The 144,179-nt window shown below is 35.9% G+C and overlaps 7 protein-coding genes and 2 pseudogenes across 11 annotated transcripts; 6 read left to right on the forward strand and 3 right to left on the reverse strand.

Annotated features, from left to right (window-relative positions):
- Nucleotides 1–6,517: 6,517 nt before the first annotated feature.
- Nucleotides 6,518–10,093, forward strand: LOC143612100 (ferredoxin--nitrite reductase, chloroplastic-like). Its single transcript, XM_077086164.1, has 4 exons — nt 6,518–7,094; nt 8,413–8,767; nt 8,855–9,143; nt 9,235–10,093. The coding sequence occupies exons 1-4, from the start codon at nt 6,968–6,970 to the stop codon at nt 9,472–9,474; spliced, it is 1,011 nt and encodes a 336-aa protein (XP_076942279.1). The 5' UTR covers nt 6,518–6,967; the 3' UTR covers nt 9,475–10,093.
- On the forward strand, nt 9,586–9,966 carry LOC143612103 (ferredoxin--nitrite reductase, chloroplastic-like). The gene has a single exon (XM_077086169.1). The coding sequence runs from the start codon at nt 9,586–9,588 to the stop codon at nt 9,964–9,966; it is 381 nt and encodes a 126-aa protein (XP_076942284.1).
- Nucleotides 10,094–10,766: 673 nt separating the features above from the next.
- LOC143612097 (protein CYPRO4-like) lies at nt 10,767–14,519 on the reverse strand. The gene is made up of 2 exons (XM_077086162.1): nt 12,771–14,519; nt 10,767–11,233 (listed from the first exon to the last, which is right to left on the reverse strand). The coding sequence occupies exons 1-2, from the start codon at nt 14,400–14,402 to the stop codon at nt 10,928–10,930; spliced, it is 1,938 nt and encodes a 645-aa protein (XP_076942277.1). The 5' UTR covers nt 14,403–14,519; the 3' UTR covers nt 10,767–10,927.
- A 1,099-nt stretch (nt 14,520–15,618) lies between these two features.
- Nucleotides 15,619–19,341, forward strand: LOC143612104 (putative LRR receptor-like serine/threonine-protein kinase PAM74). Its single transcript, XM_077086170.1, has 3 exons — nt 15,619–16,268; nt 18,063–18,526; nt 19,202–19,341. The coding sequence occupies exons 1-3, from the start codon at nt 15,619–15,621 to the stop codon at nt 19,339–19,341; spliced, it is 1,254 nt and encodes a 417-aa protein (XP_076942285.1).
- Nucleotides 19,342–23,141: 3,800 nt separating this feature from the next.
- Nucleotides 23,142–30,539, forward strand: LOC143612099 (uncharacterized; annotated as a pseudogene). The gene is made up of 18 exons (XR_013149893.1): nt 23,142–23,320; nt 24,375–24,548; nt 24,625–24,806; nt 24,914–25,019; nt 25,096–25,172; nt 25,914–26,001; nt 26,106–26,295; nt 26,379–26,505; nt 26,711–26,791; nt 26,984–27,085; nt 27,748–27,843; nt 27,948–28,023; nt 28,666–28,785; nt 28,875–29,003; nt 29,199–29,276; nt 29,366–29,452; nt 29,559–29,645; nt 30,316–30,539. The product of XR_013149893.1 is annotated as an uncharacterized LOC143612099 (transcript).
- A 3,392-nt stretch (nt 30,540–33,931) lies between these two features.
- LOC143612101 (uncharacterized) lies at nt 33,932–41,069 on the reverse strand. Of its 4 annotated transcripts, XM_077086168.1 has the most exons (9): nt 40,925–41,069; nt 40,714–40,806; nt 38,475–38,506; nt 38,220–38,379; nt 37,891–38,097; nt 37,254–37,356; nt 37,104–37,157; nt 36,008–36,223; nt 33,932–34,221 (listed from the first exon to the last, which is right to left on the reverse strand). In XM_077086168.1, the coding sequence occupies exons 1-9, from the start codon at nt 40,970–40,972 to the stop codon at nt 34,082–34,084; spliced, it is 1,053 nt and encodes a 350-aa protein (XP_076942283.1). In that variant the 5' UTR covers nt 40,973–41,069; the 3' UTR covers nt 33,932–34,081. The 4 variants fall into 4 exon arrangements, with proteins under 4 accessions (XP_076942283.1, XP_076942281.1, XP_076942280.1 ...); XM_077086166.1 differs by lacking the exon at nt 33,932–34,221 and having other exon boundaries at nt 35,405–36,220; XM_077086165.1 differs by lacking the exon at nt 33,932–34,221 and having other exon boundaries at nt 35,405–36,223.
- Nucleotides 41,070–53,034: 11,965 nt separating this feature from the next.
- On the forward strand, nt 53,035–53,529 carry LOC143612105 (putative mitochondrial protein AtMg00820 pseudogene; annotated as a pseudogene).
- A 3,518-nt stretch (nt 53,530–57,047) lies between these two features.
- Nucleotides 57,048–60,024, forward strand: LOC143612106 (B3 domain-containing protein Os01g0234100-like). Its single transcript, XM_077086172.1, has 6 exons — nt 57,048–57,071; nt 57,257–57,337; nt 58,134–58,268; nt 58,359–58,571; nt 58,658–58,742; nt 59,262–60,024. The coding sequence occupies exons 1-6, from the start codon at nt 57,048–57,050 to the stop codon at nt 59,951–59,953; spliced, it is 1,230 nt and encodes a 409-aa protein (XP_076942287.1). The 3' UTR covers nt 59,954–60,024.
- Nucleotides 60,025–114,862: 54,838 nt separating this feature from the next.
- On the reverse strand, nt 114,863–120,266 carry LOC143612098 (uncharacterized). Its single transcript, XM_077086163.1, has 7 exons — nt 120,048–120,266; nt 117,452–117,509; nt 117,279–117,359; nt 117,158–117,193; nt 116,338–116,577; nt 116,118–116,259; nt 114,863–115,546 (listed from the first exon to the last, which is right to left on the reverse strand). The coding sequence occupies exons 1-7, from the start codon at nt 120,236–120,238 to the stop codon at nt 115,074–115,076; spliced, it is 1,221 nt and encodes a 406-aa protein (XP_076942278.1). The 5' UTR covers nt 120,239–120,266; the 3' UTR covers nt 114,863–115,073.
- Nucleotides 120,267–144,179: the final 23,913 nt, after the last annotated feature.

A 144,179-nucleotide genomic window follows, 5' to 3' on the forward strand; every position in this document is an offset into this window, starting at 1 on the left:
CTCGGTTGGTTGTTGGGGGGGGGTGGGTTGGTGGGTGGTTGGGGGGTGGGGGTTGGGGGGGTTGGGGTGGGGGGGGTTGGGTTGGGGGGGTGGGGGGGTGGTGGGGGGTTGTTGGTTGGGGGGGGGGTTGGGTGTTGGGGGTGGGGGTGGGTTGTGGGGGGGTTGGGTGGGTTGGTGGGGGGGGGGGTTGGGGTTTGGTTGGGGGGGTTGGGGTTGGGGGGGGTGGGGTGGTGGGGGTTGGGGTTTTGGGCCAAAAATAGTGAAAAATAGCAAAACATGATGAAAAATTCCGGAAAATTTAAGATAAGCTTTTTATAACATATAAAAGTCACCCACAAAATTTGAGTTCAGTTGGAAAAGTCTAAGTAGGCTTTTCGGTGAAACGAGTTCTAGGGTTTTCTAGCTCGGTTTTGGGTGAAAATGGCTTGAAAAATAAGTTTTAAATTCTGGAAAATTCCAGGAAGTTATGAGGATGATAGAGATCATCCCAGAAAAATTTGGGATTTTTCTAAAGTGTTTTGGTATTTTTGACATATTTAGTGTTTTAATAAGATTTAAAAATAGATAAATAAATGTAAATATAGGAAAATAAATCTGGAAAAATTCCAGGAAGTTATGAGGATGATAGAGATCATCCCAGAAAAATTTGGGATTTTTCTAAAGTGTTTTGGTATTTTTGATATATTTAGTGTTTTAATAAGATTTAAAAATAGATAAATAAATGTAAATATAGGAAAATAAATCTGGAAAAATTCCAGAAAGTTATGAGGATGACAAGGATCATCCCAGAAAAATTTGGGATTTTTCTAAAGTGTTTTGGTATTTTTGATATATTTAGTGTTTTAATAAGATTTAAAAATAGATAAATAAATGTAAATATAAGAAAATAAATCTGGAAAATTTTTACAAAATTCCTTACTGTCAAATTAAGTTTTGTGCAAAATTTCAAGACCCGAGACTAATCGAGTAATTATTTGTGCTAAAAAGAACATAAAAACAAGTTTTTAAAGCTTAAAACGTGTAAACCGGCAAAGTTCGCATAAGCGAGCTGACTGGTACATGAGAACTCTAAAAATGGACTATTTCATAAATCTAAGTAAATTAAGTAAAAATAAATCATCCGAAAATAATTCGGATGATTTGAGTAATTTTACCCGATTTTACCGTTTCCGGCACCGAAATACCGGAAACGGGCCCTACGGCCAAACGGGGTGTCAAACCGAGCTATAATTTCATCACCTTAACTAAATTGACTGTCAAACTCTAAGCAATGTCACAATCTGAGTCCTTAGAAGTGTCACGGGGTTAACATTGTCCCCGAATCGAGTACAGTACTGGGTTAACAATGTTCCCAGATGTACCGATTAATACGTATTTAAGTTATGGGAATTATATAGTAACGACTAGATATTATATTACAGATCCAGGCACGTAGCTGTTCCTTATATTACTCACCGACTCACAAAAAGGTGAGTTTTCACGAGCCCCTTTTAATGAATTGTTTTAATTATATTTTCCCGGGGCGGAAAAACATGTCTTATTTAAAGTATTTAAGTACATACCGATCGTATGGAAATACTTGTATATTTATATATATATGGTCTGATGCACAGAATATATAAAATGTTTATCATGTGTTATTGTTCTGGGGTAACATAGTTCCCAGGGGTTATTATTGTTCTGGGGTAACATAGTTCCCAGGGGTTATTATTGTTCTGGGGTAACATAGTTCCCAGGGGTTATTATTGTTCTGGGGTAACATAGTTCCCAGGGGTTGTTATTGTTCTGGGGTAACATAGTTCCCAGGGGTATTTATTGTTCTGGGGTAACATAGTTCCCAGGGGTTGTTATTGTACTGGGTAACATAGTTCCCAGGGGTTGTTATTGTTCTGGGGTAACATAGTTCCCAGGGGTTATTATTGTTCTGGGGTAACATAGTTCCCAGAAAGTCAATGGAAATGTTCTGGGGTAACATAGTTCCCAGCATGATTATATTGTTAATAAATGATTATTAAAATGATTTGTCAGTGTTTATTTAAATTAGTGAAACTCACCAACTATTCGTAGTTGACCCGTTTTCTTTACATGTTTTCTAGGTATGCCCAAGTTGGAATGATTGATATGTGCTTAACTATCTGTGCTACCTGTTGGAAGCTTGCTGCTCTATGTTTTGTAATGAATTTATTAATGTCTTATCGGTAAAATATGTGTGTAACACCTAGACAGTAATGAAACTCGCAACAATGTAATATGTTATAAATTAATGTAGTGGTATTTTCTTTATAAGCAATGCTGTTGATATCAGATGTGTCTGTTGCATCCCGTGTACGTTTCCGCTGCGGTTACGGGGTGTTTCATTCATGAACACAACTGAACGAGCAGGGGCTCTGTCCATGTTCGTATGTTTAATTAATCGAACGTAATTTCTTGTTCATGTTCGTTTATTTATTAAACAAACGAACTTCTCACCGAACAATTCATGAACTATTCGCTAAACGTTGGTTCGTTTACGACATCTATTTCTAAATTATTATATGTGTGTAGCTCTTTTTCTTCGTCCTTATACTATAAGCCCTTTTCAGGGGTGGCTCGTGGGACAATGAAAACAAGTTAGGCTTTAGGCCCATACTTAATTAAGGCCTACAAGTCCAAAAAAACATTGTATATTGATATATTATAATGGGTAAATTAAATTCAAAGTAATGTATTGGTGTTGTGGTAGGCTTAGTCGTTACTAAAATATACGTTATGAGTTCAAAACTTGTAATAAGCAATTTTTTTCCGTTAACAATAGTCATAAAAATGTCACAAAATCTTGCTTCGTTGAGCCGGCCCTGGCCCCTTTTAAAATAATGGTTTAACAAACTTACCTGTCAGCAAGGGCGAAGGATGCTTAGGGCCCGGGGTGGCCCCGCCCCCCTGTTTTTTTTACGTAGTAGTGTGAAGTTATCCGTATTCGTCAGAAATTTTTTATACGTAGTGTAAATTTAGCCGTTTTCGGCCGAAATTTTTTATACGTAGTGTAAATTTAGTCGTTTTCGGTCAAAATTTTGTATACATAGTGTAAAATTTAGTCGCTTTCGAACGAAAATTTTTATACGTAGTGTAAATTTAGCCCTTTTTGGACGAAATTTTTTTATACGTAGTGTACATTGAGCCGTTTTCGGCCGAAATTTTGAGCCCGGCCCCATTCGTTTGTGAAATTTTGTATACATTTTGAGTCCGCCCCCCCCCCCCCCCGGTGTCATAGTCCAAGCTTCGCCACTGTCTGTCAGTACACTTATTTTTATATTATATATAGAAGTGAGTTGACATCATATGAGCTCTATTATCATTTCATAGTTAACATGATGGAGGAATGGATATCTCAACAAACCTAAAGTATATATGACTTCTTCCTTGACTGAGAGTCTGCATGGCTATTCTGAAAAGAAAATGAACACACATAGCTACATGATGTAAGAACCTCAACATGGACCATTAATAAACTTGACTAAGGAAAAACCATCATCAATCTGGTTAGACTGACCAAATCAATCCGCTCTAAATGGTTTGCTCTGGTTTCGCTGACCAAGTCGCGCAAAATAATTGGTAAATTTGATGAAAAATGGTAAATTTACAGTACCAAGCAAAAAATAGGGGCCGGGCCCACCTTGGGCCACAACTACACCTCGCCCCTTAGGCTGAACCTACTGGGCGAATAAAAGGGGCGAGAAAGGGCGATGTTGGGCGCAAACACCGCCCCCCCAGCCCGATTTGTGGGCGATAGGGGGGGGGACTAATTCTCACTTGATTGTGTTTGGGTTAATATTATTAGTATAATATGGTGTGTTTGTGTGTTATATATGTGTGTGTGTGTATATAGGGCTACAACACCATTACACCCAAAAATAAAAACATACCTTTGCTGACCGAGGCGCCACATGGCGCAATTCGCCCCATGTTGTAGCCCCTCCACTACTCATAGCCTTACTATACATATCATATTAGCCTATTAGGGCGCAGGGTGTTGATGCTGTAGGACAAGGGTGAGGGTGCCACCTTAGCCTTTGCCGCAAGTAAACACCATCCCCATCCCTACGGTTTCAATGTGTGATGGTCAGGTATAGTCTTGTCGGTCAAACCGCATTGTTGAATGCTTTTGTACGACATTGAGCTAAATCACAATTAAAAAGGTGAGGGATGTGAAAGATGATATTTTCTATGGTTTAGTAATGGAATGAAAAATCTAACGTGTAGTGTAATACTAACTTGTAAGGGAGAGAGTGTTAGAGACGTTGGTGTTTTGCCACACGGTCACTCTTGTTTCTCTTCACTAGGATCAATAATGATTCTAGTGAAGTGAATAATTTAGGATTTGCTATTGCATTTTCAATCAATAATCTAGTTAAGAGGAAAATACAGCGTAAAATGCCAATGTAAGTATGACTCTTAAGATGTTTCTAAAAGATTATTTTTATGTGTTTTTTTATAAAGAATATATTAAGGCTTAAATAGCTCGTTTTTATGCATTAAAGAATTTACAAAATAAATCGTTAATTCGAGTAATTTTGAAGGGAATTGAGATTGATGCATAAGCCCAATGGGCAAGGCCCAAACAAAGCTTGACAGGCTGATACAAATCCTAAATAGCCACTTTCGTTGATCAAACCAAAAGAGTTAAAAACATTTTCCCATTCTTTCAGGTGTAAGCAGAAATATAGATTAATTGAACCAAAACTAAAAAAAAACCGAGAAAGCCAATTCGAAATAACCGACGGTTTGGTTTTGGCGTTTCTTTTCTTAACCGAAACATATGGCTTGGTGTCGGTTCTATCATGTTCCAAAACCGAACTAATTAAACCGAACAGAACCACACACAAGTTGTTTATTGCGTTTGTTAGGTTTATAACCCAAATTCATTAATGTGATAAAAAAAGGTTTTAGTCCAAATTCATTAATAAGTGGGTAACAAATAATATTGACAAAAAAATTCAATATTTTAGACCACTTTTAGTCCAACATATTTCAAGTCCAAATGTAAAACCTAATACCGACCCAAAATCAAACAGAACCGACCCATGCATAAAATTGAAAAAAAGAAAAGAGTAAACTTTTGGTTCGGTTTGAATTCAAACCGACCCATGCCCACTCTCATTTGTTTTAGGTTTTTGTAACATTCGGCTTTTATTTCTATATAAAAGTCATCATATATCTTATGAAGAAAAGTTTTCTTAGAAAACTACCTCAGACGACATCGTTTTGATTAGTTTGCCAACTAAAGTTGCCTGTCTACACTTGCAAACTTGGTTGGTGGTTACAATTGAATGTAGAAGCACATGGTTGTGTAGGGGTTTGGCTCTATTCATTTGGGTTAAGTGACTGCCTCTTCCATCTTATATAAAGCCACACGCCCACACCACACCACACCACACCACATCACATCTTGTTTTCATCCCCAAACTATCACATACTTATTCATACTATCAATTACTTCACATTTTTTAACTCGTATCGGTTTTTTAATAACGATATTTTTTAAATGGTAAAGGACTTTGCTCGGAAAATATCATAAAAAAACAAAAATGAGTTACAACATTAAAGGGGCATTCCCTATGAACCCGGTTTTTTAATAACGATTTTTTAATGGTAACCGACTTTGCTCGGAAAATATCATAAAAGAACAAAAACGAGTTACAACATTAAAGGGGCATTCCCTGTGAACCCTAAGACCGTCCCCTAAACATGCTTAGGGGACCAACAATAGAAGACCATGCATATGAACCTATTTGTTAACAAGTATAAAACGGTCCTATAAATTATGTTTTACGGAGACAACTGATTTGAGATTAAAATACGCGTTGAAATCGTTATTAGCATCTTAAGTGTGGTTTGGTAACATAATATACAAACATAAAAGTTAAGTGATCTAAGAAGGGTAAATATAATCCATTCACCGATGATAATTTAGACTGAGTTTCTAGATTTCAATTTCTTAGGGAACTTCATCTTACTATTAGAGTGAGATTGTTATTGACAAACGGAAATAAAAAGTTACGAATGTCAACCTAACACATTTCTAAGACCATGTGTTATTGTGTCAAAGGGCGTGAGCCTTGCCATGCAGCACCAAGGGTACGAAACACCACTATACCCAGGGCGTAAAAGGGCGAGGTGTGAGAGTACTAGATGACGTGTGAAGATAATATACAAAGTTTTATTTATACTTCTTTTACTATTAATTAATAATATAACCAGTCATTTCATTTGGTCTCATCCCTTAATCAGATTTCACATGTACCCCATCATAACACATCTTTTTATATATGAAATGTGTAAGTCTCATAATCCACACGTCTAACTCACACCTTAGAATTTCATACATAGTCTAATATGGATTATTTTAAACAAATAAGTAATAAGTAATAGTTTGACTTATTAAGATAGCCTAAAATGTTACACTATAAAAATGTAAATGTTTGAAAAATATAAAAAAAAATGTTACAATAATAATAAAAATAATAAACACATAAATAATTTCATCTCAAAATATCAACCATTGGTTTAGGCATCAGATATGATCAAAGATTGTGTACTCTTGTTTCTTCTTCCCATAGCCATACAATTCACAATTCATAACACATGACCTTTACCAATATTCAAAAGCCACTAGCCAATCTACAAAAACCACCCACACTTCCTCTATCACTACCACCACCACTCTTCATTTTTCGACAACATGTCAGCATGCCACGTCAGATTTCTACCACCCAATACATTTCTCAACTCCAAAACCAACTTAAGTTCCACTAGGCTCTATGCAAGTCCATCACAAACCGTCACATCAGCGCCACAGGATATTGCTCCAGACAGGCTGGAACCACGTGTTGAAAAGAGAAATGGATATTATGTGCTAAAGGAAAAGTTTAGGGAAGGTATTAATCCACAAGAGAAGGTTAAGATAGGCGGCGAACCGTAGAAGTTTGTTATGGAAAATGGGATTGAAGAGCTTGCAAAGATCCCATTTGAAGAGCTTGATAAGAATAAGGATACTAAAGATGATGTTGATGTTAGACTTAAGTGGCTTGGTTTGTTTCATAGGAGAAAACATCATTGTAAGTATTAAGATTTTATGTCTTTGAATCTTGATTATTGTTTATATCTTTCTTATAGTAGCGTAAACTAGCTCGGCTCATTTTGACTTACGAGAGCTTAAGCTCGGCTAGTTTTGAGCTTTTTTTCTTTAAGGCTTGAGCTCGAGCTCTACTCAGGCTTGGCCCATTTCTTATTTATGAATTAATTTTAATACATATTTAATTATAGGCTAATTAAGCTCAACTCCAAATCATTTGCAATACCTTGAACGAGCTAAAGCTCGGCTGGAGTTCAGCTGGTTTGACTTACGAGAGCTCGAAAGAGCTTGCCTGGTTTCGAGCTCTTTTTTTTAGCTTGAGCTTAGCATTAACGAGGTTAAGCTCTGCTTTCCAGTGTGATATAAAAGTTCAAAAAAGTTAAAACTTAAAGTACGCCAGGCCGATCGAGCACGGCCTGATAACTAATTGAGATGTATTTGAGGATCGGGCTCGGCTAGGCTTATTTCGAGTTTTCTATCGATTTGATTTCGGGTAGTTTGCAAGCAGTTCGGCTTGGTTTACACCCCTACATTTTAATATGTTTTCAAGATACAATATTTGGTTACTATTTCATAATACCATAAATATCATAACTATGGATTCAAAAAAAAATCAGAATAGTTTATTCTGGAATATTTTTATCTATGGTCTTTATGCAAAGTGTTGGAATAGGATTTTTAACAGTTGGACCGGTAATATATTCCGGTTTAGTGGTTGGCAAAGTTTTATTTATTAAAAGAGTGTTGTAAAAATATTTTAAATTGTCATTATGAAAGTGTTTGTAATCTTAATCTAATATAGGAAGGTGATGTGTTTCCTGATTAGCTTAAATAAATATTTTTCATCTAAAAATTAATTATCATCCTTTTTTTTCTTTTTTTTTAAATACATTTTTATTTTTTTGTCATATAGGGGTGGCGGCGCAACTTGTTGCCCGTTTACCTGCCTCTCTATTTTGAATTTTTTAATTGAATATAATTGTTTAAAAGAGCTCAAAAAAACTATTATGATGTTGTACGGTTTATGAGTTCGACGAATGAAGTGTGACATCCGAGTTGATATCATGTCTGGTTTTCGAAACATTAATCAAAGAAGTAAGCATCAATATGGTGACAGTTTATACACTTTTAACATATTTTCAAGATTCTAATTTTAACTATACACTTCAACGCGCCATAAATATCATAGTTATCAATTCAAATACCGTTTTGTATCTTTATACTTGAATCATTTGATTAAGCAAGATAACCATTGTTCTTTGATTCAAATGTTATGTTTACCAACTGCTTTTGATGTATAGATGGTAGATTTATGATGAGGTTGAAGCTACCAAATGGTGTAACAACTAGTGCACAAACCCGCTTTTTAGCTAGTGTGATAAAGAAATATGGTGAGGACGGTTGTGCTGATATTACCACGCGTCAAAATTGGCAAATTCGAGGTGTTACACTACCAGATGTACCCGAAATTTTAAAGGGTCTCAAAGAAGTCGGTCTAACAAGCATCCAAAGTGGTATGGACAATGTTAGAAACACGGTTGGAAACCCACTTGCTGGAATCGATCCACATGAAATTGTGGACACAAGGCCGTACCTAGACGTGCTACAACAATTCATCACCGCAAATTCACAAGGGAATCCCGAATTTACCAACTTGTAATGTTCTTGGATCTTAGAGTGTTATATTGTTTATTGATTGTGATTAAGAGATAGATTTTGATTTTTTGAATGTTTTTTTTGTAGGCCAAGGAAGTGGAATGTGTGTGTGATTGGTTCACATGATCTTTATGAACACCCTCATATAAATGATCTAGCATACATGCCGGCCACGAAGAATGGTCAATTCGGGTTCAATTTGTTAGTCGGGGGGTTCTTTAGCGCAAAGAGGTGCGCTGAGGCTATACCTCTTGACACATGGGTCTCAGAAGAAGATGTAGTCCCAGTTTGTGGAGCGATTCTCGAGGCCTTTCGTGATCTTGGTTTTAGAGGGAATAGGCAAAAGTGTAGAATGATGTGGTTGATTGATGAGCTTGTATGTCGCCTTTGTTAAACTTTGGGTCAAAAGTGTAAATTTTCATTCTTGAACGGTGTTTTGGTCTAACTCGTGTTACTTTGGGGTGCAGGGTGTAGAAGGGTTCCGGTCTGAAGTGGTAAAGAGAATGCCTAGAAAAGCATTGGAACGAGCGTCTTCCGAAGACCTCATTGACCACAAATGGGAAAGAAGGGATTACTTTGGTGTGCATCCACAAAAACAAGAAGGTTTGAGCTTTGTAGGCATTCACATTCCTGTGGGCCGAGTCCTAGCCGATGACATGGATCAGCTGGCGCGGTTAGCTGACGAGTATGGCTCTGGAGAACTTTGACTGACCGTGGAACAAAACATCATAATCCCAAACATACAAAACTCAAAAGTCGAAGCTTTGCTTGACAAGCCACTTTTAAAAGAGAAGTTTTTACCCGAGCCACCAATACTAATGAAAGGCTTAGTGGCTTGTACGGGTAACCAATTTTGTGGGCAAGCGATAATAGAGACAAAGGCTCAAGCTTTGAAAGTCACAGAGGAAATAGAAAGACTTATTTCTGTAACTCGTCCAGTAAGAATGCACTGGACAGGCTGCCCGAACACATGTGGGCAGGTACAAGTGGCGGATATAGGGTTTATGGGATGCATGACGAAAGACGAAAACGAAAAGGTTGTTGAAGGGGTTGATGTTTTCTTAGGGGGTAGAATTGGGAGTGACTCACATTTGGGAGATATTTATAAGAAGGGTGTCCCATGTAAGGACTTGGTGCCCTTTGTAGTAGATATATTGATTGATAAGTTTGGGGCTGTTAGGAGAGAAAGAGAAGAGTAGGACTGAAAAGAATATTGGATTATAGGTTAAAACTGTATATCCAAATGAAATTGAGGGACTAGAATCTAAAAAGTAGTGTAAGCTTAATCTTGTCCAAGGTTTTATAATTGTAAGTTGTATCTTCAATTTTTGGCATATATTGTCATGATAAATTCATAATAAGGGGTGTGTATAATGCGATTTGGTGTGATTTTGGTCTAAATCCAAAGCGAAAACAAAACTTCGGTTTTTGAATTTTTAAAAGCGTTCGGTTTCGGTTTTTGTCATTTGAGCTTGAAAATTTTAAGACGAAAATAAAGTTAAGTCGAAAATAATGAATTTAGATATAAATAATTTTGTTAATTGTTAACTAATACACTATTATACATTTGGCCAGAAGTATTTCAGTCAACCTATTTATTAATTTCTTCTAAATTACTTATAATAAAGAAAATAAAAATCTTGAAATTCGGTTAAGTTTTTCGATTTTTATTATATGCAAAACCAAAACCAAACCGCTAGTTCAGTTTTGACGAAAATAATAAAACCAAACTGGCAATTTTTGTTTCGGTTCAGGTTTATTGATTTGGATTTTTCAATTTTCTCGACGTTAGTTTGGCCTTTTCGGTTTCTTGCACACCCTTATTCATAATCCCTATGTATAATGACTGAAGTGACATTATCCATTACACATATTTTTTTTACTGAAAAGGTTGATGATGATGTTTTTCACAATTGTTAGTAACCAATGTATTTTTTTTAGTAAAAAGTTTAATAAATCAAACAAACAATCCAAAACACCTTATTAAGCTGCACACAACCTTAAAAAGACAATCCAAACATACTTCAATCATTCAGTTCTCACAAATCCAATATCCAAATCTAAAAAAAAAAAAAAAACACAACCATCAACACATAACCAAACTACTTTAGATCCCTGCAAATCTATACTATATACAAACAACGACAATACGATAACCAATTAAAAACGCATCTGCGATCTTTTTCCTTTCCCGTCGGACATGCTAAATGACGTCACTTTCATAGGAGTTGCCACCACCAAGGGTGCTTCTGGAGAGTCGCTAACTGCAAACTTTTCATGCATAAATCGACTTTCGATGATGGATTCGTTTTTGGTCATGAGCTTATAGCAGTAACAGCTTTTGAGGCCTTGTTGATTCCTGTAACATTCGTGTGCGCTGTTCTTCACTTGCTGGAAATCCCAAATCACACTGAACTTTCCGACTGTTGCAACCAGGTGTCGTTCTTGCTTCCCGCTTTCAGTCACCTGAAACATAAGTTCAAAAATGTTATCTACATATTAAACCATTTCTACAAGTTATATAAATCTTTTGTACACCCTTAACTAATTAAGAAACTAAGTTCACATTTTTTTCACTATCTTCGCAACTAACTTTAATATCTTATAATCAATTACCTCAATTATTAACGATTTCTAATTACCTCAATTACGCTATTAAACCAATTATGACTTTACAGAATGTTATTTAGTCAATTGCTATATGAGAAAGGAATGTTATGGCGTTTATTCGTTATTTGAAAGTTATTATGAAATATGAAAAAATCATAATCAAATTTCATTCCAAAAACGTAAGTTTTTTACAAAATTATATGTTGATATCACGTAAAAATTTCATTTGATTTCTGCATTTTTCTTAATTTTAACACTTGTGTTAAACGGTTCTCTAATTCAATAACCCGTGTTCTCTTTTAGATTTTAAATCTATGACAACATTTTTTTCCAAATCTAGCTGGAAGTTCTCCAAAAGTATGAAAAGCTGGAGGACTTTGTACCATCCATTCCGGTGTGGTTGGATTCTGTTCAACAGCCCAAGGACTTGGAGCGCATCTTTTGTTGTTTCCACTGCTTGAAGTGCACACAAAATATAATATAATAGTATCGGTATCAATGTTTTATTTTTAAAATAAATCATTCACCAAGGTTTGGTTTGCAACTTAAAATTAATTATTCATAAATGTATCAAAAACTTATTAAAAAAGTCATAAATAAAAATTATCATATGAAATAACTGAATTCACATATTAAATATAATATTTTTTTATTTTTATTATATATCTTCCACCGTATGTAACACAAGCTCTAACCTAGTCTAATCATCAATTTAGCAAGCAAGTTGCATCTTATAATTGATTATAGCAATATCTGATACCGGTCATGTTTTTGCAAATCTTATTTGTCATATAACATGTAAGTGTCACACGATGTGTGGTGTGATATCTAATTGTTATCCATGTAGTCGATATCGCCGATATATCACCAATATATCGGTGATGTATCGGTTATTGATCTCTTGGTAATATATCGGTCAAAATATCGGTACCGATATCGCCGATATTGTCTAATATTGGGCCGATATATCACCGATATTCCCGATAACAGTGTTTTAAGTCTTAGTTATCAATTTTTAGTGTTCAGTGTTAGTGTTTTAAATCTTAATCAGTTCTTACTTGCTACGATTGTTAGTATTTTGCAAGTTGCAAAAGGTTAATTTGTTAATGGTAGGGGGATATACTAAATAACTAGTGTTAAATTTCTATATATATGAATTTTACATTATATTAAAATTACCGATATTCCAGCGATATCTCAGATATCGCCTCTTGACCGATATCTGATATTTTTCAGCATTAACTGCTTAGATTGTTATCTTTATCATTTTTTTTCAAACTCATACGAAATTTATTTATTTCCTAATTCTTTCAACTAAGAAGTTTTCGCATATGCCGCGTCTAATGCAATATTAACAACTAAATTGTTATTAAAAAAAATGAAAGAAGCTTACCCATGAAAATCTACCACCATGGAACTTATTATGCTTCCCTGCAGTATGTGCATCCACAGGAGTCAACTTCAGCAGCCTCGGCGCCGGTATCTTATTACCCATCCGACCGCTAAACCCCGTCTTCGTTTTCCCATCTTTATCCGTAAACAAAGTACATATCAACACAAGATAAGTATCAGTAGTACCCAGTATCCATTTCCCATCATAAGTAACATCCACATGAGTAATCGGCGAACCGAGCCCCGGGAACGCAGTCTTCGCCATCCTCATCGAACTACTCGAGTACAACCGTATCTTCCCATCCAACGAACCAACCACAATCGACCCGTCACCAGTTGTCGCAAAACACTGAAAATTCGTACCCCTCGAGAACTGATGCCCTTGCGTCCAGTTCAAAACCGGCGAACTCGTTTGAACCATCCCTCGTCTATCGCGCATATCCCATTGCGCTAACCGGTTATCATCCAAACCGAGAAAAGTCGACTCCGACGGGTCTAACTGCGACCCTTTAGTATCGTTTGTAATATCCCTCATCGTAATATCCGTCCCGTCTTTTTCAAACTTCCATTCGCTCACGATCTTTCCCGTCTCGATATCTAATTGGTTCACACCCGTCGCGTGCGGTTTCCCTTCGGTTTCTGGACACATTAGCACCATATTCGTCTCGCCTCTCATTAACAACGCCTTTTGTGGCGTAACACTCAAACCCGAACCACCAACACCACCAAAACCACCAGGTTTACCGGCATTATCGAACTTAACGTACACACCCTTCCCATGAATCCCATGACTAAAATTTTTCACAACTTGCACACCCGAATCGTTAACTAAAAAACTATTATCCAACGCGCCTAACGCCACACTCTGTATCCCACCGTCCGAGGCCGCTTCCTCGAACTCCTCAAGCAAATTACCAGTACTACTACCCGTACCCGTTCTCCACACTACATTATCCTCCTTATCCCAAACCGACTCATCAGCCACTTCGGGCTTCACCCACCCGATAAAATCCTTCCCGTAAACCTTAACCTTATTGTCCTCACTCGCCTTCAACCCGTAAACATTCTCAAACAAACAATCTTGAAACCGGGTCACGAAAACCCGATACTCCTCGTCACTAAAAAACCTCAAAGCCCAAACCCCATTATCCACAAAATCAACACGCCTTTGCTCACCAAACATCTTCAATTGCATATCAGTTGAAACCCTAACCCTAATTTTATCTTTACAACCTTTACCAAAACCCCCAATTCTCAAAACCCAAAACCCACTTCCAGAATCGTCTAATTCATCAAACCCATGTTCAAAATCGTCTAATTCGTCAAACCCATCTTCAATTTTGTCTAATTTAACGAATTGATAACCAGTTACCTTCTCAGAAACAACCCATTTACCGTGTAAATGACGGTACAGTTTCACCTTGTTCTTTAAACTAGGGTTTTGGGTAGCTGAGTATTTCAATTTGAGTTCTTTGAGCTTTGATTCGATATCTTCTACTTCTTTGATTGGAACTGAATTGTGATCGTCTTTGGCATCTTCGTAATTATCATCTTCTGATTCTGATTGTGAGTGGTCTTCGTAGTCATCGGAATCGGAGAGATTGAGGCCTTCACGGCTGTGAGAACCACCCATGGTTGGTTGTTTGTTTGTTAGTTTTCCGGTTAATCGGAATTTGATTGAGTGGATATCGGAAATGAAAACGGATAATAATATCAAATTGGAAAGAATGATTGCATAGGAGTTAGTGTAGTGTATTATATAAATAAATATAAATGAGATTCCGTGTTGCTTTAATCTGACGCGTACTCGTGTAGGTTCTTTTCTTCCTAGCCAAGGAAACTGTAGGCGCGTAGCCAAGCGATGTAAACGAGCCTGAGCTCGATTAAGCTCGAGCTCTGTAAAATTAAACGAGTCTAGTTGAGCCCAAGCTTGATTAGACTCGAGCTTCACTCATTTAACACTTCTCACCACGCACACTAGTCACCACCACCCCGCCTCCTGGGCAACCTAATCAACTAAGGATCCAAAGCCGATAGCCATATGGGTATGTTGAAAAGATTATAATATGAGTTTTTTTATTATTATTTAACAATTAAATGACATATTTTGTAGCTAACAGAAGCACAAACATGTCATATCACCACTTTTTTCGTCAAATCATACGAAAGTATAAGAGCGATCGAGGTGACCCTGATCAATGTTTTTTCACTTAGTAGGATACATTTTTGCGATTTTGTTCGAAATTTAATATAGGTATTGATGACGGTCACCCCCAAGGTATTGGATTTGTGACTTAGGTCACCGCTATGACTAAGCCCAAGTTTCGCCACTGCTGGTACCGATTAAAGGTGCACAAAATACCAGGTTCTAGACCCGAGTCGGAACCGGTTCCTATATGTACCTACCCATGGTACGACCTAGTATTAGATTTCTCCCCGAAACCAACCTGGATCCACCATAACCGGAATTACCCGGTCAATACCCAACCTTACCCTACTCGAAAGAAACCCGGAAAACTCAGTCAAAATCCGGTTAAATACCCGACTATACCCGGAACCGATTCATAAAAATACCCGGTTTGTGCATCTCTAATACCGATACAAAAAATTACCATAAATGAGTACGGGTAATGAAAATGCTCGATACAATATAGGTACTTGAGACAAATAAAATCAGTATTTGATAAAATACCGATACTACCGATCTCAAAACCTCGAATTAGTACCCAAAAAAAATATATATACTAGTGGTATCATTAATTAACGGTCAATAACGACCTCACACCCTACATAACAAACAAACCTCTAAAGTGTAAATCCAAACCAAATTCAAACAACCACCTCTCACCATGCACACCACCACCTTATTATTACCATTCCTTTTAACCACCACCTTCATCTCCCAAACAACCACCACCTCACCACCACCACCACCGTCACCACCACCGCGCCTCCGCGGCCACCTAATCAACTGCGGATCCAAACAAAACGTCCATCACCACGGCACCACCTTCCAAAAAGACGACACCTACACCACCACCGGCAAACCAACCACCTTAACCCGAACCGACATCCTCCCGCTCCTCACCACCCTCCGTTACTTCCCATCCACCGGCGGCAAACACTGCTACAACGTCCCCGTCACCACCGGCTCCAAACTCCTCATCCGCACCACCTTTTTCTACGGCGGCTTCGACGGAGGCAATGCGCCTCCGGTTTTCGACCAGATCGTTGACGGAACGATCTGGACCGTGGTTAATACCACGGATGATTATCATAAAGGTGTCAGCTCGTATTATGAGGTGGTTGTTGAGGGGAATGGTGGGATGGTTAGTGTGTGTTTTGCGAGTAATGAGCACACGAATGGAAAGAGTCCGTTTGTTTCGGCTCTAGAGGTGGTGGAGATGGACTCGTCCGTGTATAATGCGACCGAGTTTGGGAAGTATGGGCTTGTTACGATTGCCAGGACGAATTTCGGGTCGTATGGTGATTTTGTACGGTATGAATGTATTTGGTTCAGGGTAATTGAAGACCTAGAAACAATAATTTGATATGTTCAATATGTTCAGTTATGTGTTTGATTTTGATTGATTGAAGCCTTAGATCTACTTAGGGCTGTTTACGAGTCGAGCCAGGGTGGTTTCGAGCTCGAAATTAAACGAGGCAACTCGGCTAAGGCTCTAGCTAAATTTTGAAGTTAAACGAGATTAAGATCGAGCCATCGAGCCGGGGCTAAGTAGATTTTGGCTCGGTTTCAAAAATGAGTCAACTCAGCTCAGGATGTTTCAAATCAAGTTTTTTTTTGCTAGTTTTATTCGAGCTTTTCCATGAGCCCGAGCTTCAAGCTTTTTGAACGGCCCTAGATATACTAATTTGATGAGATCTAACTAGTTAGAACTTAGAATTCATCAAATTAGTCGATCTTGCGCTTTCATTGCTCAAAACCAAACACATAATTGAATAATGATACAGATTGAATGGATCATCTGTAAAACTAGTTTTCCAGATGATCCGTTCAATCGGTGTAAATTATGTGTTTGGTTTTGCGTAATTGAAGCCCTAGATTTACTAATTGATGAGATCTAACTAGTTAGATCTCATCAAATTAGTAGATCTAGGGCTTCAATTACGCAAAACCAAACACATAATATATATTGATTGAACGGATTATCTATAAAACCACATAATATATATTGATTGAACGGATTATCTATAAAACTAGTTTTATAGATAATCCGTTCAATCAATATATATTATGTGTTTGATTTTGAGTAATGAAAGCGCAAGATCGACTAGTTCGATGAATTCTAACTAGTTAGAGTTCATCAAATTAGCAGATCTTGCGGTTTAATTACTCAAAATCAAACACATAATTGAATAATGATATTGGTTGAATGGATCATCTATAAAACTAGTCTTCAAGATGATTTGTTCAATCAGTATAAATTATGTGTTTGGTTTTGTGTAATTGAAGCCCTAGATCTACCATATGATCTTTTAAATCGGTATAAATTATGTGTTTGATTTTGAGCAACTGAAGCGCAAGATCGACTAATTTGATGAATTCTAACTAGTTTTTCCGATGATTCATTCAATTAGTATCAATTATTCAGTTATGTTGGATTTTGGGTAGTTGAAGCCTTGGATAGATTAATTTGATGAATTCTAACTAGTTTGGCGGATGATATGTTCAATTATCTGTCCGAATTTGAGAAATTGAAGACCTAGATACACTAGTTTGATCAAATCTAACTAGTTTTCAAGATAATCCGTTCAATCTATTCAATTATGTATTTATGCGTAATGTGTTTGATTTTGAGTAATTAAAGCCTTACATCGAATAATTTGATCAAATCTAATTAGTTTTCTAGATGATCCGTTCAATCTGTTCAATTTAGCCTTAGATCTAATATAATGATGAATTCTAACTAGTTTTTCAGATGATCCGTTCAATCTACTCAATTATGTGTTCGATTTTGAGTAATCTGAGCCCTATATATACTAATTGGATGTATTCTAACTAGTTTTTCAGATGATCCGTTTAATTTGTTGAATTATGTGTTCGGGTTTGAGTAATTGGAGCCCTATATATACTAATTAGATGAATTCTAACTAGTTTTTCAGATGATCCGTTCAATTTGTTTAATTATGTGTTCGGGTTTGAGTAACCCTAATATACTTATTGGATTAATTCTTACTAGTTTTTATGATGATTCATTTAATTTGTTCAATTACGTGTTCGATTGTGAGTAATTGGAGCCCTATATATACTAACTGGATGAATTCTAACTAGTTTTCCAGATGATCCGTTCAATCGATACTGGCAGTCGTTTGTTGATGGACACCCTATGGTTGAATCCAAAGTTAACGTGACGTCATTGGAATTTTGGAACCAGCCACCGGTGAAGGTGTTTTTCTCAGGATCAACGACGAGCAGAGGGAAGAATTTGACAATAAAGTGGCCGCCATTTCCTCTCCCTTCCAGTCGATACTACGTGGCGTTGTACTTCCAGGATAACCGAAGTACTAGTCCATATAGTTGGAGAATATTCACAGTCTTCATCGACGGTGAAACTTTTTATCAAGATCTTAATGTTACGACGAGAGGTGTGACGGTTTACAGCACAGAATGGCCACTCTCAGGTGACACACAAATTACTTTAGTGCCGAGAAGTGACATGCCGGTGGGCCCCACCATTAACGCGGGGGAGGTTTATCAAATCTTGCCGCTTGCAGGAACAACTCATGGCCGAGATGGTACCATGGTGATTCTAATTTCTAAATTCTCTCAAATTTTGCATAATAGATTAAAGGGTCATCTGTCATACAGTCATTGGCGAAGTTTTAATGGGGCCCGGGGTGGCCCTGCCCCCCGTTTTTTTTGCGCAGCAGTGTAAATTTACCCGTTTTCGGCCGAAAATATTTATACGTAGCTTTTTCGGCCGAAAATTTGAGCCCAGCCCCCTCGTTTGTGAAATTTTGTATACATTTTGAGCCCCCCCCCCCCCTTCCCGTGCCTCATTTCAAGCTTCGCCACACACCGAATGACATCTAATCCCTCACCGTTTCAAACAGTTGTCTGCATAGAGCTTGGACGACCGTTTTGAGCCTTTTGACGAGAAATTTCAAATTTTGGCTGTCTATGGTCAGAGTGGCCAGATATTGGCAAACGACCAATTTGACCAACAATTTTCAAAGTTTGACCCCAATGGTATTAAAGGCCGTTCAAATATTGTTCACAACGGCAGTTCTGACCGTTAATTTTCAAAGTTATGTTTTGTGAACAACCGTCTAATAGTGTGTAATCAGATGGAGGTGGTGCAGCTATAGCATGACCCTAAACTAGTTTAGCTACAATTTTATTTTGAACTAAAATTTTGCTAGTTAGTAATGTGAAATATGAATTTATTCATAAAGTTTGCTTGTTTGTAGCATTTGCATTGCAAATATTGAAGCAAAGCTTAAAAAACCCACCCGGTGATTGGAACGGTGATCCATGCTTGCCAAAAGAACACCATTGGTCGGGAATCGGTTGTTCTGAAGGAAAACAAGTACGAGTTACCAGTTTGTAAGTGATACACGATTTATAAGTCCTTTACATCGCCAGTAGTTCAATACAAGTTCTTGCATTGATGTTAGGGGTGTGCGTGGTGCGGTTCGGTGCGGGTTTTGACTAAAACCGAACCGAAAACCAAACTTTCGGTTTTATGATTTCTTAAAACCGTTCGGTTTCGGTTTTTTTCGGTTCTGTTTTAGGTTTTTGGGTTTCGGTCCGGTTTTGGATTCGGTTTTTTTCGGTTTTCTAATCGAGTCAAAACTTTTTAGGCCAAAAAAAAAACGTTGACCCAAGATATTGAAATTGGGCATGATATTTTTTTTTCTTTATACTAATAATTAATAGAATATTGAGTATTTGGACTTCAAATATTAAAAGCTAATAAAATATACAATTAAAATCAAAATTCAAAATAAAAACTAAAAATACATGTATTGTTAGTTATTAACCATATGTAGAAACCAAATATATTTGTTATTAACCATGTGTTAAAACTAAACAAATAGTTATCGGTAGATTTTGTTTTAATGGTTACGGTTAAGATATTATGGTCATTTTGATTTTTCTTGTTATTTCGGCACGGTTCGGTTTTTTCGGTTCTTAACAATATACTAAACCGAACCAAAACCAATATTTCGGTTTTTGCTAAAGTTCAAAACTGAACCGCCGGTTTCTAATTCGGTTTGGTTTTTGGTTCGGTTTATTTGGGTTTTTCGGTTTCGATTCGATTTTTTTCAGTTTTATTCACACCCCTAATTGATGTGTTTGATATGCATTATTAGGAACCTTAAAGGACTCTCACTAGCAGGAACATTACCTAAAGAAATTGCAGGATTGACTGCTCTTAAAGAATTGTAAGTATTATATAATTCAAAAAAAAACTTATGTTTTTGACAAAATGTATATATGCAGCCGACTAAGCGAGAACAAGTTCACGGGTCATATTCCTGATTTGAGTCCATTGAAGGCCTTGGAAATCCTGTAAGTGCTAATAATATTGTTATTGTTACTATCTTTAATATGCATTTGGTTTTATGCGATTTTTAATATTGGCGTTTTTTTTCTAAATGCGTGGAGAAGACATCTAGATGAGAACGAATTCGAGGGGCCGTTCCCAGATGCTCTAGGCGCGCTTCCTAACCTTCGTGAAGTGTAAGTTGTTTCGCTGTGTTCGAAAGCTTTGGTCTGTTTTTTAAAAATAAAATTATGCATTTTTTTGTTAATGTATGGTAATGTTAATGTTAATGTGACAGATTATTAAACAAGAACAGATTGAGTGGAGAACCTCCACAAAACCTAATAGAAAGAAAAGGCATGATTTTAAGGTAAGAAGAAATGTTGCTTTGAATAAGTTGATGCATATTTATATATTCTTATAGTGATATTGATTTTTGATGCATAATATTTTGTGTTCAGAACTTAAAAGCATGAGGCCAGTTGAGACGCTATTTGGACGATGTGTACGTGAAGAAGAGTTATTTTTCATGCTTGTAGTGACTCAAATTCGGAAGTTATAACTGATAACAACACATCTTGAAAAATATATGTAATTATTAATCAGCAAGTCGTCAAGGTTATAAAAGAATATTGGTACTAAAGATTAGTGAACTTATACTAGGAAATAAGATGATAACATTTAGATGAATTTTTATTGATTTTTTTATTCATAATATTTCGTTTCGGAACTTAAAAGCATGAACTTGTTGGCGAGTTGAGACGCTATTTGGACGATGAAACGCCTTGGAAAGTATTTGCAATTATTAATCAACATGTCTTCAAGGTTCTTAAAGAATATTGGCAGTAAAGATTAGTAAACTTGTACTAAGAAATAAGAGGATATATATTTAGATAAATTTTTATTGATTTTTTTATTCATAATATTTCGTGCTCAGAACTTTAAAGCATGAATTTATTGGCGACTTGAGACGCTATTTAGACGACGGGTATGGAAAGAACAGATATTAATTAACAAATAACAACACGCCTTGAAAAGTATATGTAACTATTAATAAACAAGTCTTCAAGGTTATAAAAGAATATTGGTACTAAAGATTTGTAAACTTATACTAGGAAATAAGTCCTTTCTTTAACCTCCGTAAATCTTTAAGGCCCAAATTTTATTTAATATTATTGTTAAGGGTTGGTAGCAAGAGGTCTTCTTTGTGCCTTCTTTGTACTTTTAGCATTTTATTAAAGGGTACCAACTACTAAGAGACCAAGACTTCATTGCTTTATCACTCAACTCAAGGACTCAAATCTTTTAAGGTTTGTCATTCTAATTATCTTTTAAGGTTTGTCATTCTAATTATTTTCATTTGAACTTTTATATTGATTGTGTTTGCGATTGAGTTATAAAACAGCTTATTGACTTATTGGTATTTTCAAAAAAGTCACTTGAAAAACCCCAGTATTTATGACTTTTAGAAACCTCAATCCCAAACATTTATAATTAACCTCTTTTATTTGTAATCTTATTTTATATTTTTTAAAATATTTTGCAATGATACAATTTGCTTAAAACCTTATTTTTCACTACTATTGTGTTTCCGATAGAAAATGTGTAACATTTAAAAAGCATGTCACTATGTCAGCTTCAATACTCAATAGCTGATTTTTTTATATATACTTTTTTCATCATGTGACCATTTATTTATTATTGAGAAACAAAATCTTTCACTTTCGTGATGCAATTGAACAAATCTATCAATTTAGTATTCGACATAAAAATTAAAATTTATGAGTTAGTTGTGACGAAACTAAAATATATATATATATATATATATATACATGATTAGTTAGTATATTCCTCACTATAAATACCCTTTTTGATAGTGTAACTTTTTTAGCCTAACTTTAGATGACTAAACAACATGAACCTAGTATAAAAATTAAATGTTAAGTAAATTGATGTGGACATTGAAATTATTAAGGTACGTTAATTAGCAAGTTTGCTTGCATTTTTCTTCTCTAACAATCAGGTAATATTGGTTAGGGGTGTTAAACATGTCGTGTTTGTAGATTGACGGGTCCAACCAACACGAACCTAAAATTGAGGCTGAAGTTGAAAATTGAGTCAGACACCATGACACGCTTATTCAAGAGTTAACCCGAAAACGACCCGTTTAACTTTAAAGGTTTTTTGTTTTTGTTTTTTTAATTTTCATAAATTAATACTTTAAATTTACATCTTTACACCAAAGAAAATCAAATTTATGTAAAATAATTGCATTTATTTAGCAATAAAATGTTATGTCAAATTCATTTTTAGTTTTAAATTTTAATATCACATGAATTCGACATGTCCAACCAGAACACGACTTTCTCAGCTAAACAGGTTTTCAAATTTGACCCAAAACTAACCCAGCCCGTTTATGCCAAACCCTACCCACAAATACTGTGTTAGGTTCTGGACAAATAAACCGGTTAACCGAAGCAGTTTGAAACCAATTATGTACAAACCAGTTTGAAACCGATTGAAAACGTATGTTCGAAACCGATTCGTAATTTCTCACTAGTAAACCAAACCAAAACCGATCAAAACACGAATTATAACTTATCGTAGTTTTTTTTAAGAAACTGATTTCAATCCAATTATAAACATATATATTTTTAAGGATCAAATTGGCATAATTCTCTCGAAATCACCGCCCCCATGTGGGCCCCTTTGTAATATTTTACAAGTCAAACTTTTCCATTGCCGGCACAAGCATTCCCATGAATAATAATAATAATAATAATATTATTATTATTATTATTATTATTATTATTATTAATGAGATATATCTCAAAGTTATGGGAAGTAGTAATAATTATAACAATAATAATCTTTCCTCATATATATATACAGTATATACAGATTGTGATAAAGTATCAAAAAGATAGATAAACTCTTCAACACATCTTCATATCATTTCAACAACCAAGTACTTGAATCTTTGATATGGAGCTAAAGCCTGGCCTCTCTGCTTTTGTCACCGGTGCTGCTTCTGGAATTGGTATGTTTCTCGATATTATTATTATTATTATAGAGTTTAGTTTACTGTTTCTGGATAATATTGATCAATCTTGACTTTGATTACATGTAAACTATGCAACTGAAACAGAGTATTATTATTATTATTATTAATTGAAAACATGAAATGGAATTGGAGCTAATTTGGTATACATGAAGTACAGTGATCAGTGTTGTAAAAAGTGTTCGGGTGGTCGGGTCAGGACTAGCGATTAATCGAGATTAATAGGGACTAGTCGGGATTAATCAGATTGGAATTTATATGTAAAATCACAATTTATGTATAAAGTTTTCAATTTTGACCGATTCTGGACAAATCGGCGCCTAGTCGGGATTTTTACAATACCGGTAGTCGGTCAAAATCGGACCTTTTTTATTTTTTTATTTCTATTTTTTTAGTATTTTTAATTTTTTTTGAAAGGCGATCGGGCCTTGGTTTTCTCATTGGTTTGCTATGTTTACGTTTAATTAATGTTTCAACTATATGCTATGTGAACTTTGAAGAGTTTATGTGAACTTTTATATATGATTTTTCAAAATCACACACACACACAAATCGATTGTTGGTCAAAATTGGACCTTTTTTTATTTTTTTTAGTTTCTATTTTTTTTGTTCTTTTTTTTTTGAAAGGCAATCAGACCTTAGTTTTCTCATTGGTTTGCTATGTTTACGTTTAATTGTTTATGTTTGAGCTATCAGCTATATGTTATGTGAACTTTGAAGTATTTATGTGACTATTGTATGTAATTTTTCAATATTAATCGCTAGTCGGTATTCCACCATTTGACTAGTGCCTAGCAAGTTTTACAACACTGATACTGATCTATACTTGATAGTGAATCTTTGCATATAATGATTATGAAAATAGTATGCATGAACTTACGGTCTAAGCCTAGTGAATCCATAGCACGAAAACCTTAACTGAGCATATTGTATTATTGACTTATTTTGCATGATTTTTAAAATTATTTATGGAAATATGTAAATCTGAATGTGATTCTTATAATTTTCTGCTACTCGTGTTTTCGGTGTGCAGGTAAAGCTCTTGCTTTAGCTCTTGCACAAAAGGGTATATTTGTCACCGTTGTTGATTATTCCGAAGACAGAGGAAAAGAGGTTGCATTACTCGCACAAAAAGAAAATCTCAAGTTTCACTCAGGCTTAAATTTCCCGTCCGCTATATTCGTAAAATGCGATGTCAGTAACAAAGGTAAGTTATAAACTTATATACATTAATATGGAGGTAGATAATTGTTGTAATAATAATATACTTTACATTCACACAGAACAAGTTGCTGCTGCATTTGACAAACATATGCAAGTGTATGGAGGTTTGGATATATGTATTAATAGCGCGGGTATTGTTACTCCTATACTGTTTGCTAAGGACCAAACAGACGGGTCAAATTCATGGAGACACGCCGTTAATGTTAATCTTTTAGGAGTTATCGCTTGCACCCACAGAGCGGTATGCTTCAGCTTCAATCTACTTCAATGTGCTTATTGTTATTGTTATTGTTATTGTTATTGTTATTGATTATTGATTGTTGATTGTTGATTATTGATTAAATGCAGATCCAAATAATGGAGGCTGCAAAAAAACCTGGTGTGATTATAAATTTGGGTTCAGCAGCAGGACTATATCCACACATAACTGACCCTATCTACTCTGCCTCGAAAGGTTTTATATATTCTCAGTTAAGATACCGAACATTATGTATATTTTGCTTAATATTTTTGTTTTTTTTTGCTCAAAGGGGGTGTGGTTATGTTTACTAGAGCGCTCGCTCTCTACAAGAAAAAAGGAATTCGTGCCAATGTGCTTTGCCCAGAGGTGAAAGTTATTTTCATATTGAAAACAACATAACCTCTTTAAAATAATATTTTTTCGGCAGATTGGATTTTAATAATTTCACCTTTTTGTTGTTGGCCGATAATAATTCCAACTCAGAAAATAGTTGCCACCAGTCCCACCTTTCACACTAGTGGGGATCGGTGACAGCTATTTTCCGGAGGTGGGATTATTATCGATCAACTGTAAAAAGGTAGGATTATTAAAATCCAGTTTACCTATTTTCTAAAGGTATATTGTAATTATTAATCCCAACTATTGCATTTTGTCACTGCCGGTTCCAACTTTTAACGCATTTGTTTCTAACGGTCCGCGACTAACAGAATCTTAACATTGTTAGTTGCGGGTCGCCTGAAAAACGTTTTTGGCCGGAAAACTCACATTTTTTCCCGAAAACTCAACATTTTCGGTGAGTCAATTGGTGGTTGTGGCGGTGTTCAGGTGGTGTTTTTGGGCAAAAAAATGTGACTTTTCTGGCCGAAAACGTTTTTCCGACGACCTGCGACTAACGGCGTTAGGATTCTGTTAGTCGTGGACCGTTAGGAACAAATACGTTAAAAGTTGGGACTGTCAGCAGCCAATCCGTTAGTTGGGACCGGCAGTGACCAAAAGACGATAGTTTGGATTAATAAAAACCAATATACCTTATTTTAATTATATAAATCAAGTAGTTGCAAAAAGCAAGCTTCTTTTTGTTTAATGATCTTGATGACTTGTATGCAGTTTATTCGAACTGAAATGGGTGAATTAGTGGATTCTCGATTCATTGAACGGATGGGAGGTTATGTTTCCATGGAAAATTTGATTAAAGGTAAGCCATTTAACTAAAAGTATTTTTTTTATTTAGGAAAATTATTCTTTCTATAGTAAATAAATAGTTGTACATTTGTACATGACAATCCATAAATGAAACAGGCGCGTTTGAGCTTATAACCGATGAGAGTAAAGCGGGTTCGTGTTTATGGATCACTAACCGTAGAGGTTTCGAATATTGGCCCACTCCAACTGAAGAAGCTAAATACTTGGTGGTTCCTTCAAGATTAAAGAAAAGACTAACATCAGTGATTAATTCTAATGTTCAAATACCTCAAAGCTTTGAGAAAGTGTGAGTTTGTTAAAACGAGACCGGTTGCTAAAATCGTTAATAGTTTGTAAGAGTTGGTTTGCTTGACATTTTTTATTTTGCAGAATTGTTCACACGCTGAGTCACAATTTCCGCAGTGCTACAAGTATAGTCCGTGCGCCACTGAAGTTACCGATTAAACCGGGTCATGTACTATTCAAAGTAATATATGCCGGTGTTAATGCAAGCGATGTAAGCTCATTGGACTAAAGTTTTAATAAGCAATTTGAGATTGCCAATTTACAAATTTAACCTTAGCGTAAACTGATTAGTTGCATCTGCTTATAAATGATCCCAAGCACCCCTATCACAGAATGCATATTTTAAATTGTAATTTATTTTAAATTTATTTTTATTTGAATCAAAAGGTTGTATTAATTTTGGTATGATGTGACAGGTGAATTTTAGTTCTGGTAGTTATTTCAGTGGAAGCAAAGAAGAAATCCGCTCTCGGCTTCCATTTGATGCTGGATTTGAGGTATAAAATACAGGTCAACAAATATTAATACCATTTTGAAATTTGATTTATTTTCATGGTCAACTTGTTTTAAAATCTAAAAATTTGACCTTTTTTAGTTTTTTGAAATTTGATTAAGATTTCTTGGTCCAAAGATTTATCCGAACCACTAATAGTTTCATTTGTTTGTGTTCATGTGTTTAAAATTTGCAGGCTGTAGGACTTATAGCTGCAGTAGGTGACGGGGTTAAAAATCTAAAAGTCGGTACTCCTGCAGCAATCATGACTTTTGGAGGTTATGCCGAATTTGTAACGGTATTATATTATCATTAGCTAATTGAATTAATTAATATTTAGCCTTATATTAGAGGTGACAGTTTTGACTAGGGGTGTGCGTGGTGCGGTTTTTAGCTAAAATCGAACCGAAAACCAAAACTTCGGTTTTTGGAGTTTTTGAAACCGTTCGGTTTCGGTTTTTTTCGGTTTTGGTTTCTCGGTTTTCTTTCTGGATTCGGTTCGGTTTCGGTTTTTTCAGTTTTTGCCATTTGAGGTTGAAAATTTTAGACCGAAAAAATTTTGCAAAAGATAATGAATTTAGATATAAATAATTTTGTTAACTGTAAATAATAGACTATTATATCTTTGACCAAAAATATCTGAGTTACATATTTATTAAATTCTTATAAATTAGCTAATATAAAATATAAAAAAATTACAAAAATTTAGGAATTCGGTTCGGTTTTTTCGGTTTTTGTTACATGTAAAACCAAAACCGAACCATTAGTTCGGTTTTTACAAAGACATAAAACCAAACCTTCGGTTTTTGTTTCGGTTCGGTTTTTTTCGGTTTCGGATCGGTTTTTTCGGTTTCTTGCACACCCCTATTTTGGCTCAAATACTTATGATAAAATCAATCTTGGTTATGTTTTAATAATATTTTATAATTATTGGTATTGAATTATGTGTTTTTATTTTAGGTACCCGCTAAACACATTCTGCCTGTGGCGAGACCAGACCCCGAAGTTGTTGCCATGCTTACTTCTGGACTTACTGCATCCATTTCTCTAGAAAAGGTTAGTTTCTTAAATATTTTATTCTTTTAATTATAATAATATACACAACATGCTTATTGTATTACTTAAAATAGTTGAGTGAACCTTCTATTTGCTGTTATTAGGCAGCACAAATGGAGTCTGGAAAAACGGTACTTGTCACTGCTGCTGCAGGAGGGGACCGGTCAATTTGCGGTTCAGGTAATTATGTATTTTAAAACAGTAATTTTAACATTGTGTTGGTGCATTTGATAAAATATCTTCTTCACTTTAAACTAGGGGTGTGCGTGGTGCGGTTCGGTGCGGTTTTGGGCTAAAACCAAACCCAAAACTTCGGTTTTTGGATTTTTGAAACCGTTCAATTTCGGTTTTTCTGTTTTAGTTTCGGTTCGGTTTCGGCTTTTTCGGTTTTTGCCATTTGAGCTTGAAAATTTTGGCCGAAAAAAAAAGCTGGCCGAAAATAATGATATTAGGTATAAATAATTTTGTTAATTGTTAACTAATAGACTATTATACATTTGACCAAAAATATTTGAGTTACATATTTATTTAAATCTTATAAATTACATAGAATAAAAAATTTAGGAATTCGGTTCGGTTCGGTTTTGTTACATGCAAAACCAAAACAGAACCATTAGTTCCGTTTTTACAAACACAAAAAATTGTTTCGGTTGGGTTTGGATCTTTCGGTTTTTTCCGGTTTCCGGTCGTTTTTTTTCGGTTTTTTGCACACCCCTACTTAAACTTCTATATATGAAAGTTTGAACTTTTAGAAGGGTATACAGTCCTTAATTTAATTATGATGATTTTACTTATGTAGTTACATGTTCATGTTAACTGTAGCTTGCAAAATTAGCTGGAAACAAAGTGGTTGCAACGTGTGGAGGTAAAGATAAGGCTATACTTCTAAAAGATTTGGGGGTTGATCGAGTTATCGACTATAAGGAAGAATCTATCAAAAATGTATGCATGTTTTCGTAACGGTTAATGTAGAACTTTTTATTATATACATACACATAAGAAATGACTTTTTTAATTTAAAAAATGAGCAGGTTCTTAAGAAGGAATTCCCAAAAGGAGTTGATATTGTTTATGAATCCGTTGGTGGCGATATGTTTGATGTGTGTTTGAACGCCTTAGTGGTTTATGGACGGATGGTGATCATTGGAATGATTTCTCAGGTAATTGTGAAACATGCTACTTATTAAATTCAAAACCGATACGGATTTTATTTATAACTTGTACATTAGTATCTTTTAGTTTTGTATTTCAAGTTACATATTTTTATATAGTTGATACTTAATTTTTTTTATTTTTTTTCAAAATTTTGATTCTGTCATTTTGACCTCTGAAGTCAAATGTGTTGTTTTTTTCAGTATCAAGGAGAGCATGGATGGAAACCACGAAACTACACGGGATTATGTGAGAAATTACTAGCAAAAAGTCAAACTGTGGTATGTAAAGTTTTTAAATAATTATATTTTTCTAGTTTTTTATTATTTATTTTATTATTTTTTTTAAATTATTTTTCGGATTTATGCAGGCTGGATTTTTTCTAGTGCAATATGCTCATTTGTGGCAACAACATCTTGATAATCTGGTTCATCTTTTCTCTGTGGGAAAACTAAAGGTATAACAATATATTACATAATATTAAAATTTATCATCAATGTACTTCTCCAGTATTTTATCGCATAATTAAATATTTACTGATTTTTTTCTTTTAAAATAATCAGGTTGCAGTAGACCCTAAAAGTTTTGTGGGCGTTCAGTCAGTTGCTGATGCAGTTGAATATCTGCATTCCGGTAAAAGTGTTGGCAAGGTATGCATAAACTAGTGCTGTTCAAAACCATATGTGTAAGGCTGTAAACGGACCGAACTGAACCGGACGAGAACTTGTTCGTGTTCGTCTGTTAAGCTTTTGTCGGACAAACGGACGGTTCACGAACACTCTACCAAATGAAAATTCGTGTATGTCCGTCCATTAAGGAATTGAGTCTCTCCGTGTCCGTTTGTTAATATTGAAACAAACGCTAACGGGCAAACGAACATTCATGGACAAACAAACACTCGTACATTAATGGACACTAATGGACAAACAAACATAAACGATTACATATTAATTTCAAAAAGTATAATCATTACCGGACGTCCACGAACACTATTGAATGAACACAGTCTCTGTCTGTGTTCGTCCGTTAAGCTTACTGAACGAAATTTTTTGTTTTTGTCCGGTTCGTTTATTAAACGGACGAACATAAACGAACTTCTTGCCTAACGGACGTTCGGTTCGTTTACAGCCCTAAATATGTAAATAATAAATATGCTGCTTTTCAATCTTATAAACCCAAATTTATTTTTTCATATTTTTGATGTGGCGGTTGGCATGTCGTGTCATGTCTAAAGTCTATTAAAACAGCGTTCGTTGCTAAAACCAGGAAAACTTATTTATGTGTATATATATCATTAACATGATGGTTTTTTTGTTTCAGGTGGTTGTTTGCATAGACCCGAGTTTCAGTCAACAAACGGCTAAGCTTTAATGGTCAAACGATACATATTCCGTACTGGACTGCAAATATCATACTGGAATAACATCATAATCTTTGATGACAATAAGAGGACTAATATTTTTGTGTTGTTACATATACTATTAGAATTTGGATAGTGTATTGACTTGTTTCTTGCCATTGAATGGTTCTCATTTTAATTTATAATTATAGGTATATTGGTTTATATTAATCTCAAGTCTCGTATTTTGGTCGTTGTCGGTCCAACTAACGAACGGGTTGCTGACGGTCTCAACTTTTAACGTATCTGTTCCAAACGGTCCGCGACTAACAAAATCCTAACGTCGTTAGATGCAGGTCGCCGGGAAAACGCTTTTGTTTGGAAAACTCACATTTTTTTTCCTGAAAAACTCAATATTTTTGTCCCATACATCTTTGTAACTTTGTATCGGACCTTTAGGAACTTTTTTTCTAGTAAAAGCCCTAATTATTGAGGTTGCTGGAACCTTAGTACCATTGTCGGAAGCGGTTGGTGGTGCTCAAGTGGTGGTGCTTGGTTGGTGGTGAGTCAGTTGGAGGTGATGGCGGTGTTCTGGTTGTGTTTCCGGGAAAAAGAATTGGCTTTTCCAACCAAAAATGATTTTCCGGCGACTTGCAACTAACGGTGTTAAGATTTCTTTAGTCGTGGACCGTTGGAATAAATACGTTAAAAGTTAGGACCGACAGCAACAAAAAGGAGATAGTTGGGACTAATAAAAACCATTATACCATAATTATAAGAGGAGTGGAATGATAAGGGTAGTTTAAAACTTATATAGCAAAGCCATATCCAAATTAATAATAATTAAAATTTTCTATTTTTCCTGTGTAAGTTAATAAATAATTGGTTTTAAATAATCTTAACTATGTCCTGATGGCAAATTTTAAATTTTCACATTGAAGTGATTAAATTTAAATTTTTGGATGAAAGTATTTAAGTTGTATTCAAATGCTTAAAACATATAGTAAACTGTGGTATATAAAATTTGTAAATACTTTTATGGTAATGATATTTTATTTAAAATCATATTTAGAAATTAGAAGAACAAGATGAGCCCACTTATAAAATACCTGAGATTGGATTGCTAAAAGCTCGAATCGAGTTGAAGTTAAACGAACACAGCCCTGTTCTCAACCATAAGTTTATCAGCCGATCCAATAGTTAGCAAATTCTCATATGGACAAGCCTTATAGGGGAAAACTTGACAGATGATGCCCAAACTTAAAAAAGACATAACTTGAGTTAGGAGTTGAAGAGGTATGTACCCGCCTCAACACCGAGCGAGGCGGGTCAACCCACAAGATATAGACAAGAGGCTTGAAATCAAGACATTATGAAGGCACAAAGCCAAAACCTATGCGCATGGCGCATATCACATATGCTCATGCATCACATGCTCAGGCATCACATATGCTCATGCATCACATATGCTCACGCATCACATATGCTCACGCGTATCACATGCTCACGCACCATATATGCTCACGCATATCACATCTGCGCGTGACGCATATCACATGCTCACGCATATCACATCTGCGCGTGGCGCATCCGCGCGTGACGCATATCACATCTGCGCATGAAACATCTGCGCGTGAGAATAAAGAGAAGACCTCGCGCATCCTCAGGATAGGTGCATATCACACATGCACATAATCAACCTTGTCCTTATCCAAATCAGGATAAGGACAACCTTGATTGTGCACGTCAGACAACCTTCCAGAAGGTATCTTTTTAAGGAATAAGAATATGCTGATGTTGACAGCTGCCAATGAAAGGTGGACAACTCAGCAAAACCCATGTGCAATTAATCAATGAAAAAACACCAGGTGTCCCAAGGACACGTGGCGCGAAGCAATAGGAGGAGGCCAACAAGGCCCTAATTGGGTCTGAGCCCAATCATTGGAAACCCTAGCACTATAAATACCACATCAACTCCACAAGGAGAGGTATGCCCTATTACACAGTATTACACATTATTAAGCAATACACTCCAATTCCTTACTCTCAGATTATTATCTTCTCCTACAAACTCTTATTCTCACACCGGATGGTTACCCCAAAGAGGACCCCTCTGTCCCTTTCTGAGGGGTAAGTTTACGGTGCTGTTCATTTTGTAGGTGGAAGAATCCAGATTCCAGAGAACCGTCGGTGAAATAGCATAATCACACCCGAGGAAAGTTGATCGTCTACCAGTGAGTCGATCCACGTTTCTTCAGGAGTGAAATTACAGACCCTGATTTGAGGGTCCAGTTCATCAAAAAGACTTTTTCCCAATTTTCACAATCTTCAAACCTTTTCAAATTTAGCTTTTCATATTTTTTAACGATTCATGTAATTTATGTTTTTATTTAATGTCTTAATTTCAATATTTCACAATTGTTTTTTATTTTAAAATTTTGACATACCCACTAAATTTAACACTCATTTATAAAGGGCGCTAATGTAATCTTTTAATAAACTTTCTTTTATTTGAGAATTATTTCCTTGCTTCCGCTTTGCGTCATAAGTTATATATAGCGCATCTAATAAATACAAACTTAGCGAAAAAAAAAAAGCAATTAAAAATTTAATAAATACTAAACATTTACGTCGGAGTTAAGCTACCGCTTGAAACATAGAGTCAAAGCTCTAACTTTGGATATGAGGTCAATAAAGCTCAAAATGAGCTAAGCTCGTACCCTCTTAAATTAAACAAGTCAAGCTCGAACCTACCTCGCCCATGCTAATATGTTGAAATCAGACCCAAGAACATGAACACATAATTAGAATTTGATCTCAACTAAGATCGACTCTTTTTGTTTATTATAGCTTTGGCACACTTACAAATACAATGACTCCTAAAACATCTATTTATACTAAAATAGAGGTGCACAAAAAGGTTGGATCCGAACCCAACCCGGTGTACCTGACCCGGAACCGGTTCCTACCCGTGCCCGACCCGCGGGTAGGATAAGGTATAGGATTTCTCCCCGGAGCCGTACCCGGAACCGAAAATACCCGGTCAAAACCCGACCCTACCCTACTCGAAACCCGAAAAAAACCATGGGGAACCAGTCAAATACCCGACTATACCCGGAACCGGTTCCTACCCGGAACCGGTTCCTACCGAGAACCGGTCCGGGTTTAAAAAGTACCCGATTTGTGCACGTCTATACTAAAATAGCTAAACATAAACTTAACATGCTCAAACTCATAACTTGCAGACATTCAAAAACTAAACAGGTAAATCTAAACTATTAAACTATAATAAATAACCCTAACTAGATACACTAAACTTGTCATTTTAAGCCCTTCAACTTTCTTTTAACTCGTTTTAAAATTAACCTTTAATATATCAACCACAAAACTAAAGAAAAAATATAAGGAAAAATGTTAGAAAGTCATCAAAATCCATAATATGCTTCATAGAACACAACAAAATCAAGATTTTGGACATGTTTCTTGCAATTCTAAACAAAAGTTAGTAAAGAATTTTGAAAAAAAAGGACTAGTAATAATACCTATAATTCTTCCTGTGTATAACAAAATACATTCTCTTCTAAAACTTTTTTAAAAAAAATAATATATCATCAAAAAAAAATATTAATAATAATAAAAGTCAAAACAAAGTCATCCTGCAAAAAGCCTCTCTTCATTGCTTTTGTCCAAGAGGCTTGCTTTTACTTTTTTAAAATTTGACTTTGACTTTGACTTCCTATAAAGTCTTCATGTTTCGACCGTTGGGGAATGAAAAATTCTTTCAGCAGTTGAATGATAGTTCATGGGTCCCTCGCGATACGCCACATTTAAGTTGTAGCACCCGATTTCTTCCGGTGGCGACTGATTAGTCATTTCTGATGTGGGCCCTACAAGTAAAGCAAGTTCATGTTAGTTAAATCTTTTTAATAACCCGATTTTGACCCGTTGCAGCATAAACATCAATGCATGTCAGGCTACGCGTAATGGGGCGATTTTGAAGGGAACGCTACCTCCCAGGCTACGCGTAATGGGGGGGGGGGGTATTATTTGTCAACGGCAGGTGTCTTGTTATTATTATTATTATTATTATTATTATTATACTGTGTGTGAGAGAGATATATACGTGTGTGTGTGTGGTGTATATATATATATATGGCTACAATACCATTACACCCTTAAAACAAAAACCCACCCTTTTTTGCTGGCTGGGCGCCACATGACACAAAACGGCTCATTTTATAGCCCCTCCACTACACATAGCCTTACGCAACTTATATTTGATTAAAGTCAAAATTGGCCATTGTGACTTCAAAATGCATATTATTAAAACCTTTTGCATCATTTTTTGTATTAAAAGTCAGATCATATATGTATTGATATAGACTCTTCAACCATATTTGATTTGACAATTATTCATTTATTTATTCAGTTTTTAAGAGGTAATGGGACTTAGCCTGGCAAAAGATATTTATTAAGACAATAATAATTGAGTTGCAATCAAAGACAATTATTTATAAAAGTCAAATGTTCATGAATATTTAGGGACTAGGGGCGTCCACGAAACCAAAATACCCAAACCCAATAAAAAACCGACGGTTTGGTTTTAAGTTTTTTCAAAAACCGATTTTTAAGTATGTTTTGACTTTTGATTTTGCTATCAACCAAAAACCGAAAAATCCGAACCAAACAAAACTGAAGAAAACAATTTCAAATAAATTTATAATAGAAATTAATATATGGCGTAGCACAAAAAAAGGAAAATTGGATTTAAATAGTCTCAACTCTCAACTATGGGTTGTTGGCAAATAACAATCTAAACAAACGTGTTAGCTGCTGACAGTCCCATCTTTTAACAAATTTGCTCCCAACGATCCACAACTAACAGAACCCTAACGAAGTTAGTTTCAGGTTCCCGGAAAGATGTTTTGGTCGAAAAACTAACATTTTTACTGGAAAATTCAAATTGAACAACACCACCACCACCACCAACAACCACTAACACTTGAGCACAACTGACGGTGGTTCTAGCCTTCTAGGGTTCCGGCGACCTAATGGTGCTTGTTGGCGGCAGTGTTCATTGTTCAAGTGGTGGTGGTCAACGATGGTGTTCAAGTGGTAGTCGTGATGTTCAGGTGGAGCTTTCCGGCAAAAATAGTTTTCTGGCCAAATTTGTTTTTATGGCGACCGGTGACTAACGGCATTAGGATTCTGTTAGTTGCGGATCGTCGAGGGCAAAAATGTTAAAAGATGGGGACTGTCAACAGCCAACTCATTAGTTGGGACTGTTATTTACTAATATTCTATAGTTATTAAATCCAATATTCCACAAAAAAATTTAGGCCCAAATGTTAATAATAATCAACTAATCTTAAATTAACAAAAATTTAGGCCAAAGTTTCGAACCCAAATTCATTATTCGGGACAATTTTTCGGTCCAAAAGTTTCAAGCCCAAATGGTATAAACGAAATAACCGAAACCCAACTGAATCCATTTTGAAAACCAAAACCGAACGGTTTCAAAAAACCGAAATTTCAGCTTTTGGTTCGGTTTGAGCCCAAAATTATTAGTTTTTATCAAAAATTTACGATTTTGAAAAATAAAATGATACAACCGCAAAATCACATAAAACGAACCGCCAAAACAGCTAAAACCAACCGAAAAAAACATATTACCTTGAAAAACTTCTGAGCACAAGCCATCACTGCTATTTTCACAATGTTCAGCAAACGATACCCTTTCAGTTACGTTATCTTCTGCTACGGTCCCTTCAGATTTACAAAAACCTAGTGACAATTTCGTTATAAACTTTTTCGGACTTCTACGCGTTCTCTTGCCTTTCTTTGTTTGCGGAATCAGTGGGCATTGGTTCTTCACTTCAACTTCATCTTCTAAATAACAAAATTCACAAATTTACAAAAATCACAAAAATAATATATATGTATATAAACATAGACATGTATAAAAACTAATTTTCAAGATTTAAAAAATGATAAAACTACACTCTAATAACACTAACATACAAAAAAATTTATAAAAAACATTAATTTTTAAGGGTGCTCTCAAGTTCTTAAATAATTTAAGGGTTCTGTAATGATACTCATCATATATATAGGGTTCTGTAATGATACTCATCATATATATATAAACACACACACACATATATTAAGGGGAAAAACTCATGTATTCATCATTCAAAAAGTCAAGTTTCTAAATTTTTAAATCTACCTTAACTTTTAGAATATTAATATATCATGTTCTCATTTACCTATTTTAAAATAAATAAAAATAAATAAGTAAAAATCACGGCGGGCCGTTTGGCAACATGAATCTAAAAGAGGTAGCCTCTGAATCGATCAGCATGAATCTAAAACTTACCCATTATGGTGCAAGGAGTGCAACCTAAGGGTACTCAAACTACCCTAAGACCCGACCAATCCTGCACTGCCAACTTCAACTACCCTGGACTACCCTAAGGGATGGCGCCACTCCTTTCAGTCACCCTTATTTATATTATTATTTAATAAAATAAAAATAAACTTTCTACTAAATTATCTAATTGGACAAAGTTCAAAGAATTTCTTGGAAATTGAATAGGTTGAGAAACGTTGTTCGTGAATACTACAGCGCTACCCTCAGTACAAAATTAATGAGACACACTTTACTTTTGACCGATTAAGAGGCTACCAAACAACCCCTTGTACAAAATTATATATGGAAATATAAATAAAAATATGAATATGCAAAATGAAGAAAAGGGCAATATTTTACCTTCATTAACTTCTTTGCACTTAAGTTTTTCCTTCTTATCTTCCCCGGTTTTCTCTGAGTAAAGTAAAATAATTTAATAAAATCACGAAACGATTTTTAAGGATAAAATAGAAAATAAACATTTACATATGGTTATGGAGAGTTGCATACCAAAGTAATGCGATGTCCTTGCCTTTCTAACGCGAGGATGCATTTCCATCAAACAAAGAGCCGCTTCTATCATTTCTTGAGCATATCTTCTTATTATCTTCACCTATAAAGATAAATGGTTTAAGCAAAAAAAAATCAAATAATCATAAATAATTTATTAAAAAAAAGTATTATGAAAGAATATAACCTGTTAAGACGCGGTAATTATTTTAAAAATTCTAAAAAAGTTGGACAAAAGTGTTTCGTGTCATAAGAATTTGACTAACTTTGACTTGTACCAAAAAGTTGACCGCGTTGACCCGAACCTCTCACTCATTGTGTACTTAGCTTTATTCCTCAATCAAGATTAATATGAGAAGGGTAATCTAGTCATTTCACATATACATACTCGGTACTCCTGTGTACATGTCATCCTTCAAACAAGCAATCCCAGATTAATCTTCAACCAAAATAAAGCTAAGATTGCTTGTTTGAAGGATAACAAGTAAACAAGTATGTTCATGTGAAATGACTATATCACCCTTTGTCACTTCTCACATTGTAACAATCGTACTCGTAAACAACTAATGCGTTATTATTCTTGCTGGAACTAATAATAATAATAATAATAATAATAATAATAATAATAAATAAGTACCTGTAGTTTGCAGGGTTCGAGAAGACGAAAAAACAAAATGTCACCCTGTAACAACCTTTGTGCAGCTGAAAATCCCCTCCAACCGGCACTTAAACCGTGCCTAAGTTTAAGATAATTTGTCTTGAACTCTTTTCCCGATTCGTCGACAAGAATAATCGTTGCATCATGTTCAGGCATATGCTTAATACAGAATTTCTTCGGTAAAATCTGCACAAGAATTTCATAAAAATAAATAAAAATAAATAGAAAATAAATAAAAATCAAACTTTACGTTAAAGATTTAATAAAAATGTGAATTTTAATAACTTTACTAAATTCTTGATTCTTACCAACCAAAAACTGTAGAGAACGTTTGACGGGAGCATACATTTGCCGAAGTTAGGTACTTCTGTATCTAGAGTTTCTAAGAAATACCCCGCTCGTTCCATACACATAAATTGATCTTCTGTATCGTTATATATGTCACATATCTTTGTTTTTTTCCCTTTACTGTAATAAAATGGACAACAAGACGTATAAACCGATGATGATCTCAAAGAAAGTACTTATTAAATAAATTGATGAAAATTTGACAAATCACTAACCCCGAATTTTTTTTAGGCTTTTCTGACATAATCTGCAAGAAAAAATGTTATTTTTTATAACATAACATACACACGAAAGAAAAATAGCAAGTTCCAACCCGTACACAAATGGTCAAGAACGAGTTGATATAACTCACCAAAGCGAAAAACACAAACGATTACTGAATAACTCTCAATACAATATACAAGATATATATAACTCAAAAACCTCTATACAATCGCTCATGAAACCATTACTCGGTTCCATCTCATATGTTCTACCAATTGATATAGACCGATTCGAGATGGTCAATCTCCCAATAGACCCGTAGGGTGGGTTAGACTCCAAGAACAAAAGAGAAGAATAGAAACTAAACCTGAGACAAATTTCTTATTATTTTTTTCAAACAATGATTACAATTTATAGGAAAAGAAAGACATAAAAATAGGAAAAAATAAACAATAAGGAAACTGAATTAGAGTATAACAAGGAAACTAAATAATATATTAACTTAAATAATTAATTAATAAACTTAATAAATATATTACGATCGTATCAATGTCTAACCATAACTCGGTTTTATATAGACTAACACTAGCTTGCTAGCAAAGAAAATACCAATTTTAATTACAATACAATTAGAAAACATAACCAACTATGACCTAATTGTCAATATTGGTCCCTAAAGTTTGCCGACTTGTGACTTACAGTCCGAAAGTACCAACAAACGGTTCATAAACGGTTGACATGGGTAACCTTTAGTTATATGGGCTGAGTTCACGGTGGCTTGATCAACCCATTTTCAACCTGCCAACCCGTTCAAGAAAATAAAAAAAGACTGATCGGCCAACGTATTTAACATGTTTAGCTAATCAAAGGCTACACATGCTGTGTTGAGTAGAGGTGCACAAATTGGGTTCTGGGCCCAAACCGGTTTAGGTTGAGTCAACAAAAGTCAACACCGGGTTTTGGCCCAGCTGATTCTGGTTGGAACCAAGTCTTTAGCCGGTTCAGGTCGTTTGGGCCGGCATCAATGTATAAGGTTACAATCCGATTTCAACCCTACGGGACAATTAGTAAAACGGGCCATGTTCGTATTGCGTCATACGAGCCCGTCAACCCAAACTCGACAACTTGCCACCCTATTGTCAAATGCTTCAAGAACTTATGAGCAAAAATATGCACTTGATAATAAGCATCTTTAAACCACTTATTCAAAACAACTTATTCCACTCACAATATAAGAAGTTTAGAACTCAGCACAAATAATATAAGAAGTTTAGAACTCAACACAAATGACTAGTCTGAGGGACGAGGGAACGGATTTGGCTTATAAACCCCACATCAGTTGCTCATACAACCGATGTGGGACAAGTCTCATACCTTGCAATGGTTCTGGTCCGTAACAATAATGAGTCTAGATAAGCAATCCCAAACACTTTTAAAACACCTTATTATTGTATATTAAGGGGGTGTTTGGGATTCCTTATTTTACCTCCTTATAACTTTTTATTAAGTTAATAAGTTACAACATTGTAACTTATGAAACTTTTCCTCTCATAATATAAGCAATCCCAAACACTTAATACTTTATAAAAAGTTAATAAGTTATAAGTTGGTAAAAAAAAGCAATCCCAAATGCCCCGTAAAACTCAATAAGAAGATAAGCTACTTCAATATGCAATCCCAAACACCCCTAACTATTTGCATCTTCAAATTAAACTTAGCAATCAACTAAAGATATGTTAGGAAAACAACATTAACATTATTAATATTCCATCAAAAGAAATACCAAAAAGGGAATTAACACAAAACAACACACATTCAACATGCGCCGCATCGATGAACGAAACCCTCGTTTTACAACCCGAATCGATGAACAAAACGCTTCGTGTTGCGGTGGCGGCGGCGGACGAAAACGTCTTCTCGCAACCCTAATTTCAGAAAAACAACACTAACACATATGGATTCTTGAATTTAACAAGATTAGGGTTCCACAACACCACAAACCCTCAAATCTGAAACTAAAAAAAAATTAAAAAATTAAAAAAAATTCTTACATAATTCAAGAAACATATATCAAGATTCTTGAGTCATATAATCACTCAAAGGACAAAATCTTGAACACAACATCAAGTACAAACATCAAACTAAACACAACCTTAACAGATCCAAACCAAAATCTTGAAACAACTATAAATCTGAACTAGGCACATATTTCAAAGCAAGAACATAAACACATAAACACAAAAATATCACCTGTTTATCTTTGGATTTAGATTCACAAGGTTGTTCTTTAACACTTCTTTTTCTCTTTTTAATCTTCTTGTCAGATGGTATATGCTGCTTCATCTGTTAAATAATAAGTTCAAAAAAAATATATTCAAGATTCATAATAATAATAATAATAATAATAAAAAGACAGATTGGAACAAAACACATCAAACAACATATGTATGTGTTTGCATACACTTACCTCTGAACCTTGTTCCACAAAGGTTTGCTTGTTGGAATCCATGTTTTCTGACTTGCTTTGGCTTAAGATTTTGTTTTGATGTTTGTTTTTTTTTTTTTTTTGAAGGTTTGTTTAAACAGCATATAGTCTTGGTGTGAACATATTTTAATGTTTTTTAGTTGTAAGATAAAGCAGCAAAGATATATCCAGCTAAGGCAACTATGATCACCTGTGGTTGGTCCACAAGGTGTAAGGGTGGAAGTGTGATCTATACCGTTCATGTTTAATATTCTTTTCTAATGTCCTCTTGATGAAATGTCAACTTTGGAGATCCATGATTGGATTGAAAATTTGGAAGGTTAAGAGTTATTTGTAATAAATAATTTTTTTTTTATCTTTTCAAAACATAGGGAAAATTAACTTATTAAATAGTTTATTTATATTTAAGAGTATATTGGTTTTTGTGATTCACAAGTAGCGTCTTTTGGTCACTGTCAGTTTTAACTAATAAATTGGATGTTGAAGGTCTTAACTTTTGGCATATTTGTTCTCAACGGTCCGCGACTAACAGAATCATAAAGTCATTAGCTGCAGGTCGCCAGAAAAACGTTATTGGCTGGAAAACTCACATTTTTTTCCCAGAAAACTCAACAGTTTTGTCTCAAGCATCTTTGTAACTTTGTGTCGGACCTTTAGGAACATTTTTTCTAGTAAAAGCCCTAATTATTGAGGCCGCCGGAACTCTAGAACCATCGTTAGAAATGGTTGGTGGTGCTCAAGTGGTGGTGGTTGGTTGGTGGTGGCATCATTGTCCGTGTGGTGTTTTCTGGGAAAAAAATGAGACTTTTCCAACCAAAAACGTTTTTCCGGCGACCTTCAACTAACGGTGTTAGGATTCCGTTAGCGCAGACCGTTGGGAACATATACGTTAAAAGTTGGGACCGTCAACAGCCAATTCTTGAGTTGGGACCGACATCGACCAAAAGGAGTTAGTTAGGACTAATAAAAGCCAATATACTATACCATATTTAAGTGTAAACTCAAGTTTGATCATCACTTCTGTTAGTTTTAATGAATTATGGCAATGAAGCCTTGCGAGGTTGTCAGTTCGAATCCAGAGTTCACTCGGGTTTTCGTTTCACCATGTGTTACGTTAGAGAGTTTTGTTCTTGTAGTGGCACGACGAGTGTCAAGTGTAAGCCAACGGTATGGCTTCCCAAGGAATGCTCAAACTAGACTCTGAATCAATTATGGGCCCGCTTAAGACAACATAGTTTGACAGAGTGGAGCAACGGAACTCTACAAGAATTGGGGAGTGCGGTGGACTAACACACGAGAAAAACATCATTCCAAAAAAAATAGTTTAGTTATTTAAGATCAATCTAAAGTCTCGAATATAATTGAGTTTAAACGAGTAAGAGCCTAAATTGAACTGATTTAAAATATAAGATTCGTATGCCAAGTTTGATTAGGCTCACCATATTTAACGAACATATTGTTTATATATAATAAATGAAACAGTTTAAAATTGGGTAAATACCATTAAAAATCAACATGTTATGTTATTTGTTTTTTTTTCTCACGAAAGTCACTCAATATAGTTTTTACAAATTAAAGTCATTCTACATGTTAAATTCGAGCGAAATTGTTAAATCTTTTTTAAACAACACATGGCCTATACATCTAAATTGCTTTAAAAAAATGAATAGGATACAAAGACATAAGTCACGTAACACAACTAGAGTACTATTCCAAGTTCAAACACTTTTTGGTTCAAATTTTAGCATTCGGAAAGACTTTAGTCTATAAAAGGTTCTTGAGAAACTTCTACGAAAAATATGAAGGATACAACTTTTTTTTTATGATATTTACCCTTTAATTTTATATAAAAATTATGTGATTATGTAATAAGAATTATTATATGTTAAAATAAGTATATAATATATATATGTTGTTATGTACAATTGTAAATAATACATACTTTTCGAAAAAATGCATGCATACATACATACATTGAGAAAAACTAGCTATATATTAATGTTAATAATAAACGAGTTGAGTGAGCTGAAATCGAGTTTTAAGAATGTCTAGGTAGCAGCCAAGCCTAAACTATAGACATGTCAAGTCCCAACTTCGTTTACCCCCCACCCCACCCCACCCCACACACACACTAGATAAGCAATATAATAAAATTCCACAAGTTGTATTACTTAGACCTATGCTAACCCCACACACACACTAGATAAGCAATATAATAAAATTCCACAAGTTGTATTACTTAGACCTATGCTAGTAGTTTTGTTATATAAGCCTGAAATTAAACTAATTTATTCTTTTATATATGTTGAAAAAAGTACATAAATGATCTCTCTTTTATATATAGTTATTATGAGCTTTTTTCATTAAAATGTATAAATAACAAGCAACTTTTTTAAAAGTTTTTGAATTGATAAGACTTTGAAGTTAGAGTTAAGTGTCATTTTAGTACCCGTGGTTTGGTCGACTACGTAACTTTAGTACATATTATTTATTTTGTGCAAATGGCTACCTCAGTTTCAAAAAACTTCCATTTTTAGTACTTTTTTTCTAAACACGTCTATTTTTTCCGTTAAGTCATGGATGATTTGGTAGCTTTGTTATTTTCTTTGTTTTTTTCTTTTCTTTTAAACGCTTATAGCTTGTAAACCCTAAATCCTCAAATCAAAACATCAAAATCCGAATCATAAATTCTCAAATATCGTAAAAGTTCAAACCCTATGATGATATGGAGAAAGGGTCTGGGGATTTAGATTTGGATTTTGATGTTATGATTGTGGAGTTGGGGTTTACAACATATAAGCGTTTAAAAGAAAAGAAAAAAACAAAGAAAATAACGAAGTTACAAAATTATGTTTAACTTAACGGAAAAAATAGACGGGGTTAAAAAAAATACTAAAAATACAAGTTTTTTGAAACTGAGGTAGCCATTTACACAAAATAAAAAATATGTACTAAAGTTGCGTAGTTGACCAAGCCACAAGTATTAAAATGACACTTAACTATTGAAGTTATGAATGATCATTTAATAAACTTGTTGGGTTTTTTAAATACCTGACGGGCATTAAACCGAATATGAGACATGATTTTACAAATATCTCGCAAATGTACTAAGTTGTTAGTTGTGGGCCCTTATTGCTTTTATAGGTGAATAACTTGTGTTTTATGTCGGCTGCTCCATGTAGTGTTATTGCAAAAGTTTTGAGGTGCATTGCATAATGCGAAATTTTCAAAACATAAGGGTACAACCGTACAACAAAGTGATTCGCCAATTTAAGGAAAGAGATTCTTCATTTGACCCTATTTCATTTTTTTAAATATTTTCAAAATGTCCATACCAAACTCTTTGGCGATGACAAGTTTTAAACCATATATGTCGATGTCGACAAGTTTTCAAATCCAACCAGAAATATGCCACGTGTTTCAAATTCGTCTTTTAAAATATAATTTTTAACAAAGTTTTGAATATACCGTTGAGACAAGTTTGTTTTTATGTACGTGCCAATATAAATTTTACTCAAAACCGAGTCATGTGTAAAACTTGACCCGACTAGATGTTGAATAAAATTTATGTCGACATGTATAAAAAACAAGTGTATCTAAACGGTATATTCGAAATTTTATAAAACTTTATATTTCAAGATTTATAAAAGAAAAATAAAATATAAATAACATTAATTATAATAGTATATATTAAAAATAAAACTTGAAACATTTAAATTCTCAAGGCTTATCAAAGGAATTAATTCTTGGGGCGAGGAGATTTATTTTAAAACAAGTCTTGAACGCCGGAATAGTTTACCTTTTAAACCGGTTGGCATTATATTATTGGCTTTTGAAACTCGTTGGTGCAATTACAAATGTGTCACCGGAGACAAGTTTTGTATAAATATTTTGGAAATATTGAAAAAAAAGTGTATAAATAGGGATTCTCTCCCAAATTATCATTTTGAGAATGTAAAATTGGATTTTATTAATTCCGTCTTTTTTAAATTGACCGATAATAATCATACATAAGAAATTTGTTGCCAACTGTCCACCTTTTCTTTTCATTAGATCTCCGTTAAAAAATCCTAACCCTGTTAAGTGTTTTCCGAATTTCAAACCGATGCTTCATTAGATCTCCGTTAAAAAATCCTAACCCTGTTAAGTGTTTTCCGAATTTCAAACCGATGCTTCAGGACTTTTGATCGGAGGAGCGATTGATGTAAAACTTATCTCGATTGAAACGCTACAAACAGTTTGATTTTTGTTAATTGGAAGTTTAAACATCTAAATTGAAACATCATTTTGTCATTTCAAGCATTGTTTCGAGGTAAATTTTGCATCAATCGACTCGCAATCTCCTTCGAATAAAAACACTAAAACATCATTTTGAAATTCAGAAAAAACTTAACTCCAAGGGGGTCCAGTGAAAAACAATTGGTATGAAAGGCGGGACTAGTGACATCAATTTTATGAGGTAAGATATAGTGGGGAAGCCATAAAATTTTTTTTCTATGGTTTTAGAATTTGTTGGTGCTTGAATTTTTTATGGTGTTAAAGTTTTCGGGCATAGACGGGTTGCGGTAGATAAATAAAATATAATATCATTATTATAACAAAAGTACATTGCCAACATTCAAACGAAATACAAAGTCGTTATAAACTAAAAAAAAGATATACACCCTACGTATTTTTATATTTCGAAAACGATTCATAATATCTTCAATCGCGACTTTCAAATGTCGATTTTTATTAAGTGTTAATTGGGTTAGCGTTATTGGCCCGTCTTATAAATATTCTTGGGCTTTTAAATTGTGCTATATATGGGTTATTATCTTATTGGCCCATTTTTAACTTTTACTTAATAATTTTTTTTTAATTTTATTAGATCATTTTATATTTATAAAAAAAGTTAACTACAAAAAAGAATTTTAATTAAATTTTTCATTATCAACGGGTTTGAATATTCACTTGCCAAAAAAGAACGAGTTTGCTCATTAATACAGTATTATAGGCTATATATATAACCGATAAAAAACGGGGGTTGGGCAAACCCGGCCTTTTGGCTACGATTCCGTCACTGGTAGGACTATTATCAGTCAACTCAAAAAGGAAGGATTAAGAAACTCCTATATATTTTCCTTTTTAGTTTTATAGCTTTTTATACGTTGTTAGTATTTTAATAGTAATAGTGGTAGAAGATAGAATAAAAAAGAGAATAAGAATAAAAAATAATACGGGATTACACAAAAAGTAACTAGCATAAAATTTGAAGAGTACGATAGCCTAAATACAAGAAAATCGTCGTTCTAAAAAAACTAGCATCAACACGAAGAAACAAACAAGTATTAACAAAAACAAATCATCCAAGCAATACATATCTTTAAATTTAGGGAGGGAAACAAGTGGAAAACAATAACCATTACATTTGTATTCCTTTTAAATTTTATAAGTTTTTAATAATACAAAAAAACAAACAATTTCTTTTCACCTCACAATAACTTATGTAACCCAAAACAATTAGTTTTGGTGTACCAACCGGTTGGTCATGACTCTGAGGAATCTAGGAATTAACAACTAAAATAAAGTCTAATTTGTGTGACCACCTAAGTCAACATCGGGTCAGTTTTCACATTAAAGTCTTCCTTAATAAGTTCTCCTAGGATGTTCAAACTTGTTGGGTTGATACCTAAATCATTTTGTTTATTGAATGCGGCTGGATAAATGTAGTATGGGCTATCATTGGTTAATGGTATAAAGTATAATCTGTTTTTGTTTTCTCAATTAAAGTTATCTAGAACAGTCACAAGTTTATTTTATGTGGTTGAGTTAAGACGAAGATTCTTCAAGCGATATGTCGGAATACGTGTTGGTGTATTTGGAGAGCACATAATGACTCGATCTTTAACAACATTGATGGTGTAGTTTATATAAAAAGTGATTGAAATCATAAAGACTTTGGGCTTCCTTTGGGTAATAAACGGATAAAATATACACTATTGATTAAGGTAATTGTGTAGTTTCAATTTTGAGTAATTGTCGTTTTTTGTTTTGGTATTTGTACTTCGAGTGTCTGCCTACTTGCTAATGATTTTTATTCGAAATATATCACCGGCTTAAAAAAAAAGAAAAAGATAGTTGAACCTAAACACAATTTATGATGTAAATATCAACTTACCCCCTGGATACACTTAAAGTTGTGACGTGTCATTTTCATGTCGTGATACATATTGACTCCTGTAATGTTAATTTTTGAAAATGAATATAAGTAATACTTAATGGCCTACTCACTATTTTAAAAATCAATGCAAAGACTTAATTTTTTTTTCTTGATAAAAAATACTCTATAAATTTCACTAAAATATAATGTTTATTACATCAATATATAAGGCAATGCGCAATTAGCCCTTTTCATATAATCTTTTTCTAGTAATTATATTTAGTTTCATATAATTTATCGGTTTGATAACTTTTGATAGTAAATTATTGTAATCGTTTTATAGTAAATTATATAAAACTTCGATTGTGAATTTTGATTAAATTGTTAACTTGTAAAAACCTTTAAAAAATGACTCCAGTGTCACTTTTATGTCTACTCAAGTGTTTAGACATGCTGGTGATTGAAACAACCTAATTTTTCTCTACTTTTTCTTATCAAAACTCAAAAGTGATTGAATTATTGAATTAATCCCAGCTGGATTATTCAATATTATCTTCCCAACAAATTTGTTTCATCAACCATGTTTATTATATTCAATTGAATATAACATATATAGGAAAGTACTTAAATTTTATAATGATAATAATAATAATAATAATAATAATAATAATAATAATAATAATAATAGAAAAGATGGAATACAATAGTTGCTTAACGTACAATAATACAAGAATACTTATATTCATGAAATCGATTCATAAGATCACATCACAAGATCTTGAAATCGTCAATATACATCCAATTAATCATTGGTTCACCGAAATAAACAGTTTTGGATCGTTAATCGATCAATTTTTTACTTTTATTCACGAAAATCGTTTTTGTGCGTTTTAGTTTTTGGCTGAGCGTTTTAGTATTTTTGTCTTTGAACGTCTCACGTACCTATCGTACGTTAATGCATTATTGTACAATAGCTCGACCCATAATAATAAGAATAATAATATACTTGTTATTATAGCTTTTCAGGTGTAAAACGAGTAAAGGTGAGCAGTGGGCCTAGACGCCTAGTGGCACTGGGCCACCGGCCACCGGGTAAATTTTCATGTTAGAAGTTTAATTAGCCACACACAGCCCACCTCACATGTGATAGTCAATTAGTGATATAATGATATTGTTTTCTTAATGTATGTCATTTACTATTTTTAAACAATTACTTCTCTAAAATATTGATTCAAACACGTGATAAGACAGCTTATGAGACTAAAACATTATTTTTTTATACGATTCCGTTTTCAATATGGATTGTTCCTTGTTTCTTAATAAAATATAATGTTTTCAGTTAAATTTGTATCACGGTGTTCACAAGAAAAAAGATAAACTAAACTGTATATTTTCTTTAAAAAACACTAGTAATTTGAGAAAATCGAATTAAATAATATAATGAAAATAAAATTTACATGGAAGCAATTGATTGGCTAGAAAATAAAAAACACGTTAAACTAGAAATTATGGAAGTGATTCACGTCTAAGCACGCCGTGGTTGGGCTCACACCCATGCTGCTCATGGTTTGTACTTTGTATGCCTTAACATGCAAAATGTTAACTTTTTTAATGAGAAATTTCGATATGTATTAGTAACATAATTACACCTAATTATGTAACACGTATAAATAACTGTAACTATAAAACATAAGAGGATAATTAATAGCACATAATGCACACAATAAAGTTGCACATAATTCTATAGAGCAATGATATATTCATATTAAAGATAATAAAACTCGGTTTTATAGTATATTTTGTATATAATAAGTTGTATAAGAGCTATTAAAGTTTTAAATTTGATAGAAACTACATTTAAAAAAAAGTAATGAGAGCTATTACTATTATTGATGTTGTTGCTATTGTGCAGTAGCGCACTTCTGTTTTCCCTCGACTAGAAGGGGTCGCCACCTATGTTGCCGCCTTTTTCGGTCCTTTTCTTTTAATACTGCTTTGACAAGAAGGCGATTGTACGGATATAATAATAATAATAATAATAATAATAATAATAATAATAATAATAATAATAATAATAATAATAAACATTTTTATTGTTTGATATTTTTTTTGAGGTTTTATTGTACGGACTTATGTTATAAAAATAAATCTTGTGAAACTAAAATGTAATAAATGGAAAGGGAAGTATTTAAAAAAAAATATAAACACTACAGAAACAAAAGAGTTTGTATGTTTTAATAATAAGACTAACAAAATAATAAATAAATAAATAAGTTATAGCGGAGATAATGTTGATGACCTGAGTGTTCGTATATATATTGCAAATCCAATTTTAGACAGACAACTTTGAAAACACATATTCATTTTTATGTAGTGTACGTACAAGTGTTTACATGAATAACCTACTAAAAATTAGTTATATGGTGGTAGACCGGTAAGGATATTATATGGCGAATGTAAAAAAGACAATGTTAAATTTATTTTTCGTAATTTCATACAATTTTGTTTTATAGTTTGAACTTTATATTTAAACCAATGTTATTATCAAAAAATTGTCTCCATACAGTTTGTACAAGATCTTGACATTTTGAAATCATAATCTACCTTCCAACTTCATCACCTAAATATAATAAAATTTCGTTTTCCCTCAGTTTTCAAAGGTATTTGATGATCCAGGTGTAAGGTACTAAGGTGGTCTACCCCCATAGGTATTTTTTACGACTATTTATTAAGGTTTTAAAAATTACAGAGGTAAATCATAACAGATACTCCAAAATATAATATAAATGCGCGAATCAAGTTTGGCTTATTGCCTTACATAGTTATATACTTATATTTCATGTCTCGTGTATTTCACGGTTGTAAAATATGTTTCATATGATATTAGGGTGTGTTTATTGTGAATCCATATAGATATATAACCTTGAAACCACATAATCATTTTTATGTAACGTACAAATGTTAACCGTGTTTAGTGTGAGAAAAAGTGTGGCGTTTAAAATACCGCTTTATTTATTACAGTCTAAACATAAAGATACAAATTTTATGTGAATAAAGTTAAAACTGAAAAGACAACGTTAAAAATCCATTTTTCGTTATTTTGACTGATTATCCATTTTTCGTTATTTTGTACGGATTTTGTTTTATCGTTTTAACTTTAAAGTTCAAACCAATGTTATTATTCAAAAACTGGCCCCAGAGTCTTTGTTTCATCAACCATGATAGTGTATACAAAATGTTGACAATTTTTAAACCCTAAACTCCTTTCTATTTGAAATGGTAATCTTCCAATTTTTATCACTTTCACATAATCAAATTCATTTCCCTTATTTGATATCAGTGTGTAATTTTAGTTACAACCGCGCTAGCATCACCTTCTATATATCCATAGGTATCTTTTATGGCCATTTTTTAGTGTTTGAAAAATATATATATAGAGTTAGATCATAACAGATACTTCGAAAATATCATATAATGGTAATTATTAGAGAAGATATTCTGTATAATATAAAACTAGAGAAGATATTTTATATAACCAATTGATATTGTATAATGGCATGATGATCACTGCCTAAATTAGAGTTGTATCATTATTATTTATATGATTGTAAATCAATGAGAAAGGCAGGGAAACTATTCCATAATCTTCTAATTCTATCATGGTATCACACTACTAAAACCCTAGCGCCGTTCATTTTCCAGCATCTCAGCCTACTGTCAAGAACTAATACGGAATACGATGCCATTGGTATGTTTATTAGTCAAACCATTCCATTGCCCACATTCTCACAAGCCAGATCAAGACTCACACAAGAAGAAACCAGACGGGCCAGTTACAATCCTAACCTGACCACTCCCGGCTTTACACGCCACCCTAAATAGCAACTTGTCTCGTGAGACATCTGGTCGTGGTTCATTGGGGCCGACTACTGAAAACCGTAATGGGTTTTTCGATTCTTCCCAACGAGGTCAGGGCCGTGGTTCTCGCGGACGAGGTTCTTCCCAACGGGTTACTCTAGCCAAACCACCACTCCTGGTCAACCAACTCAAGATGCATACTACCCCACTTATACCAACCAATGGGGGTTCAATCCTCCATATAACAACATGCACATGCCACCAACTCCTCACCCTACTGTACCCATACCTTACCACCGCCCCCTGGACAGAATTCACAGGCAGGCCTTCTTGGCCCAGCACCTCAAGCCCATTATGGATAAGCCCAGTATACCAACCCACCACAACAGTTTGCTTCACAGCCTTATACTCCTACAAATCTTGAGCAAGTTTTTCAGACAATGACTTTAAACCCTGATCTGCAATGGAACCTTGACTCAGGTGCAACGAATCACATGACCAACACGACAGGTACTTTATCAAAAATTTTCAATTATCGCATTTCGAATAATATTGTCGTGGGTAACGGGTTCCAAATCCCTATTCTAGGGACCGGCTACACCAAACTCAATACCCCTTTTAAACCCTTACACATCAACAATGTTCTTTATGCACCTAATCTCATTAAAAATCTTCTTTCAGTTCGTCGTCTTACTACTGACAATATGATTTCTATTGAATTTGACCTATTTGGTTTTCTTGTGAAGGACTACCAAACGCGGATTCCTATCCTCCGCAGCAATAGTACTGGCGACCTCTACCCTCTCACTCTCTCTTCCGACACCAAGTTCACAAGTCCAACAACTTTTGCTGCACTCTCTCAGAACTCTGGCACAAGAGACTAGGGCATCATGGAATTTCACTATTGCAACATTTGAATAAACATAATTTTATTTCTAGTACTAGACCTTCGGTCAAACGTATTTGTCAATCGTGTGTTTTTTGTAAACATGTTAAGTTACCTTTTTATGATTCCTTATCTAGTACTCATCTTCCTTTTGATATATTGCATAGTGATTTATGGACGTCTCCGATGCTTAGCACCGGTGGCCACCGATACTACATATTGTTTCTTAATGACTTAACGAACTACTTATGGACCTTTCCCCTCACCAATAAATCTCAAGTTTTCTCCATTTTCCTCAATTTTCATAAGTTCATACTCACCCAATTTAATACTCATATTAAAACTTTCCAATGTGATAATGGCACATAATACAATAACAAAATATTTCACACCTTTTGTGCTCAGCAAGGCATGTCTTTTCGTTTTTCTTGCCCCCACACTTTGTCTCAAAATGGTAAAGCGGAACGCAAAATCCGCTCTATCAACAACATCGTCCGCACTCTCCTCACTCACGCCTCCGTTCCCGCAAATTTTTGGCATCACGCACTCCAACTCGCCACTTATCTTATCAATATCCTCCCTAGCAAAACTAAACTAAACCATACCCCCACCACCCTCTTATACCACACTCAACCACTTTACTCACATCTTCGAACTTTTGGGTGCCTTTGCTATCCTCTCTTCCCCTCTACGACCATCAATAAACTCCAAAACCGCTCCTCCCCTTGTGTATTTCTAGGCTATCCGTCTAACCATAGAGGATACAAATGTTATGATCTATCCACTCATAAAATTATTCTACCCCGACACGCTGTCTTTGACGAAACCATATTTCCGTTTGCTACCTTGCAAGCCCCCCTCCTTCCTGTGATTTTCTCCACTCAAATATATCGTCTGACACATTCCCCATGTTTTGGACATCTCCTCATCCATCCCCTACTCCCAACTCTCTTAATCAACACATTCCCGACTCTACCCCACCCACCCCTACGTCCCCCAACTTGGCCCAACAACCCTCACATGACACCTCGGCCCACTTGACATCTCCACTACTCACGGCCCAAAATCCTTCACCGTCCTCCACCCCATCTCACACAGTCACACCCGCCACCACCCCAGTAAATGACTCCTCTCCCACACCCACCTCCCCACCCTCCCCCACCCACCCCCCCTCCGGCTCGGTCTATGACCACCCGTAGCATGGCCGGAATTTCTAAGCCCAAAACAATCTTTAATCTCCATACGTATACCACCCTTGAATCCCTTCCACGCAACCCATCTGATGCCTTAGCCAACCCTATTTGGACCCGAGCCATGACAGATGAATTCAATGCTCTTATTGAAAATGATACATGGGAGTTGGTACCCCGTCAACAGAATATGAATGTTATACGGTGTATGTGGATATTCAAACATAAAACAAAGTCGGATGGTACACTTGAAAGGTATAATGCTCGCCTTGTGTGCGACGGCAGGTCCCAACAAGTGGGTGTTGACTGTGACGAAACATTTAGTCCGGTTGTCAAACCGGCAACCATACGGCCTGTGTTGTCTTTAGCCGTATCTCAAGGTTGGGACATTCGGCAGTTGGACGTTAAGAATGCATTCTTACACGGAAATTATCAGAAACTGTCTTCATGCATCAGCCCATGGGATTCAAGAATCCTCATTTGCCTCATCAAGTTTGTCGGTTAAAGAAATCTTTATATGGTTTAAAGCAGGCACCCCGGGCTTGGTATCAACGGTTTACGGATTACGTAACCACTTTGGGATTTCGGCACAGCTCATGCGATCATTCTCTATTTATCTATAATCGTGGTCGTGGCACGGCTTACCTTCTACTATACGTGGACGACATCATCCTCACGACTTCGTCTGCAACCCTAAAAGACAGTATTTTATCCCATCTCTCAAGTGAATTTGCTATGAAGGATCTTGGACCTTTAAGCTAATTTTTTGGTCTTTCGGTATCTCGAGATACGAATGGCTTGTTCCTTTCCCAATCAACATACGCCATGAATATCCTTCAACGAGCTAACATGGCACAATGTAATCCGGCACATACACCCGTTGACACTACGGGAAAACTTAGTGTCAATGCAGGAGAGCTACTTACCGATCCGACTATGTACCGACGGTTAGCGGGCGCGTTACAATATCTGACCTTTACGCGACCCGATATCTCCTATGCAGTACAACAAATTTGCATGCATATGCATGCACCACGTACAGCCCATTTAAATGCTCTTCGACGGATCTTACGTTACATAAAGGGTACCATTTCTAAAGGTCTGTACATGCATCGGGGTCATACTTCTACACTGGTTTCTTATACCGATGCTGACTGGGCAGGATGCCTAGACACTCGCCGATCTACCTCCGGTTATTGCGTTTACCTCGGTGACAACCTCATTTCTTGGTCTTCGAAAAGACAGTCCACTATCTCGAGATCTAGTGCCGAGGCAGAGTATCGTGGAGTTGCAAACGTCGTGGCTGAATTATGTTGGATTCGTAACCTGCTTCTTGAGTTAGGGCGCCCTCTATCTCGGGCGTCATTGGTTTATTGTGATAATGTCAGCGCGATTTATCTCTCCGGTAACCCGGTTCAACACCAACGTACCAAGCATATTGAAATTGATATTCACTTTGTTAGAGAAAAGGTTCATCGGGGTCACATTCGAGTTTTACACGTGCCGTCGCGCCATCAGTTTGTTTGCTTGTTTGCTGACATCTTCACCAAAGCAGTGGCGGATCCAGGAATTTTTTTAGGTGGTTCCCTCTTAATTTATAAGGTGGTTCCTACGCGTCTTCTATATATCCGTACACTATTATTTCGAAACTCGGGTGGTTCCGGGGAACCACCCGTTTGTATGCTGGATCCGCCCCTGCACCAAAGGGTTACCACGCGCCCTGTTTGATGATTTTCGAGACAGTCTAAGCATCCGTGATCCTCCCGCTTAGACTACGGGGGTATATTGGAGATGATATTCTGTATAATATAAAACTAGAGAAGATATTTTATATAACCAATTGATATTGTATAATGGCATGATGATCACTGCCTAAATTAGAGTTGTATCCTTATTATTTATATGATTGTAAATCAATGAGAAAGGCAGGGAAACTATTCCATAATCTTCTAATTCTATCAGTAATGCACGTAGGGGCGGACCTACTCCTATCGGAGAGGGGTCGGCTGACCCCTGTGAAAAAAATATAATTAGTGTTATCATAGTGTTAAAATCTTGATCGACCTATGTGAAATTTTGACGCCGAACCATGTAGAAATTCGAAATCTGATGGGTGAAGAAAGAAAGGTAGAAGAAAGAAGATGACATGACTGGAAAATTTCTCCGGCGGCTTGTGCAGATGAAAGTGAAAGGAGACTACATGTGGAAGTTGGAAGATACCCTAATTGAAATGAGCTTTAGTTTACTTTGGGCCTAATTGAAAAGTTAAATTCTTTGGGTATGAAAGTGTTTAATAGAGACTTGGAGGCCTCATTTTAAATTTTTAGATATAAGAGTCCATCTTTTGCACACCTAAAAAAATAAAATAAAAAAAATAAAAAATGAATCTAACTGTATTTTGTTTTGTTATTATTTATTCGGTTTAGTATTAAACCATAAAAATTCTCTTGGTTATATTTTATTTAATTTTACTTATTTTCTTTTCTAATATTAGATTATATGTATTTTTTATAGCTTAATTTCCATACAAAAAAAAACCTAAAACAAATATTAATCGGTATAAATGTCTAGTCTAGAGTTAACAACTTCAAATCGGTTAGGCTATTGTATGTCAATAAAGACAATATACATTTTATATACATTTATACAAGTAGGAATTACATTTAATATATATTTTATATGACCCGACAGGTACGGCTTCAGAACCAAAAAATTTATATACCGGTATGACCCGATCAGAACCGCCCAACCGAAAATGAATTTTTTATATAACTGGATACCGACTCAAAATATTTCCGACCCTGTAAGAAGATTTTATGGAACCGCCACTTAATGCACACATCAAATTTGGATTTATCGACTTACATAGCGCTATATTATGTGTCTTGTATGTTTCACACTCGTACTATATGTGTAAAACTATATTAGGGTTCGCTTACTACAAATTGAATATTTTTTTTATGGATGACAAACAAAAGAATTTATAATAAACATATAAACAAGGAAGTAGCATAACTACACCCTTAGAGATACCTGCACACCAAACAATCACCACCACCACTACTACACTATGAAACAATCCGAACCGAAAGATTGCCATCTATCCTACGCTAAGGCCAACGTTTAAGAGTGATTCCATACCAAAGATACACATGATAGCTTAACATCTTCAACCGCCTTCACTAAAGACACCATTTTATGCTCAAACACCATCCCTTTCCGTGTCTTCCATACAACCCACATTGTAGTGAGGATAAGACATGAATTGCTTCAGCTCTCTCTCTTTTTTTTTTTTAATTATAAACTTCATGAATTTAAACCGATTGAACCGGAAACATAATCCAATTTTATATAGACAACCTTGAAAACACATAATCCTTTTTACGTAGCGTACAAATGATACCCATACCATGTTTAATAAGAAAAAAGCATGACGCTTATATTACCCTTACATTTATTACAGTTTAAACACGAAGATACAAGCGTTCACATTTAAAATAGCATTTTATTATTTTAAAAACCTACACTATGAAACAATCCAAACCAATAGATTTCCATCTCTCCCACGTAAAGGCCAACGTTTTAGAGAGATTCCATACATAAACCAATTAAACCAGACGCATAATCCAATTTATATAGATAACATTGAAAACCCATAATCATTTTTACGTAGCGATGAGCCGGGGCCTCACCGAAAGCAGCCTCTCTATTCCTATGGGGTAGAGGTAAGACTGTCTACATCTTACCCTCCTCAGACTCTACCATAGCTTTGCTATTGGTGGGATATACCGAGTACGATGATGATGATGATTTTTACGTAGCGTACAGACGATACCCACGCCCATATTAAATAAGGAAAAAGCGCGACGTTTATAATACCGTTATATTTATTACACTTAAAACATGAAGATACAAGCGTTCACATTTAAAATTACCATTTTATTCTTTTTAAATCCCTCCATATCTTTTCATTAATTATTCAAAAATTGGCTCCATAATCAGATATTCATCTCCCATAATACTATGCACAATATTACATGCTTGAACGTAATATTATTATGCACAAATTCTTATGCTTGAACATGCTTAAAACCCCATCTCCTCACTATTTTGTTATCATAATCTCTCTCCCAATTTCATCACAACCACACAAGGTAGTCACCGTTGATTGATTTTGATTCTGGTGAGGTGCAATTATTAATTTTATGTGTGTTTGTTTAATTTCTTTGCAGAGAATTCAGAAGAAGATAATGGAAAGTATGCAAGTGGCTCAGAAAATCAAAGCTCCGAAGCCGAAAAGAACAGTTATAAGAGTGAGATCCTCTTCTTTTAGTTTTGGTTTCATTCATGACATTTCTGTCGAACACATTTCTTTTTTTTTTTGGGGTTTGGATTCCTTGGGTTTGAGAATTTTAAATCTAGAACTGAAATCCGATCCTGATCTGAATCTCCCATGGTTTTTTCGGGTTCGGGTTTTATTTTCAGGTTTGGTTAATTGGGTTTGGGTTTTATCTGGCTGGGTTGATCGGGTTTGAATTTTATCTGGTTGGGTTGATCGGGTTTGGATTTGACTGGGTCGGGTTAATCGGGTTCGGATTTTATCTGGTTGGGTTGATCGAGTTTGGATTTTATCGGGTTTCGGATTTATCGTGTTGGGTTGATTAGGTTCGGATTTTTTTGGGTTATATGTTAACCGAGATTCGATTTTAATGGGTTGGGAAAATAGGGGTTTCGAGTATTTGACATAGAAAACTAAAAAAAGTATAAAAATACTATATTGAGAACAAAGATGACACGATCGAAAAAAAACTTGTAGAACTGAACAAAAACCGACCGAACAAAAAAACATGTAGAATCGAACGAGCTTGACATTGATCAAACAAAAACCTGTAGAAATAGTGTTGTTGAAAAGAAATTGAAAAGTTTAAAATTTATAGAATAAGTAGAATAAATAAATTAAGCAATTAGAACTAAGAAGTAGAATAGTCATATGAATCCCTGAGAATGAACACACACTATTAGGGTATAAAACACTGAACATGTTTTTAGGGTTTCATAGATACAAGTACTTGCCTAATAATAATAATAACACTATATGTGTTTTGTCAGGATGAAACTTGTGATGCTCAATCAAAAAAAGCTGCTTATAATCGAGCCGTTGAGGTTTCAGCAAGCCTTCCTATCGAGTTCCCGGGTTTTGTGAAGTCTTTGTGTGCTTCACATGTTACCTCATGCTTTTGTTTTGTAAGTTTGTTAATCCTTAACTTATGATAAAAGTATGATCACTTAATCATATATTTAAATCCTATTTGTGATACATATATGATATTACAGGGAGTTCCGAAGGAATTTCGTGATGAATTTATGCCAAAACAAGATGAAACAATGTTTTTGGTGGATGAAGATGATCAAGAATTTAAAATAAAATTCCTTTCCAAGAAAGGTGATTTCGGTAGTGGTTGGCAAAGGTTTGTAATCGATCATAAGTTGCGCCAAGGAGACGCTTTGGTTTTCCGACTGATTGAGCAATGGAAAGTTAAGGTGACCGTATGACCGATTTCGATTATCATGCTATAAGGATAAATAAAAGAAGGAAACATAAAGGTTTGATCTTTTGCATTTGTTGTTTGCAGGTTTATATTGTGAGGAGAGAAAATAATCCACATATTGATGGAGCACTTGAAATTGTAAATGTGGTTCCTAATGAAATGAATGCAGGTAATTAAGTTACTTTACATATTGGCGGGTTTGGGTTGAAACGGGACGAGTTAAAAAAAGTTCTTTTAGATAGTAAACTTTGCAGAATAGTAACCATTTTTTCTAGATGTCCCATTAAACTATTAGAGTCACTCGAAGTTTTTATTGTTTCTTTAAAATCATTCAACTTTCATCAGGTGTTCAAGTCTCGCGTAACGTTTTATAAATGTTAAACATATATGAATCTTGATTACTATTTCCTAACTTGGTTATTATTTAGTGAAAATAATCACTAAACAGTTGTCAATATCCATATATGTTTCATTTGTCTCGCTTAGTATTAAAAAGATCTATCATTTATGAAATAATACACAAGATTCGAACAACTAATGAAAGTCGAGTGACCTTAAAGGAAGAGAAAAACCAACTTTAGTGGAAGATTTGGTTATAGTTGATGGAAGTTTTCCCTTTAAAAAAATATTCTTTAAATATTGATTGTGCCTCATGTTAACAATAATCTAATTATTTGAACTTGATCAGATCTGCATCAACCCGAATCGAGCTTGAGGACTCTTGATAGAACTAATGAGACTAATCAAGAAAATGCTGAAGATCAATCTTTGGTAGTGTATGATCAACCAGGAGGTGATCATGAAGCAGATGCTCCCGAAGGACTCAGATTCGCACAATCGGTTCTCGAGTTCCAAGAAGTCAAGAGTATCGATGATTTCAGCATCGTTGTGGATGGCTTATTACTGGATTCCTTAATACCAGAAAACTTCATAATCAAATACTATGATTTATGTAAGAGTCAAAATGCATATTTGCATGAAAACCTCTTAAAAGGTCTGAATACTAAAGCAACAGCCGGGATCATTCATGAAACCGTTACAATCGCTGATGCGATCAGAGCTTGTAAACCCGATACTGCTCATGATGATCTCGACACATGGGATAAAACCCTTGAGTCCTGGGAAAAATTGGGAATGAAAGTCGGGTTTTTAAGAGCTCGGATCAGCAAGATTGTTGGGATTTTATTTAAGCCGAACGAGCTTTTGGAGGTGAAAAGGAATGTACGCGCGAAAGCTCAAGAGAACGAGAAGACACTGAGTAAAAGGCTGCACGCGGTTAGAGGAGTGATCAAGAATCTTGATCACGAGATTGAATCTTTGAAGCGAAAGGGCGAGAATCTTGAAGCAATCTTGGATAATGAGGTTAATGCACCTTGGTGACAAAAATATTGTGGAAAATAGAAAGTTTAAATTAACATCAGCATGATGCTGAACAAGTTGTATGATTTATGTAATATATTGTGTTGTTTTATGATATTTCGTGCATGAGAGAAAATGTGTTTGTTAAATGTTATTTAGTATTGTATTTTAAGGGTTTATTTATATTTAGGCTACGAGCCGAAGATAGGTTTCTCTAGGGTGTATCGCTTGTATATATATTGAGGGTTCCGGTTCCTGCTGCCATCCTGGTTTCCTATTTGAGAGTTTCAGTTTTTTTTTCCAAGTTTGGAATTGCGGTCGTTTTCCAGCAAATTGTTGTGTTCATGTTTAAGTTATAGTCCTAGATTCCAGTATACTTGGTCTAGATGCAACATGATTAATGATGTTCTAGTTGAGAAGAGGTCGTGGTCACGTGTCAAAATTTTGTTTGCAACAAGTTAGATACGATTAACATCTATGCTCCATACCGTCCACCGTAATCAATCAACCAAACATATTCTTAAAATACATTTCCTTATATATATATATATATATATATGTTAGATTTTCAATTTTGACAAGGCTATTTTGTACTAGCATTGTTGTTATTTAAAGTTTGTACATTTTTTTTTCAATTTTACAATTATCAGTCCATCTATGCTTCTTTTACCGTATTAATTCTTTTCAATAAGTAGATCTCCCCCCCCCCCCATGCGTTGCGGCCGAAAGAATCCTATCAAGTCTTGCTATATTATTTTTGTTATCCTAAAATATACCTGTTGTGTTTTATCAACTATTTTCAGGTACCAAAATACAAATCAAGTTTTGCATATTGTCTTTGCTGTCCTAATATATGCTTGCTGGTATGATTTTGTACTGCAAATTACATAAGCTGCTAATATGTTTTTTCATCTCCAAAATTTTGTGACAGTCAGGTCATTGTAGTCTATTTAATGAGTTCCCATGCACATCCCCGCAAAAATTTTGATCTAACGTTAATCGATTTATATCAGCCATGTTAATCTATTTGATGAGACTGGTTTACTTTAAACATACTGTTATATCTGTATGATATGAAAGTGTATATTTTGCTCAAACAATTTCTGATTTTGTATTAAGTAACTATATATAATATGGGAAATCTATAGATTATTTTTGTTAATTATACAGATAAAATAAACCATCCAGTTGGTCCCTAATATATGGAAGCTACATTTAGACAAAAAAAAATGACGGTATTTACCTAATATATGGAAGCTACATGTTTGTGACACTGTGACACCGTAAAACCTGCCAATAAATGAAACTGCTGGATGGCCACATTTTTTACTTTGTATTAGCTAAAGGAGATTCACCCACGGATTTGTAACCGAATAGTATATTTTCGTACTTGAAATAAAACACACTTTGTCGATGTGGACTCACATTCACGCTCTCCCGGCAGGAAGGATGCCGTCTAACCCAAGAATCGCTTTAGTACTGTAATGAAATGATTATATAAAAAATGTATCAAAAGTTTTCGATAGAATCCTTACAAATTAATCTTCTCACAAATTAATCTTCTCACTAATAGAATCATTAATGATTCCATTTTTCTAAATGAATACCCTCTATCTTACTAATCAACATATGCAATGTAATTTGATTAGTATAAATTTGTTAGCATAAGAGCATATAGGACAACGAATGTGATGGTATACGCTTGGATCGATAGAGTGGTGAATCTGTTGTTATATAGCCATATAACGCGCAACAAATGTGATGTTACACGCTTGTATATGGCAACGGATGTGATAACATACATCCATATAGAGCAACAAATAATATTCCTTCGAATGTACCCGAAAAATAATGTATAATCAAAATCAACCACCATAAGTAAAAAAAACATCCAAGCAACTACATATTACTAACTCCATATGATCATATAACATATTATCTATTACAAAACGTGTTATATCCCGTCCTATCTGTACATTTCATTCAAAAACACCAAACCGCGCCTTTTACCTTACATGACGAGCCTAACCCCCTCCCTCTGCGGCTGGCCCCAGTCATTCATTATTATTATTATTATTATTATTATTATTATTATTATCACACAAAGTTACAAACTCACCCTTACATTCACTATCTCATAACTGTTAAACGATATGCGTCATCGACTTGTTGGGTGGATAGGTTGGTTTCATGGGGTGGCTTGGAGGAGATCAAAATTATCTTTATTTTATTTTATAATTATCGTTTAAGTTATAGTTTTGGTCTTTGTTTTAAAATTTGGATTATAGTGTTTGAGTTTGGGTAGTGTAACATCCTAAAATTTATAATGTTGAATAAAGAAAGTTACGTTTAGTGATTTCCGCGTTATTAATTAATTAATATCGAGTAAAGAACGGATCATGGATTTAGATTAATTGAGATGGGTTAAATGAGAATGGGCTTTAGGTCCATGGGCTTTAAGGGATATAAATATCCCCTAAACCAACCTAAAACCCTAAACCCTCGTTTCATTTCCATCATAATCTCTACACACTCCAAAACACACACACACCACACACCGCCATATACGGCCGGCGGCCGAGGGAGAGAAACGAGCAAGATCCGAGAGAGAGTAAACGATTAGTTGTGATTAAACAAGTTAAACGAGATCCAAACGAGCACAAAAGGTATGTTCTTGACCTTTAAAGTTTATGTTTTATTGAATGTCCTTAAGCTTAAAGATCCAAGCTTTATAGTATATACGGGATATATATATACGAACGAAATGGTTAGGGAACGTTAGTGGGTGATGTCGAACCATAACAAGGGTATTAAAATCGCCAAAATGCTTGATAAAAACCAAACCCGTAGCTGAACTGGGCAACTTCGCCTACGAACTGGGCAACTTCGCCTGCAAACTGATAACTTTGCCTGCAAACTGGTAACTTCGCCTTCAAAGCTTAACTTCGCCTTCAAAGCTTAACTTCGCCTACGGCCAAGTTCGCCTAGCTGGTAACTTCGCCTAAAGCTAAGTTCGCCTAAGGTTTAACTTCGCCTAAAGCTAAGTTCACCTAAGGTTTAACTTCGCCTAAAGCTAAGTTCGCATAAGGTTTAACTTCGCCTAAAGCTAAGTTCGCCTAAGGTTTAACTTCGCCTAAAGTCAAGTTCGATTAGAAAATAAATTAAAAACCTAATGGAAAATTTGTTAAGACAGTTTATGTAAATAAAATTTTTCCAAGCTGACCTGGCAGCTCGACCCCAGCTAGGGGCTCTGCCCCTTGGACCCTGCTAAGGGCTGCCGCCCCTAGACTGTAACATCCCGAAATTTCAAAGGTAATATTAATTACATTACTTATTAATAGATGGGAAGTTTACTCGGGTTATCGGGAAATAAATAATATAATAGGAGTTGGTATGGGTCGGGCTAGTGTTGGGTAATGGATGCGGGTTGTGGACTTGGGTTAATTGAGATGGGTTAAATGAGAATGGGATTTCAGGGATATAAATACCCCCAAAATCCCAAAATATCTTCATTTCTCACCAACTCCCCAACACACACTCCATACACACTCAAAACACACACATTCTAACCGATCAAGATTCGAAGCCGAGACCCGAGATTTGTTGATAGATCTGAGTTGGTAAGGTAAGAACTAATCCCGCAAAGCTAATATTACTGAAAATGGTTAGGATTGGATGGGTTAACCGGACCCGAAACCCAAACTGCCCAAATCGGACCCCTAAAACGTCGATTTTAGGCCGATTTGATGGTTGGGATTTGTAGGCGCCGACCATACGATTCCGTGGGTACCAAAATCGAGTTATTTGGCTAAGAAACGAAGGAGTTATGGGCAAACAGATCTGCAGCGCGACAACTTCGCCTTCATCTGGGCAACTTCGCCTTCAAGCGATGAACTTCGCCTGCAAGCTAAGTTCGCCTGATGAACTTCGCCTGCAAGCCAAGTTCGCCTGATAAGTTCGCCTGAAGCCAAGTTCGCCTGATGGCAACTTCGCCTAAATGGTAACTTCGCCTAAAAGCCAAGTTCGCCTAAGGTTTAACTTCGCCTGAAGCCAAGTTCGCCTAAGGTTTAACTTCGCCTGAAGCCAAGTTCGCCTGAGGTTTAACTTCGCCTAAAAGCCAAGTTCGCCTGAGGTTTAACTTCGCCTGAAGCCAAGTTCGCCTAAGGTTTAACTTCGCCTGAAGCCAAGTTCGCCTAAGGTTTAACTTCGCCTGAAGCTAAGTTCGCCCGAAGGGTTAACTTCGCCTAAAGCCAAGTTTGATTAGAAAATAAATTATAAAGCGATTAGTTAAAGTAAGCTAATACTAGGCCACCAGATTAGGTCAGGCGAGTATTGATACGTGTAACTTGTACAGTTAGCCGAGCTCAGTTAAAGAAGGGATTTACAGCTACCAGAGAAAGAAGCAGAATTCAGGTGAGTTTCTAGCCCCACTTATGTGTTATGTTTTCGGGGCTGTGTGCATACTCAATGTGATAGTTAATACACTTATCCTAAGAGATAAGTGTATGCCTTATATGGATAATGTGAACTGTATGAATGATTGCTTGATGGTACGTGAACGACCTACGGATATTGCACGTGCTGTCAGGTTGTAAAGCTATGTATAAGGTAGGAATGTTATGTATGAATGATTGCTTGATGGTGCGTGAACGATCTTCGGATATTGCACGTGCTGTCAGTTTGCAGCGCTAAGAATAAGGTAAGTATGTTATGTATGTTTATGTGTATGAACACGATAGAGATGATAAAAGAAAGAAATGATAACGTATGGTTGTATGGTTACGAAAAGGGTACCGAGCCCTAATAATACTCGAGGTATGATGTATGGTTGTATAGTAATGAAGAGGGAATCGAACCCTTCTAATATTCGAAAACTAGGGACCAGACCCTTATAATATCTGTGATGTTAGGGACCAGACCCTTATAATATCTCGTTATTATGTGTGTATGATTGTTAATGTGACATGCTTATTATGTAAATGCTAGGAAGTGTGTTGTAGACAAGTAGAGGTAGAACGTGTTAGAAGTGGCAAGTTTAGTAAGAGTGTTAGGGGCATAACGACAGTACGTGGTAGGGTAAGCCTATACGTGCTTTCGTTATTAAAGTGGCATAACGTTATACGTTATTAAAGTGGCACAAGTGGCATAAGTGGCACAAGTGGCAAAGTGGCATAAAGTGGCATAAGTGGCATAAGTGGCATAAAGTGGCACAAGTGGCTAAGCGGTAGGGGTAATTAAGAGGTTAAGCTATAGGGGTAGTTAAGTGGTTAAACAGTGGCATGTTAGACAGTGGACTATGTGTCTTCGGATACGTAAATATTGTATGAAGTGGCTGTATGATAAGTTGCTTGATTAACTAGAACTCACTCAGCGTAGCTGACTTTTAGTATGCACGCAGGTGAGCTGATTACAGAGTTAGCATGAGGATGACACACGGCATGGATTGAACGGCTGGCATCTGAAGAAAGAAGTAAAGATGTTTTAAATATAAAGTTTTGTGTTATGGTATCAAAGAAAAGATTTAATGTTTTGTGACAAATGATTGACGTTTTATATTCCGCGAAAGGTTTTAATAAACTCTGATTTGTAAGAACTGTGTTTATGAGTAAATCCGACGCTAAAGTAGGGCACCGGGTTCGGGGCCTTACAAGTTGGTATCAGAGCATAAGTTCGAGAGATTTAAGCATCCTACATGCTTAGACTCGAACAGAAAATGGGATTTAAGTAAGAAAGGAAAGAAGATGCCAGTTCAAGAATGCCATGTGTCGCTCAAGCAAGATCAGTAAAGGTAAGGTGTATGATTAAATGATATATGTTAATGAGAAAGGAAAGATATGTGAACGGCAGGGATAGGAATAATTGATTGTTTACTTTGACTAACTGCTTAAGTAGAACCAGCACGAATAGACTCATAAAAGGAAGTGTATAGGACACGGAAAGTAACGTGATCAGCTAATCACAACTGGCCACTGTTATTACCTGTTAGCCTTACCATCCTTGTACTAAACGGTTCCTTGAGTGACGATGTTTGTGTTTTCCCCTTTAGAATACTAATGGCTGGAGCTGGAGAATTTGTTGAAACTGGGGGTCGCACTGGACGTCGTGGCAGGCCTCGTGTTGTCCGGCAACCCTCGGTAGAAGAAGCTTCCCACACCGATGATGAAGGAAGCGCAGCTGGAGGAGACCAGAACAACAACGAAGAAGTTCAACTTAGCCCTGCAGTTCAAGCAGCCATTGTTCAAGCTGTAGTTGCTGCAGTGAAGAACCTGAATCCCGAAGGATCTGCTGGAAGCCGAGAGCGAACTGCTGAAGGGGCAGGGGGTGATGGTAAGGAGGTTGGGGAAGGAGAAAGAGGGGCCTCGAGCGAGGATAAGTCTGTGAAAGTCGATGATAGGAGAAGAGGACAAGGTGGGTGCAGCTATAAGTCCTTCAAAGGATGCGACCCGCCGAAGCTGACTGGGTTGGGAGACGCAATCGCTACTCTCCAATGGATAACCACTATGGATAAGGTTATCCGCATTAGCGAGTGCCGTCCGGACCAAGCTGTCGGTTATGCCACCCAATCATTTGAAGATGAGGCTATGTATTGGTGGGAGAGTGTGGAGCAGAGGAAGACCCGTGAAGAGATCAAGGCAATGGAATGGAATGACCTAAAGGACCTGGTGATGAAGAAGTTCTGTGCTGACGCCGAGGTTGAAAGGGCGGAGATGAAGTTCCTAAACTTGAAAGCTGGGACTTTGACACATCGTGAGTATACTACTGAATTCAACCGCATGTCTAGGTTGGTACCTGACATGGTGAACACTGAGGCTAAGAGAATCAAGTGTTACGTGAGGGGATTACCACAGAGAGTCCGCATGTTAGTCAGGACAAGCAAACCTGTCACCTTTGAGTCTGCGGTCGAGTTGGCGGAGATGGTCTATGATGATCTGGCGGCGGATGATGTGAGAGTGGAAGATGAGGAAAAGGGGAAAGGAACTAAAAGAGCTGGAGACGTCGTGGGGCGTGCAGGGGGAAAGACACCTAAGATGGCAGGAAGGGAAGCATGCAAGGTGTGCGGAAAAATGCACTTGGGGGAATGCAAGGCTGGTCCGAATCAGTGCTACCGATGTGGGAGGAAGGGGCACATCTCCCGTGAATGCACCGAGGACCAGAAGTGTTACAAGTGTGGTAAGTCGAGTCACTTAGCTAGGGATTGTGGGGGAGCAAGAACGGTGGGGGAAAAGAAGAAAAAGAACCCAACTCCAGAACCAGAGGAAGCCGATGAGGTGGATCCACGCAAAAAGAAGGCAAGGCAAGAGGGGTTCACTGCTTGTGAAAAATGTGGGAAGAGACACCCCGGAGAGTGCAGAAAGGGATTAGGTGTTTGCTACAGGTGTGGAAGAGCAGGACATTCCTCTGGGGAATGTGATGATTACCATAGGTGTCCCAACTGTGGAGGACGTGGGCACCTAGCAAGGGATTGCAAGAAGCCAAAGGAAGGACATGAAGGAGAAAAGAATGAGAAGAAATGGGCTACCTCTGCTAAGCGGTCTGGCGAGATGGTGACAACAACTGATGAGAGGAAGGCCAAGGTTGGGAACAAGGATGCGTGTAAGACATGTGGGCGAGTGCACCAGGGAGAATGTAAGACTGGGACAGACAGGTGCTATCGGTGTGGAAAGAGTGGGCATTATTCTCGAGAATGCCCTGATCGTCCAAAGTGCTTCAATTGCGGAAAAGCTGACCACATGGCTAGGGATTGCAAGGAATCAGGGGCGGTAGGTGCGAAAGGATGAAGACTTTGGGAAACTGCAGAGAGGAACACCTGATGAAGGAATAATTGCTCATGCAATGGTTTATTTAAATTACTTTTGCTTAAGAACTTGTTTTGTGTTAAGGTTTAAAACTTATGTTTATCTGGGGCGTGTAATTATTTTGAGTTTGGTTAAGAATGATTATTATGTTATGGTGAAATGTTGTTTTAGACAATAGTGTTAAAAGTACTAATCGAAACCCTTAGAAGGATGAGATGAGTCTTGGTGCATCGAGGGTCTCATGGACAAGCTACCTTAAATAGCTAAAACACATGACCACCATTCGATGGCTGTAAAGTCGGAAGTAGGAAGGGTAACTCAGAAAGCGAAAGCAATTCTATAAAACGTGTATATGTAAGAAGTTTTCCTTTTATAGGGAATAAGTTAGGTTTCGGGGACGAAACCTCTTTAAGGAGGGAAGACTTGTAACATCCCGAAATTTCAAAGGTAATATTAATTACATTACTTATTAATAGATGGGAAGTTTACTCGGGTTATCGGGAAATAAATAATATAATAGGAGTTGGTATGGGTCGGGCTAGTGTTGGGTAATGGATGCGGGTTGTGGACTTGGGTTAATTGAGATGGGTTAAATGAGAATGGGATTTCAGGGATATAAATACCCCCAAAATCCCAAAATATCTTCATTTCTCACCAACTCCCCAACACACACTCCATACACACTCAAAACACACACATTCTAACCGATCAAGATTCGAAGCCGAGACCCGAGATTTGTTGATAGATCTGAGTTGGTAAGGTAAGAACTAATCCCGCAAAGCTAATATTACTGAAAATGGTTAGGATTGGATGGGTTAACCGGACCCGAAACCCAAACTGCCCAAATCGGACCCCTAAAACGTCGATTTTAGGCCGATTTGATGGTTGGGATTTGTAGGCGCCGACCATACGATTCCGTGGGTACCAAAATCGAGTTATTTGGCTAAGAAACGAAGGAGTTATGGGCAAACAGATCTGCAGCGCGACAACTTCGCCTTCATCTGGGCAACTTCGCCTTCAAGCGATGAACTTCGCCTGCAAGCTAAGTTCGCCTGATGAACTTCGCCTGCAAGCCAAGTTCGCCTGATAAGTTCGCCTGAAGCCAAGTTCGCCTGATGGCAACTTCGCCTAAATGGTAACTTCGCCTAAAAGCCAAGTTCGCCTAAGGTTTAACTTCGCCTGAAGCCAAGTTCGCCTAAGGTTTAACTTCGCCTGAAGCCAAGTTCGCCTGAGGTTTAACTTCGCCTAAAAGCCAAGTTCGCCTGAGGTTTAACTTCGCCTGAAGCCAAGTTCGCCTAAGGTTTAACTTCGCCTGAAGCCAAGTTCGCCTAAGGTTTAACTTCGCCTGAAGCTAAGTTCGCCCGAAGGGTTAACTTCGCCTAAAGCCAAGTTTGATTAGAAAATAAATTATAAAGCGATTAGTTAAAGTAAGCTAATACTAGGCCACCAGATTAGGTCAGGCGAGTATTGATACGTGTAACTTGTACAGTTAGCCGAGCTCAGTTAAAGAAGGGATTTACAGCTACCAGAGAAAGAAGCAGAATTCAGGTGAGTTTCTAGCCCCACTTATGTGTTATGTTTTCGGGGCTGTGTGCATACTCAATGTGATAGTTAATACACTTATCCTAAGAGATAAGTGTATGCCTTATATGGATAATGTGAACTGTATGAATGATTGCTTGATGGTACGTGAACGACCTACGGATATTGCACGTGCTGTCAGGTTGTAAAGCTATGTATAAGGTAGGAATGTTATGTATGAATGATTGCTTGATGGTGCGTGAACGATCTTCGGATATTGCACGTGCTGTCAGTTTGCAGCGCTAAGAATAAGGTAAGTATGTTATGTATGTTTATGTGTATGAACACGATAGAGATGATAAAAGAAAGAAATGATAACGTATGGTTGTATGGTTACGAAAAGGGTACCGAGCCCTAATAATACTCGAGGTATGATGTATGGTTGTATAGTAATGAAGAGGGAATCGAACCCTTCTAATATTCGAAAACTAGGGACCAGACCCTTATAATATCTGTGATGTTAGGGACCAGACCCTTATAATATCTCGTTATTATGTGTGTATGATTGTTAATGTGACATGCTTATTATGTAAATGCTAGGAAGTGTGTTGTAGACAAGTAGAGGTAGAACGTGTTAGAAGTGGCAAGTTTAGTAAGAGTGTTAGGGGCATAACGACAGTACGTGGTAGGGTAAGCCTATACGTGCTTTCGTTATTAAAGTGGCATAACGTTATACGTTATTAAAGTGGCACAAGTGGCATAAGTGGCACAAGTGGCAAAGTGGCATAAAGTGGCATAAGTGGCATAAGTGGCATAAAGTGGCACAAGTGGCTAAGCGGTAGGGGTAATTAAGAGGTTAAGCTATAGGGGTAGTTAAGTGGTTAAACAGTGGCATGTTAGACAGTGGACTATGTGTCTTCGGATACGTAAATATTGTATGAAGTGGCTGTATGATAAGTTGCTTGATTAACTAGAACTCACTCAGCGTAGCTGACTTTTAGTATGCACGCAGGTGAGCTGATTACAGAGTTAGCATGAGGATGACACACGGCATGGATTGAACGGCTGGCATCTGAAGAAAGAAGTAAAGATGTTTTAAATATAAAGTTTTGTGTTATGGTATCAAAGAAAAGATTTAATGTTTTGTGACAAATGATTGACGTTTTATATTCCTCGAAAGGTTTTAATAAACTCTGATTTGTAAGAACTGTGTTTATGAGTAAATCCGACGCTAAAGTAGGGCACCGGGTTCGGGGCCTTACATAGACCCCGCTGCCAAGGGCGCTGCCCCCGGACCCCCGTTCGTTGTGGGTTGTATAAAGATAGAAATACAACATGAGTAGTAGTAGTTAATTGATACATGTAAATATTATACAGTTAGCCGTGCACAACTCAAGAAGGGAATAACGATTAACGGAGAGCGTAACAGGATTCAGGTGAGTTTCTAGCCCCATTTATGTGTTATGTTTTCGGGGCTGTGTGCATACTCGATGTGTTGTTAATACATTTATCCTAAGTGATAAGTGTATGCCATATGTGATATATGTGATGGATATGAATGATTGTTTGTCGGTACGCGAACGATCTTCTGATATTGCGCGTACTGTCAGGTCAAAAATAAAGGTACAAATATTATATATCGAAGATGTATGAACATTACAAATGAATACTTGTCGGGGCGTGAACGATCTTCGGATATTGCACGTATCGACAAGAGGTATGGTTGTTAAATGAATGATGTAAAGAACGCCTAGAGTGTTCTTATGCTATAATGTAATTATTGTATATGTGAAGTATGTGTATACAGGTACACGAATGGTATGTGAGTTCTACGTTCGACATAGTAAGTTAGGATGGCAAATCCCTCTAGCTTTTGTCGGACATAGACTCGGCTGGTGATGGCGTAGTTAAGGACTGCGGGCCTTATACGTAATGTAGATGATAGATGTAAACGTAGATAGGGACGGTGGGCCTTATACGTGTTACAGATAATAGACGACAACGTAGTTAGGGACTGCGGGCCTTATACGTAAAGTAGATGATAGATGTAAACGTAGTTAAGGACTGCGGACCTTATACGTATTATAGATAGGCATCAGCATAGGAAAGGACTGTGGACCTTATACGTGCTGTATTTGTATTGTGGTAGCATAGGGGATGACTGCGGACCTCGTACGTGCTATGGTTTAGGTTGCAACATAGGGAAGGACTGTGGACCTTGTACGTGTTGTGGATGTAGGATGGTATAGGGAAGGACTGCGGACCTTGAACGTACCATAAATGGTGAACATAGGTAAGGACTGCGGACCTTTTACGTGTTCACGACCTTGAGTACAGGTATAGACGGCGGACTATGAACGTACTCTCGGTAGACTGTGGTTAGTGATTGTAGATATGTATGTATGTATGGTAGTAAGTATGTATGTAGAACAGAAGGGTAACTAGTTAGGTATGGATATGTATCTTCGGATATGTATGTATGTGTATGTATTGTATGGCGTCCGATTAACTAGAACTCACTCAGCGTAGCTGACTTTTAGTATGCACGCAGGTGAGTAGAATGAGACAACTAGCTTGAGCGGGCACATGGTGGGCGAATAGGAGACTGGCATTTGAAGACTCAAGATGTTTTAATGTAATTGACGTTTATTTTGAAAGACAAGAATGTTTAAATAAGGCAAGTTTTGGATTGTTGTAACGTTTCATGAAAGTTTTTATATTCCGCGAAAGTTTTAATGAACTCTGATTTGTAAGAACTGTATTTATGAGTAAATCCGACGCTAAAGTAAGGCTACCGGGTTCGGGGCCTTACAGGTAGGAGTCAATGTACGGGTAGTTATATAAACCCAAATTAGTTCTTTGTTTTCTATTATTCACATTATGTTCTTTCTTATTTTTATTAATCAAAAAGAGTCGCTCTCAAGTTTTGAGCAAGATCGTTTGTTTTTGGTTGGTTTTTGTTTATCGATTCACTTGTCCCAAGTTTAACAAGTGGTATCAGAGCCAAAACCGCGAATCATGTCGGAGTTCCAAGTCGTTGGTGGTGTGAAGAAGTTGAACAACTCGAACTACAATATATGGGTGACATGTATGAAGTCATATATGTTGGGTTTACTCGGGTTTGTTCATGGGTTCGTTTATGGGTCAAAGGGGCTCCAAATTGCAGCAGAAGATATCCATATTATGCACGTTTTATTATAGGTTAATTAGTTATATATAGTTGTTGTGTTTGACCTATTATTATGGAAGCAAATGGAGTAGAAGAGTGGGTCACGATGTGTCCGGTTGTTTAGGATAGAATATAGTTTTTTATTCTTTTTTAATTCCCACGTTGTGCATGTAAGGCTATATATAAAGCCATTGTATATTGAATAATATTAACAGCCTTTTCTCATTCGAAGCAACTCTTGCAAACCTTCTGTCCATTTACATTACATACATAATTGTGAGTGTGTGTTGGGTGTGTATTTGGGGCCTGAACCAACATTTGGTATTAGAGCCTAGGGCTCGGGTGAAGAAAAACAGACGGTTTGAGAGTCGGCCCTTGTCTGCGGGGCTGAAGAAAGGAAGAGACAGAAGGTCTAATCGCGAACAGGTGATCGAAGCAAGCTTATAGAACGGGCGAAAGTTAATACAAGCGGAAAGGGCTGATTAAGTATATGATTGGCAGGAAGAAGATATGCGAGTTTACGCAAAGATCTCGCAAGAACGAAACCAGAATGAAGGCTGATCTAGATCAACGAAGAAAGAAGCTGATGGATTAGGTCAGCAAGAAAGAGAAAGAAAGTCAAGTTCAAATAATTGAATCTTAAAGAAAGAAAGAAAGAGAGAAGAGGTGCCATAAGAAAGAACGAAAGAGGTCGGCTTAGCAAGAAAGAAAGGCCTCACAAGAAAGAAAGAGACCGTTGCAGTAAGAAAGAAAGAGAAAGCATCGGCTAGAAAGAAGAAAGTATGAGCATCGATTAGAAATAACGAATGAAATCGATAGCCCGAAGAAAGAAAACCGAAAGTTAGTGCGTGAACGGACCCGTGTGATTCATGTAGCATGCAAGAACCGAGTCATTTGTGGCTCATAGCAAGTAGCAAGATGGAACCTGTGTGATTCGTAGCAAGAGCAAGATCGAACCAAGCAAGAAAGCAAGAATGAGGGTTCAAAGAAAAAACGAAAAGAAAATGCAGGTAGCAAGTAGCCGGTTAGCCAGTCAGCAACCAAGAAGACTTTGGGCGTGATCCTGGTTAAGGTCAGGTGTCCAGGATAGGTCGAGATGGTTCTAGATGACTTTGGACGTGATCAGTGGAGATCAGGTGTTCGGGGAAAAGTTGTAATGGTTCGGAACCAAGGAGGTTCGGTGCTGCAGTGAACGGTGCGAACAAACACCGATTAAGGGGGTGATTGTTGGGTTTACTCGGGTTTGTTCATGGGTTCGTTTATGGGTCAAAGGGGCTCCAAATTGCAGCAGAAGATATCCATATTATGCACGTTTTATTATAGGTTAATTAGTTATATATAGTTGTTGTGTTTGACCTATTATTATGGAAGCAAATGGAGTAGAAGAGTGGGTCACGATGTGTCCGGTTGTTTAGGATAGAATATAGTTTTTTATTCTTTTTTAATTCCCACGTTGTGCATGTAAGGCTATATATAAAGCCATTGTATATTGAATAATATTAACAGCCTTTTCTCATTCGAAGCAACTCTTGCAAACCTTCTGTCCATTTACATTACATACATAATTGTGAGTGTGTGTTGGGTGTGTATTTGGGGCCTGAACCAACATTTGGTATTAGAGCCTAGGGCTCGGGTGAAGAAAAACAGACGGTTTGAGAGTCGGCCCTTGTCTGCGGGGCTGAAGAAAGGAAGAGACAGAAGGTCTAATCGCGAACAGGTGATCGAAGCAAGCTTATAGAACGGGCGAAAGTTAATACAAGCGGAAAGGGCTGATTAAGTATATGATTGGCAGGAAGAAGATATGCGAGTTTACGCAAAGATCTCGCAAGAACGAAACCAGAATGAAGGCTGATCTAGATCAACGAAGAAAGAAGCTGATGGATTAGGTCAGCAAGAAAGAGAAAGAAAGTCAAGTTCAAATAATTGAATCTTAAAGAAAGAAAGAAAGAGAGAAGAGGTGCCATAAGAAAGAACGAAAGAGGTCGGCTTAGCAAGAAAGAAAGGCCTCACAAGAAAGAAAGAGACCGTTGCAGTAAGAAAGAAAGAGAAAGCATCGGCTAGAAAGAAGAAAGTATGAGCATCGATTAGAAATAACGAATGAAATCGATAGCCCGAAGAAAGAAAACCGAAAGTTAGTGCGTGAACGGACCCGTGTGATTCATGTAGCATGCAAGAACCGAGTCATTTGTGGCTCATAGCAAGTAGCAAGATGGAACCTGTGTGATTCGTAGCAAGAGCAAGATCGAACCAAGCAAGAAAGCAAGAATGAGGGTTCAAAGAAAAAAAGAAAAGAAAATGCAGGTAGCAAGTAGCCGGTTAGCCAGTCAGCAATCAAGAAGACTTTGGGCGTGATCCTGGTTAAGGTCAGGTGTCCAGGATAGGTCGAGATGGTTCTAGATGACTTTGGACGTGATCAGTGGAGATCAGGTGTTCGGGGAAAAGTTGTAATGGTTCGGAACCAAGGAGGTTCGATGCTGCAGTGAACGGTGCGAACAAACACCGATTAAGGGGGTGATTGTTGGGTTTACTCGGGTTTGTTCATGGTTCGTTTATGGGTCAAAGGGGCTCCAAATTGCAGCAGAAGATATCCATATTATGCACGTTTTATTATAGGTTAATTAGTTATATATAGTTGTTGTGTTTGACCTATTATTATGGAAGCAAATGGAGTAGAAGAGTGGGTCACGATGTGTCCGGTTGTTTAGGATAGAATATAGTTTTTTATTCTTTTTTAATTCCCACGTTGTGTATGTAAGGCTATATATAAATCCATTGTATATTGAATAATATTAACAGCCTTTTCTCATTCGAAGCAACTCTTGCAAACCTTCTGTCCATTTACATTACATACATAATTGTGAGTGTGTATTTGGGGCCTGAACCAACAATATATGCAAGGGAAAGATTTGTGGGAAGTTTTCAATGGAGAAAGCACCGTGGAACCGAGGAACGATGTGAACGGGGCTGTTGGGAAGTGGCGAGTGAAAGCCGGTAAAGCCATGTTCTACTTGAAAACAACAATCGATGAAGAGCTGTTGGAACATATCCAAGATCTCGAAACACCGAAACCGGCATGGGATGCGTTGGCTGCATTATTCTCCAAGAAAAACGATACCAAACTCCAACTTTTGGAGAATGAGTTATTGTCGATAAGCCAACGAGAACTTACTATACCCCAATACTTTCACAAGGTGAAGACGTTATGTCGGGAAATTGGAGAATTGGATCAACAAGCTAGGATCGGGAGGCGAGGATGAAGATAATCATTATTCACGGGTTAAAACCCGAGTTCCGAAGTCGTTTCAGCTCTACAGGGATGGGCAAATCCACCTACGCTCGGTGAGTTTGAAAATTATTTGGCAGGCCAAGAAGCTTTAATAAAACAAACGGGAGAGGTTTCTGTTGGCATGCCAAAGGCCGAAGACCAAGCCTTGTATGCCGGGAAAGGGAAGAACGGTTTTTGAACCGGGAAGTTTCAAAGTCGAGGTAAGTATAATGAGAAAAAGAAGCCATGGCATAAGAAAGAAAGGGAGGTCAAAGGAGACAAAGCTGAAGACAATAACAAGAGTTCGGGTGAAAATAAGTTTTCATTCAGGTGTTACCGGTGCGGAAGAAAGGGTCACATTGCTCGGAATTGTCCATGAAAGAATCAAGAAGAAGGGAATAATGCGGAAGTCGAACAAGATGATGAGTGGGATGCCGAAGCATACTTCGCTCAAGAAACCGATGCGCATGCTTACATGGCAACTGTTCAACCGAAAGCAAATAAAATTGATGACTGGATTGTTGATTCCGGATGCTCGAACCACATGACCGGCGAAAAAGGCAAGTTATTGAATCAAATAAAATATTGTGGAAGCAAAGTGGTTGTTTTTGCTGATAACTCAAAATATTCAATCGCGCATATTGGAGATGTGGCGTTCCCGACCGGTTCAAGTAAAAACGAGTTAACACTGAAAGATGTGTATCACGTGCCCGGGATGAAGAAGAATTTGTTGTCAGTCCCTCAACTTACTGATGTAGGTCATTACGTGTTGTTCGGGCCGAACGATGTTAAAGTGTTCGATCACTTTGAAACTCCAAGTAAACCGGTTTTACAAAGTAAACGAAAAGAGACAATGTATGTTCTCTCGGCTGAATCGGCTTATGTAGAAAAGACCCGAAGTAACGAAAACGCCAATTTATGGCATCGGCGGCTCGGTCATGTCGGGTTCGATAAACTCGATATTATGATGAAGAAGCAAACAGTAAGGGATTTTTCGGCTCATGAAGTGCACCCGGATTATGTGTGTGCTGGATGTCAATTTGGGAAGGCGAAACAACAACCGTTTGATGAATCCAAGACTAAGTCGAGTGCTCCTCTTGACCTTGTCCATACGGATGTTTTTGGGGCTGTGAAACAACCATCGATTGGCGGTAAACGGTTTATGATCACGTTTATTGATGATTACTCATGGTTTGTCTGGTTATAATTTATGGAACAGAAGTCCGAAGCATTTGAGAAATTCAAGGACTTCAAGCTAGAAGTCGAACGAATAACATGAAAAGAAATAAAGGTTCTAAGGTCCGATAATGGTGGCGAATACACGTCACACGAGTTCAATGATTTTCTGAAAAGAAACAAGATTGGGAGACAACTTACGTGTTCAAATACGCCTCAACAAAATGGTGTATCGGAGAGAAAGAACCGACATTTAGCTGAAATTTCGGGAAGTATGTTGCACGATAAGAATGTTCCAGGAAGTTATTGGGCCGAGTCAATGCTACCACAACAAGGACTTGAGTACACATTGTTGGATTTAATGGTCGGTTCGGGTTAAGTCAACGCGACCGACCCGAATGTGACCCGGACTGAGTTACACCGGGGGTAACGAGATATAAACCTACTTAAATGTTAATTAGGCCCGACACAATCTATTAGTTGGACCGGATAGTGGTTAAAGGCTTTGTTTGTGTTAATTGGGCTCAAGCCCAATTGGTTTAACTTGATTAAAACCTAATAACCTTCTATAAATAGTATAAGATAATATTATTTATAGAATAACCTTAAAACACAAAAACCCTAGCTGCTACTAAAAACCCGGTGCCGTTTTCCGGCCAGCCGTTTTTCCGGCGAACAGTTTCCGGCCGCCGCAAACACCACACAGCCACCATCTTGCGTCCTTTGGTCACCTCAAACACCACCGTAGTCCTATACGTGCTCCGGTTCTGTTAATACACACAACACGGTTTTCCGGCGGACCTGCATCTCCGGCAAACCCGAGATTCCGGTCAACCCGGTTTTCCGGTGACCTGCTGCTGTGGTTCTGTTGCTGTTGTGTTACTGTCTGTTGTCCGAGCTGCTGTCTGCCGCCGTCGACTGCTGCCCGACGCCGTGAGCTGCCGCCACACCACCTGCCGGAGTTTCTGCCGCCGCCACCTTCAGCCGCCGCCGCCGGATCTTTCGCGGGTTGTTTGATTGTGTCATTCTAGCTTATCTCGTTAGCCTTCGGTGTCTTCCCGGTTTCGATAACCGAGGTATATCGACAACTCATCTATGGTTGTTTATTTTTGTTTATCGTGCTCGTATTGTTGTAATCGGATCCGGGTTCGGGTTTCCGTTTATGGTTCGTTTAAATCGTTTATATTCCGCTGCGTTTTATAGTTCGTTTAAGTTTGTATATTAATATTGATTAATATCTATCGAAACGAAATTACAACTAAAACGGGTTTAAATTATTTGACCGTTTTCGTTCCGAACCACCGTTGAAAATCCAACAGTGGTATCAGAGCCGCGATTACAACGTACGAGTCGATTCCGGTTCGTTTAAAACCGGATCTACATCTTAAACTTTAAATCGTTTAAAGTTTATAGATCTAGATTTATTTTCGGGTGATTTTCAGTTGGTCAAAGTTTTGTTTATTTTATTTGACCAAGTCAAAACACCCGAAAATTCGTTTATTTTGAATATGTAAATCCGGCCCCGACCTATGATTGTTTGGTTGTGTTTGATTGTTGAGCTTGTTTTGGCCATATGGTTGGTTCAAAAGGTTTAAACGGTTATTATTTATTTTTCGGTTTTCTTTTGGCCATAAAGATGGTTCAAATTTGTAATAGGGCAAATAATTGTTAGTTTATAAATTTGTAATTAAGAATACGCGAAGATAACCGAGGACGAGCTCAAGGATTTCTTGGAGTTAGTGGGAGTTCGGGCAAGATGACGGGATGCACGAAGAAGTCCATCCTTGTGGTTATTTTGTGTTGTGAACCTTTGACCCGATCGGTCTCCCTAATTGGCTCTAGCGAGACCGATCACCTTTTGGCCATAAGGATTTACATATTATTATTATTATTTGATATTGTGATTGCTTTGATTGATTTTAATAGGATTATAATATCACCGATCTAATACCAAATAAATTTGAAAAATAAACATTTTATTAACCATTTATGTTTTGCAAATTAAAACGTTTTGATTTCCAAAACTAATAACTTAATAGATTTTCTATTAACTTAAAATTGGTTAGTCTTATCGCGACAAACTTAGTTTTTAATAAGTTATCTAAAACTAAGTGTCCTGAGAGATGAAAGGGTTCATTTATTCGTCCCGATAATAAATACAGTAAAATTTGACTTTTACTCTATTTGGTAATTTTAAAATTAATCCCAATTTAAAAACCAATAGTTTATGCCAATCCTACTACAAGTCACACTTGAGGCATACTGCGAAATGTCGAGTGTTTGGAGCTATAGCACCGCACTTGTTTTCTAGCCTATCCCATCAAGGTGAAAGCGCTTCGTTGACACATCCGGCCCTTTCACACGTCACGGTACTAGGACAACTATTACTTTACTCTCGTGTTACGTGCTAAAGCTGTCTAGAGACTTAAAGTGGGAAAAGATGAGGCTAAACGTATCTATACTGACAATCGTTGTCTCTATAGGCCTCATAACCGAGAGTTGTGCTCTATTCACAATTGGCAATCGTTGTTAGTCTGCCTAACCACTTATTAATGTTGTGTGCTACAGCTGCCTTTAATAACTGGAAGCCGGATTCTCATACTCCTAATTAATTAATGTTATTGGGTCATTAATAAAAGGACTACAACGTCGAAAATACTAATTAAATTTACTTTTGCTTAATTAATCAGATGTCGTAAAACGAAATCTCACCTTACGCCCTTAAGACTATCCTTGAGAAGGATAAACTGAACGGTACCAACTTCATCGAATGACACCGCAACTTGAGACTTGTTCTCACCATGGCAAAGCGCCTGTATGTTCTCGATGGACCTGTTCCAACCGAGCCTGAAAAAAACACAACCGCTGCACGAAAAGTTCTTGACAAGCATAAGGATGGCTCGGCTGAGGTCTCCTGCATTATGCTAGCCACCATGAATTCTGAACTTGCTAAAGGCTTGGAAGACTTTGGTGCCTATGAGATGCTTGAGAAACTCAAGGGCATGTTCTAGAAACAAGCCCGTCAATAACGTTTCGACACCATGAAACAACTCATCAGTTGCAAGATGGCAGAAGGGTCTCCCGTTAGTGCGCGTGTTCTTAAGATGAAGGGGCACATCGATCAGCTCAAGAAACTTGACTATCCTATGCCCGATGAGATGGCATCTGATTTCATCCTCAACTCTCTCCCCAACTCATATGACCAGTTCGTAATGAATTTCAACATGAATGGTTGGGTGAAGACAGTGTCGGAGCTTCATAACATGCTCAAGACGGTTGAGATGAATATTCCTTCTAGGACCAATCAAGTTCTGATGATTCGATCTGCTGGTGTCAAGAAGCCAAAACCAAAGAATCGGGGTTTTAAGGGAAAAGCCAAGAAGAAAGTTACTGTTGCTGCCAAGGTTGCCACCAACACTAACAAGGTAGTTGCAAAGCCAAAGCCACCACCCTTTGAGGAGCGCATATGCTACAAATGCAACCAAATGGGGGTACTGGATGAGAAACTGCCCCGAATACCTTGTTGAGATCAAGAAGAAGAGAGCCAATGGTGATGGCTCTTCTGGAGGTATTTCCATATACGTTATTGAACTTTTCACTGTCTCTAGCAACACATGGGTATTTAATACCGGATGTGGTTACCACATCGTTAATGTCTTGCAGGAGCCTGAGAAGTGGAGGAAACTGAATAAAGGCAGCATGAAACTCATCGTTGGAGATGGGAAGAGAGTACCAGTTTTGGAAACTGGAGTATTTCATTTTACTTGTCCATCTGGCCTAGTTTTTCCTTTAAATAATTGTTTGTATACTCCTGGCTTGACCAGAAACATCATTTCAGTTTCGTTGTTATTTAAACAAGGATTTAAGTATGTTCTTAATGGCATGGCTATTTCTGCTTACTTAAATGATATCTTTTATTTTGAGGCTAAACCTCGAAATGGTATTTATGAGATTGATGTTCAACCTGACAATAACGTATATCATCTTTCAAAACGTATCAAGACTAGCATCAATGATACTTTTCTATGGCATTGCCGACTTGGCCACATAAGCAAGGCAAGAGTTAAAAGACTCCAATACGAAGGGATTATTGAATCCACAGGACCGGACTATTTTGACGATTGTGAATCTTGCTTAGCTGGCAAACTCGCCAAAGACTCCTTCACTAATAAAAGTGAACGAGCAAGTGATCTGTTAGGACTCATACATACTGATGTATGTGGACCTTTCAGAACCATGACTAGAAACCATGAAAGATACTTCGTTTCTTTTATCGACGATTATAGTCGATACGCTTATGTGTATCTTATGAAACACAAGCACGAAACTTTTGAAAAGTTCAAAGAGTTTCAATGCGAAGTGGAAAAACAACTTGATAAAACCATTAAGATACTTCGATCAGATCTAGGTGGAGAGTATCTCAGCTCAGAGTTCATCACTCATCTAAAGGAGCATGGAATTGTTTCATAACTCACTCCACCTGGCACACCCCAACTTAATGGCGTGAGCGAGAGGAGAAATCGAACTTTGCTAAACATGGTTCGATCGATGATTTGTAGAACTAACTTGCCTCACTCCTTTTGGGGATACGCCCTTATGACCGCCGCCCGCATTGTCAATCTAGCTCCAACTAAGAAGATAGACAAAACTCCATATGAGATATGGCATAAGGGAAAGAAACCCAAATTGTCTTATCTTAGAGTATGGGGATGTGATGCATATATCACAAGTGAGTCTGATGACAAACTTGATCCCCGCGGCGAAAAGGCTATTTTCGTCGGATACTATTACAAAAGCGGTTATTACTTCTTTCATCCTGATACAAATACGATTTCTGTCAGGAGGAAAGGCCACTTCCTTGAGAAGAAATTTCTCAATCGAGGAACTGGAGATAACATTGTCGATCTTGAAGAAATTCAAGAACCACAACCAACCTCTGAGGAAGTTGGAGAGTCTGATCAACAAGTAGTTGTTGCTGATACATCAGACGTGAACACAAGCGTTCGCAGAAGTAGTAGGACTCCCGTACCAAACTCTAGATACTTATGTCATCTAGATGGTCCCGAAGTCTTATTAGTAGCCGAGTCTGGCGACGAGCCTACTAACTACAAATCTGCTATCTTGGATCCGGAATCCAAGAAATGGCAAGATGCCATGAACGCAGAGATGCAATCCATGCATGATAACCAAGTTTGAAACTTGGGTGAGCTACCCCCGATAGTCAGGCAGTAGGGAGCAAATGGATATTCAAGAAGAAAACCGACATGCATGGAAATGTGCAAACCTACAAGGCACGGCTAGTCGCGAAAGGTTTCACTCAAACTCAAGGTGTTGACTATGATGAAACTTTTTCGCCCGTTGCTATGACCAAGTCAATTAGGATATTGCTTGCCATTGCTGCATACTATGACTATGAGATATGGCAAATGGATGTCAAAACCGCTTTCCTTAATGGACATCTTTCTGAAGATGTCTATTTGGTTCAGCCTGAAGGTTTTGTCGATCCAAAATATCCTAGTAGGGTTTGCAATTTGAACAAGTCCATTTATGGGCTTAAGCAGGCATCTCGAAGATGGAATCTTCACTTTGACGAGAAAATCAAAGAGTTTGGTTTGGTCAATAATGAAGATGAACCTTGTGTTTACAGAAAGGCTAGTGGGAGCACTATATCATTCCTCATCTTGTATGTGGATTATATACTAATCATTGGAAACAACATTCCTATGCTTAAGGAAGTTAAGCAATGGTTGGAATCTTGTTTTGCAATGAAAGATCTTGGAGAAGCCGCATATATTCTGGGAATAAAGATCTATAAAGATAGATCTAAGCGGATTCTAGGGCTAAGTCAAAGTACCTACATAGACAAAGTAATGGCACGCTTCTCAATGGAAAACTCCAAGAAAGGAGCTGTTCCAATGACTAAGGGAACCGTGTTGAGCAAATCGCAATCTCCGGCAACGGACATTGAATCTAAACGTATGCAAGCAATTCCATATGCTTCTGCGGTTGGCTCTATCATGTATGCTATGTTGTGTACTAGACCTGACGTCTCGTATGCCTTAAGCATGACCGGTCGTTTTCAACAGAGTCCTGGCATCGCCCATTGGACTGCTGTGAAGAACATTCTAAGGTACTTGAATAGGACCAAAGACATGTTCTTGGTTGTGACATTCGTCAATTTCGGGTCACTTTTGTTATGTAAACCCGACCCGTTTGTAACCCGAACATTTCAAATATATAAAATATTGGCTCTTGTAATTTAAAATATATAAAATATATAAAATATTGGTTTTTTTATATTATGCATTGTTTGACCATTTAAACATACCCATTTTTATGCAAACCATAAAAGAATCTTTATACCCAACCCTTCACTCCTTCCCTATATATACACACCCATCTTCTTCATTTTACTCTTGCTACATCTCCATTAAACTCTCTCAAAATTTCATAGATTCAAGGTTGTTATTTCTTATGTATTCTTGAAGTTTTGACTTCTCAAGTCAAACTAACTATAGTCTTTCATTCTAACTTGTTCATCTAACATTACTAACTCTTGAATATGGTGGTACAACATATATATAATACACACCCCTTGTTTCCTTTATTTGTTACTTCACCGACTCTGGTTGGTTAAGTTTCGAATGTCATAAGGCAAAGCTTCATGGAGGACTTCGTGTTCTTGATATATATTTACACACACATAACTTATTATACATATCACTTATGACTAACTTCTAACCCTTTAGTTTGTTCATCTTATTTACAAGTTCCATGGTGTGGGTTTGTATAAGACTAACCTCGGTTTAACCGAAACTAGTCCAAACCGGAAACCGAACTTTTGTTTACTAGTTTTGTTAAAATAGTTGTTTAAACATGTTTATTGCTAGATTTGAGTTTTAAAAATCATTTTTACAAGTTCTTTGATATTAAGCATATGGAATCTATCTATGAACTCGTTGGGAGATGGAAACCGAACTAAACCGAAACTTTTGCTTAAAAGACTTGTAGTTAACTTTTTATGTTGTAAAATTTAAGTTTTCTTCATTTATAAACCAATATACAAGTTCTATGATATTTGGGCATGTAGAAACCATCTATGAACTATTTGTGAGATGGAGACCGAACCAAACCGAACTATACCGACTTTTACTCGCTTAACGTGCGTTGTTAGTTCTAAACAATAGATCTACATACTTGGTTAAATGTTAGTATGTTTTAATGAGTTATCTCATAACAATTAATATTTTGGAAAGTTGACTTTGGGTTTGACCATTTGTCAAGACCCGAACCGACAACCCGAACACTCGTTAAAAACTCGTTTTAGTATCTTTAGCCTAATGGAACTTGCATTTTATCATTTTCCCCACCTTATTACTTAACATTGGTTAAGTAAATATTAAGGTTAGATACTTTAACCCGGTTTTGAGCAAACTTACATTTTTTAAAATGGTTATTATTATAAATTCTTAAATAGTTACATTTTAAACCTTGAACTTTAATTGATTAGTTTTTGCAACAATTATTTTATTTAAAGATCTTCAAGACAACCATTCTAAATCCAAGACTTTCTTTTATTTAGGCTTCATACGTTAAACTCGTCGTTCCGGTAAATCTCCAAATAATCAATCTTTCAAGTTTATTACTTGAACGTGAGTAACCTCATACCCCGTTTTCTATCTTTTATTTTGGGGGTAACATTTCAACTTATCTAAACTAAATGTTTTATACTTGGGTCTTAAACCACAAACGTTGTTGTATACCTTACTTGAATAATTGCTCGATTTGGTGTTCTATGCTTATTTGACTATGTGTTTATCGCTTTTGGATGGTGGAACTATAAATCCTAGACCATTTGGCAACCCCTCATGGCAAGGTGTCGTTAACATAATGCAATTAACGATAACTATAAAATCCTAAACTATTTGGCAACCCCTTATAGTTGGGTGTCTCTAACTTGTTAGCGATAACTATTTATCCAAGTTTATAGCTATTATTTATGGTTTTGTATACTAGTTTTGTGGCTTTTCATACTATATATCTATTGTTCAAACTTATGAATTGCTCACCAACCTTTGTGTTGATAAACTTTATTTTATGAAATGTTACAGGTTTGCATCTAGGTTGATTATGGAGTTCGGTGAAGAAAACGTCACAAATACCGTTAGGATATTAGCAAAAATGAACAATATTTGATTTGCTATATTTTGTTATATTTTGTTGTATTTGAGTTATGAATATTTGGTTATGTGACATTTTCGATGTTGTGAAATGAAATGAGTTTGTTAAATATTGTCGCTTTAAATAGTGTCATGCGCTTATGAGCAATCGTTGCACCCCGGCATGTTCCGCCGCCTTTGGTCGGGGTGTGACATTGGTGTTTGGGGGAGTGGAAGAGGAGCTCACTGTAAAGTGTTACACTGATGCTAGCTTCCAGACTGACCGAGATGATTCTCGCTCACAGTCGGGTTTCGTTTTCACTCTTAATGGAGGAACTATTTATTGGAAGAGCTCCAAGCAGAATGTAGTGGCGGATTCTACCACCGAATCCGAATATATAGCTGCATCAGATGCTGCTAAAGAGGCTGCTTGGATGAAGAAGTTCATCACCGATCTCGATGTGGTTCCGAGCATTCACAAACCAATCGAGATATTCTGTGATAACACAGGTGCTATTGCTCAAGCCAAAGAGCCAAGGTCTCATCACAGAACCAAGCATATTCTAAGGAAGTTCCATCTTATTCGAGAAATATTGGAACGAGGTGACATCGTGATAAGCAAAGTAGACACAGATCAAAATCTAGCTGACCCATTCACTAAGCCGATGACTCAGGACAAGCATGATCAACATAGAGATGCTATCGGGCTTAGACTTGCTAGTGATTTATTTTGATTTAGTATATGGATGTATGAACGTTTAATCAGTTGTACTTCTCTGTTCACTTTTGATTTAATGGTTAAATACAAACGTTGAATAATACAACTGTGTTCATTTTAATACGTTTAATCCGTGAATATTGTATTCTAAATTATCCGTAGTCGGTCAGACTCGTGGGAACAATTCTGAATTAAGACTATTCTGACTTTGGACTCAAGCAGTTGACTTCCAAACTCACAGACCTCATTATGAATGACGTTGGATGTAACTCGCATCAAATCATCTTCATGGATCTTGATCATAAGATGTTTTGATAATAGTATGCTCATTTAGTATCCTTAGACCTGAGATACATATTAGAACTTTCGTTTACCGAGGTATATTCTTTGATCATGTCAACCGCTGTTGCGTAACTGCCAGCCATAAAGGCATTGGTTTGGAATGTTCTGGAGTTTAGTGGGAGTTGTATGTAGTCAAGATGAGATTCTGTACTCTTACATTAAAATGTAACAGTTAGACACATTGGCACCCTCGTTGATTCAAACTGGTAAAGTGTGAGGCCTCACCTAAACTAACTGTGTGTTTGATTGGACCACTTTGACTCTATATCGAGAATTAAAATAATTGAACGCCATATGAGATTGATTTGATCCATGTCTCATTGTTCAATTAATGTCTTATACAGAAAGGATAGATGACAACGATTACTATAAATTCATTATCTTGCAATAAGGTATTCCAAGATACTTTGGTTATGGATTTAAAAATGTCATATTTGGTTGGGGATAGCTATGTGTAGCTAGAACGCCTCTAGCTGTTAGCGTTGTGATACTTGACCCAAATCCGTCCAAGTGGGAGACTGTTGGATTTAATGGTTGGTTCGGGTCAAGTCAACGCGACCGACCCGAATGTGACCCGGACTGAGTTACACTGGGGGTAACGAGATATAAACCTACTTAAATGTTAATTAGGCCCGACACAATCTATTAGTTGGACCGGATAGTGGTTAAAGGCTTTGTTTGTGTTAATTGGGCTCAAGCCCAATTGGTTTAACTTGATTAAAACCTAATAACCTTATATAAATAGTATAAGATAATATTATTTATAGAATAACCTTAAAACACAAAAAACCCTAGCTGCTACTAAAAACCCGGCGCCGTTTTCCGGCCAGCCGTTTTTCCGGCGAACAGTTTCCGGCCGCCACAAACACCACACAGCCACCATCTTGCGTCCTTTGGTCACCTCGAACACCACTGTAGTCCTATATGTGCTCCGGTGCTGTTAATACACACAACACGGTTTTCCGGCGGACCTGCATCTCCGGCAAACCCGAGATTCCGGTCAACCCGGTTTTGCGGTGACCTGCTGCTGTGGTTCTGTTGCTGTTGTGTTGCTGTCTGTTGTCCGAGCTGCTGTCTGCCGCCGTCGACTGCTGCCCGACGCCGTGAGCTGCCGCCACACCACCTACCGGAGTTTCTGCCGCCGCCACTGGATCTTTCGCGGGTTGTTTGATTGTGTCATTCTAGCTTATCTCGTTAGCCTTCGGTGTCTTCCCGGTTTCGATAACCGAGGTATATCGACAACTCATCTATGGTTGTTTATTTTTGTTTATCATGCTCGTATTGTTGTAATCGGATCCGGGTTTGGGTTTCCGTTTATGGTTCGTTTAAATCGTTTATATTCCGCTGCGTTTTATAGTTCGTTTAAGTTTGTATATTAATATTGATTAATATCTATCAAAACGAAATTACAACTAAAACGGGTTTAAATTATTTGACCGTTTTCATTCCGAACCACCGTTGAAAATCCAACACACATCACCTTATGAAAGGATGTTTGGAAGAAAACCGAGTGTTAAACATCTGAAAGTGTTTGGGTGTGTGTGTTACGTGTTTATTCCCAGCCACCTACGTCGTAAATTGGAGAAGAAAGCCGTTAGATGTATCTTTGTTGGGTACGATTCTCAACGAAAAGGGTGGCGGTGTTGTGACCCGACAAAAAGGAAGTGTTACGTCTCTCGTAATGTGGTGTTTGATGAGATGTCGGCTTGGTGGTCGTTGAGTAAAGAGGCATTACCCGATACTAAAGTTTTAAAAGAAGAATTATCTCAAGTAAGTTTGAATTTTTATGATAATTCTAATGGAGATAATGATGAGGCTAGTACGAGCCATGAGACAACTGAGGTAACCAAACAAGTTCAATCGGAAGAAGTACCGTCTAGAAGATCGGCTCGAGATCGAAAGCCAAATCCACGATATGCTAATGTAGCCATGGTTGAGGAAAGAATAATGGAACCGGAGTCGTTTGATGAGGCCAGTAAGAAAGACGAGTGGGTCGAAGCAATGCGAGTCGAGATGGCAGCCCTTGAAGCAAATCAAACATGGGAATTGGTTCCGTTACCGGAAGAAGTTAAGCCGATTTCGTGTTAATGGGTTTATAAAGTGAAACGTAGACCGGACGGCACAGTGGAACGATGTAAAGCTCGGCTCGTGGCTCGGGGGTTCTCACAACAATACGGTTTAGACTACGAAGAAACGTTTAGCCCGGTTGCAAAAGTAACAACTGTCCGAACCATGATAGCTTTGGCAGTAAGCAAAGGATGGAATATGTGGCAAATGGATATCAATAATGCTTTCTTATATGGAAGCTTAGATCATACGATACACATGACACAACCGGCTGGGTTCGTGAGCCCGAGTAACCCAAACTATGTGTGTAGATTAAAGAAAGCATTGTACGGTTTAAAACAATCGCCACGGGCATGGTTCGTGAAGATGGCCGAATTTCTTGAACATAATGGGTTTTCATTAACAAATTCATATTCTAGTGTGTTTGTTAAAACCTTGGGGACCAAGGTAGTGGTAGTGTTGGTTTATATTGATGATTTAATAATCACCGGTGATTTCAAAGAGGTGATTGATCAACTAAAAGAAAACTTGAACACGCGGTTCAAGTTGAAAGATCTAGGTCGGTTACAACATTTTCTTGGGCTAGAGCTTGAGTACAAAGAAGAGTCTGTGGTTTTGCATCAAAGGTGGTATGTAATTAATTTGCTAAACAAATTTGGTATGAATTGTTGCAAGCCAGCGTCAACTCCGATCGACGTGAATGCATAGTTATATCCGAACGAAGGAACTGAACTAGAAGATTCATCCGAGTGTAGGCGTATGGTTGGTGTTTTAAGTAGGTTTATGCAAAATCCAAGAAAGCCTCATATGTATGCTATGCAAAGAGTTTTGAGGTATATTAAGTCAACTTACAGGTTTGGTGTTGAGTTTAAGAGGGAGTCGCATGCTAAACTTAGAAGTTTTTGTGATGCCAATTACGCCGGTGATCCGGAAAGTAGAAGATCGACTTCAGGGTATGTGTTTACGTTTGGTTCAAGTGCCATATCATGGTGTAGTAAGAGACAACCGACGGTGTCTCTTTCAACTACCGAAGCGGAGTACCGTGCTTCTGCACTAGCGGCTCAAGAGTTGATATGGTTGGTTTGTTTGTTAAAAGATTTGGGACAAAATGTCGAGTATGAAGTGGAGTTGTTTTGTGATAACAAGTCGGCAATTCAGTTGGCCGAGAACCCGGTGTTTCATGCTCGAACTAAGCACGTGGAGGTACATTATCACTTTGTTCGTGAAAAGGTGTTGACAGGAGAAATTGATATGATGTATGTGGATACAAGCAAGCAAGTTGCAAATGTGTTCACGAAGGGGTTGCCAAGTGCTAAAATGAAAGAGTTCTGCACCAAGATGGGAATGAATACAGTCGATGTTGAGAGGGAATGTTAAACGATATGCATCATCGACTTGTTGGGTGGATAGGTTGGTCTCATGGTGTGGCTTGGAGGATATCAAAATTATCTTTATTTTATTTTATAATTATCGTTTAAGGTATAGTTTTGGTCTTTGTTTTAAAATTTGAATTATAGTGTTTGAGTTTGGGTAGGAGTCAATGTACGGGTAGTTATATAAACCCAAATTAGTTCTTTGTTTTCTGTTATTCACATTCTTTTCGTTCTGTTTTTATTAATCAAAAAGAGTCGCTCTCAAGTTTTGAGCAAGATCATTTGTTGTTGGTTGGTTTTTGATTGTCGATTCACTTGTCCCAAGTTTAACAATAACCTTGATCGTCTCATGCGTTTTAAGTATGATGCTACTTACTAATGGTTGCAAACGCCTTTCTGTTTTCGAACTTAATATCCCAACCTTCAGTGTTTTTAGGGACACAAACATCAAACAACACTTGACCAAGAACACTTACCATTAATCATCTCTGCTCATTTATCGAGTGAAACAAACCATGTCACAAGTAACTAATTATGAAATCTTGAAATTGAAAGGATGCACATATTTTTGCCATGCAAACGAGCAATTAACGGGATAAGGACAAGATCATCAATTTGTCATATGATTAAAATTAACAATGAGACATGTGAGTTCAAAACTGACCTACATGAGGAGAGTCCTTCCATCCAATATAAGACGACAATGCCCTCCTAACCCTTGTACTTGTTGAGCAAACGAGTAAACAACCGGATAAAGGGCAAGATCATCATTTTTTGAACAGAATATCAGAAACGGGCACCCAAACCCTATACATTAAAAACATCATAAAAACGAGTGTTAGAATAATTTCATAATACAGATAGCGCTATTATTAGAAACTTACAACTGATCTGTACAACGTTTGCCAATATTCAGAGCGGTGGGACCCGAATCTAGTAAGAAACAATGCATCAAGACCGGATGTAACACCTTTTGCAACTATTGATACCAATCTAACACCTAGTACTAATGGAACGCCAGGTAAATACCGACATGTACGTTGGCTTTAGTCACAATGAAACATAACGAAAGTACGAAAGCAACATATCATCATCATCGTACTCAGTATATCCCACCAATAGCAAGGCTATGGTAGGGTCTGAGAAGGGTAAGATGTAGACATCCTTACCTCTACCCCATAGGGATAGAGAGGCTGGTTTCGATGAGACCCCCGACTCGATAGTAGTTTGCATCAAGCCTTGGACATAAGGCACATAACACTCAACAATCGGGACACCGGCCGACTTTCGGCTATCAACGCCACCACATGATGCCTGATTAACCTTCCGCCACTTTTAACGTTATTTTCACGAGATTACCAAAAAAAACGTCAAAATTAGTACAATTAACATAGATAGTTCTAAAGAAAATTAAATTGATATGATAATGAATGCTTAAAACATTGCATAGTCGTTCTCTATTCTAAATTTGGTGGATAATGAAAGATTTTCAAATAACAAATTGTCAAATAAATATTGAACTTAAATAGGAGCACTACTACAAAATTGGGCCGTTTGCTACGACAATATATATCGGAAAATCGTAGAAAACAACCATTAGTAATAACTTTTTTACAAAAAAGAAATTTTGTTGGGAAATTTTCTCTCTTTTTAACCGTGTATATTGATGAATAAAACGTGATTTACATGTTTTATTTTAAAAAGATATGGAATGTAATCATTCACAAATTGGGGAATAAAATCTTAATGATAATATTAGATCCCTAATTAAGACAACAAGACATTTTCATATGCATCTTATTGGCTTATAACTCCACTTATTACCCAAGTTATGTTTGTTTTATGTTGGGGCCTTCATGTCTTGTTTTCTTTATAGGAGTAATCCAAAAGAAATAAGGGGAAAGTATACGGTGCTGTCAGACGTGTAACCTTACATGTAAAATCAATCAAAACTACGTAGTTTTAATTAGAAGACCCACTTATTTAATTAAATATCTTCCATTTTTATGATAATCTCAATTTAGTTATGAGTGTGGAACTTTATTTTTCCTCAAACTGGATCTACTTAACTACCATTTTCACACAAATTCCACAACAAAACATAACTTAGTTAGCCTTTATCATGCTCGTATATAGCGGCTACTATTTCTTAGTCTATTTCATTTTTTTCTTTAAAATTTTAAGTTTTGTATTGCATTCACTTCAGTGAAGTTATATATATATATAATACTTGAAAAGCAAAATTTTAAAGAAATGCATGTCTTAAGGAAGAGGTATAAGATTTGTTGACAATTGTACTACTTATAAGGCATGTCTTAAAGAAGTTTGGAGCCATGTGGTCTTTTAGTGTATACACATCCATTGACATATTTATGGTGTTTGATTTATATTCACAGCTTTTACTCCATAACTATGCTCAAATTTTGTAAACTTAAATATATATATTTCCACCCCCATATCTTTACCCATTGGTACCTCAAATTTTATTTTATTTTTGTTTTTTTGTTTCTTCTAATATATTATGTTTTAAAAACTTCTAAACTTTTCCCTTGGAATTAACTTGTTTATTATTTTCAACGTTTCAGTATAACTTTTATCGAATATCAATATGCGGATTATAAAATACGAGTCATTACTGCATCAATGTACAAGTCTTTTAACTGAGTTTCTTTTTCATAAATTTTAACGGTTTCAACATTAAAAAATTATCTACAAATGTTACACTCAAATCCCCTCTATCATTTCATTTAATATGAACTTTTTTTTATCAACTTAATTAGTAAATTTCAGAAAAGATATTGTTCTTAATCATCATTTAAATTGGTCATTTATTTTAATTTTGCAAATAAAAGTAACAACAGTTAACGACTCTACATGAGCTTCATGATTGTATTAATAAGCCTCATGATTGTATTAATAAGACTTTGTTCAATTATATTTTAATTATATCTAAAATATATAATAAAACATATTTAATACTAAATAATAAAAAAACTAAAATGCATTCAACCCTTACGGTTCGATCATGTTTCATTTAAGGTCCACACCGCTCAATACTGTATGAAAATTTTGAAACTGATCGAGTGAAAGTAGAAAAAAACCAGACCAATTACCAATTAAAACGGTTTCAACGTTTCAAATCGAACCATAAACACCCATAATGGTTACATATTCATCTGGTCTATGTGTCACCCCCAACCTAATGACGGAACTTGCAAGGGCATGACATAATTTGTATCATAGCTCAAATGCCCTAAAATAAATATAAAATGTTAATATCTAATATATTTTATTCAAATAATCGTACACGAGAGTTTCACAACAATATATTAAAAAAAATTACATCATACAAAACCAATAGATTGTTCTTTATTTTAATAAAACCTAAATTCCAACAATGTCTTGCATATTCAATCATCCCAAATAGCTCCCTAAGTTGCGATATGTATAATAATAGATTTATTTTGTCAACATAAGTTGAGAAAGTAATCACAATTTAAGATATAGGTTAAAATAAAAATACATAGTTTTGTAGGAAGAGTAGGAATAACACAAAATTCAGAGTTAAGAAACTATGTAGCATAAATTCTTAATACTAGGAAATTATTTGGTAGTTTAAAAAGTATCAATCTCAACCATTAGATCATAAATCCAATGGCCTAGATATATATATATATATATATATATATATATATATATATATATATATATATATATAGCAATGTTAAAATAAGAAGTAAAACTATCCTAAGAAGTGTAAGAAGTGTTTTTTACCCTTAAAAAATAAAACACACCGACCTAACAATATCCACCATCAGATGATCACATCCAACGCCCGATATCACTTCTCACACTTCTTACAAATAACTCACTTCTTATTCTAACCCCACCCTATATATATATATATATATATATATATATGGTGGGGTTAAAATAAAAAGTGGAGTGTGTCTAAGAAGTGTAAGAAGTAATCTGGTGTATTAAATATGTTGATCTGATGGTGAATATGGAAAGTGTGTTTATTGTGCGGCGTGTTTTATTTTAGTTGTGGTGTGTTTATTACGCAATGTGTTTTATTAAATTTAATGGTGAAAACACACTTTCTACACTTTTTAGAAAAAATTTACTTCTTTATAACCTTGCTATATATATATATATATATATAGAGAGAGAGAGAGAGAGAGAGAGAGAGAGCACGCAAAGTTATAATAAGAAGTATACTTTTCCTAAAAAGTGTAGGAAGTGTGCTTTCACCATTAGGCCATGAGGTATACTCTAACTTATCTTAATTACACATAAGCTTCATATCACTTATTTTTTTTATTTTTCACTCCATGTCATCAAAAGTAAATGGTTTAACTCATTTAACTTCATCTCTCTCCTATTAATATTTAATTTAAAATCAAACATTTAGTTTAATTACCAAAATAAATAATAACAAATCTATTAGTAATTAATACATATTTAATGCATATTGTTCCTTTTAACCCGTTAGAAGCATAATCCATGAGTCATTTTAACACACTTAACACAAGAGAGGAGTGATTTAAATCCATCTTTAAAGTGTCATGTCATGTTAACCCATATAGGGGTTAGAGTATACCCCATGGCCTTAGATATAATCAAACACACCGCAACTAAAATAAAATACACAACACAATAAGTAGACTTTTCATATCCACCTTCAGATAAACATATCTAACGCGCTAGATTACTTCTTACACTTCTTAGACGCACTCAACTTCTTATTTTAACCCCACCCTATACACACACACACACACACACATAATAAAAATGATATTCCTTGCGATATCATGCATTACTTCAACTAGCATAACATAAATAAAATTCGTTTGGCCATAATCATTGAACACAATCAATGGCTACTAAATAAATAATAAATACAATAATGGTGTCGTTTGGCCATGATCCATCAAACGTGATCTATGACTACTAAGACGGTGTATGATCATACTATGAGGATGAGATATCAACCAACCATAAAAATTGTAAACACGTAATCAAGTAGCATTTAACAACTAATCGAGCAATATCACAATATGAAAATAATGGAATTGAGTTTGATAATTTAATCGAGTGCATAAATAAACTTGGGTTTTGTGTACGCATAAAGTCTAAATAACAAAAATAGGAAATGAGGAGTGTGATTACTCACCTTAATTGGTGAATGAAAAGATCGGGTCTTTGGTTAAGCTTGGGTGAAACATAATGAGTAATTCCTAAATCCAAGTAATTAGGTTTCTTTAAAATGTGTTGGATAAATAAAGGTGAAAGAAACGTATAACACAACAAGAACCTGAAAAAGAAACAAGAAAAACGAAATCAGTTTTGGACATATCTTTGTCACAGATTGCATAAATGTTTAAAAATATCAATAACTTCTTAATGTGCATAAATGTTTAAAAATATCAATAACTTCTCAAAAATTACAAAGATCTCCAGTCAACTAAATAATATGTAAAGAAAAACTTTTATTTAGAAAGTTTGTCTGGATTCGGATCCGAGAGAGGCTAAAATAGTCCATCTTCACAGAGTGTATAAATTTGCGCATCAATTTTAAAATAACTATTGTGAAGCCATACGAAAGAATAAAAATATAAATAAATAGTCGTTAGAATAGTAACTCAATAAAGTTAATTATAGGATTTGTCCTTGAATCTTTCAGTTTGTTATGACCATGTAATTGCTCAACTTTTATCGAATAATTCCGCTGTCAAATTTTGAACATTGTAAACAACTATGTTTTTGATGCTTTCAAATGAATTTTGATAAAGAAAATTATGAACCACTTGTGGTATGATAAATACAATATATTTGGTCATATATCATCAAAATCCTAATGGTTCTTGAATCAAAATAAATAAAACAAACAAAAACTTCAAGAATGTACAAACTTGTTAAGGTGTGACCGTTAAGGATCATCTTTCAACTTATTGTCTCCTCCAACCTATACACCATAGTGTATAGATTAGGCAAGATCATAAACATAATTAGGTGATGGTCTTAGGACCATTATAACAATAAGAAAATAAGAAGAAAACAAAGAACAAATACAAGAAAACATGAACAAGAACAAAACTTTATGCCTATCTTGTGATCTTGAGATAAACAAACACAAGAAAAATATAACTTAAAAACTCCATTGGAAGGATTATTATTACATAGAGAAGAAGAATGAGCAAAAGAAAATGATGAAAATAAGGGGTATTTATAGTTGTGATTAGAAAGAGGTTAATAGGTAACTTATGGAGAGAAAGTTGTGTTTTAATATGCTAGAAAGAGACTTTTCTTTTACTAAAAGATGCCAAAAAAAAATAATTAGAGTAAAAATTAATTTGAGATGACCATAATTATTTATGTTACATGTTAAAATACAATATAGACATACTCGGTTCAACGTGCCAAATTAACGATTACACATATGAACAATGAAATGAACAAAGATTCAAGTATTTGCACATATGAGAATAATGTTAATAACTTGAAATGAATAATTTATGATTTAATAATAATAATAATAATAATATATCGTTGAAATCGATGTTGTAACTTAACAAATACAAATCAATGATAAACATTATAAGAAAATAAAAATAATATTTCATGAAAATCAAAAACTTAAAACGGGTCATGTTTCCAGGTTTAAAAAATAGCAAATGTTACTATGTTGCACGTTGCATCGCACGGGTACCCGTATAGTATGAATATAAGGTTCTTGTTCTCAAAAGTTTTCGGGCCATAGGTAAAAAATGTACATGTAATGAGCTTTTATTATGCAATTTAACTATTGATCAATTATAATTTTATTTGTTTGAAGTATTCCACATTGTGTCCTGCTTGATCTTGATTCAAATCCCTACGTTGTGCTTATTAACTTTTCGGATATTTATCATTGATTTTCGTGTGGGCAGGCCATGCAGGCCCAAAATATAGACCAATCCTCTTTTGTGGCCCATTATATAAACTATTAAATATCCCACCACATTGCACACATAATCATTAACCTAATTCTCTATTTGTTAATTCAATAACTCCACAGCCGCCGCCGCCGTCGTCTACAACCCTAGATGGTAAGGATTCATTGATAATGTACGAGGAAAAGAAACATCATCCCAGGGTAAGCATCCTTTAGTTCTTGTTTCGCTTTATTTCTTTTTATCTTGTTTGGAGTTATTATTGTCAGAGAAATCCGTTTTTATTTTATTGTAAGTTTTCAATTTTTTTCATAAATGCAGCAGGCTTACTTGTTATCTGTTTCATGATGCAGAGCGGTGAAGAACACATAAGCGCATAACATGGTGACTGTTCATATATTTATTACAAAGGATCATTGCAATAAAGGTAATATTAACATTTACAATAATGATATTTTAGTTAAACTCCCTCTTATAATTTGGGGCATCCCAACCTACTTATAATTTGGGTTGGGGTGTTTAAGAAAAGTAAATCTCACTTTTGCCCACCCAAGGGCCTACACATATATACATTGTATGTGCGTACATACAAAACGGGATATGATTTTCATACACCCTAAAAAGACCACAAGAAAAAAAATACATTATTTTATGATAAAAAGGATGTAGGAAATCACAGTCCCATTACAAATACGTACTTCATAAGTGAAGAGGAGAAATTGCAACATGCTAACAATTTTAGGGGCGAATTTTACACTAACTAAAATTCAAATCTCAAAAGCAAGCCACTAGGTGGCAACTTTCATGCAGGATTTAAGAAACAAACGGAAAAAAAATATAGTAACGTCTAAGATGAAATGTGACACAAAAGAATCCTATAACATCATGTACCATGTGACATCTTCCTCACATGTTTTTCATTCATCAAGTCTTCTATATAATATGTATATTCACACATAAGTGCTATGACTTGATCTGTTGATTATAATTTTTTTTGTCTAAATTCCAGTTTTTGCAACTAAAATGGACGAAGAGCAGCGTGATTTGATAATTTTCAGAGAACTCGATAGCATTCGGAATGAAGTTATTAATATGGCCAGAATAACAGTCGTGCCAGATTTAAATGACATCCGTCACATGACGGCCTATTTCCAAGGACCTGATCGCAGTTCTTACGAAGGAGGAATATTTAAAGTTGATATTCAACTACTACATATTCTCTTATCTCTTTTCGATGTTTATGTTTATGTACAATCATAGTTAAACAAAAATATTAATAGATATGAAATTAACCCTAGAAATGATATGTGATTTTTTAATTTTCAGTTTTTTTAAATATTGTTGCTAATTATATGATTATCATCTGCAGAAGAGTATCCCTTTGCAGTTCCTCGTATGAGATTCATCACAAAAATTTGGTAAGAAGATTTTGTATATGTACATATTAATATTAATATATATATATATATTAAATATATATATATATATATATATATATTAAAAAGATGATTGAATTCTAATACTCACAAACTTACTATTCAATTTACTATTCAATATTTAAATATTTTATTAATTATTATAACAACTAAATCACTACTAGACAATTCCATAAATAATAATAATGGTTTTTATTTCCTTAATTTTACTTTTTTTTCAACTAATTAAAATATTTAACAAACTATATTTTTAAACACTAAACTTGAACAAGGGTCAGCTTTATATGTTTTTATTTGTCGGTTAAACGGTTTTCTTAGACTTTGCTTATATATAAAAATACATATATTGAGAACAAAGATGGATACGATCGAACAAAACCTATAGAATTGAACAAAATCCGATCAAATAAAACCTGTAGAATCAAACGAGCTTGAAATCAAATGAATAAAAAACACGTAGAATTGTCGTTGAAAAAGAAATTTAAAAGTGTAAAATTTATAGAATTATAATAAATAAACAATTAGAACTTAGAAGTAGAAGAGTAATATAACTTGATTTCAATGGAATGCCAATCGAATTGTTGAATGAATCCGTAAGAATGAACAAGCACTATTAGGTTATAACACACTAAACAGTTTTTTCGGGTCCCATGGATACAAGTACTTTCAGTACGGGTAAATAATTTCTCGGTTCATGTTTCTGGTTGCGGATAAAAATGACAAACCTAATAATAATAATAATAATAATAATAATATATGTGTTTTGTCAGGATGAAACTTGTGATGCTCAATCCAAAGAAGATACTTTTTGAGAAGGGTGATTTCGGTAGTGGCTGGAAAAGGTTTGTGATTGATCATAAGTTACGCGAAGGAGACGCTTTGGTTTTTCGACTGATTGAGCAATGGAAACTTAAGGTAATTGTATGACCGATATATTTCGATTATCATTTTTAAAGGATAAATAAAAGAAGGAATCATAAAGGTTTGATGCTTTGAATTTGTTGTTTGCAGGTTTACATTGTGAGAAAAGTAGATGGTCCAACTGAAATAAATATGTCTCCTGATAAAATGAATGCAGGTAATTAAGTTACTTTACATATTGGCGGGTTTGGGTTAAAACGGGCCGGGTTGGGTTGACAAAAAACCTATTAAAGAGTAAACTTCAGAACAGTAACCCCTAACCACTAACCAGTTTTCTATATCATGTCCCATTAAACTATTTAAATCACTCTGTGTTCCAAACCTTGTGTAACTTTTTATAAATGTTATTTTTAATTAAAACGAGACCAAAGAAACATATATGAATCTTGACATAAATTGTACAATCATAAAGCTTAGTTATTATTTAGTGAATCTTTTTTCTTTCACTAGGTTAATTGAAAAAAATAATCACTAGACGGTTATTAAGATCCATATGTGTTTCATTTGTCTCACTTAGTGTTATAAAGATCTAGAATTTATGAAATAAGACACAAGATTCGAACAACTAATGAAAGTTGAGTGACTTAAAAAAAAATCCTACTTTAGTGGAACACTTGTTAACAATAAACTAAATATTTGAACTTGATCAGACCCACATCAACCTGAATCGAGCTTGAGGACTCTTGATATAACTGATGATATTAATCAAGAAAATGTTGAAGATCAATCTTTGGTAGTGTATGATCAACCTAGAGGTGAGCATGTAGATGCAGATGCTCTTGAAGGACTCAGATTCACACAATTGGTTCTCGAGTTCCAAGAAATCAAGAGTATCGATGATTTCAGCATCGTTGTGGATGGTTTAGTCATATAGATTCCGAAATACCAGAAAACTTCAAACTCAAGTACTATGATTTATGTAAGAGCCGAAATGCATATTTGCATGAAGACCTCTTAAAAGGCCTAAATGCTAAAGCAATGGCTGGGATCATTCTTGAAACCGTTACAATCGCTGATGCGATCAGAGCTTGTAAAGTCGACTGCTCGTGATGACCTCGACATATGGGATAAAATCCTCGAACGAGCTTTTGGAGGCGAAAAAGAATGCACTCGCGAAAGCATAAGAGAAGGAGAAAATACTGAGTAAAAAGGCTGTGTTCTTGAATATTCTTAACGATGAAAATAAAAGAAAGTATGATATTTATGTATGAGAGAAAATTGTGCTTGTTAAATGTTATTTAGTATTGTATTTTTAGGGTTTATTTGTATTTAGGCTATGAGCGGTAGATAGGTTTCTCTAGGGTGTATCGCTTGTATATATATTGGGTTCTGGCTTTTTCCCAAGTACGAAATTGCGGTCGTTTTCCAGCAAATTGCTGTGTTCATGTTTAAGTTCTAGTCCTAGATTCCCATTCTAGATTCCAGTATACTTGTTCAAGATTTATCCAACAAAGTAAAAAAACTCATTTTGAAAAACTTGTAAAACTTTTATTTCTTTTAAATCATATGCCGGTGTTTGCGATTTCTTGATTTATTTTATATTTTCTTTTGGATTTTAGAGTATGTATTAATCTCAATGAAAAACAAGTTTATCCAATAAAAGGACGGACAAAAACTATAACTTAAAAAAAACTGCATGACTTCGCTTTTTTTTAACCTTAACTAAAGAATATTTCTATCTCTATAAACTTTAGACATTGGCGGCTTTATGATGAAAATCACTAGAGAAGCATATGGAAGGGATAAATACTACTTGGCTACAAAATTATCATAAATATGGAAGGGACTTTAATTGAATAAGAGGTCATTTAATCAAAACGACATAGTTTGTAGATTTCGCATGTAAAATTACACATCTAACAACATCGTATTCACTTTTCTTCAAATGAAAAATAGTATGTATACACATATAAGTACATACAATTTAGCAAAGCTCTTAAAATTTAAGAGATACAAGATTTGTTAAGAATTTTACTACCTATAATGCATGTCTTAAAGAAGTTTGGAGGTTATAGTGGTCATTTAGTCAATACACCCCCACTGACATATTTATGGTTTGATTTGCTTTAACTCCACAACTATGCTCAAATTTTATAAATTTAAATAACAGTTATATTTCCATATCTTTACCCATTAGTTCCTCAACTTTTATTCTGTTTTTAGTTTTTTCTATTATATCTTCTAATATTGTTTTAAAAAGTTTAGAACATACCCTTGCGACATGCTTATTATTTCGACGTTTCAATATAACTTTTATCGAATATCAATAAGCAAAGTACAATATACAAGTCATTACAACATTAATGTACAAATCTTTTAACGGATTTCTTTTTTCGTAAATTTTGACGTTTTCTACATAAAAAAATTATCTACAATGTTACACTCATATCCCCTCTATTCATTACATTTAATCATCTTTTATTTTAATAACTTAATTAGTAACTTTCTGAAAAGACTTTGTCTTAATCACATTTTAAGTTGGTCATTTCTTTTAATTTTGCAAATAAGAGTAAGATGACTCTACCTAAGCCTCATGATTGTATTAATAAAACTTTGTTCAATTATATTTTAACTACATCTAAAATATATAATGAAACATATCTAATACTAAACAATTAAAAAAACTAAAATGCATTCAACCTTTATGGTTCGGTCCGGCTCATTTAAGGCCCACACCGCTCAACACGTATGAAAATTTTGAAACCGGTCGAGTGAAATTAGAAAAAAACTAAACCAATGGCTAATTAAAACAGTTTTAATGTTTCAACCAAACAATGAACGCCCATAATTATTACGTATTTACCTGGTCTATGTGGCACGCTGCATCGTGCGGCCACATGTATAGTATGAAGATAAGGTTCTTGTTCTCAAAAGTTTGGGGTCATGGTTAAAAAATATACATGTGATGGGATTTTATTATGTAATTTAACTATTGATCAATTACATTTTCATTTGTTTTAAGTATTTCACACTGTGGCCCGCTTGCTCTTGGCTCAAATCCCTGCGTTGTGCTTATTAACTTTGCGTGTATTTATCATTGATTTCCGTGTGGGCAGGCCGTGTAGGCCAGAAAATAGACCAATTTTCTTTTGTGGCCCAATATATAACTAATAAATATCCCACCACGCTGCACACAAAATCATTAACCTAATTTCCCATTCGTTAATTCAATAACACCACAGTCGTCGTCGTCTACAACCCTAGATGGTAACGATTCATTGATAATGTAAGAGGAAAAGAAACATTACCCTAGGTAAAGCATCCTTTAATTCTTGTTTTGCTTTATTTCTTTCTAACTAGTTTGGAGTTATTGTTGTGAGAGAACTCCGTTTTTGTTTTTATGGTAAGCTTTCGATTTTTTTCATAAATATAGTTGGCTTACTTGTTATCTGTTACATGATGCAGGGCGGTGAAGAACACAAAAACGCATAGCATGCTGACTGTTTATAGATTTATAACAAAGGATCATTGAAATAAAATGGTAATATCAACATTTACAATAATGAGATTTTAGTTCAACTCCCTTTTAGTATGTGGCACAAGCCGCACAACGTCACTTGTAGGTGTTGGTTGTTTGTTCGGTTATACTCAATTAGTTTGGCTATAGAGTTTTACTACTAATGATTTGGGGTGTTTAAGAAAATACTGAAAAGAAAAAAACAAAATTCAAACCGAAAGCAAAGCAAACTGATCTGAATTCTTATTCATATCAGATTGATCCAAATCAGAATTAGTTATTTGCATATGAAGATTTTAAAACTTTGAATTATTCTTTGTATTTGGATCTCTATTTAACCCGAATTAAAATATAATGTTAAACTATGCTAGTTATCCTTTTGTGTTGAATTAACATGTGAAGATTTATGCATGTTTGCTTTCTCAAAATAAAATTAGCATTTTTTGTATTTAAAGCATACCAAATAGGCATATTCACAAAATCACCTTGGATGTGTATTTATGTTTCATCTATAGAACCCTTAAATCATACTAAGTAATTGAAGTTTTGCTATAAAGATTTCAATTTACATGGTTAGTTGATAATTGTAAATGTGTAGTCATTAAGTTAAAGATTTTATGTACAAACCAATTATGTTAAAGATTTTATGTACAATCCAAATATGTATAATAATAATAATAACAATATATGTATTTAGTCAGGATGAAACTTGTGATCCTCAATCCAAAGAAGTTGCTTTTAATCGAGCCGTTGATGTTTCCGCAAGCCATCCTAACGAGTTCCCGAGTTTTGTGAAGTCTTTGTGTCCTTCAAATGTTACCTCTTGCTTTTGTTTTGTAAGTTTCTTAATCCTTAACTTATGATAAAAGTATGATCACTTGATCATATATGCAATGTTTAAAATTTAAATTCTATTTGTGACACATATATGATATTGTAAAGATTTTGTTCAAGTCGAACGAGCTTTTGGAGGCGAAAAGAAATGTACTCGCGAAAGCACAAGAGAACGAGAAGACACCGAGTAAAAGGTTGTGTGCGGTTAGAAGAGTGATCAAGAATCTTGATCACGAGATTGAAGCTTTGATGCGAAATGGCGAGAATCTTGAAGCAGTCTTGTGTTCTTGAATATTATTAACGGCAAAAATAAAAGAAAGTTTATGATATTTTATGTATGAGAGAAAATTGTGTTTGTTAAATGTTATTTAGTATTGTCTTTTAGAGTTAATTTGTATTTAGGCTACGAGCGGAAGATAGGTTTCTCTAGGGTGTATCGCTTGTATATATATTGAGGGCTCCGGTTTTTTCCCAAGTATGAAATTGCGGTCGTTGTTCAGCAAATTGTTGGGTTCATGTTTAAGTTCTAGTACTAGACTCCCATTCTAGAATCTGGTATACTTGTTCAAGATTTATCCAACAAAGTAAAAAAACTCATTTTGAAAAACTTGCAAAACTTTTCTTTCTTTTAAATCATACGCCGGTGCTTGTGTATTTCTTGATTTATTTTATATTTTCTTTTGAATTTTAAAGTACGTATGATCTCAATAAAAACAAGTTTATCCAATAAAAGGACAAAAACTAGGACCTAAAAAAACCTGCATAACTTCGCTTTTTTCTAACCTTAAGTAATGAATATTTCTCTCTCTATAAACTTTGAGACAAAGGCATTATGAATGAAAAGCACTAGAAACAAGCATATGGAAGGGAAACTTGCTAGTTAGATATGGAATTATCGTAAATATGAAAGGGAATTTAATTGAACAAGAGTTCATTTAATCAAAACCACGTAGTTTGATTGGTTCCGCGTGTAAAGTTACACGCCTAACAACACCGTATTCACTTTTCTCCAAATGAAAAATAGCATGTATATGTTGGGTTCGTAGGCCTTGTTTGCCCGGTTTATTATATGAAGTCAAAAGAGGAGACGGGTGTGGTCGGTCGGGCCCAAGCCCGGCCCGGTTTAGATTTCTTGCATAATAATTTACTAACCCTAGTTCAGTCTCTATATAAAAACAACATTATGTACTTGTAATAATTGGTCACTCAATAAAGATATACCTAGTTGCCACCCGTGGACGTAGGTCAGTTTAGACCGAACCACGTTAAATCCTCGTGTTCGTTTACTGCTTTCGTGTGTGTGTTCGGTTTCGTGTGTGCGTTTAATCCTAACAAGTGGTATCTAGAGCTTAGGTTCAGATCACGCGAAGAACACGTTGAACCAGCCGAGTCGCCGCCAAACCATCCAGCCGCCGCCACCCTACTGCGCTAGGGTTCCGCCGCCGCTACAGTACCGCCGCCGCCGCCGCTACAGTACCGCGCCGCTGCTACAGTACCGCTGCCGCCGCTACAGTACCGCCGCCGCTACAGTACGTCGCCGCTACAGTACGCCGCCGCTGCTACAGTACCGCCGCCGCTGATTAGGGTTCCGCAGCTGCTGGTTCGTTTTTTCTGATCAGTTTCGGTTTAGCAAAGTACGAGCTAAGAACAGTTGAATCGATTCCTATTTTCATTGAAGAACAGTTTTAAGTCAGAAGAAGCGTTAAAGAAACGGAGAACCAGTGCCAACCGCGTTTGCAGGTTTATCGTTTCAGTTTAAAGTTTCGGTTTCTGATTTTCAGCTCGATATTCCGCTGCGTATAAATAGGTTGATTTGTTTAACAGAGTTCAGTAGAACAATCGTTAAGTTCAGGCTCGTGTTGCTGTGTCTGTCTCTGTTTTTATCCAGTTTTTCGTTTTAGTCATTGTTATGGCAGAAGACGGAAAGGTTTCGATACAGAAGTTTGACGGACAGAAGTTTGGTTGGTGGAAGATGCAGATTGAGGCACTACTTTGTCAGAAAGACTTGGATGTAGTGTTTGAGGATGAAAAACCAGAAAAGATGTCAGAAGCAGATTGGAAGAAGTTAGACAAGAAAGCTAGGGCTTGTATTACATTGTCGTTGTCGGAAGATGTGGCGTTTAACATCATGAAAGAAACCACAGCACGTGGTATGATGGAGGCGCTATCCAACATGTATGAAAAGCCTTCGGCAGCGAATAAAGTCTATCTTATCCGAGAGCTAGTGACAACAAGAATGAAAGAGGGTGGGTCAGTTACAACTCATATCAATAATCTTAATTCGATCTTGTCCCGCTTAGTGTCAGTTGACATTAAGTTTGATGATGAAGTTCAAGGCCTCTTGTTATTATCCTCTTTGCCCGACAGTTGGTCGCAAACAGTGACTGCAGTTTGTAGTTCGTCTACAAATATTACTTTCGATGGGATTCGAGATCTGATTCTGGGAGAAGATTCAAGACGCAGAAGTTCAGGTGAATCATCAGGCAATATGCTAGTCATAGAAGGTAGAGGTAGGGGAAAACAGCGAGGCAGTGGGAGCAGGAAGAGGAGTCAGTCTAAGACTCGTAAGGATATTGAATGTTGGGGTTGTAAAGAGAAAGGACACTTCAGGAATCAGTGTCCGAATGGTAAGAAAGAGGTGAACGTTACAGAAGACGACACAGATGACGGGGTCAGTAGTGATGAGGCTTTGGTTTGTAGTGTTGAGAGTAGCGTTGATGCTTGGGTGATGGATTCTGGTGCATCGTTTCATGCCACTCACTGTAGTGAAACGATGAAGAATCTTAAATTTGGGGATTTTGGAAAGGTTCGACTAGCGAATGATGATATTTTAGAGGTTACGGGTATGGGAGACGTTGATTTGATAACTTCAGCCGGTACTTCTTGGACTTTGAAAGACGTGAGGGTTATTCCAAGTTTGAAGAAACGTTTGATTTCAGTTGGGCAGTTGGATGACCAGGGGCACGATGTTAAGTTCGGGAATGGGCAGTGGAAAGTAGTCAAAGGGAATCTCGTTGTTGCTCGTGGCAAGAAAATGGGTTCGTTGTATATGGTCGATATGTCACCGAAAGGAGTGGATCCAGTTTTGGTGAAAGACAAAATCCGGTTCACAGAATCTCGTGGGCAGAAGAAGGTTCGTTTTGCAAGTAACAAACCCAGAGCCAAAGTGAAGATTCAGGATGAACGAGCTAGGAAGGTTAAATCAGTTGGGGGACATCGTGACAGTGGGAGCACAGGTCGTGTTTCAGTTACAGTTCCAGGTCGACAGTGGATTAAGAAAACCAGTATTCCAGCTGTAAAAGTCTCTCCAATGAATTACTTGCTGAATATGGAGAGTGTTTGTTCTCAGGTTATCTCAGGATCCGGTAGTTCGTTACAGTGGGAGCCGGTAGGGACAGAGAACGGGTCAGGGGCAGTTTCAGCCATGACTGACGTGTTGGAGCTCCGGGGAGCTTCAACGGGCCTTCAGGTTAATTGATGAGAAGGCGGTGGCAACTAGAAGAAGTTTAATGTTCAGATTACAGAAGTACAATCAGGAGTGCAGACGAGAGTACTCAAGGCCTCCGAGTGGGAGATTGTTGGGTTCGTAGGCCTTGTTGGCCCGGTTTATTATATGAAGTCAAAAGAGGAGACGGGTGTGGTCGGTCGGGCCCAAGCCCGGCCCGGTTTAGATTTCTTGCATAATAATTTACTAACCCTAGTTCAGTCTCTATATAAAAACAACATTATGTACTTGTAATAATTGGTCACTCAATAAAGATATACCTAGTTGCCACCCGTGGACGTAGGTCAGTTTAGACCGAACCACGTTAAATCCTCGTGTTCGTTTACTGCTTTCGTGTGTGTGTTCGGTTTCGTGTGTGCGTTTAATCCTAACAGTATACACATATAAGTACATATGATTTAGCAAAGACCTCTTAAAATTTAAGAGATACAAGATTAAAAATTGCACTACCTATAATGCATGTCTTAAAGAAGTTTGAAGGTCATAGTGGTCTTTTAATCGATACACACCCACTAACATATTTATGGTCTGATTTGCTTTAGCTCCTCAACTTTTTTTTTTATTTTATATCTACTAATATATTATGTTTCAAAAAGTTTTGAACATACCCTTGCAACATGCTTATTTTTTTCGGCGTTTCAATATAACTTTTTTCGAATATCAATATGCTATACAAGTCATTACAGCATCAATGTACAAGTTTTTTAATGGATTTCCTTTTTCGTAAATTTTGACGGTTTCTACATTAAAAAATTATCTATAATGTTACAATCATATCCCCTCTATTCATTTCATTTAATCGTCTTTTTTTTTATCAAACTTAATTAGTAACTTACTAAAAAGACTTTGTCTTAATTACCACACAAGTTGGTCATTTGTTTTAAGTTTGCAAATAAGAGTAACATGACTCTACCTAAGCCTCTTGATTGTATTAATAAAACTTTGTTTAATTATATTTTATTTATATCTAAAACATATGATAAAACATATCTAATACTAAATAATTAAAAAAACTTGAGACATCGGCGGCTTTCTGATGAAAATCACTTGAGAAGCATATGGAAGGGATAACTACTACTTGGTTACATAATTATCGTATACATGGAAGGGACTTTAGTTGAATAAGAGGTCATTTAATCAAAACTACGTAGTTTGATTGGTTTCGCGTGTAAAGTTACACATTTAACAACACCGTATTCACTTTTCTCCAAATGAAAAATAACATGTATACATATATAAGTACATACGATTTAGCAAAGAACTCTTAAATTTAAGAGATACAAGATTTGTTGAGAATTGTACTACCTATAAATCTATAATGCATGTCTTAAAGAAGTTTGGAGGTCACAATGGTCTTGTAGTCGATACACACCCACTGACGTATTTGTGGTTTGATTTGCTTTAACTCCACATCTATGCTCAAATTTTGTAAATTTAAACATCATTTACCCGTATCTTTACCCATTAGTTCCTCTAACTTTTATTCTTTTTTTAGTTTTTCAATATCTTCTAATATATTATGTTTTAAGAAGTTATGAACATATCCTTGCGACATGCTTATTTTTTTCGACATTTCAATATAACGTTTATCGAATATCAATATGTTGATTATAATATACAAGTCATTACAACATCAATGTACAAGTCTTTTAGTGGATTTCCTTTTTCGTAAATTTTGACGGTTTCTACACTAAAAAATTATCTACAATGTTACACTCATATCCTCTCAATTCATTTTATTTAATCATCTTTTGTTTTATCAACTTATTTAGTAACTTTTTGAAAACACTTTGTCTTAATAACCATTTAAGTTGGTCATTTCTTTTAATTTTGCAAATAAGAGTAACTTGACTCTACCAAAGCCTCATGAGTGTATTAATAAAACTTTGTTCAATTATATTTTAACTATATCTAAAATATATAATGAAACATATCTAATGCTAAATAATTAAAAAACAAAAAAAAACAAAATGCATTCAACCTTTATGGTTCAGTCCGTTTCATTTAAGGCCCACACCGCTCAATACGTATGATCAATTTTAAAACCGATCGGGTGAAAGTAAAAAAAACTAAACCAATGACCGATTAAAACGGTTTCAATGTTTCAAATCGAATCATGAATACCCGTAATTATTGCGTAATTACCTTGTATATGTTGCACGCTGCATCGTGTGGCCATATGTTTAGTATGAAGATAAGGTTCTTGTTCTCAAAAGTTTGGGGCCACGGTTAAAAAATATACATGTGATGGGATTTTATTATGTAATTTAACTATTGATCAATTATATTTTTATTTCTTTAAGTATTCCACACTTTGGCCCGCTTGCTTTTGAATCAAATCCATGCGTTGTGCTTATTAACTTTTCGTATATTTATCATTGATTTTCGTGTGGACAGGCCGTGTAGGCCCAAAAGATAGACCAATTTTCTTTTGTGGCCCATTAATTAAACTATTAAATATCCCACCACGATGCACATAAAATCATTAACCTAATTCTCCATTCTTTAATTCAATAACACCACAGCCGCCGCCGTCGTCTACAACCCTAGATGGTAACAATTCATTGATAATGTAAGAGGAAAAGAAACATCATCCTATGATAAGCATCCTTTAATTCTTGTTCTGCTTTATTTCTTTCTATCTTGTTTGGAGTTATTATAATCTGTTTTTGTTTTTATTATAAGCTTTCGATTTTTTTTCATAAATATAGTTGCTTGTTATCTGTTTCATGATGCAGGGCGGTGAAGAACACAAAATCGCATAACATGCTGACTGTTCATAGATTTATGACAAAGGATCAGAGCAGTCAAATGGTAATATCAACATTTACAATAATGAGATTTTAGTTCAACTTCCTCTTAGTATGTGGAACAAGCCTCACAATGTCACTTGTTGGTGTTGGTTGTTTGTTCGGTTATACTCAATTTTGGCTATAGAGTTTTACTACTTATAATTTGGGGTGTTTAAAAGTGAAAAGAAAAAAACTAAATTCAAACCGAATGCAAAAAAAAAACTGATCCGAATTCAATCCGAATTAGTTATATGCATATGAAGATTTTAAAACTTCGAATTATTCGTAGCATTTGGATCTCTATTAACCCGAAGTAACATATAATGTTAAACTATATATGTTAGCTATTCTTTTGTGTTGAATTAACATATGAAGATTTATGCATGTTTGCTTTCTCAAAATAAAAGTAGCATTTTTGTATCTAAAGCATACCAAATAAGCATATTCACAAAATGCACCTTGGATCTGTATATATTTCGGCCATTCGTACGCACACTTATTGTTAGTTTCATTCTTATTTAATTTTAATATGTTTCATCTTTAGAACCCTTAAATCATAAGTAATTGAAGGTTTGCTATAAAGCTTTCAATTTACATGCTATAAAGGTTTGCTATAAGTCATTAATAATTTATGTACAAGCTGATCCGAGCTCTTAAAAACATTTGAAGGCTTCACAAAACTCGGGAACTCGTTAGGAAGGCTTGCGGCAACCTCAACGGCTCGATTAAAAGCAGCTTCTTTAGATCAAGTCATAGCACTTATTTTTATTGTGTGAATATACATATTATATAGAAGACTTGATGAATGAAAAACATGTGAGGAAGATGTCACATGGTACATGATTTTATAGGATTCTTTTGTGTCACATTTCATCTTAGGCGTTACTATAGCTTTTGGAGGCGAAAAGGAATGTACTAGCAAAAGCACAAGGGAACGAGAAGACACCGAGTAAAAGGTTGCTTGCGGTTAGAGGAGTGATCAAGAATCTTGATCACGAGATTGAAGCTTTGAAGCGAAATGGCGAGAATCTTGAAGCAGTCTTGTGTTCTTGAATATTCTTAACGATAAAAATAAAAGAAAGTTTATGATATTTTATGTATGAGAGAAAATTGTGTTTGTTAAATGTTATTTAGTATTGTATATTTAGGGTTTATTTGTATTTTGGCTACGAGCGGAAGATAGGTTTATTCTCTAGGGTGTACCGCTTGTACATATATTGAGGGTTCCGGTTTTTTCCCAAGTTCAAAATTTGGTCGTTTTCTAGCAAATTGTTGTGTTCATGTTTAAGTTCTAGTCCTAGATTCCCATTCTAGTTTCTGGTATACTTGTTCAAGATTTATCCAACAAAGTAAAAAGAAAAAACTCATTTTGAAAAACTTGCAAAACTTTTCTTTCTTTTAAATCATACGATGGTGCTTGCGATTTCTTGATTTATTTTATATATTTTTTTTGGATTTTAAAGTATGTATTAATTTCAATGGAAAACAAGTTTATCCAATAAAAGGACAAAAACTAAGACTTAAAAAAACCCTGCATAACTTCGCTTTTTTTAAAACCTTAACTAATGAATATTTCTATCTCTATAAACTTTGTGACATCGGCAGCTTTATGATGAAAATCACTAGAGACAAGCATATGGAAGGGATAACTACTACTTGGCTACAGAATTATCGTAAATATGGAAAGGACTTTAATTGAATAAGAGGTCATTTAATCAAAACTACGTAGTTTGATCTGTTTCACGTGTAAAGCTACACATCTAACAACACCATATTCACTTTTCTCCAAATGAAAAATAGCATGTATACACATATAAGTACATACGATTTAGCAAAGAACTCATTTAAGAGATACAAGATTTGTTGAGAATTGTACTACCTATAATGCATGTCTTAATTCTTAAAGAAGTTTGGAGGTCATAGTGGTTTTTAGTCGATACACACCCACCAACATAGTTATGGTTTGATTTGCTTTAACTACACAACTATAATCAAATTTTGTAGATTTAAACATTTATATTTCCATATCTTTACCCAATAGTTCCTAAACTTTTATTCTTTTTTTAGTTTTTCTTTTATATCTTCTAATATATTGTGTTTTAAAAGGTTTTGAATATATCCTTGTGACATGCTTATTTTTTTGGCGTTTCAATATAACTTTTATCGAATATCAATATGCAGATTATAATATACAAGTCATTACAACATCAATGTACAAGTCTTTTAATGAATTTATTTTTCGTAAATTTTAACGGTTTCCACATTAAAAAATCTACAATGTTACACTCATATCCCCTCTATTCATTTCATTAAATCAACTTTTTTTTATCAACATAATTAGTAAGTTTCTGAAAAGGCTTTGTCTTAATCACCATTTAAGTTGGTCATTTCTTTTAATTTTGCAAATAAGAGTAACATGACTCTACCTAAGCCTTTTGATTGTATTAATAAAACCTTGTTCAGTTATATTTTAACTATATCTAAAATATATAATAAAACAGATCTAATACTAAATAATTAAAAAGACCAAAATGCATTCAACCTTTATGGTTCGGTCCGGTTCATTTAAGGTCCACACCGCTCAATACGTATGAAAATTTTGAAACCAATCAAGTGAAAGTAGAAAAAAACTAAACCAATGACCGATTAAAATGGTTTCAATGTTTCAAACCGAACCATGAGCGCCCATAATTGTTACGTAATTACCTGGTCTATGTTACAACTTACACGCTGCAACGTGCGGCCACATGCATAGTATGAAGATATGGTTCTTGTTCTCAAAAGTTTGGGGCCACAGTTAAAAAATATACATGTAATGGGATTTTATTATGTAACTTAATTATTGATCAGTTATATTTTTATTTGTTTTAAGTATTCCACACTGTGGCCCGCTTTATCTTGGTTAAAATCCATGCGTTGGGCTTATTAACTTTTCGTATATTTTAGCATTTATTTTCGCGTGGAATGGCCGTGTAGGCCCAAAAATTTGACCAATTTTCTTTAGTGGCCCATTATATAAACTATTAAATATCCCACCACACTACACATAAAATCATTAACCTAATTCTCCTTTCGTTAATTCAATAACACCACAGCCGCCGCCGTCGTCTACAACCCTAGATGGTAATGATTTTCATTGATAATGTAAGAGGAAAAGAAACATCATCCTAGGATAAGCATCCTTTAATTCTTGTTTTGCGTTATTTCTTTCTATCTTGTTTGGAGTTATTATTGTGAGAGAAATTTTTATTTTTGTTGTAAGTTTTCGATTTTTTTCATAATATAGTTGCTTACTTGTTATATGTTTCATGATGCAGGGCGGTGAAGAACACAAAAACGCATAACATGCTGACTGTTCATAGATTTATAACAAAGGATCAGAGCAGTCAAATGGCAATATCAACATTTACAATAATGAGTTTTTAGTTCAACTTTCTCTTAGTATGTGGCACAAGCCGCGCAACGTCACTTGTAGGTGTTGGTTGTTTGTTCGGTTATACTCAATCAGTTTGGCTATAGAGTTTTACTACTTATAATTTGAGGTGTTTAAGAAGTGAAAAGAAAAAACAAAATTCAAACCGAATCTGAATTCTTATTCGGATCAGATCGATCTAAATCCGAATTATTTATTCGCATATGATGATTTTAAAACTTCGAATTATTCGTAGAATTTGGATCTCTATTTAACCCGAATTAACATATAATGTTAAACTATGTTAGTTATCCTTTGTGTTGAAATAACATAAAGATTTATGCATGTTTGCTTTCTCAAAATAAAATTAGCATTTTTGTATTTAAAGCATACCAAATAGGCATATTCACAAAATGCACCTTGGATCTGTATATATTTCAGCCATTCTTATGCACACTTATAGCTAGTTTCATTCTTATTTAATTTTAATGTTTTTCATCTATATAATCCTTAAATCATAAGTAATTGAAGGTTTGCTATAAAGCTTTCAATTTACATGGTTAGTTGATAATAGTAAATGTGTATAGTCATTAAGTTAATGATGTTATGTACAAGCCTAATAATAATAATAATACTATATGTGTTTTGTCAGGATGAAACTTGTGATGCTCAATCCAAAGAAGCTGCTTTAATCGAGCCGTTGAGGTATCCGCAAGCCTTCCTAACGAGTTCCCGAGTTTTGTGAAGTCTTTGTGTCCTTCAAATGTTACCTCTTGCTTTTGTTTTGTAAGTTTCTTAATCCTTAACTTATGATAAAAGTATGATCACTTGATCATATAGGTTTTAAATTTAAATTCTATGTGTGATACATATATGATATTGTAGAGATTTTGTTCAAGTCGAACAAGCTTTTGGAGGCGAAAAATAATGTACTCGCGAAAGCACAAGAGAACGAGAAGACACTGTGTAAAAGGCTGTCTGCGGTTAGAGGAGTGATCAAGAATCTTGATCACGAGATTGAAGCTTTGAAGCGAAATGGCGAGAATCTTGAAGCAGTCTTGTGTTCTTGGAACATTTTTAACGATGAAAATAAAAGAAAGTTTATGATACTTTCTGTATGAGAGAAAATTGTGCTTGTTAAATGTTATTCAATATTGTATTTTAGGGTTTATTTGTATTTAGGCTACGAGCGGAAGATAGGTTTCTCTAGGGTGTATCGCTTGTATATATATTGAGGGTTCCGGTTTTTTCCTAAGTACGAATTGCAGTCGTTTTCCAGCAAATTGTTGTGTTCAACTGTTCATGTTTAAGTTCTAGTCAAGAAGTGATCGTTGTCACGTGCCAAAATTTTTTTTCCAACAAGTTAGATACGATTAACATCTATGCTCCATACCGTCCACCCTTATCTATCAACTAAACGTTACCGATATAATTTGATTAGTATTAGAGCATATAGGACAATGAATGTGATGTTATGTAGCGTATAATGCAATGAGTGTGATGATATACGACCATACAGAGCAACAAATGTGATCGTATCCGCCCATATAGAAGTATATGACCGTATAGCATATTTATCGCCCATATAGAAGCATAAGACCGTATACACCCACATAAGAATCAATATAAGTATATTCCTCCAAAAATGTTGTTCCTTATGCTATGTGTAGTGGAGGGACTATAAATTGGGACGAATTACGACACGTGACGCCCAGTCAGCAAGCAAAGGGTTGGTTTTTGTTTCTGGGGTGTAATTGTGTTGTAGCCCAATACACACACACACATATATATATATATATATTACACACACATTATTATAATAATAAACATATAATTTAATATAAACACAACAGGCGACGAAAAGAAGTCCCCCCCCCCTCTTTATCGCCCCTATTGTCGCCGCGGGGTGGGGTGGGGGGGGGGGTTCACTCCAAAAATCGCACCAAAATCTCGCCAACTACACACTACACACGGCCTTAGGCTTTACCCAAAAAAATTAAGTATTATCAAAATCAAACACCATAAAAAAAAACCAAACCATGCAACTACATATTACTAACTCCATATGATCATATAATCTATTACAAAACGCGTTATATCCCATCCTACCTGTACATTTCATGCAAAAACACCAAACCGCGCCTTTCACCCTACACGACGAGCCTAACCCCCTCCCTCTGCGGCCGGCCCCAGTCATATATACATTATTATTATTATTAATATTATTACACAAAGTCACAAACTCACTCTTACATTCACTGTCTCATAACCTTGATCGTCTCATGCGTTTTAAATACGACGACCGCTTACCTGTGGTTACAAACGCCTTCCTATTTTCAAACTTAATATCCCAACCTTCGATGTTTTTAGGGACGCATACATCAAACAACGCTTGTCCAAGAACACTGTGTGGGTTCAGGCCCGGTGGGCTACCTAAATGGACCGTTGTTTTTTGTTCGTCTTGTAATGAGCCTGATTCTTTAGTGGTTTGATACTCGGCTGAACTTGGTAGGAAAAAGTGGTCGTTTGGGCCGGTTGCGACTCGTCTAAGGCTTTGGTTTGAATCAACTGCTGCTTTTTGGAGGTCGCATATTAATTCGCATATTTTGTCGTGCATGCCTTCCATACCGTTTCGTTCACCGAGTTTTTGGAGTTTTTGGTTGAATATTGAAACCGAGTGGTCGAGAAATTCGGTTACAGCTGCTCTGTATTGGATGGGGTTGTGCTTGTAGTGACCTATGACAATTAAAAAAAATATTCATAAAATAAGTGTCTGATTGGTTTAGATTAGTGGGTCAAAACGGGTAAATTATTAAACGAGCTCGATTTGCTTGTGAGCTACTTGAGATGGCTTGCTATAAGCTCGAATCGAGTTGGGCTTAAACGAGCTCGATCCTGAAGTCATGCCTATAAATAAACAAGCCCGAGCTGGCTTGCGAGCCTATAATTATTTATATAACTTTTATTTAATATTTTAAATGCATATTTGCATAGTAATTATTATTATGTACTGTATAAAATTATGACAAAAATAACTGACTAATATATATATTATAAAAATAATAATCAAAATACATACAAAAAACGATTATAGACGTATACAAATTAAATAAATAATAAATGAACAAATCCGGAACTTGAAGAATTACTCACAAGCCAATCTCGAGCGTTAAAAATAGAGCTCGAAACAAGACGACCTCAAGCTCTACCTTTAGTAATAAAAACGAGCTAATTAAATGATAAGGGCAAGATCGTCAATTGTCATATGATTAGGATTAACAATGAATCATACGAGTTCAAAACTAACCTACGTGAGGAGAGACCTTCCATCCAATAAGACGAACATGTCCTCCTAATCCTTGTACTTGTTGAGCAAACGCGCAAATAATCGGATAAGGGGCAAGATCGTCATTTTCCGAACACAATATAAGAAACGGAGCACCCAAACCCTATACATTAAAAACATCATAAAAATGAGTGTCTTTTAACAATTTCATAACTCAAATAAAATATTATTAAAAACTTACAACAGACGAGTATAGCGTTTGCCAGTACTCAGACCGGTGGGACCCGAATCTAGTAAGAAACATTGCATCAAGACCGGACGTGACACCTTTTGCAACCATTGATACTAACTTTGATGAACCGGGCACGTTTAGAATGGAAGATTGCAGTGCCAACCGAGCACCCAAATCACTGGTCACGTTGACCGGACCCGAGTCATACATTTGACCAGAGATGCAGGTCATGATTAAACGACTATCGTCCTTCACAAAAATGAAAAATTAGTTAAACTTTGAAAAACATAAAAAATCTTGAAATTATATATATATCTATATATATATATATATGTATATAGGGATGATAAAAAAATGTTTAAAAAAATTATAAAACAAAAAAAAAAACAAAAATTTTTAAAAAGTAAAACAAAAACCAAAATTCTTATATTTCATTCCGGTTTCATAAAAAAAAACTTCGTGTTATACATGTGTATAATTTCATTTAATCTCTAGTTACGTAATGTACACATATGTACATTATCATTTACCTTAAATTGTACATATGTGTATAATAAAAAAAAACATGTATGTATATATATGTACATATTATACATATGTGTATAACTTAGCTAAACCGAGACGTTTTTTGTTATGAAACCGGGATGATAAATAAGAATTTTGATTTTTTTACTTTTTTCATTTTTGCGTTTTTTTACGTTTTATAATTTTATTAATTTTTTGGGTTTTTTGTAGTCTAAAATTGTTCTCAAAGTTCTCAGTTTCAAAATAGTTCTCATGATCCTGATCCTATATATGTGTGTGTGTGTGTGTGAAATTATATACATACCGGATTAAGATGTGCTTCACATGACGTTTCAACGATCTGCATCGTCATAAGTAAATAAAGATTTATTCGTATGATAATAAAGTTCTAAACTTTAATATTGTTATGTATAAGCAAATTTTACCTGAAGAACCTTGTACATACAAGCTTGTGAACCGCCAGAAAAGGCTGCAAACACTAAAGGACATGGTCTAGCCCTCAATTCCTAAAGAAAATATGTTAATATATTTGAAGCCGATTTCTAAAAAATAAATATTTTCTATTTGGCATATAAAAGTTAAAAGAGCGTAATTTAACCTGTAAAAGCTCGTTGAGAACGGAAAACGCAAGTGACGTGGTGCTCTCTGGAAAAAATCTGCACATATTAGTTGCATTTAGAGATTTTGAGAAGTAAAATTACAAATGTGTTTAAACAAGTAATGTTTGATAGTAATAAGTTGTAGGTGTTAAATAAAGTTATCATGTCTTTAATATATTGATTCTACAATACTAACTAGGGGTGTAAACAAGCTGAGGAAGCCCCAGCTCAACCAGGCTCGAGCTCGGATTGTTTAACTTTAATTTACACAGAACTCGGGCTCGGCTTGTTTCGAGCTCTATCTTTAAAACTCGAGCTCAGCTTGTTTAACTTACACGGACTCCGAGCTCGGTTCGTTTTGAGCTTTATTTCTAAAGCTTGAGCTTGGCTCACGAGTAGTTTTTCAAGTTTAGTTTGGCTTGTTTATTATTTTTATGTACGTTTTTTTTAATTAATTATTATATATTTATCATTATTTTTACATTTTAGGCAGCTCAAGATCGATAAGTGAAGCTCACTCGTTTATCAAACAAACTTATTTTTAGGCTCGAGCTCGTTAACCTCAGCTCAATTCTAGCTTTTGCAACCCAATCTCAAGTAGCTCGTGAGCATAACGGCTCGTTTACACCCCTAATGCTAACCAATGCACTGAAAACCGAAAAAGATGGAAACTTTTTCACTATACTTAATTTCTTATCCCTAAATGTGCAAAAACATCAAATATCAGTCGACATATCAGTTATCGCTTGAGCAGTGGCGAAGCTTGGACTAAGACACCCGCCGGGGGGGGGACTTAAAATGTATAAAATTTTTCACAAACGAAGGGGGCCAGGCTCAAATTTCAGCCGAAAACAGCTAAATTTACACTACGTATAAAAATTTTTACCCGAAAGGGCTAAATTTACACTACGTATAAAAAATTTCGTCCGAAAACGACTAAACTTTACACTAAGTATAAAAAAATTTCGGCCGAAAACGGCTAAATTTTACACTACGTAAACAACTGATTTTACACTACGAATAAAATTTTTTGGACGAAAACTGATAACTTTACACTACCACGTAAAAAACAGGGGGGGCGGGGCCACCCCGGGCCCTAAGCAACCTTTTCCCTTGGCGTTGAGATATCGTTAATTTCAATATCATGTAAAATTAATATACATAGCAATTTAACACTAATAATTCAGTATACTATCCTCTTACCGTTAACAAATTATTCTTTTGCAACTTGCTAAAAACACTAACAATCGTAGCAAGTAGGAACTGATTAACACTTAAAACACTAACATTGATAATTAAAAACTAACTGATAATTAAGACTTGGTCCAATATCTCGGTACCGATATCCTGAACGATATTTTGACATACCGATATTAATAATAAACCGTATAATAATAATAATAATAATAATAATAATAATAATAATAATAATAATAATAATAATAATAATAATAATTTGTTAACCAAATTACATAAATAATAAGCTCGTTTAGGCTCGAGTTCGGGCTGGTTTAAGCTAGTCGTAATTCTATCTTTTTTCAGGGTCCTTTGAATGTATAAAATCAGAATCTAAAGTATCAAATTATATATATTATCAATTCATCACATACATAAGAAGTATATAGGAAGAAGAATAGTCTGTGATTTCTTTTTGAAAAAGAAGAACTGGCTTTCTTCGAATTTGAAGTAATAATACTATCCCAATTATGACACTCATGGAGAAAGAATCTTAATAAATGCAAAGAGGAAGCATCTTTTATCCAATAGCGAAGAGCCTGAACCAAGATTTCCAGATGAGCTGGGTAAGGTATTAGTATATCTAATACATAATTTAAATGTGAAAAGTTGTCCTCTAAAAAAGAAAATATTGAATGAATTGATCGTAAATTATCGGATTTCACTACCCCTTTCCTTTCTAGGGAAGATATTAATCGCAGAGACAATGGAATTTCCATAATGGTTGAAGAAACCTCTGACATTACTTGCGAATAAAAACTCTTGTTGTGTCCCAAAAATGGAGTCTGTTTATAATCATTAACATAAAGAATAAAATGATTCTGTTGATACATTCACTCTTTATTACATAACACTTAAAAATAATAAGAATAATAATAATAATATCAATAATAATAATTATTATTATTATTATTATTATTATGGTTACAAAAATATAAACTTTACTTGCGGATTGAGGAACATAATTTAACTTACACAAAGCTCAAGCTCGGCTCGTTTCGAGCTCTATTTCTAAAGCTCAAGCTCGATTCGTTTAACTAACACAGAGCTCAAGCTCGTGATTAGCTTTTCAAGCTCGGGCGTCTAAACTCGTCTATTATTTTTAATTTTTTAATGCATTCCAATTATATATATTATCATTATTACATAACACTTAAACATAATAATAATAATAATAATAATAACAAAACTAAATAAATAATAAGCTCGTTTAGGCGCGGGTTTAAGCTAATTCTATCTTTTTACAACCTTTGAATCTATAAAATTAGAATCTAAAGTATCAAATTATATATATGTACTACCAATTCATCAAAATTCAAAACCAATAATAATAATAATAAAAATATAAACTTTACTTACGGATTGAGAAAATCGGAAGCAACAATAAGCGAATTCCACCCACAAGACGAATACAAATCCACGTAATCATTCAATTGAATTGAACCCCAACTGAATATTACAACAATTCCTTTGAAACCATTATTATTATTAATAATATTATTATTTCTGAACCAGTTAAAGGTTCCGCCGGTGCCACCGGAGGTCAACATAACCTTATCCAGTGTTCAATTGGTTGAATAATATTATTATTGTGGTGGTGGGTTAGACTATAGACGACGGTGATGATGCGGCTATGTGATCGCTTGGCCGAGATTGATTTTATTTATTTATTTATTTATATGTTTGTTTATTTAATGGCGTGGCAATGTGGTCGTGTTATTATTATTGTTATATCGTTATGTCATGTTTTTTTATAGATAATGTAAACTAAACTTTTTGACGATACAAAATGGGGAATATTCCTCTATTGGTACTAGACAGCCAGTGTTGTAAAAATCGTTAGTGGTGAGAATTAAAGATTAATTAAGAGTAATCGGAATTAATCCGGATTGATCAGTTTTATATATACATGCATACATTTTTATATGTAGTTTTCAGTTTTATACATACGAAACACATTTTGACCGGAAAACTCGTCGGAAACCGCTGATTTTGGATGGAATCTCAACGGAAACAGGCGATTTAGGCCATAAACTCATCAGAAAAAGTCGTTTGAGTCCAATTAATCCTAATTTGGTTGGATTTATCTATTGACCGAGTAGTCCAATATTAATCAGTGAAGTAGGGACTATCGATTAATCATGGATTAATCAGCGTTTAGTCTGGATTTTTGCAACATTGTTACTAGAGGTGGGGCAAAAGAGCAAATTAACCAATCTGACCGGAAAATCGAACCAAAACTGAATCGGTTTGTGTTGAAACCGGTTTTGTTTGGTCAACAAAAGTTAAAACCGTTCTATGATCGGTTTCGGTTTAGGTTAAAAACTGAGTTATGATCGGTTTTGATGATACAGATGACGATGATGCGGCAATGTGATCGCTTGGCCGAGATGTGTTTTGGGATTTTTATTTGTTTGTTTATATATTTGTAATGATTATGTTATAACCTTTTAGATAATATAAAGTAACATTTTCATGATAAAAAATGGGGAATATTCATAATCAATGTTATATGTGTTGTTGTAAAAATCCTGATCAAGTGTCGATTAATTCCCGAATCAACTTGTCTCTAATTAATCTCATTTGTTCAAAATCGGTGAAAACTGATAATACAAAAAATTTGGAATATGTATGTATTTATAAAAATGTACATATAAATGTCAATCCGATTAATCCACCCGACTAACGTTTAGTGATTTTTACAACACTGGTTACACGTACATAACTACCTAATGGGTGAACAATAAATGGATCGTCTGTTGAAACCGAATTAAAAAGTGAAAACTGATGGCATAGAACTAAAATTAACTAAAATTCGATTATCAATTTTTTTTGTGTACTTCCAATTAAGGGTGTAAAACTATAAACGAGTCGGGCTGCTTGCAAGCTCCTCGAGCTGGTTGAATCTTGTGGTGTTGGGTAGTTTGTATGTGTGATGGTGGGTCCGGTGGTGATGCGGCAATGTGATCTCTTAGTGGAGACGTGTTTTAGGATTTTTATTATTGTTTGCTGTCGTGGCAATGTAATGATTATGTCATGTTTTGGGATAATATAAAGTAACTTTTTAATGACAAAATTGGGAATATTCCTTTTCATTGTTATACATACATAACTAACTAACGGGTGCGTAAAATGAATAAATCTAGGCTTCTTTTCATATAATGATCCAACTAAAACAGAGAGGTGGGTAAAATGGTAACAAGCTGCGTTGTCATTATTTTTGGAATCGTAAAGCTGATCTTATAAGATGTAAAACTACAAGATGTAGGAAAATATGTATAAATGGTAGAATGCAAAAGTGGTATACAAATTATTGAATTGTTAAAATAATAGTCATAGTAAAAAAGAGAGCATAAAATCAGTTATAAAAATTAATTGCGGACAAAATCGGTTTTAAATTATTTGACAAGAAATAGTTGATTATGAGGCCATGGGGTTATACTCTAACCCCTACGTTGGTTAACATGCCATGACACTTTAAAGATGGATTAAACAACTCCCCACTTGTGTTAAGTGTGTTAAAATGGCCTATGGATTATGCTTCTAACGGGTTAAAATGAACAATATGCATTAAATATATATTAATTACTAATTGTTTTGTTATTATTTATTTTGGTAATTAAACCAAATGTTTGATTTTAAATTAAATATTAATAGGAGAGAAATGAAGTTAAATGAGTTAAACCATTTCCTTTAGATGACATGGAGTGAAAGAGAAAAAATGAGTGACGTGGAGCTTATGTAGAGTTAGAATGGATTAGAGTATACCTCATGGCCTGATTATAGAAAACATTAATTAATGAGGTTATGATTCTAGAAAATAGTAATTAATGAATTATATGGCAATTTTATAGATGAAAACCGAATGACATGAAAGTCTATATTAACATGTTGATTTAAGATCATGTGATATTTTGTATTGAATTACTAGTATAGTAAAATATATAATAATAGTCTTGAATATAAGTAATATCGGTTAAAGTCAACTCCCAAGAAACAGATCTACTAAATATTAAATTGATATATAATAATTAAATAAAACAATAAAAGATTATTAAATGTGATTATCAAGATTTTTCTTAGATGTCAATCCATAAGCATTAGTTGGTTATGTGAAACTTTAATCACCCACAAGTCACGATTTAATGATTTATTAACTACAGTTTTATTAGTTGATTATGTGAAACTTTAATTCACAAGGCTAAGGGGGCTAAGACCATGCTAGTGGGCGTTTGGCCCCCTCCCCCCAACACCGCTTTCGGGGGAGTTTTGAGTCAAGTTTAGGTTTGATGAGTATTATAAAAAATGATCGTTTGTAAGAGAGAAGGAGAATAATGTAATGATTGCAAGGGATTTTGAGGTTTTTCACCACAACACTTTGTGCAAAAATTCTCATTGTTAATCGGGACATCACTTGTCGCACAATGTCCCTATGTGAAGAGTTTTGACCACATATGGTCTATGGGGGCTAAGGTGTGTAGGGCCGTTGCCCACACATGGGTTAATGCGGCCCTGACTATGGAATGCAACATCGCGCCTGGTGGTGTGGTATCGCGGTTCATGTGTTAGGTTCCCTCGTGAGCTCCTATCGACGTGTGTAGAATTCAGGTCAAACGGTCATATAATATTGAAACTTGAAATTGAGTGGCACCAAACCAAAAAGAAAAAGTAAAGTTTCACAAACTTATTTGATATATATATATATTTGTGTGTGTAAAGGTCCGATACATTAATTATATATATGTGTGTGTGTGTGTATAAAGGTCCGATATATTAGTTTTTTATTGTACAATAGGTACGCGTCACTCTGGAACGTCGATCTTCGATAACCACGCTAGCCTTAAAATCACAATTACGCGAGACGATCTTCGTCCACCTCTCCCATCGTTTCCATCCACCTTCACCATCACCGTTCAACGATAATGTCCACTGTCATGAGCATCGTCTACCGTTGTGAACTCCATCTTCTTCCATCACAACCATCAATCGTTGTTCACATGTTAGTTGTTAAATTGAGCAATTGAAATTGAAATTGTTAAACATAATTGATCAATTAACCTTGAAATTGATCCAATTAATCAATTTGAAGCTTCAATCGATCAATTTAGAGTTTTGAGTGAGGGTTTTAACCTTGAATGTATCAGGATTTAAACCTTAACGTTTTAAGTTTTTTGCCTGAAATTTTTAGGTTTTAAGCCTGAACATTTTAACGTTATATTTTAGGGTTGGGATTTTAGCTTGAACGTTTTAGGTTTTTTTTAACACTGAACGTATTTCACATACCTAATATATGTTAAGCAATTATTGTACGTTAACGCACCCCTATATATACATATACATACGTACATATATATATATACACACACAATCCTTTTTATCATATTAATCAAGAAGATTTTTTTGACATGCACATGTACATATCCAAGCCTACTATGCTCTAGTGTCTCATTCATCTACTTCCCCACCAATATAACTTTTGGTCTCGTGTGTCCTAACCATCATTATAGTAATTTATTATTCCCGTTGTTGGTCCCTAATTGATACAAACTAATCATGCATTTATGAATATCGAACAAGACGACTCATAGGAGTAAATATACTGAACAAAATAGGTAGAAAGAAAGCGCGAACTCAACACTCAGTATACGAGGATCGAAGTCAAGTGGACCGTACCCATACATTTCTTTATACTGTCAAAATTCGAGTGACGCCATAGTTTTTTCAGAATATGACCGATATTCTGTCCATAGTAAACTCAAAACCGATATATAGTCAAGTGGTTAGATTATGCTCGCTGGCTTGATTAGTGACTTTAGAATACATGACTTCACATTTAGAGACCACTCTGAATGTTTACATATGAACTTACACAATAACACATTTTGATGTGATGTACATCTTTAGTCTAACATACCCATATTGTTAATTGTTAACATTTGTTTTAAATTTAATCACATAGAATGATAGAAACATGTGACTTTAAACCATAGTCATTGAATGGCTTTATGTATGATGTATGTGTGTTTTTTATTTATTATTTCGATATTTGTAACCATCCTTTATGTATAATTGTTACATATTACTCCATTAGGTTATGCACGTTTCGAGTTCTTCAAGTCTGGTTTATAGGTTTTTCAACATGCCTCACATAACTTACATTGGTCATACCCAAACCAAATTAATTGGTAGTATAACTCAAAAAACTGATTACACAATTCGGTTTTATATGTCGTGTATTCTATAAATTCGGTTGCATCTCGCATATTCTATAATGCCTAACCATGACTTGGTTTATATAAACTAACCTAGCTTGCTAGCAAAGACATTACATATTATAATTACATAACAATTAGAAAAAATATTGTAATTATGAAACATAACCAACTATATTTGTCATTATTGGCCCCCCAAGTTCACCGACTTATGACTTAGAGTCTGAAATTACGTCCAACAATACAAAATGGAAGTCCGTAAAACAAATATTATTTACAAAATTCAAACACTAAAACTAGGAGTCAATGTTCGTATGATTGTTTTCAACTTTTCATAAATCGTTTGTTCATGGGCCTGGGCACAGTCTTGGGTTATGTATATAAAAGGCCTACTAGCTCACTCTTTCTTTATATCTATTGGGCTGTTTATTTTACAAGATTATTTGGGCCTGTTGGACATGATTCAAATTATGACAAAATGCTACAAAGAACATAATATACTTAATAATACTAAGGGAGATGCAAAATGTTGTATATAGAACAGTATCACAACATATTGCATATAAATTTAATAGAAAAACAACCAATTGCGTAATTAATGTTGTTATTGTTACTTATATCACATCAGATAAAATCCTCAAATAACCACACATGAAATTTTGTGTTTTTTAAAGAGTTGGTTGTAGAGGTCAGAAAGAACGATCCATCAAATTTATATGTCGGCACCTGGGGTCGGTTTTGTTTGTGTGGAACATGTAACACTTAAAAGTCTTTACAAACCTTAGTTTTGCTATTCAAAAGGCGTTGATGAGGCAACGTGTTGCTTGTTTAATTTTTTTTAATGTAAAAAGATTGTGTTAAACAAACAATAATTAAGTTTTACAGTTGTTTCATTTAAATAACTGAGTTTATTTATTTACAATGGGTTTCAAATAGTAGAAAATAAATGAAATTTTAGTGTTTAAGTTTATTAAAAATTAATTAAAAATCCAACGCCGTTCATAATAATGTCTTTGCGTAATATTTAATTAAACAACTAAAAGGCAACTTTTAATTATTATATAAGCAATGTATGGTGATGTCTAATCCAAGTAAAAAGTTATGGTATCCAATAGCCAAAAGAATGCAAGGAATCTCCAAATGTTATGTATTTAATTGTTTATATAATTTTAAATAAACGACAAATAATGTACAACCTTGTTAAGAAAAGCAACAATGTGTAATGTTTAATGAAATATGGAATACATTTGAATAAATGTCCAACTGTTATAAACGTGTAAGAAAAGAAACATCCATGTGAATGGATGAACATTTTCAACACAAATTTAATGTATATGTTTTCTAAATAGTAAAAGTAGTTGTATATATATAAACCTTATGTAACAAAGGAAGTAGCAACAATCGAAAGTTACTGAATATATATCTCTCTCATGTTTTTGTTTTTTGTCATCTTCAAATTGTTTAATACATTGATAGTCTTGTTATAATTTTAGTGGTAATATTATAACACGTTATCAGCACGAGCTGCTTATATCCTAACCAAGAAAGGTAATAAACACAAAGGTACCTACATAAGCATCATAAACACTTCTTTAATTATGTACATTAGATATATATCTATGCATATACATATACTAACTAATATACTGAGTAATAGCAATAATGTGTATAAACATTGTTATTAAAATTTGATAACTATTCTAACTTTTATTTATATATGCACACTAATATCTCATTTAGAAGTTAGATTTATTTACACTAACAATTCTATTCTTATTATTGTGCATACTAATTATATATTTTATAAAATAAACTGTATTTAATATCTTATTTATTATCTTACTTTAAATAATTAATATTATATATTATATATATACACACACACAAACGGTAATGTTACCGTTATAAACGGTAATATAACCGTTATAAAATGGTTATAAATTTTCACTATAAATAACCAATAATTAACCCCATTTCATTTACAACAAACATTCTTCTTATTAAATTTATCCAACATAAAATTCTCAAAATGATTCACCCGGTTTTGATGTTGGTCACTATAATGCTTATACTACTTCTCATTCTAATTTTTAATCTTCCATATGAAGATTTCGACATTTTCTTTTTCTTTTATATGTTTATAGCTCTACCAATGTATTGTATCTCATTGTTGATTGATATATATGGATTCTAATATTTATCTTATTATTTGCTCTATTATGTTTAGCAACAAAATGTCAAATATAGCAAAACTCGAATTCCCTGCACTCAACATTTCTGGAGAAAATTATATGTCTTGGACAGCAAATGTCAAAAGACATTTAAAATCTATGGATGTGTTAGACGCAATCCAAGAATACAATGATTGCTCTGACCAGGATAAAGCAAGAGCTGATGTTTTCATCCATAAACATATTGATGAATTACTACAGCATGAGTATTTTAATTATGATAACCCATATATGATATGGGAAGATTTGAAAAGCAGATTCGGTCATCTAAAGGAAGTTTTACTTCCTACTTCTAGAGATGAATGGAACAGTCTTAGGTTCCAAGATTTTAAGAGGGTAAATGATTACACCTCTGCTTTATACCGAATTTGTTCAAAGCTAGAATTTTGTGGGTATCCCGTAACAGAGGAAGAAAAGTTAGAGAAAACTTTCTCCACGTTTCATGCATCAAATATAAACTTGCAAACACATTATCGTTTGCAGAATTTTAAGAGATACTCTGATCTAAATGCATTACTCCTTGTAGCAGAGAAAAATAATGAATTATTGATGAAAAATCATCAATCTCGTCCCACGGGTTCATTAGCCATACCAGAAGCACATGTTGCTCACAAAAGTTCTCATAAAAATTCTGATCATAAATGGGAACAAAGTCGAGGACGAGGCCGAGGACGTGGACGTGGTCATTTTGACAAAAGGCATTTTAATGATCGTAAGCATCCATTCAAATGGAACAATAACTCTTACTGTCGTGGTCATGGCCGTGGTCGTGGTCGTAACCAGAGAGCCAATAATTATCATGTCCCACACAATACCAATTCCAACCACCAAAATAAATGGAATGAAGCTGGTAGGTCCGAAAACAATGGCACTTCATGTTTTAGATGTGGAAGTACAAACCACTGGGCAAAGGCTTGTCGCACAGCTCCACATCTGTGTGAACTGTACCAAGCCTCTCTAAAAGGAAAAGAGAAAGAAGTGAACCATGTTGATAACTTTAATAATATCAATGCTGAGCTGAGCGTTGAAGACTTTGGGGTAGAACTTTGAAATAAAATTGCTTGACTACTATAATTAGATGCAGTTATTAAGTGTGTTCTCATTATCTTTAATTATGTAGTTCCTCTTTCATGTACTACTTGTGTTTCAATTAAATAAAGTTCTTATTAAAATATCATATGTCTTCGTTATATACTTATTTTTTCTTTCTTAATATTTTTTCAAGATTTAAAATGAAAATCACCGGAGCACAAGATCAAACAAATGAAGAAGATATATGTATAGCGGATAGTGGAGCCACGCATACTATACTTAGATCTAAAAAATATTTTTATAAACTGAAACCAACAAAAGGGATCATCAATACAATATCAGGTCCTACAAACTTGATAGAAGGAGTGGGAAAAGCTAATTTAGCATTACCAAATGGTACAAAGCTCAAAATAGAAAATGTTTTATTTTCCCCAAAATCAACAAGAAATTTGTTGAGTTTCAGAAACATATATCATAATGGATATGATACTCAGTCAAGGACTGTTAGTAATGAAAAATATTTGCATATCATAGCAAAGATCAAATATTGGAAAAATTGCCAATGCTCCATTCTGGTTTGCATTATACATATATAAATGTGCCTCAAGCACATATGGCAGTCAAAGAAAATTGTTGCGATTCTGGTATCATAAACTTATGGCATGACAGATTAGGCCATCCAGGATCCACAATGATGAAAAGGATCATTGAAAATACACATGGGCATCCACTGAAAGGTCAAAAGATCCATAAAATAGATAAAATGCCTCAATGTACATCTTGTTCTCTTGAAAAATTAATTACAAGGCCTTCGCCATTAAAAGTCGATAAAGAAACACCAATGTTTCTTGAAAGAATTCAAGGTGACATATGCGGACCAATTCATCCACCATGTGGACCATTTAGATACTTCATGGTCTTAATAGACGCATCTAGCAGATGGTCTAATATCTCTTTATTATCGACTCGTAATGTTGCTTTTGCAAAATTTCTTGCTCAAATTATCAAATTACGTGCACATTTTCCGGATTATACCATTAAAAGAGTAAAGCTTGATAATGCGGGAGAATTTACATCACATGCTTTTGATGATTATTGCATGTCTGTGGGGATTGTTGTTGAACACCCTGTTGCACATGTACACACACAAAATGGCTTAGCCGAGTCGTTGATCAAACGCCTACAGCTAATAGCTAGACCATTAATAATGAGGACAAAACTCCATGTTTCTATTTTGGGCCATGCAATTATGCATGCTGGATCATTAATCCGCGTGAGACCAAGTGCAAATCATAAATACTCTCCCACACAACTTGTTTTTGGAAATGAGCCAAATATCTCTCATCTTAGAATTTTTGGTTGTGCTGTGTATGTTCCTATTGCACCACCACAACGCACAAAAATGGGTCCCCAAAGAAGGTTGGGAATATATGTTGGATATGAAACATCTTCCATCATAAGATACCTTGAACCTTTAACAGGTGATGTATTTACAGCACGTTTTGCTGATTGTCATTTTAACGAGACAATGTTCCCGACATTAGGGGAGAAATGAAAAAGCAAGAAAGAGATATATCATGGTGTGTGCCATCATTGTTACACCTAGACCCAAGATCAAAACAAAGTGAGACAGAGGTTCAAAAAATAATACATCTACAAGAAATTGCAAATCAGTTACCTGATGCATTTACTGATATAAACAGGGTCACTAAATCTCATATACCAGCTGCTAATGCTCCAGCTCGAGTTGAGATTCCAAGCAAGCAAAACCATAATAATGCACCTCATGAATCTCAAAAACGTTTAAAACGTGGAAGGCCAATCGGTTCAAAGGATAAAAATCCTCGAAAAAGAAAGGGTTCTGAGAAGGATACTGACACTAAGGAAGGAATGATTGACAAAACCTTCCCTCAGGAAAGAATAAATGATATAACATTTCCTCAGGAAGAAATAAATAATTCCAATAAAGAATTGTCAATAAACTATGGTAAATCACATATAATGTGGGATCGAGATGAAATGAAAAATATTGATGATATATTTTCTTATTCTGTGGCAAGCGATATCATGGAAGAAAATGATGACCCTGAACCAAAATCTGTAGATGATTGTAAAAATCGACAAGATTGGAACAAATGGAAAGATGCTATGCAAGCTGAATTAAACTCACTGAACAATCGAAAGGTTTTTGGACCTATTGTCATTACACCAAAGTCAATGAAACCTGTAGGATATAAATGGGTTTTTGTGAGAAAACGAAATGAGAAAAATGAAGTTACAAGATATAAAGCAAGACTTGTAGCTCAAGGTTTTTCTCAGAGGCCAGGAATTGACTATGAAGAAACGTATTCTCCTGTCATGGATGCTATTACGTTTAGCTATTTAATCAGCTTAGCAGTCTCTAAAATTTAGAGATGCGCCTTATGGATGTTGTCACAGCTTACTTGTATGGATCACTAGATAGTGACATCTATATGAAAATTCCTGAAGGATTTAAACTCCCCGATGCAATAAGCTCAAAGCCTAAGGAAATGTATTCCATCAAATTACAAAGATCCTTGTATGGACTGAAACAATCTGGAAGGATGTGGTACAATCGTTTGAGTGATTATTTGATAAGCAAAGGATACACAAATAATCTTATTTGTCTATGTGTATTCATCAAGAAGACAACATCAGGATATGTGATCATAACTGTGTATGTTGACGATCTAAATTTAATTGGGACACAAAAAGAAATTAATGAAGCAATTGCTCTTTTAAAGAAAGAATTCGAAATGAAAGATCTTGGAAAAACCAAATATTGTCTTGGTTTACAAATTGAGCATATGCATAATGGGATACTTGTGCATCAGTCAACTTATACTGAGAAACTCTTAAAACGTTTCAATATGGACAAAGCAAATCCTTTAAGCACACCGGTGGTTGTTAGATCACTCAATGTTGACAATGATCCATTTCGTCCTTGCGAAGATAATGAAGAGATTCTTGGTCCCGAAGTACCATACCTCAGTGCAATTGGAGCACTCATGTATCTTACTAACTGTACAAGACCTGACATTTCTTTTGCAGTTAATTTATTGGCAAGATTCAGTTCATTCCCTACTAAAAGACATTGGAATAGCATTAAACATATTTTTCGGTATTTAAAAGGAACTGTTGATTTAGGTTTATTTTATCCTAACGATTCAAAAGAAGGGTTAGTTGGTTATGCAGATGCAGGTTATTTATCTGATCCCCATAAAGCAAAATCTCAAACTGGATATGTATTTAAGAATGGAGGAACTACGATTTCATGGCGTTCTCAGAAACAAACACTCATTGCAACATCTTCAAATCATGCTGAAGTTATTGCATTGCATGAAGCTTCAAGAGAATGTGTATGGTTAAGATCTATGTCACGACACATATTGATTTCTTGTGGACTAGAGAAAGATCGAATTCCAACTCCTATCTATGAAGATAATGCAGCTTGTGTCTCGCAAATGAAGGAAGGATATATCAAAAGTGACAGAACAAAGCATATACCACCAAGATACTTTGAGTATACTCGAGACCTTATTAAAGACAATCAGGTTGAAATGAGATATGTCCAGTCCAGCAACAACTCAGCTGATCTTTTCACAAAAGCACTTCCCACAGCAACATTCAGGAAACATGGTCATGATATTGGCATGCGCCATGTACGAACAATGTAACGACCTGCAATTTGAGGGGGAGCTATATACTGCACTCTTTTTCCCTTAGCTAAAGTTTTTTCCCATTGGGTTTTCCTTTAGCAAGGTTTTTAATGAGGCAACGAAGTTTGAAAATGTTTCATCCAAGGGGGAGTGTTAGAAACGTGTAAGAAAAGAAACATCCATGTGAATGGATGAACATTTTCAACACAAATTTAATGCATATGTTTCCTAAATAGTAAAAGTAGTTGTATATATATGAACCTTATGTAACAAAGGAAGTAGCAACAATCGAAAGTTACTGAATATATATCTCTCTCATGTTTTTGTTTTTTATCATCTTCAAATTGTTTAATACATTGATAGTCTTGTTATAATTTTAGTGGTAATATTATAACACCAACATGTTTGAGACACTGAAATTTAGTCATTTGGAATTTTGTTGTGAAAAGGTTATTTGAGTGTGTCACATTTGACTCTCATGTCAACTACCAAACTATTAAAGTTTTTATAATGTCTTATAAAAGTTTTTAAAGTTGTTTTTGATGTTTCAACAAAAACAATAAAGATTCATAATAACCTCCATCACCACAGCTTTTGTTACAATTTTTTTTAGCTTAAGAGTATTCGTTGTCGTTTAACTAAAAAGTGTCACATCATTGTCATGTAGACGATGAGTTTTAACTAGCATATTCTATAGCTATCATGTTGAGGTTTAGTTAATACTTAAATAAATAAATAAATATACGCGCGTGTGTTTTTACATGTAATTGGTGGACGTAAGTGGACCCCCATCCACCCAAAGTGTGGGAGGGCAATAACTGGCTAAGGCCCTTTGGTGATGGTGATGTGGTTTGACAGATGATTTTTGGTTAAACGGTTGTGGCATGACAGGGATGCCACCCCACAACGGGTACTCTAACGAAACACTAAACATGATTATTTTATCACTGATTTATTTGACAGTTTCAACTCCATTAAAGGACTCTAGATATTTTAAATCCTAATTCATTATTCAAATTTAACCTAAAATCTATTCCCTTTTCATGTTTAACGATTTGTCGTGGTCACCGACAAAGGCTAGTAAGGGTTCAGAGGTAACCCCCCCCCCCCCCCCCAATATTTTTGGTTGGTTATGTTTGAAAATTTTTTTACATGATATAAGCTTTTACCTGTTTTCATCGGAAATTTTAACCCAACCCCTCTCCCGTGATAATTTTTTGTCCAAGCTTCATCCTTTGTCGTGTTTAAAAAAAAGTAATAGGAACCTCACACTTGAATGGATGGTTTTTATGAAAAACAGGAATTATTGTAAAATTTGATGTGAAATTCCATTGGGATGGGGAAAAGCAAAAAGTTATAAGCAGCACGGAAAGTACAGCAAATTTACGTCTAGTAATCCGTTTTATAAAAGAAAGTTAAACACAGACATCTTTTATTATTTTAATAATATTTTTTAATTTATTTTAGTTTTCTTATGTTGTTGATGGTGTATAGAAAGTTGGTCTTTTTATGGGTATGTCATATGTGTAGGATAAATAAAGAATTTTTTAAGTTTTAATTAAAAAAAATAAGTTATATAAAAATGTATGTTGGAACGTTGGAGGTTACTTTGGCAAATTATCGTATCCATAAAGACTCAAACTGTGACATCTGCCCTGATCCGACCCGACCCAGGTACCCGTTTCTCTTATCCGATCTCTCTCTTTTATGATTTAATATTTATTTATACTTATATTTTACTTTTAATAATAATATATATATATTTTCCTTCCCGCCTCTCTCTCTCTTTCTTTCCGCCGTCCCATCCCTCTTCTCTCTTTCCGCCTTCTGTTCCCTCTTGTCGCTGTCCCGCCCTTAAGCCTTGTTTCCTCTTTTTCTTCTAACTCTTTGCTTGTCCTTTGGTTCTTCCCGCCTAAGGATGTCTGCAGCTCCACGCGCCAGACTCCTTACATAGGAAGCCTGCGTGAAGACATCTTGTTCCTGCGATGCGTGAAGAGAACTCTTCTCGCAGCGCGCTAAGAATGCATGTTCTTCCCGCAATGCGCTAAGAATGTATGTTCTTCCCGCGATGCGCTTAGAATTCTTGTTCTTCACGCAGCACGCGAAGGATTTGTGATTCTTCCCGCAGTGCGCTAAGGATTGTTGTGCCAGCCTTCGCGCTCGCGCACTCAGCCTTCCCGCGCTTAACCCTTTGAGTTTTTCTTCTGTTTAATCTAGCCGTTTGCTTTTGTGTTGTCTTATCTTTTGTGTTGTTGACCTAATCTGCTTTATGTCTGAATAGTTACTTTCGGCGCAGCATGCGCACCAACCCCATTGGTTGGCAGATAAAGTGACTGACATTATCTTTTGAGATCTGCTTTTGCCATGCTTGACCAGTACCTTTATCTGACCTGCCCATGCCTTTTTACTGTTCGCTGTCAGCTTTATCTTGCCCTCTGCAGCTGCCATATCTTTCCATATCTTTTGCTTTTGGAATCTTTTACTTTTTGAGATCTTTTCCCCTTTTTCTAGGGATTGTGTCTCCTAGGGTTTCTCTATAAATAATAGTATTATTTTTCCTAACACTACACACACAAAACACTTAATCTCTCCTGTTCTCTTGCCCCTTGCTCTCTCTGCCGTCTTCCTCTCTGCCTCCGTCTTCCTCCCTGTTCTGCCCTGCTTTTCCGGTAATATATATATATTATATAATAATTTACTTATTAATTATGCTAACTTATTATCTAGACTTAAAACAGATCATTAAAACAACAATCTTATTTATAGGTTAACTTGTGCTTGTTTAAAGTTGGTTCTTGCTTTATCTTACACCGCATCGTTTATCAAGTGAGTTATCTCGTATCTAATCCCTTTTTATTTTAAATGCTTTGGGATGTTCATGTGTTCATACAAAACTTGAGTCTTAAACTGTTTATGAACTTTAGTCGCGCAGTATCCCATGTGTTGAGGACGTAGACTTGGCTGTTTATTTGTATGTGTGGATCATTAACCGTATTGACGGTCTATTCCGCAGTTTTCATGGTACCATTAGATGAACACGGGAGAACTATCGTTTATGATTTTCTCTTTTGTATACACATGCACAGTTAGTCTTGTTTGTGAGCTCAATTGTGAGCACTGGCAGTCTTGTCTCTTAGAGTTGGTCCCGATCAGATTACACCCTTGTTGAAAACCAGACATACACATGTTGCGCGCAGATTTATTGTTATGTATTGTATTAAACTTGATTTCTCACCAACACGCAAGTGTTTGACGTTTATTTTAACACATGTTCAGGTTTGCAGTAGCTGTTTTGGAGCTTGTGGACACGTAGGACGTTTTTACTTTTGGACCTAGAATTAAAATGTATCAAGACAAGTTAATGTTGTTTGAATGTTATAATTTATAATATATTGATTTATGTTTGATTTATGTTCTTTATTTTCCCCGCTGCGCGTGCGCGATAAAATGTGTATTAATAAATATTGACACCAATAGTGTCACGAGTAATTAAACAATATGTGGCGCCCCGATGTATAATCCGCCTTTGGTCGGGGTGTTACAGATTGGTATCAGAGCTCGTTGACTTTAGGATAGGTGGTTAGACGTAACGGCCTAGAATACCTAAGAGTCCCTTCTCGCGCATGAGAGAAATCTCATGTTTGCGCGCTTATTGTTAATTACTCGTTATTTATGAATATGCTCGCACTTGCGCAGTATATGATTTTATGTTTTATTCCGCGATATTTCGATTTTTGTGAATTTCGATTTTTATTGATTTTACTTACATATTCGTTTGTTGGGATTGAAAATCCGAAAAGTCATGGTGATACATGAATAGTTGATTTTCAATTTCTATTTACGATTATGTTCTGAGGTTGGAGACTTGAAAAGTCATGGTGATACATGAATTGTCAACCTCCAATACTCATTTTCTTGTATATTTTATATTGAAGATTGGAAAGTCATGGTGATACATGAATCGTCAATCTCCAATACTCGTTTACTCGTATATTTTAAATTGGGAATTCGGAAAGTCATGGTGATACATGAATTGTCGATTTCTGATTCGAATTTGTTACCTTTATTAAGTCTGCATTTTGGGTCATTTATTTTACTTTAACTTTTGATAGCATCTAACTCCGTGAAACCAAGCTTTATAAAGTTATACTTTGCGATAAAACCAAGATATTAACTAAAATTAAAACTTTTATAGAATGCCTCCGCTACCTCGCCGATTTCAGAGAAGAGAAGCCTCGCGCATGCGTAGACAGCAACGTTCCCAGGAAATGGCCGCCGCAATAGCCCAAGCTTTGAGCCAAAACAATACCAACACCTCGAGTTATAACATTAAGACATTTAATGCGGGTAACCCTCCAAAGTTCACAGGTCTCGAAGGAGCCACCGTGATGCTCCAGTGGCTCGAGAAGATAGAAAACACTTTCCTTCACACCCAATGCCCCTCAGAAAGACGAACCCTATATGCTTCCAGTGTCCTGGAATCCAGAGCGCTTACATGGTGGAATGGAGTAGCCCATGCGCGTGGCGCAGAAGCTGCTTCTAGCATGACATGGGAGGAATTCAAGGAAATTCTTACGCGAGAATTCTGCCCTCCCAACGAAATTAAGCGCCTGGAGGAAGAATTCTGGAACTTGAAGCAATACAGCGGTGAAGCGCGCGAGTACGCGACGCGCTTCCACGAGCTAAGCTTACTGGTCCCTCACCTTGTTACCCCTTCACGCCGAGCAATCGAGAAATTCCTTGGGGGTCTCCCCATGGAAATTCAAGATTCTGTATGGGCCAGAAACCCAGTTACCCTCTCTGACGCCATCGAGTTGGCCGCTGTGCTCAGCGACAACCATGTCAGAGCAGGAACCCTGTTCCTGCGGGGAACTGAGAAGACCAAACTCACCAAGACTGCCCCTGAACCAACAGAAACCAAACCAGAACCCTCAAACCGTAACAACCTCAAGCGCAGGCGCAAGGCCTATGCGCTTACCAACCCGCCCATTGTCCAGCAACCCGCTTACCAACCTCCAGTTTACGCGCCTAACCCTCTGTCAGCCTACCCAACACCTCCTGTAGTCCATAACTATGCCTTAACCAATCCCGCACTCCCTGCCCCGCCAACTAAGAAACCTTACACAGGAAACCATCCCTTTTGCCCAACCTGTAGATTTCACCACCCAACCCAAACCCCGTGTCGACTTTGTAACCGATGTGGCCGTACTGGTCACACTGCTGAGAACTGTAGAGTCCTTCTCGCCAATCCGATTGCGCCAACACCACCAGTCTACCCGCAGAACCCACAACCAACCTACCAAAACCCACGACCCAGATCGTGCTTTAACTGCGGTGATCCCAGTCATTTCCGGAACGCGTGCCCGAGACTGCAAGTGCAAATCACACAAGCGAATCCGGTGAACCAGATTTCGAACCAAGTGACGCGTGGACGAGCTTTTAACATAACCGCGCACCAAGCGCAAGCGAATAATGACGTAGTTAATGGTACATTTTTACTTAACGGATTTTATGCTTCTGTACTTTTTGATACTGGCGCCGATCGAAGCTTTATCTCTCGCGCCTTCGAGCAGAAGCTTGCGCGACCGCGCAACGATTTAAAAGAAGATTTTTCAGTTGAATTGGCTAACGGTGAAACTGTTTTAATTAACTCGGTGATTAAAGATTGTACGCTTAATCTTAACGAAAACGATTTTCTGATCGACCTCATCCCTATGCCTCTTGGAAGCTTTGATGTTATTATTGGTATGGACTGGCTCTCGAAGAATCGCGCCGAAGTTATTTGCGCCAAGAAGTTGATTCGCATTCCTCGAGAAAATGGTGATCTTCATATCTACGGCGAAAAACCCTCCAGTGGTCTTAAACTTATGTCTTGCGCCGAAGCCCAAAGACTCTTGCGGAAGAAGTGTATTGCATTTCTAGCCCATGTGGTTAATCCTGCTGAAGAAAGGAAGCTTCGCGATATCCCTGTTGTGCGTGATTTCCCTGAAGTTTTTCCTGATGATCTTCCTGGTATCCCTCCCGCTCGTGAAGTCGAGTTCCGTATTGATCTTGTCCCTGGCGCTTCCCCCGTGGCTAAATCTCCTTATCGTCTTGCACCCGCTGAGATGCAAGAATTGGCAAGCCAACTTCAAGAGTTGACTGCTAAAGGATTCATTCGCCCTAGCTCTTCGCCCTGGGGTGCTCCGGTGTTGTTCGTTAAAAAGAAAGATGGATCGTTTCGCATGTGTATTGATTACCGCGAGTTGAACAAACTCACCATTAAAAACCGGTATCCCTTACCGCGTATTGACGACCTCTTTGATCAACTCCAAGGTGCCTCTTGTTTCTCGAAGATTGATCTCCGCTCTGGCTATCATCAGTTGCGCATCCGCGATGAAGATGTTCCGAAAACTGCTTTTCGAACTCGTTATGGCCATTTTGAATTCTTGGTCATGTCCTTCGGTCTAACCAACGCACCCGCCGTTTTCATGGATCTTATGAATCGGGTGTGTAGGCCTTTCTTGGATAAATTCGTGATCGTGTTTATCGATGATGTTCTGGTGTATTCTAAGACCAAGGCCGAGCACGAGCAACATCTTCGGTTGGTGTTGCAAAAGCTCCGAACCGAGCAGCTCTATGCTAAGCTTTCCAAGTGTGAATTTTGGTCGGATGAAGTACAGTTTCTTGGTCATGTTGTAAACAAGATGGGTATTCATGTCGACCCATCCAAGATTGAAGCAATCAAGAACTGGATTACGCCATCCTCTCCTTCTGAGATCCGTTCCTTTCTAGGCTTAGCTGGTTATTACCGGCGCTTTATTTCGAACTTCTCGAAGATCGCTTTGCCTTTAACAGCTCTGACGCACAAAGGTAAACCGTATATTTGGGGCTCGAAGCAAGAAGAAGCCTTTCTAACGCTCAAGCGTTTGTTGTGTGAAGCTCCTGTTCTTGCACTACCTGAGGGTAATGATGATTTTGTCGTGTACTGCAATGCCTCCAACCAAGGTCTCGGTTGTGTTCTTATGCAATGAGGCAAGGTTATCGCTTACGCATCGAGGCAACTCAAGGTTCACGAGAAGAATTATACAACTCACGACCTCGAACTTGGTGCAGTTGTTTTTGCCTTGAAGATCTGGAGACACTACCTTTATGGTACTAAGTGTATCCTCTACACTGACCATAAAAGCCTTCAGCATATCTTTGATCAAAAGGAACTTAACATGAGACAACGCCGATGGAACGAACTCATCAGCGATTACGATTGTGAGATCCGGTATCATCCTGGTAAGGCTAATGTGGTAGCCGATGCGCTCAGCCGAAAACCCTGCCAGCTTAACTGTATTTTGCCGCGCACGCATCTTCACTTCGCGCCGATTCAAAGCAACCTTGAATCGCGTATTCGTGACGCGCAGCGCGCATCCATCAGTAATGGTAACCTTCGCGCCGAGCTAGCGTGTGGCGCGGAAGCACTCTTTGTGCCTAATCTGAGTGGAATTCTCTGCTATCTCAATCGCATCTGGATTCCCTTTGATGAGAATCTTCGCGCTGATATCCTGTGTGAAGCGCACAAATCTCGGTATTCTATTCATCCCGGCGCTGATAAGATGTACAAGGATTTGCGCATAACTTATTGGTGGCCCGGTATGAAAAAGGATATTGCTGTGTTCGTAGCTAAGTGCCTGACTTGTTCTAAAGTTAAAGCTGAACACCAACGCCCATCTGGTTTGCTCGAACAACCAGAAATTCCTACGTGGAAATGGGAATGTGTAGCGATGGACTTTATTACCAAGTTACCTTTGACAGCAAGCAAGCATGATAGCATTTGGGTAATAGTGGATCGATTGACTAAGTCTGCTCACTTCCTGCCCATTCGTGAAAACTACCGTGTTGAGCAACTCGCGCAGCTTTATGTCAAGGATATTGTCTGCCGCCATGGTACTCCTTTGAGCATCATATCCGATCGCGATGGCCGTTTTATATCTCGCTTTTGGAAATCTCTCCAATCTGCGCTAGGAACTCGCTTGGACATGAGTACGGCATATCATCCTCAGACTGACGGTCAGTCTGAGCGAACTATTCAAACTCTTGAGGATATGCTCCGATCTTGTGTTCTTGATTTTGGAGGTAATTGGGATTCGCACCTGCCTTTGATCGAGTTCTCTTATAATAACAGCTATCATTCCAGTATTGGTATGGCCCCATTTGAAGCACTTTACGGTCGTAAGTGCCGCTCCCCGATCTGTTGGAGCGAAGTGGGTGAAACTCAAATCACAGGACCCGAACTTGTTCAAGAGACAACCGATAAAATCGCCAAGATCCGTGATCATCTGCTGACTGCCCGAAGCCGACAGAAGAGTTACGCAGATCGTAGGCGAAAGCCTCTCGAATTTCAAGTTGGTGATCTTGTTCTCCTCAAGGTGTCGCCTTGGAAAGGTGTTGTCCGCTTTGGGAAGAAGGGTAAGCTTGCTCCTCGTTATGTTGGTCCATTCAAGATTCTCGCGCGTGTGGGAAAAGTTGCCTACAGACTTGACCTGCCGCCCGCGCTCAGTAATGTGCATCCAACGTTCCATGTATCCAATCTCAAGAAGTGTTTAGCTGACGAGAACCTTCACATTCCACTTGATGAAGTTCAAATTGATGAATCTATGCATTTCGTTGAGAAGCCTGTTGAGATTATGGATCGCGAGGTTAAGCAAACCAAGCGCAGTCGTATCCCTATCGTGAAAGTTCGTTGGGAGTCCAAGCGCGGAGCCGAGTTTACATGGGAAAGGGAAGATCAAATGAAGATCAAGTACCCGCACCTGTTCTCTGCGCAACCTACTTCGAGATAAATTTCGGGACGAAATTTCTTAAAGTAGGGGAGACTGTGACATCTGCCCTGATCCGACCCGACCCAGGTACCCGTTTCTCTTATCCGATCTCTCTCTTTTATGATTTAATATTTATTTATACTTATATTTTACTTTTAATAATAATATATATATATTTTCCTTCCCGCCTCTCTCTCTCTTTCTTTCCGCCGTCCCATCCCTCTTCTCTCTTTCCGCCTTCTGTTCCCTCTTGTCGCTGTCCCGCCCTTAAGCCTTGTTTCCTCTTTTTCTTCTAACTCTTTGCTTGTCCTTTGGTTCTTCCCGCCTAAGGATGTCTGCAGCTCCACGCGCCAGACTCCTTACATAGGAAGCCTGCGTGAAGACATCTTGTTCCTGCGATGCGTGAAGAGAACTCTTCTCGCAGCGCGCTAAGAATGCATGTTCTTCCCGCAATGCGCTAAGAATGTATGTTCTTCCCGCGATGCGCTTAGAATTCTTGTTCTTCACGCAGCACGCGAAGGATTTGTGATTCTTCCCGCAGTGCGCTAAGGATTGTTGTGCCAGCCTTCGCGCTCGCGCACTCAGCCTTCCCGCGCTTAACCCTTTGAGTTTTTCTTCTGTTTAATCTAGCCGTTTGCTTTTGTGTTGTCTTATCTTTTGTGTTGTTGACCTAATCTGCTTTATGTCTGAATAGTTACTTTCGGCGCAGCATGCGCACCAACCCCATTGGTTGGCAGATAAAGTGACTGACATTATCTTTTGAGATCTGCTTTTGCCATGCTTGACCAGTACCTTTATCTGACCTGCCCATGCCTTTTTACTGTTCGCTGTCAGCTTTATCTTGCCCTCTGCAGCTGCCATATCTTTCCATATCTTTTGCTTTTGGAATCTTTTACTTTTTGAGATCTTTTCCCCTTTTTCTAGGGATTGTGTCTCCTAGGGTTTCTCTATAAATAATAGTATTATTTTTCCTAACACTACACACACAAAACACTTAATCTCTCCTGTTCTCTTGCCCCTTGCTCTCTCTGCCGTCTTCCTCTCTGCCTCCGTCTTCCTCCCTGTTCTGCCCTGCTTTTCCGGTAATATATATATATTATATAATAATTTACTTATTAATTATGCTAACTTATTATCTAGACTTAAAACAGATCATTAAAACAACAATCTTATTTATAGGTTAACTTGTGCTTGTTTAAAGTTGGTTCTTGCTTTATCTTACACCGCATCGTTTATCAAGTGAGTTATCTCGTATCTAATCCCTTTTTATTTTAAATGCTTTGGGATGTTCATGTGTTCATACAAAACTTGAGTCTTAAACTGTTTATGAACTTTAGTCGCGCAGTATCCCATGTGTTGAGGACGTAGACTTGGCTGTTTATTTGTATGTGTGGATCATTAACCGTATTGACGGTCTATTCCGCAGTTTTCATGGTACCATTAGATGAACACGGGAGAACTATCGTTTATGATTTTCTCTTTTGTATACACATGCACAGTTAGTCTTGTTTGTGAGCTCAATTGTGAGCACTGGCAGTCTTGTCTCTTAGAGTTGGTCCCGATCAGATTACACCCTTGTTGAAAACCAGACATACACATGTTGCGCGCAGATTTATTGTTATGTATTGTATTAAACTTGATTTCTCACCAACACGCAAGTGTTTGACGTTTATTTTAACACATGTTCAGGTTTGCAGTAGCTGTTTTGGAGCTTGTGGACACGTAGGACGTTTTTACTTTTGGACCTAGAATTAAAATGTATCAAGACAAGTTAATGTTGTTTGAATGTTATAATTTATAATATATTGATTTATGTTTGATTTATGTTCTTTATTTTCCCCGCTGCGCGTGCGCGATAAAATGTGTATTAATAAATATTGACACCAATAGTGTCACGAGTAATGAAACAATATGTGGCGCCCCGATGTATAATCCGCCTTTGGTCGGGGTGTTACACAAACCACTGTAACCCAGGAAGGAAATCATCAGGGAAAACCTCTCTGACCATCCCACCAGAAGGGGGATGATGGCAACTAAAATTAATAGTTTAATATCTTAGACTGTTAAATTTAAACTGTTTAATAGAATAAGTATGATGAAAATCAAAATCGTGTTATACGTTTTATTGTTAAATAGAATGTTTTGTGTTTCATATGTTTTATTTGTAAGTTTTTATATGTTATTATCGTATATGAAGCAATGACTTCTTGTGTGATTAAAGTAAACAATAATCTAATAGAATATATATTTGTATAAAGAATATGTCATTTGTATTTATAGATAGTATTAATTTGTATTAACTGACTTCCCTATTATAAGGGAATATATTATGTATATATGGTCAAAATCAATAAAAGGTGGGGCACTTTGAACTATATCATTCAACATGGTATCAATAGCTTTACCCTAGTTTCTTCCTACCTTCCTTCCTGCCGTATTCTTCTTCTTCAAATCATACATACACAATCATGGCATCCTCATTCCACCCTGCTGTGACTGTGAAAAATATTAAAAATTTTATTCCTATCATCCTTGACAGCCAAAACGAGCATTATAATACCTGGGCCGAATTGTTTGTTATTCACTGCAAAGCACATGATGCTTTTGATCATCTTCAACCCCGTATCCAAGCCACCTCCTCTTCGTCCTCTGACAAAGAAAAGGAAACCACCAAAACCCCTCACCAAGAATCGTGGGAACACATAGATGCCCTTGTCTTACAATGGATCTATGGTACGATCACTCGCGACCTTGTCCACACCATAATGATTCCCAACACCACTACGTACGACGCCTGGTGCCGACTTAAGAATCTTTTTCTTGGCAATCAAACCACTCGTACCATTGCCATTCAAAATAAATTCTTCAACTCTCGCCTTGATCAATTCCCCGATATATCAGCCTATTGCCAACACAGAAGCTCTTATATGACCAACTCACGAGTCTCGGTTCACCCGTAACTGAAAACCAACTCGTTCTTCAAATCTTGACAGGCTTGACTGGACCGTTCGAAAGCATCTCTCTCATTCTCCAAAACACCCAACCCCTCCCAGACTTCTATACTACCCGGTCAAAATTATGTCAAGTCGAAGATCAGAAATCATCCCAAGCTAAACAATATGCCCAACATCTGGAACGGCTCTCTTAACAACACCCGAAACACCCACCTCACAACCTTTGGACAACCGTAACCCACCCAGATCAGACACCGGCACCAGCAACCGTTATCGAGGTCGTGGCAGGGGTCGTCCCAGGGGAAAATTCTCCTATGGCCGCGGCCGCTTTCAGCAACATCACACTTCTCCTGCCCCCTCCTGGCAGCCCCCTCCCTGGCCCAACATGCAGGCCTAACAACCATCATAGAGCCCATGGTCATATCCTCCCTGTCCAAACCCATCAGCTCATGTGGCCCAATCCTCTCCACAATCCAATACAGTCCACTCCAATGCTGCTGGGCCAGGAATATTAGGCCCGAGACCCAACTCATCTGGATCGGCCCAATCATATGTTGTTGGGTACTCGCCAACCGATATCGCTCAAGCTC

This window comes from Bidens hawaiensis, unplaced genomic scaffold (assembly GCF_021521415.1).
Source record: "Bidens hawaiensis isolate Kalapana, Puna unplaced genomic scaffold, B.hawaiensis_p1.1 tig00033210_1, whole genome shotgun sequence".
NCBI classification, from domain to species: Eukaryota; Viridiplantae; Streptophyta; class Magnoliopsida; order Asterales; family Asteraceae; genus Bidens; species Bidens hawaiensis.

Coding starts and splice junctions, on each gene's coding strand:
- LOC143612106 (XM_077086172.1), top strand. CDS start 57,048: ATGCACAATATTACATGCTTGAAC. Junction 57,072..57,256: donor ACAATATTACATGCTTGAAC/GTAATATTATTA, acceptor ATTTCTTTGCAG/AGAATTCAGAAGAAGATAAT. Junction 58,572..58,657: donor AATGGAAAGTTAAGGTGACC/GTATGACCGATT, acceptor TGTTGTTTGCAG/GTTTATATTGTGAGGAGAGA.
- LOC143612097 (XM_077086162.1), bottom strand. CDS start 14,402: ATGGGTGGTTCTCACAGCCGTGAAGGCCTCAATCTCTCCGATTCCGAT. Junction 11,234..12,770: donor ATGGTGGTAGATTTTCATGG/GTAAGCTTCTTT, acceptor CTTATGTTTCAG/GTGACTGAAAGCGGGAAGCA.
- LOC143612101 (XM_077086165.1), bottom strand. CDS start 40,972: ATGGATTCCAACAAGCAAACCTTTGTGGAACAAGGTTCAGAGGTAAGT. Junction 40,807..40,924: donor AACAAGGTTCAGAGGTAAGT/GTATGCAAACAC, acceptor ATTATTTAACAG/ATGAAGCAGCATATACCATC. Junction 37,158..37,253: donor AAGGACATCGCATTACTTTG/GTATGCAACTCT, acceptor TACTTTACTCAG/AGAAAACCGGGGAAGATAAG.
- LOC143612104 (XM_077086170.1), top strand. CDS start 15,619: ATGCACACCACCACCTTATTATTACCATTCCTTTTAACCACCACCTTC. Junction 16,269..18,062: donor TCGTATGGTGATTTTGTACG/GTATGAATGTAT, acceptor AATTCTAACTAG/TTTTCCAGATGATCCGTTCA. Junction 18,527..19,201: donor AACAACTCATGGCCGAGATG/GTACCATGGTGA, acceptor GCTTGTTTGTAG/CATTTGCATTGCAAATATTG.
- LOC143612103 (XM_077086169.1), top strand. CDS start 9,586: ATGAAAGGCTTAGTGGCTTGTACGGGTAACCAATTTTGTGGGCAAGCG.
- LOC143612098 (XM_077086163.1), bottom strand. CDS start 120,238: ATGTTGACCTCCGGTGGCACCGGCGGAACCTTTAACTGGTTCAGAAAT. Junction 116,260..116,337: donor AAACGCTATACTCGTCTGTT/GTAAGTTTTTAA, acceptor TTTAATGTATAG/GGTTTGGGTGCTCCGTTTCT. Junction 115,547..116,117: donor GAAGGTCTCTCCTCACGTAG/GTTAGTTTTGAA, acceptor TAATTGTCATAG/GTCACTACAAGCACAACCCC.
- LOC143612100 (XM_077086164.1), top strand. CDS start 6,968: ATGGAAAATGGGATTGAAGAGCTTGCAAAGATCCCATTTGAAGAGCTT. Junction 8,768..8,854: donor AATCCCGAATTTACCAACTT/GTAATGTTCTTG, acceptor TTTTTTTTGTAG/GCCAAGGAAGTGGAATGTGT. Junction 9,144..9,234: donor TGTGGTTGATTGATGAGCTT/GTATGTCGCCTT, acceptor TTTGGGGTGCAG/GGTGTAGAAGGGTTCCGGTC.